Below are 142,389 nucleotides of genomic sequence, written 5' to 3'. Positions count from 1 at the left end.
TGCACCCTACTGACCGAGTCACACCAATGCAGGTGGAAAGTACTCAGTACTGCTGTGCAATCCACTGAGTGAGTCTGACCAATGCAGGTGCCTCGGTCTCGGTGCAGCTGTGCACCCCTCTAATCGAGTCCCACCAATCCAGCTGGCGCAGCCTCCTTACAGCTGTGCACCCCACAGACCGAGTCCCACCAATGCAGGTGGCTCATCCTCAGTACAGCTGTGCACCCCACTGACCGACTCCCACCAATGCACGTGGCTCGGCCTCGGTGCAGCTCTGTATCCAACTGACTGACTCCCACCAGTGCACATGGCGCAGCCTCGTTACAGCTGTGCTCCCCACTGACCGCGTCGCACCAATGCAGGTGGCGAAGCCTCCGTACAGCTATGCAACCCACTGACCGAGTCTGACCAATGCACGTGGCTACGCCTCGGTAGAGCTCTGCACCTCACTGACTGAGTCCCAACAATGCAGGTGGCGAGGCCTTGATACAGCTGTGCACCCCACTGACAGAGTCTGACCAATGAACGTGGCGAAGCCTCAGTACAGCTATGCACCCGACTGACTGAGTCCATCAATGCACGTGGCTCGGCCTCGGAGCAGCTGTGCACCCCAATGGCCGAGTCCATCAATGCAGGTCGCGAGGTCTTGGTGCAGTGGTGCACCCCACTGACTGAGTACCACCAATGCACATGGCGCAGCCTCGTTACAGCTGTGCACCCCACTGACCGTGTCCTACCAATGCAGGTAGCGAAGCCTCCGTACAGCTATGCAAACCACTGACCGAGTCTGACCAATGCACGTGGCTACGCCTCGGTAGAGCTCTGCACCTCACTGACTGAGTCCCAACAATGCAGGTGGCGAGGCCTTGATACAGCTGTGCAACCCACTGACAGAGTCTGACCAATGAACGTGGCGAAGCCTCAGTACAGCTATGCACCCGACTGACTGAGTCCATCAATGCAGGTGGCGAGGTCTTGGAGCAGCTGTGCAACCCACTTACAGAATCCCAACAATGTCCGTGGCTCGGCCTCAGTACAGCTGTGCAACCCACTGAGCGGTACTGACCAATGCACGTTGCTCAGCCTCAGTCCTGCTGTGCACCCAACTGACTGAGTCCCACCAATGAACGTGGCGAGGCCCCAGTACAGCTGTGCAACCCACTGACCGAGTCCCACGAGTGCACGTGGCTCGGCCTCGGAGCAGCTGTGCACCCCAATGACCGAGTCCATCAATGCAGGTGGCAAGGCCTTGGTGTAGCTGTACATCCCACTGACCAAGCCTCACCAATGCAGGTGGGATGGCCTCGGTGCAGCTGTGCACCCCACTGACCGAGTCCCTCCAATGCAGGTGGGTCACCCTCGCTACAGCTGTGCACACCACTGACCGATTCCCACCAATGCACGTGGCTCGGCCTCAGTACAGCAGTGCACCCCACTGACCGATTCCCACCAATGCACATGGCTCAGCCTCGGTGCAGCTGTGCACCCCACTGACCGAGTCCGACCATTGCAGGTGGCTCGGACTGGATACAGCGGTGCTCCCCACTGACCGAGTCCCACCAATGCAGGTGGCGAGGCCTCCGTACAGCTGCGCACCCCACTCACCGAGTCCTACCAATGCAGGTGGCAAGGCCTCAGTACAGCTGTGCAACCCACTGACCAAGTCCGACCAATGCAGGTGGCTCAGAGTAAGTAGAGCTGAGCACCCCACTGACTGAGTCTGACCAATGAACGTGGCGAGGCCTCAGTACAGCTGTGCAGATGACTGACTGAGTCTATCAATGTAGGTGGTGAGGTCTTGGTGCAGTTGTGCACCCCACTGACCGAGTCCGAAGAATGCCCGTGGCTCGGCCTCAGTACAGCTGTGCAACCCACTGACCGAGTCCCACCAATGCACGTGGCTTGGCCTCAGTACAGCTGTGCACCCCAATGACTGAGTACATCAATGCAGGTGGGACGGCCTTGGTGCAGCTGTGTACCCCACTGACCGAGTCCGACCATTGCAGGTGGCTCGGACTCGATACAGCGGTGGTCACCACTGACCGACTCCCACCAATGCATGTGGCTCGCGCTCGGTGCAGCTCTGTACCGAACTGAACGAGTCCCACCAATGCACGTGGCGAAGTCTCGGTGAAGCTGTGCACCCCACTCACCGACTCCCACCAGTGCACAAGGCGCAGCATCGTTACAGCTGTGCTCCCCACTGACCGCGTCCCACCAATGCAGGTGCCAAAGCCTCCGTACAGCTATGCAACCCACTGACCGAGTCTGACCAATGCACTTGGCTACCCCTCGGTACAGCTCTGCACCTCACTGACTGAGTCCCGCCAATGCAGGTTGCACGGCCTTGGTGCAGCTTTGTACCCCACTGACCGAGTCTGACTAATGCAGGTGGCTCAGACTCGATATAGCAGTGCTCCCCATTGACCGAGTCCCACCAATGCACTTGGCTCGGCCTCGGTGCACATGTGCACCCCACTGGCCGAGTCCCAACAACGCAGGTGGCGCAGTCTCTTTACAGCTGTGTACCCCACTGACAGAGTTCCACCAATACAGGTGGCTCGGACTCAGTACAGGTGTGCAACCCAATGACCGAGTCCCACCAATGCACGTGGCTCAGTCTCGGTGCAGCTGTGCACCTCACTGACCGAGTCCCAGCAATGCAGGTGGCTCAGACTAAGTACAGCTCTGTACCCAACTGATCGAGTCCCACCAATGCAGGTGGCGAGGTCTCGGAGCAGATGTTCACCACGGTGACCGAGTCCCACCAATGCAGGTGGCTCGGCCTCGGTGCAGCTGTGCACTGCACTCACTGAGTCCCACCAATGCAGGTCGCACAGCCTCATTTCAGCTGTGCACCCCACTGACCAAGTCCCACTAATGCAGGTGGCTCGCCTCAGTACAGCTGTGCACCTCACTAACGAAGTCCCGCCAATGCACGTGGCCAGGCCTCAGTAACGGAGTCCCACCAATGCAGGTGGTGAGACCTCGGTGTAGCTGTGCACCCCAGTGACCGAGTCCCACCAATGCACGTGGCGAAGTCTCATTACAGCTGTGAACCCCACTCACCGAGTCACACCAATGCAGGTGCCTCAGACTCGGTACAGCTGTGCACCCCACTAACCGAGTCCCGACAATGCAGGTGTCTCGCCTCAGTACAGCTGTGCACCCTACTGACCGAGTCCTACCAGTGCAGGTGGCTTGGCCTCGGTGCAGCTGTGCACCCTACTGACCAAGTCCCAACAATGCAGGTTGCAAGGCCTCGATACATCTGTGCACCCCACTGACAGAGTCTGACCAATGAACGTGGCGAGGCCTCAGTACAGCTATGCACCCAACTGACTGAGTCCATCAATGCAGGTGGCGAGGTCTTGGAGCAGCTGTGCAACCCACTGACCGAATCCCAACAATGCCAGTGGCTCGGCCTCAGTACAGCTGTGCAACCCACTGACCGAGACAGACCAATGCATGTTGCTCGGCCTTAGTACATCTGAGCACCCAACTGACTGAGTCCGACCAACGAACGTGGCGAGGTCCCAGTACAGCTGTGCAACCCACTGACTGAGTCCCACCAATGCACGTGGCTCAGCCTCGGTGAAGCTCTGCACCCCACTCACCGAGTCCCACCAATGCAGGTTGCAAGGCTTCGGTACAACGGTGCACCCCACTGACGGAGTCCCACCAACGTAGGTCATGCGGCCTCAATACAACTGTGTAGCGCACTGACCGAGTGCCACTAATGCAGGTGGCTCGGCCTCAGTACAGCTCTGCAACCCACTGACCGAGTCCCACCAATGCAGGTGGCTCGGCCTCGGTACTGCTGTCACCCCACTGACCAAGTCCCACGAATGCAGGTGGCTCGGACTCAGTACTGCTGTGCACCCCACTGACCGAGTCCCACCAATGCACATGGGTCGGCCTCGGTAGAGCTGTGCACCCTACCAACCGAGAAAAACCAATGCAGGTGGCTCGGCCTCGGTACTGCTGTGCACCCCACTGACCGAGTCCCACAAATGCAGGTGGTGAGGGCTCGGTACAGCGGTGCACCCCACTGACTGAGTCCCACCAATGCACACGGCTCGGCCTCGGTGCAGCTGTGCACCCCACTGACTGAGTCCCACCAATGCAGGTGGCTTGGCCTCGGTGCAGCTGTGCACCCCACTGACCGAGTCCTACCAATGCAGGTGCTGAGGCCTCGGTGTAGCTGTGCACCCCACTGACCGAGTCCCAACAATGCAGCTGGCGAATCCTCAGTACAGCTGTGCACCCCGCTGACGAAGTCCCACCAATGCAGGTGGCGAGGCCTCAGTGCAGCTGTGCACCCCACTGACCGAGTCCCACCAATGCAGGTGGTGCCGTCTACGTACAGCTTTGCACCCCACTGACCAACTCCCACCAATGCATGTGGTGCAGCCTCATTACACTTGTGCACCCGACTGACCGAGTCCCCAAAATGTAGGTGACTCAAACTCGGTGCAGCTGTGCATCCCATTGACCGAATCCCACCAATGCACATGGCTCAGCCTCGGTGCAGCTGTGAACCCCACTCATGGAGTCCCACTAATGCGGTGGCTTGGCCTCGTTGCAGCTGTGCACCGCCCTGACCGAGTCCCACCAATGCAGGTGACTCGGCCTCGGTACAGCTGTGCACCCCATGGACCGAGTCCGACCAATGCAGGTTGCAAGGCCTCGGTACAACGGTGCACCCCACTGACCGAGTCCCACCAATGCAGGTCGTGCGGCCTCAATACTGCTGTGCACCCCACTGACCGCATCCCAGCAATGCATGTGGCTCACCTCGGTACAGCTGTGCACCCCACGGACCGAGTCCCACCAATGCAGGTTTCAAGGCCTCGGTAAAACGGTGCACCCCACTGACTGAGTTCCACCAATGCATGTGGCTCACAACGGTACTGCTGTGCACCCCACTGACCGAGTCCCACCAATGCAGGTGGTAGGCCTCGGTACTGCTGTGCACCCCACTGACCGAGTCCCACCAATGCATGTGGTGCAGCATCATTACTACTTGTGCACCTGACTGACCGAGACCCAACAATGTAGGTGACTCAAACTCGGTGCAGCTGTGCACCCAACTCACCGAGTCCCACCAACACAGGGGGCAAGGCCTCAGTACAGCTGTGCAACCCACTGACCGATTCCCACCACTGCACATGGCGCAGCCTGGTACAGATGTGCGCCTCACTGACCGAGTCCTACCAATGCACGTCGTGCAGCCTTGGTATAACTGTGCATCCCACTAACCGAGTCCCACCAATGAAGGTGGCACAGCCTCATTTCAGCTGTGCACCCCACTTACCAAGTCCCACTAATGCAGGTGGCTCGCCTCGGTACAGCTGTGCACCTCACTAATGAAGTCCTGCCAATGCACGTGGCCAGGCCTCAGTAACGGAGTCCCACCAATGCAGGTGGTGAGACCTCGGTGTAGCTGTGCACCCCAGTGACCGAGTCCCACCAATGCACGTGGCGAAGCCTCATTACAGCTGTGAACCCCACTCACCGAGTCACACCAATGCAGGTGCCTCAGACCCGGTGCATCTGTGCACCCCACTAACGGAGTCCCGCCAATGCAGGTGTCTCGCCTCAGTACAGCTGTGCACCCTACTGACCGAGTCCCACCAGTGCAGGTGGCTTGGCCTCGGTGCAGCTGTGCACCCTTCTGATCGAGTCCCAACAATGCAGGTTGCAAGGTCTCGATAGAGCTGTGCACCCCACTGACCGAGTCTGACCAATGAACGTGGCGAGGCCTCAGTACAGCTATGCACCCGACTGACCGAGTCCCACCAATGAAGGAGGTGAGGTCTACGTACAGCTGTGCACCCCACTGACCGAGTCCCACCAATGCAGGTTGCGAGAGCTCAGTGCAGCTGTGCACCCCACTGACCGAGTCGCACTAATTCATGTGGTGCAGCCTCATTACACTTGTGCACCCGACTGACCGAGTCCCCAAAATGTAGGTGACTCAAACTCGGTGCAGCTGTGCACCCAACTCACCGAGTCCCACCAACACAGGGGGCAAGGCCTCAGAACAGCTGTGCACCCCACTGTCCGAGTCCCACCACTGCACATGGCTCGGCCTCGGTGCAGCTGTGCAACCGACTCACGGAGTCCCACCAATGCGGTGGCTTGGCCTCGGTGCAGCTGTGCACCGCCCTGACCGAGTCCCACCAATGCAGGTGACTCGGCCTCGGTACAGCGGTGCACACCACTGAGCGAATCCCACCAATGCAGGTCGTGTGGCCTCAATACTGCTGTGTACCGCACTGACCGAGTCCCAGTAATGCAGGTGGCTCGGCCTCAGTACAGCTGTGCAACCCAGTGACCGAGTCCCACAAATGCAGGTGGCTCGGCCTCAGTACAGCTCTGACCCCACTCACCGAGTCCCACCAATGCAGGTGGCGAGGCCTCGGTGCAGCTGTGCACCCCACTGACCAAGTCCCACCAATGCAGGTGGCTCGGCTTCGGTAGTGCTCTGCACCCCACTGACCGAGTCCCACGAATGCAGGTGGCGCAGCCTCGGTACTGCTGTGCACCCCACTGACCAAGTCCCACCAATGCAGGTGCCTCGGCCTCAGTACAGCTCTGACCCCACTCACCGAGTCCCACCAATGCAGGTGGCGAGGCCTCGGTGCAGCTGTGCACCCCACTGACCAAGTCCAACCAATGCAGGTGGCGTGGGCTCGGTACAGCTGTGCATCCTACCGACCGAGTCCCACCAATGCAGGTGGCTTGGCCTCGGTGCAGCTGTGCACCCCACTGACCGAGTCCTACCAATGCAGGTGCTGAGGCCTCGGTGTAGCTGTGCACCCCACTGACCGAGTCCCAACAATGCAGCTGGCGAATCCTCAGTACAGCTGTGCACCCCGCTGACGAAGTCCCACCAATGCAGGTGGCGAGGCCTCAGTGCAGCTGTGCACCCCACTGACCGAGTCCCACCAATGCAGGTGGTGCCGTCTACGTACAGCTTTGCACCCCACTGACCAACTCCCACCAATGCATGTGGTGCAGCCTCATTACACTTGTGCACCCGACTGACCGAGTCCCCAAAATGTAGGTGACTCAAACTCGGTGCAGCTGTGCATCCCATTGACCGAATCCCACCAATGCACATGGCTCAGCCTCGGTGCAGCTGTGAACCCCACTCATGGAGTCCCACCAATGCGGTGGCTTGGCCTCGTTGCAGCTGTGCACCGCCCTGACCGAGTCCCACCAATGCAGGTTGCAAGGCCTTGGTACAACGGTGCACCCCACTGACCGAGTCCCACCAATGCAGGTCGTGCGGCCTCAATACTGCTGTGCACCCCACTGACCGCATCCCAGCAATGCATGTGGCTCACCTCGGTACAGCTGTGCACCCCACGGACCGAGTCCCACCAATGCAGGTTTCAAGGCCTCGGTAAAACGGTGCACCCCACTGACTGAGTTCCACCAATGCATGTGGCTCACAACGGTACTGCTGTGCACCCCACTGACCGAGTCCCACCAATGCAGGTGGTAGGCCTCGGTACTGCTGTGCACCCCACTGACCGAGTCCCACCAATGCATGTGGTGCAGCATCATTACTACTTGTGCACCTGACTGACCGAGACCCAACAATGTAGGTGACTCAAACTCGGTGCAGCTGTGCACCCAACTCACCGAGTCCCACCAACACAGGGGGCAAGGCCTCAGTACAGCTGTGCAACCCACTGACCGATTCCCACCACTGCACATGGCGCAGCCTGGTACAGCTGTGCGCCTCACTGACCGAGTCCTACCAATGCACGTCGTGCAGCCTTGGTATAACTGTGCATCCCACTAACCGAGTCCCACCAATGAAGGTGGCACAGCCTCATTTCAGCTGTGCACCCCACTTACCAAGTCCCACTAATGCAGGTGGCTCGCCTCGGTACAGCTGTGCACCTCACTAATGAAGTCCTGCCAATGCACGTGGCCAGGCCTCAGTAACGGAGTCCCACCAATGCAGGTGGTGAGACCTCGGTGTAGCTGTGTACCCCAGTGACCGAGTCCCACCAATGCACGTGGCGAAGCCTCATTACAGCTGTGAACCCCACTCACCGAGTCACACCAATGCAGGTGCCTCAGACCCGGTGCATCTGTGCACCCCACTAACGGAGTCCCGCCAATGCAGGTGTCTCGCCTCAGTACAGCTGTGCACCCTACTGACCGAGTCCCACCAGTGCAGGTGGCTTGGCCTCGGTGCAGCTGTGCACCCTACTGATCGAGTCCCAACAATGCAGGTTGCAAGGTCTCGATAGAGCTGTGCACCCCACTGACCGAGTCTGACCAATGAACGTGGCGAGGCCTCAGTACAGCTATGCACCCGACTGACCGAGTCCCACCAATGAAGGAGGTGAGGTCTACGTACAGCTGTGCACCCCACTGACCGAGTCCCACCAATGCAGGTTGCGAGAGCTCAGTGCAGCTGTGCACCCCACTGACCGAGTCGCACTAATTCATGTGGTGCAGCCTCATTACACTTGTGCACCCGACTGACCGAGTCCCCAAAATGTAGGTGACTCAAACTCGGTGCAGCTGTGCACCCAACTCACCGAGTCCCACCAACACAGGGGGCAAGGCCTCAGAACAGCTGTGCACCCCACTGTCCGAGTCCCACCACTGCACATGGCTCGGCCTCGGTGCAGCTGTGCAACCGACTCACGGAGTCCCACCAATGCGGTGGCTTGGCCTCGGTGCAGCTGTGCACCGCCCTGACCGAGTCCCACCAATGCAGGTGACTCGGCCTTGGTACACCGGTGCACACCACTGAGCAAATCCCACCAATGCAGGTCGTGCGGCCTCAATACTGCTGTGTACCGCACTGACCGAGTCCCAGTAATGCAGGTGGCTCGGCCTCAGTACAGCTGTGCAACCCAGTGACCGAGTCCCACAAATGCAGGTGGCTCGGCCTCAGTACAGCTCTGACCCCACTCACCGAGTCCCACCAATGCAGGTGGCGAGGCCTCGGTGCAGCTGTGCACCCCACTGACCAAGTCCCACCAATGCAGGTGGCGTGGGCTCGGTACAGCTGTGCATCCTACCGACCGAGTCCCACCAATGCAGGTGGCTCGGCCTCGGTACTGCTGTGCACCCCACTGACCGACTAACACCAATGCAGGTGGCGAGGGCTCGGTACAGCGGTGCACACCACTGAGTGAGTTCCACCAATGCAGTTGGCTCACCTCGGTACAGCTGTGCACCCCACTGACCGAGTCCCACAAATGCACATAGCTCGGCCTCGGTGCAGCTGTGCACCCCACTGACTGAGTCCCACCAATTCAGGTGGCTCGGTGTCGGTGCAGCTGTGCACCCCACTGACCGAGTCCCAGCAATGCAGGTGGCTCACCTCGGTACAGCTGTGCACCCCACGGACCGAGTCCCACCAATGCAGGTTGCAAGGCCTCGGTAAAACGGTGCACCCCACTGACCGAGTTCCACCATTGAAGGTCCTGCGGTCTCATTACAGCTGTGTACCGCACTGACCGAGTCCCACTAATGCAGGTGGCTAGGACTCGGTGCAGCTGTGCACCCCATTGACCGAGTCCCACTAATGCGGGTGGGCAGGCCTCACTACAGCTCTGCAGCTCACTCACTGAGTCCCACCAATACAGGAGGCAAGTACTCAGTTCAGGTGTGCAACCCACTGACCGAGTCCCACCAATGCAGGTGGTGGAGACATGGCACAGCAGTGCACCCCACTCACCGAGTCCCAACAATGCAGGTAGCGCGGTCTCAGTGCAGTTGTCCATCCCACTGACCAAGTCCCCCCAGTGCAGGTGGAGCAGCCTCGGTGCAGCTGTGCACTTCCTTGACCGAGTCTCACAAATGCAGCTGGTGCGGCCTCGGTACAGCTGTGCATGCCACTGACTGAGTCCCACCAATGCAAGTGGCTCAGACTAAGTACAGCTGTGCACCCCACTGACCGAGTCACACCAATGAAGGTGGGGCATCCTCAGTACAGCTGTGCACCCCACGGACCGAGTCCCACCAATGCAGGTGGCTCGGCCTCGGTACAGCTGTGCAACCCACTGACCGAGTCCCACCAATGCAGGTGGCTCGGACTCGGTAGAGCTGTGCAACCCACTGACCGTGTACTACCAATGCAACTGGTGTAGCCTCGGTACAGGTGGACACCGCACTCACCGAGTCCCACCAATGCAGGTGGCTCAGCCTCGGTGCAGCTGTGCACCCCACTCACCGAGTCCCATCAATGCAGGTGGCACAGCGTTGGTGCAGCTGTGCACCCTACTGACCGAGTCCCAGGAATGCAGGGGGCAAGGCCTCAGTACAGCTGTGCACCCCACTAACCAAGTTCCACCAATGCAGTTGACAAGGCCTTGGTACAGCTGTGCACCCTACTGACCGACTCCCACCAATGCAGGTGGTGCAGCCTGGTACAGCGGTGTAACCCACTGACCGAGTCCCAGCTATGCAGGTGGCAAGGACTCAGTTCAGCTGTGCAACTCACTGATCGACTCCGAACAATGCAGGTGCTCCGCGTTAATACAGCTGTGCACCTCACTGCCTGAGTCCAACCAATGCAGGTGGCGAGGTCTTATTGCAGCTGTGCACCCCACTGCCTTAGTACAACCAATGCAGGTGGCAAGGCCTCGGTGCAGCTGTGCTCCCCACTGACAGAGTCCCACCAATGCACTTGGCGCAGCCTCGTTACACCTGTGCTCCCTACTGACCGTGTTCCACCAATGCAGGTGGCGAAGCCTCCGTACAGCTATGCAACCCACTCACCGAGTCTGACCAATGCACGTGGCTAGGCCTCGGTACAGCTGTACACCCCACTGAGTCCCACCAACGCAGGTGGTGAGGCCTTGGTACAGCTGCGCACCCCACGGACCGAGTCGCACCAATGCACGTGGCTAGCCCTCGGTGCAGCTGTGCACCCTAATGACCGAGTCCCACCAATGCAGGTGGCGAGGGCTCGGTACAGCTGTGCACTCTACTGACCGAGTCCCAGCAGTGCACAAGGCGCAGCCTCATTACGGCTTTGCCCCCCACAGACCGAGTCCCACCAATGGAGGTGGCTCGGGCTTGGTACAGCTGTGCACTCCACTGACCGAGTTCCACCAATGTAGGTGGCTCGGCCTCAGTACAGCTGTGCAACCCACTGACCGAGTCCTACCAAAGCAGGTCGTGCGGTCTCAGTACAGCTGTGCACCCCACTGACCGAGTCGCAACAATGCAGGTAGCGCGGTCTCAGTGCAGTTGACCATTACACTGACCAAGTCCCACCAGTGCATGTGGCAAGTACTCAGTACAGCTGTGCACCCCACTGACCGAGTTCCACCAATGCAGGTTGTGCAGCCTCAGTACAGCTGTGCACTCCACTCACCCAGTCCCACTAATGCAGGTGGTCCGGCCTCGGTACAGCTGTGCGCTTTACCAATCTGACTATGCTGCAAACCCTGGGAATCCGATTCTCATCACCAATTTATGTTCTAGTTAATTTCCCGAGAGTAAACATCTGGTTTGGAAGCTAGCACGCGCGCGCGCACACACACACACACACACACACACACACAAATACTCTTCAGGAGCAAGCAGTTTATTAGGAGATACTTACAAACAGGCCGACACAATGGTAATCTTGAGAAGGACCACTCCAATGCTTCTTCCGATTCTCTGCATGATGAGAGAGCGAGTCGGCAGGCACAATCTTTGCGGGAGTCCCCGAGGAGGCAAAGTGGTCCTCTGTTGTGTAGCAGCCTCTCCCTCCTTCGGAAAAAAACAGGTATTTATGATTATTTGTGGTAGGCAGGAGTCCTGGCACATGGGGCCATCAAATGCAGGGAGTCTAGCCCAACTCCGCCCCAGTCGCATAACTGGGCTATCATACTGCACGCGTGTGCAGACTTATTTCGGGGGCCACACTTGACTTTGGGGGTCGCTACTTCATTACTCTTCAACTTCTGACCTTCATGTTGACTGCTTCTTATGGTTATTCTGTGGCTGGAAGCCACACAATCCATATGTAACCAACTGCTCTTCTTTCTCACAGATTTCCAAGACCTTGTTAGTTACGTATTTGTATGCCGCTTAACACAGAGGTATTGTTCTAGGCACTAAAAAGTTACAACACAGACCATTCCCATCAAGTCTCACGTAGTATGGATACAAGCACCTACAAATTGACAGCAGGATGCCACTTCCATTTCTAGGGCCAACGTTGAGAGATCAGCCCAGGCAGCAGCTGCACTGGAAAGGCTGTCTGACACTGACAGAGCAACTCAGCACTGCAACAGCCCTCCACAGAACGCCAGACCTCTGCTCTGCCAGCTGTGCCACCGTCTCTGCCCCACGCAGCTGCCTTGTCTACTACATGCAAACAAGTGCCAGCAAGAATACAGGCGTGCAGGGCACTCCCCACTTGCACACTCCCCTGGCACTGCTCTCCTCACTGCCTTCCCTTGACTCCAAAACCCAGGCACGCAGGGAACCTCTTGCACTAACACCAAAGGTGGCCAAGGCACTCCAGGCTCACAAGGCACGTGCAAATGATGAGGCACAGAGCTGGCTCCTGGCATGATGTGGCTCTTTTCACAGGGCAGGATCCTGCTCTCTGGGCAGAGCAGGCTGCTGCTTTCCATCCCCAACCGCTCAAGAATCTCCACCTAAAGTATGGAGGGACCAAGATTTTCTTTAGGAATACAGACGTTGCAGATACAACGTCGAAACATTTGAGAGTCCTGAGGCCCCCGACCTCAAAGTAACCTCGGTTCCCTTCCTTTCCTTACTTAGAGCCCCTGTGATTGGACAAAGGTGCAGAGGCTTTGAAATGAGGCCCTAGCAAGGAGACAGCCCCAGGCTGGAGGGCTGCTGAAACGCCAGCTCTTCTGGCTGCGCGGCCTCTGCAGCAGGAGTCCCGGCTCCACAGCTGGGTTCACACAGCACTGAGGGTTGAGTGCCACGAGCAGCCTGGCCCTGGGCACATCTTCAGCCCTCGCAGAGCCAGGAGCCCAACAGCTCTGAGACCTCCGTTCAAGCTACCAAGGATTTCGGGCAATCACACAAAGGGACTCGACAGATGCTGGCTTTCATTATAAGGGTCTGTCACTCATCCTACAGGGCACCACAACCTTCTAGGAAAAGCAAGGGCCACAATCTCATTTTCTGAGTGTGCTGGCAGTAACAGCAGCTGTATGATGCGGGACGTGCAGCTCAGCAGAGGTACCAGGAGGTGAACCCACATGCCCCAGGTCATCCATGGAAGATGGGCGCATTCATGGAAGCCTTCACATCCATGCATAGCCTCATCTCATTCACTTGCAGATGCTTTCACAGAGGGCTCACAATGGTGGCAAAGATGCTGACAGCTACAGGGACACACCCTGGCATCCTGCCTCCATCCTCAGTGGCTCGAGGATTGCACGGGGAACCTACACAACTGGAGCAACCTAGAAAGAAAGAAAGACAGAATCGATTAGGATGCACTATGGTCTGAGATGGGAAGATGCAAGGAGGGTCCAGATTCCACAGAAAGCCTTGAAGGAATGAGCAGACCACTTTCTCCAGCAGAGTCCGTAAAACCCAGAAGACTCAGGAAGCATCAAGACCTTCAGAAACTGCAAGCCTGGACCTCAGCTGACAGAAAACAACTAACTGCAAGCATCCCTCGCTCACACCAGGATGCTCCAAGGAGGGAGCACAGTCAGCACCAGTGCTCACCCAGGGCTCCCACAAGGACACTGGGATGGCAGGCTGGCCTCTGGGAGCAGAGCACTGCTCTCTCCACACACCTCCTCCCATGCTGAGCAGCACAACACTGAGCCAACATGTGCCTGTGCATCAGTGGTGCACAGGGCACAGCACCACACATGGCAGCACACAGGACACCCCCAAGGGCCCCACAACACAGAAAGCACAACTCTCCAGCCCTTCCAGTCCCTTCTAGGCCTCCAACGCCTTGGAAACAGTGCTTCCTCGGAACATACACTCACAGCCCTGACATGGTCACTTCCCATCTCCAGGAAGCAGAGAGCAAGCACTCTCACAGCAGCTGATCAGGCCAGCTCTTGCCGCTCACTTTTGCCTCACATGCCCTCAAGGCACTCACCCAAAGGGGCCTCCCTACTGACAGGCCCCTAGAGCCTTCAAAGGGAGGCCCATCCTAACGCCTTCTCTTCCCTACAGCTCGGAGGCAGGACAAACACTTTCTTCTGAAATGGCAAAAGGCAGCTTCACTTGAACAAAAAAGGAGGACAGATCCACAGGTTCATTCTCCACCTGCAGATGAGAGCTGCCCCTGACAGCCCACAAGGTACCCAGAGATGACTGGCTGGGGGCAGGCTTCAGCACCACGGGAAATGCAGTGGCCTCAGAGACTGCTGGAGCTCATGGCAGCTTTGTGAATCTCTGAAATAAATGCAAGGCTGCTTGGGCATCGCCTGCTGCCAGAAGGATGCTTTGGGCAAGAAAGGGTCAAAGATGGTATTCCATGTCTTAGGTACACCAGGAAGCATGACCCACCATGCCTGACAGGAGCAGAAGGACTTGACTATCCAATTCACAAGCCACTCCACAACACTCAACAGCTGAGGTTGGCACTGAAACTCAGTCACAGAGCACACAGACTTGGGCCCTGGCCTTGATGACCTGCCATTTGCCATCGATCATCCTCAGAGAATCCAGGGAGTTATGCCAGAGGACAAAGCGTGGTGCTGAGCCATCTCCAGAGCAGTACCTGACATGACACAGCTCCTGAACTTAGGCCTTCCCACAGTGGAGCCACCGGTAAAAGGCTTCAAGTACAGAGGGGACATACTGCACGCCAAACAGCTGGGAGGCTAGCAGTGGGATGTATGTGCTCACCACCACTGCCCGGACTTCAGCTACTCCGAGCAATGCAGCTAGAGCTAAGTGGGGCTCCTCACCACCACTACCCAAAGCACAGGCAAAACCCAGTCCCTTGCCAGGGTCAGCAGCGTCAGCACCTAACCACACCACACTTAGCACACCAATGTCTGCACATGGCTGCTTCCTTATCTCCCCGCTGCAGCACAGAAAGCTCACACTACAGCACGATGGTGGGGTAACTTGCAGAGACTGCACCTGGAAGGAAGAGAGACCTGGGCTGCGCATCCCTTGCAGGGCACTTTTGCCTTGCTGTTCCCATTCAAATGCACTCCTCCAAAGAAATGTGGTACAGGAAGGACTCAGCCCCTTGACAGTCAGCTCCCAAGAACTCACCTGCCTTTCTCCAAAGACCACCACACCACAAGGCCTTCACTCCTTCAAAGGGATTCCAGCAGGCTAAGGCCCAGCCAGAAAAGTGCATCTCCCACAACGTCCGCTCCTCTCAGCAAACACTGCTGCAGACCAAAGCTCTTATGAGCCAGAGGAAATGAGAGGAAAGGAGGGAAAAAGCAGGCTTGGTTCACATCCCGGAGCAAGGAGATATACACTCCCTGGCCTTCAGGAAAAATCCATGCTGCAGATCCTGGAAATCACTTAGCATCCCCAAGGACTGAACCTCAGTGCATCAAAGGCAGCAGGCTGCCAGCAACTCTGGCCCATGACACCAGGGCAGCTGAGGCCCAGCCAGCATAGTCACACCCTCACCTTGCAGTGCTCCCCAGCTCCCCACTCTGGCACCACTGCCCACACACAGCAGCGCCCTCGCCAGCTATCTCCTCCCATGATGAGCACCAAAACACTGGGACCACCACCAGGCTCCCCAACAGGGAACCCCTGCAGTGCAACACCCTGCCCACACCACTGCTCGCCTCACAGAGGGCTGCAGCAAAAACGCACCTCTGCATCAGCAACGCACAGGGCACCACAAGTGCCCCACAACACAGAAAGCCCTGCTCTCCAACTCTGCAGTTCCCTTCTAGTCCCCCAAGGCTTTGCAACACGCACTGCCTCTCAGCATGCACTCACAGTCCTACACATGGTTACTTCCCTTCTCCAGGAAGCACACGAGTGCTCTCACAAGCCCTGATCAGGCCACCTCTTGCCATTCGTTTGTGCCTCAACTTCCCTGAAAAGGAAATCTCTTTCAAAATGTGGCCCATACTTGTTTCAGGGTGACATTCCTTCTGTCTCCTCCAACAGACTTTGCACCCATTCTCCACTGGCTGCTTACTTGGACAAAAAACATCAATTTCCAAGGTGTTACAGATCCAAATGTGTCATAAAAGCACGTGGACACCTGAAAGACAGGCACAGCATTTAGACCTTGCAGGAACATCTCACAAGCTCCCTCCTGTTTCCACAGGGGGAATTTCCAAATCACACACACATGCTGGCAATCAGAGATAACCAGCGCTGCCTACACCACCATTAGATTGATTTAGCAGTTTAAAAAGCCCAGCTGGACTCCCTAGCTGTCTGGCAGCAGCCTGCAAGCTTCTACTTAGCAACAAGGGGGAAAAACAAACTCCACGTCCATATTCACTAGAGAACATCACCTGCATTTTAAATGTAGTAGTACTAACTCGGGATCATGGAGTGGAATAGAATTGGTGTCAGACGATGGGGGACATCTGCTTGATTAATTAGTTGACCTTCTGTATTGCTGTAGAGCTCTGCAGTGGTCAATCCCTCCTCTGGGCACACGCAACAAACCCAGGAGTCACCTCACCACCACCATCCAGGCCATGTTGCTTCTCCTGACCTGTCAGCTGCTCACAAGTGCAAACCCCCAACACATGCCTGCTGATGGCCTATGGGCTTCAGAGACACTAGCTGCCTCAAAATAACTTCCCCAGCCATGAACCACTGCTGCCCGAGCAGGTACTCAGACAAAACAGACCTCACACTCAACACCCAGGCCTAACTGCCTGCTGCCGGTCTATCAGGGACTCAGACAGACAGGACCTCACAGTCACCTGCACAACCACATTGCTGTCCCTGTCCAGGAAGCCCCCAAGGCAGGAATTACCTCACTAGAACTTCCTCAGCCAGCAGACAAATCCTGGCTGATCCGCTGCTCAGGCAGAAACCATCTCAAAAACACATCCCAGTGCGGACCTGCTGCTGCCCTATCCACTGCTCCGCGGGAAGTGACATCACAAGCAACAGCCATGCCTTCTTCCTCCAGCCGGCCCATCAGGGACTCGCGCAGAACTGACCTCACCATCAACAGCTGAGCCATGGGCCTCCTCCAGCCCCACCAGCTACCTACAAACACTTGATGGCACACAGGGCATTTTCTCATACAGCCCTTTTAAACACTAGGGACCTCACTGCCCACCCTGCTGCTGCCTGCAGCTCCCCCTGCCCTTTCCCACGGCTGAGCCACCTCCCAAATGGCCTCCCTGATTCACTTCCTGGCTTCACAATGCTCACAGTGCAGCAAAGCACCCATTACGCAGCGGTTGCAAGCCCCCTCCCCCTCAAAAAAGATTATCTTCTGCCTAGGTAGTCTCTATATGTAGCAAGAGAGCAGGGCCTCATGTCCCAGTCAGAGGGAGAAGTCTTCCCACAGCTACAAGTCTACCTCCTTCCCAAATTCTGAACAAGCACAGCAAATCCTCCACACATCGAGCATGACAAGCACTCTCCTATTTTACACACTGACAATTTGAGATATGGCAACGGACTATGTCCAAGACATTTCAATTGCTGAAATCAGCAGAGCCAGAGTTCAGCAATTCTTCATCCTCATCTAGGATTATGCAAATAACAACGGCGAGTGTGAAAATGGCTTTTCGTCAGTTTCCAAGGGCCCTGAAAAGCAAAACACTTCACACTTAACAGAGCTCTTCTGCAAACACCCTTCAGGCTGCTCCCAGGGTCACAGGTCCTGGAGTACACCAAGAACTATGGAGCAAGCACAACGACTTGGGCACACCTCGCGAGGACAGCAGCAACCTGCTCTCACTTTGCCCAGCAGATCCCAAACACAGCTCTGAGCAGCACCTGGGGGCTGCGGGGGCAGCAGCAAATCAGGGAAACCCTTGAAAATGCATCTCAGACCCACAAAAGGTTCAAAGCTTCCTGCACCCAAGCCCCACCAAGCCACCCAGGCCCAGCTGCTCGGCGCAAGCCGGCACGCCTGGCTCGCAGGTCAGTTCCCCTCGGTGACAGGGCGCTGGGTCCCCTGCTCACAGCCCCAACAGCCCCTTCGGGAGCCCCTGCAGGGAAGCAGACCCCTGGCCAGCACTGCTGCCCCTGCTGCAGCGAGAGGGCACCCGCCGGCATTTGAACGCACCCGCAGCCCCACTCGCACCCGCTCTCACTCCTGCTCCCTTCTCGCCTGCTTCGCTCCCTCCCTTCTTGCACCTCTCTCTTCTCTTGGCCTTTTCCCACTCTGGACTCCGATTGGCTGACACAGCCGTCATTCCAATCCATCCCCACCCTCCTCCTCAGGACAGCCAATAGGAGGGCCGCACTCAGGCGATGCCATGGCAACACTGCAGGCTCCTGCCCTGGCAGCCAGCTCTGCCCCCTCCCCTCCCCCGCGTGATGGCGCCATCTTGTGGGTGGCAGCATGGGGCGCGGCGGGGCCTCGGGGCAGCCCGACGCCGGGTGCCCGGGCAGTGCGGGACCCCAGGCGTGGCCGTTCTTCTGCAGGGTCCCCACGGGGCTCCTCGCTGCCCTGCGCCCTGGGGGCTGTGCTGGGCTTGGAGGGCGGCGCTGGGGCCTGTGCTGGTGCCAGCGATGAAGCTCTGGGAATGGCCGGGGTGCCGGAGCCTGTGGGCGATGTGCTGCTGCTTACAGGGCAGGGCAGTGTCCTCTTGGCCCTTCTGCCCCGGCCCCTTCTACAGGGCAGCCCCAGGGCTTGGCAGCCCTCCCGCTGTGCCTGGCAGGACTCGGTGGGGGTCCTGGAGGGGTCACTCCAGAGGGCTGAGGAGCCCCATGGGGGCCCAGGGCAGCAAGGGGGAGACCAGCTCTGGGCCTGTTGGTGCCAGGGAGTGGAGGTGTGGGGTCAGGAGGGGTGTTGGGGAGATGGTCATGTTGGGCTCACCCCAGCAGTGCACACAACAGAGAAAAGTCCTCGGGATAGCCAGGTCTTACAGGGTGACAGTGGTGCCTCCACCTGTTCACAAAATGCTTGCCCAAACAGGCTGTCTTGGGTGCAGATGTTGGAGCCCGTTTTGCAGGAGGACAGAGGCTATGGCCATCTCAAGATGGCATCTCAGAGCCCCAAATCTGCTCTGCCAAGTTAGAATCATAAAAGGATACAAACGGTGTCAATCCTCACTGGAGAGCTACAGAAGCACTAGAAAGAAGCAAGTGCATTCCTGGCTGATGGTGTCCCTGCAGCAGTCCTCCATCTCGCTTGCCCCTTTGCCCCCAGCTCACCTCTCAAGCCCAGGACGAGGGACGCTCTTCCCATCTCATCACCCAATACTCCTTGCCAACATGCTGCTGCTCCTCTGCGTGTCGACAAGGGCTCCTAGTGCAGCCCCGTTCCCTTCCGTCCTCCGTCATTGCCACGGAGCCACTACGAAGGACAGTGGTGGGGATTGCGTGAGCAGTGCCCAGCAGTGCCTGGGCCTCGCAGGGAAGTGAGGGCCCCCACCCACGGCACCAGGGAGACCTCCCTGTGATGCAGCACATCCTACTGTGACCTCAGCTCGTGTCATGTGGGGGCTCACTATGCCATTGCCATTAGATGGCCCAGCCAGGGAGCAGAGAGATTTCCTCTCACATCCTGGAAAGCAATCCCCTCCCTCCCCCCAGTTATTTCCCAAGCATTTCTCATAAATTCCTTCATCTCCAGAGGGGCCTTGGGCATCAGGGCAGCCCCAGCCCCAGGACCCAGGTTTCCTGGCTGCCACATGATCTCCCAAGCCAGACAAGCTTCTCAGGCAGGATTTTGCCCAGGATCCACAGCAGTTTTTTTCAGTTCACGGTTTCTGTGTGCCTCCTCAAACAGCAGTGGGATGTCAAAGCAGGTGGTGTATGAAAATGCCATGTCAGACACCCCAAAGAAGTCATGTCCTTCCAAAATCTGTCAAGTGGAAATGACGTACAAAGCTAAACAATTCTGAATGCTTGTGGAATTTGGTGCCTCTGTTTGTACATGATGCCAAGGACACAGGGCTTTAAGAAGCACTTGGGAGAGGGCCAAGCCTTGCAGGAGGTAGCCTCGGCTGGAGCTGAGCCGTGGCAGGAGCAGGAGAGAGCAAGGCAGGGGTCTTGAGGGGTTTTCTGCTTCTTCTGCTAGCCAGGCTGGCTGGGCAGAGGCTTTGTCAGTGTGGGGCAAGAGATGGGAAATTACAGCTGCCTTGGGCACCCGCAGGTATGTCCTTGCAGGCTGCCAGGCAGAGCATGCAGTCAGCCTGCCGGCAGGCAGAGACTTCCTGCTCCTTGCCAGCACTTCCCACCTGTTCCTCGGCAGCTCCGGGGAGTCAGGCAGAGGCTTTCAAAGCCACCATCATGGTCATCTCTGCACCTTTGCGAGGACATGTGCAGAAGCCCGTGAGCCCTGTGCATCAGGCAGCCAAGGCAGCCTGTGCCCTTGGTGGGAGCAAGCTGGGCTCCGGCTGTGCTGCACTGCTGCGTGCAGCTGCTGCTGACCACCTGTGGGCAGAAGGACTCACAGGGTGGATGCGGTTGCCTTGGTACGGGTGGCTGCTGAAGAGTCAACAAGCTGAGGCCCGTGGGCAAGGGAAGCTCTGGCTGCACGCGGCCTGGCTGAGCTTGGCCCAGAGCTGCTCTCTGCCCCTCAGCGCAGAGCTCACAGGCTCCGAGGGGGCCTTGCAGCATGCAGGTTGCTGTGCTTTGTCCCAGGGAAAATCCGAGGGCCAGCAAGAAATTCCCCCCTGGCCACAGCAGCTCCTGCCTGCCTCTTTCAGCCCAGCTCCTTTGCCAAACCAGCTGGCTGCTCTCCGGGCAGCTCCCATGCCTGCTGCCTGCCCCTGCCTCCAGCCCCATGGCTCACCTTGCCCTTGCACTCCGGTGTGCCTGGCAGTGCGTGTGTAGCCTGGCAGCAGACGTTTGCTGACTTTCCTCACCCCTCTGCATGATCCTCTGCCGGGGTCCTGCTGCTCTGGCCCCAAGGGCAGCTGCTGCCTCCTCAGGGAGCGGCTCTCCTCAGAGGGAGGACCCCAGGGGCTCTGCTCCAGCAGGGACACAGTCCCCATGCAGACCACCCCATCACCAGGGCCTTGGAGGCACCATGCCACCACCATCATAAAGCCCTGCCGCTCACCATGGAAACACCCCTCACCAAACCCCGGGGATCGCTGGGGGCACCCCCAGCACAACGCCTTGGCAGTCCCCATGGGCACACCCATCCCCATGGCCTTGCCTCCAAGCCTCTGCTTTCAGCTTTGGAGCCTGCCTGGCAGCTGAGAGCCGGGCAGCACCACCAAGTTGCCTCTCTCCACCCCTGCACTCCATGCCCCTTGCACAGGCTGCCCTTCTTCAGGCACTCCAGAGCACACAGCCACTCCAAGGCCACCCCTTGCTCTTCCTGCTAATCCTCAGCCCCATACTCTCCACTGGTTCCTTGTGCAGCCCACAGCAGAGCTCCCTGCATTCCTGCTGCTGTTGTGACAGGTTTGCCAATTCCCACGCCACCTGGCACCTTTCCTTGCCATCCCAGGCCATTGCTTCCTCACTCTTCTTGCAGTCAGTGTCTCCTCTAGGTTGCTCCCCTCACCAGCTTGCGCAGCTGAATCACCATCAGCTCAGCACTTGGCAAGTCTCCTGCCAAAGATACGCTGCCACCCTTGTTTGAGCAATGCTGTGGGAAAAAAAAACCTGCAAATAGCAAACAGGACTCAAGGAAAAGAAGGGAAGAAGAGTAAGAAGCAGAGGTGTGCTAGCTTTTTGGATCTACCACCTGGCACCCATCTCTGTGCAGAAATGAAAGAAACAATTTTCTGGACCCTATGTGTCTATAGGGTGCTTCCACACTGGGTAATAGAACGCAGTTTGGGGACAACACAGGGATAACTACAAATAGGCTGAACACGGGCTGGGGAAGCTCTAGGGTGAAGAAGTAGCCCTCACAGGGCAGGGTCACTCCCCCTACGGAGAGGGGGCTGCGTGGGGTAGGGCTGCTCACAGCTTCTGCTGCCCCTCCCCAGGAACACTTCCCAGGGGCTTCTCAGCAGGTAGCTCCAGGCAGGGATGACACCAAAGGCAAGGAGCTTCCCCACATCTCTGCTTTCAGGTCCCAGCTGCTGGGGTGGGGGGAAGGGAGAGGAGCTGCCAAGCCTGGACAAGAGCCTGAGACTCCAAAGCTGATGGAGAGACCAGCAGGTCTGAAGGAAGCTCACAAAGTTGCTTCCCCGGCGTGCACAGCACCAGCAGCACCTTTGCCAACCCCAGCCGGATCTGTCCTCGCTACCCCGAGCACCTGCCAACATGCAGATGCCCCTCAACACTGCCTCGCTGCCAGGAGGTGACTGTGGGGCAGAGCTGAGCACACAGGGCTGTGATGGGCCTGTGGGTCATTGCTCTCCTGAGGAAATGTCACCTTCAGACCCTCGACTGTCTCTGGGGAGGTGTCCCGATGGGCTGTGAGCGCCCTCCAGAAGGGCACAGCTCTTCCACAGCCGCTTTGCCGCGATACCCGAGAGCCTGGCTCTGGCCACGGCCATCAGGAACCTCCGCACATCCTGCTCCTCACGGTGCCCACAGCCGGGCTGGGCTCAGAGAGGAGCTGGGGACCGGCCCTGGGGAAAAGCGGGGCTGTCAGCAGGGGCACCTGGGCGCTGGCTGCCTCCTGCCTGGAGCCCCCACAAGCACCGCTGTAGCCACGGCCTCTCCTCACAGCCGGGATGGTGCTGAGAAATGGCCACCACAGCCGGCACCGAGCCACAGGGCTGTTAGGAGAAGGGGTGGAAGAGCCGGGGACTCCCGGGGGCCGGAGGCGGCCCAGGCTGGGCCGGGCCTTCCCCACCGCTGCTGCCACACAGCCGGGTCGTGGCGGCTCCGACTGCCCCCGCGCATACAGCTGCTCGCTCTGCCCAGCCCGTGGCCCTTGGCCCCGGTGCGGCAGCTCCCGGTGCTGCGGCTAAAGGTTCCGGGCGGTCCCGGGCCGGGAGACGCTGCCCTGCGGCAGCAGCCGCCTCTCGCCCCCTCCCCGCCCGCAGGGCCCGGCCAGCCCCGCACCCACCCCGCCTTCACCGCCCTCCTCTGGGCCACTGCGCATGCTCCGCCCTGACCGGCTACGCCCCCCCAAGTCTTTGCCATGCCCCTACACTCCCCTCAGGGCCCCTCCCCTTGGCTCCCCCTGCCCGCCCCTCCCTACCCGGCCCCTGAACAGCACTTGCGCACTGCTGCCTCCCTCCCGCCCCTCACTGGTGTCCCACCCCACGAGGCCACGGCCCACGAGTAGTATTGCAGGAGGGGTGGGAGGGTCTGTGGTGCAGGGGGCGTCACTTCCGGCTCTGGGGGCGGGGCCTGTGTGTCCCTGGCTGCTGGTGGTGGTGCGTGGGGAAACGCTGCTGCCGGGCGCTGCTGCCACAGGGCCCCGCTCTGCCCTGGGGCCTGGGCAAGTCTCCGGGAGGGGAGGGGAGGGGAGGGGAGGGATGGGAGAGAAACCTCTGCGCTGCGCTGGGGGCAGCTGCGGCCCGTGAGAATCCCGGGGACACAGCGGGGGTTTTCAGCCTGCGCTGCGGCCTGGCAGGTGCCGAGAAGCCCTGAGCTGTGAGAGCTGCAGCACTAGTGACCCTGCAGGCAGCAGGGCAGGAGGGAGAGGAACAGAGCAGCTGCTTCCTGTGCTGCTTCTGCCCCGAGATGTTCTCCCCTCCTGGAAAGCTGAAATGCCCTGAGTGTGTGTGGGGAAACTGTTAGGAAAAGCAGATAGGCAGGAGCTGCTGTTGTAGTGTGCGGGGGCAGTGCAGTATTCAGTTTTCTCGATCAACCTGTGAAAATTTGATTTATTTTCAGCTTTAAGGTACAAACGTTAGCAGTCTGTCCTCTGCAGTAAAGAAAAAGAGGAAAGAAGATGGCTGTGAAAAGAGCAGGGCCTGAGCCCTGAGGTATGTACATTTAGAGCTCTCGTGCTGTTTTGGTAGCTTCCTCTTGTCCTCCTTTTGCTAAGGAGGAAAGGAAAAAGATGGCCATAAATGGGCTCTGTCCTTGCTAGAGCAAGGAGAAGGATGTGAACACACCCTTGCTTGGAGAGCTATTTCAAAGAGCTTACAGGTCAGGGCCCGTTGTTTCTGTTTATTTCTATTGACCCCGGTGTCCTTATTCCTTTTTCCCAGGCCCTTGGTTAAACCTACATTTTAAAGCCAGAGCATAAGGTGTGCATTGCTGCTGGAGACAGAGGTATCTAAGCAGAGATAGATTTTTTTTTCCTTGCGTCTGCGTGGTGACCATCTGTGTTCTCTGGCTGTGGCTGCTTTAGCAAATCCAAGCTCTCTCCATTCATTCCTGAATATGAAGAGAAAATGGCTCTTCCCGTATGGTCAAACTACTTCTGACCCCCAGAGTGTTTGATAAGGGCAGGAAAAGGTCTACCACATGGTGAGTGCTCTCCTAAAACTGGAGAAAGATGTGCTTCTGTTCAACAGTAGGTATTGCTACTACAGCCAGGTATTTAAACTGTCGTCATCCCTGAATGTCACCTTGAGCAGGTTGTAGTGTTCTTTCTCTCTGCTGGCAGGCAGATGCTGGGCAGTTGTGACTGAAGAGAGCTCGGCACAAACTTGTGTCTTGCTCAAAGTTGACCTGGGGGACACAGAAATCATAAAAATCATAGAACCACAGAATAGGAAGGGTTGGAAGGGACCTCTGGAGATCTAGTCCAACCCCTCTGCTCCAGCAGGGTCACCTAGAGCACGTTAGAGAGGGTTGCATCCAGGCAGGTTTTGAATATCTCCAGAGAAGGAAAAAGATTCTGCCCTTATCACATGGGACAATTCAAAAGAGTTTGTCCCTATCCCCCTGTCCCCTTGACACCCTCCCTTCAATACTGAAGACATTGATAAGATCCCCCCTCAGGCTTCTCTTCCCCAGGCTAAACAGGCCCAGCTCTCACAGCCGTTCCTCACAGGGCAGACTTTGAGCATCTCTCTCTGCTGGATTCTGACCTGCACTTGCCCGCCTTGCGGTCACACCTGGTAATAGCAGCTGGACAGTGTGCATTTAGAAGTATAGCAACTGGTGCATAGGTGAAAATCCTTTTCAAATGATATACTCAGGCAAATGGGGACTATCAAATATAAACGTACCACTGAGACTGATGTTAGCTCCTGCCTCCTGGGCACAGAAGCAAGACCATCCTAGTTGGGAACCATACTGTTTTAACACAGTGAAAAGACCTAAAAAATTAAATCAGTTAATGTGTGCACTGTTCCCAAGTGTGGGTGTCATCTCTGCCACCCTTGAAATCATTCAAAACACTACTCTTAATTGCCTCAAAAAATCTAAAAATAGAAGCGAAGTCTTTCTCTCCATTAGCCCTCCAGAATCGCTGGGCTTTAGATTACCTAGTGGCCACACAGTGGGGAGTGTGTGTGTTGGCATGCACTGTCTGTGTTTTTTATGGAAACAAATAAAAACAAATATTATGCAAACATCATTCAACGACATGTGCGTACCTTCCATCGAGTAGCCAAAGAGCAGTAACTGCTTAATTTCCTAGCAACAGAACTGGTCATGGTTGTGGTCATGGCTACCAGGTCTGGGAGTGTGGACCAGATGTATTTTAATAATTTTAACATTAATCCTGGCAGTGAGAACTGTGCTTTTCTCTTGTCTCATGCATGGGTCAAATCTGCCTCTCCATGTGTAAGGAGATATCGGTGTAGACCAGCGTAATATTGAAAGGTGGTATGCATGAAATGAAAGGAAGGAATGTTAAGGAGATTTCCACTGTCCTCTAGTTTTGCAGAAAAAGAACATGCGAGCACGTGTACCCTGCAAGCAGAACATCTCATCTGACCTCGCCTTAGGCCTGTTCTTGTTGAAGATCTGCAAAGAAGCCAGCTTAACCCTGCCAGCAGTACAAAATTTGTTCCAAGGAACCAACAGAAGAGGTGCAAAATCAGCTCATGAAGAAGATGGACCATATGAGGCTGTCACGGAACTCTCTTGTACTGTAACACAGCAAGAGGATGGGTAGAAGAAAAAATTGTGGATCGATCTGTCTGGTTGTGTAAATTAAAGTACTGAACATGTAACAATTAACTATTGCTTCAAAGTTGTAACAAAAAGCTGCTTGCGGCCCCTTCTTGTGCTGCCGGCCAAGAGGCAGCTTATTGCTAGCAATAAAAATTAAAATACTTAAAAATCTGACTCCTGCTGCGCATTACTGGTGCCTGTGAACGCACAAACGAGAACAGGTAATTTTGACACCATAACCCGCTTCCTGCTCACACAGTACCTCTGCCCTTCCACAGTTTTCATCCCCTGCCCAGCAGTTTTGCGGCCTCGTGTCCCAGCAGGACCTCTGGCTCACATGTTCCTATTCCCATCACGTTCATTTTCTCGCTTTCCCACCCAGCCCCCTCAGACTTTTCTTAGGCTCTCCCACTGGTGGGAATTGTGAGTGGAAGACCGTTTTCCCGACCTCCGGACGTCTCTCCTGCCTTGTGCTGACACATTCACTTCAGTGCAGGAGCAGGCCCTGCACAAACCTCCCAGCTCGCCAGACTCGAGCAATGCACTTGTGGGTGAAAAGGCTCCCTGCACTTGTGAATAGGGGGCTGTCTGGTTTGACAAGGAACGCTGCTCGGGAGGGTCTAACAGCTGAGAAGGAAGGCTGAAAGCGATGTAGGAAAAAAACAGGTCTGGGGTGAAATGTGGAGGAAAGGTTATTGAAATTCTTTTTTACTCAGCAATATTGCCTGCCTCCTGGAGGCTGGGTTACAAAAAGCACTTAAGGTGCGCCTTACTCTGCTTCTTTACTGGCACGTCCTTCCCAAAGTCTAACAGTAGGTGTTATGTAGTTGAGCCTTGTTCCTGGCACGCACACACTGTTAAAAGTTATGGCCTTCTCCTAGAGCAGGCAGCAGATTGCTGAGCACATCACCATTTCTATTCTGATTACAACACCCTGGGGTGAATTCGGGGCTGAATTTCTGTACTTGCACACAATTGTACAGGGATCCTTCACAATGTCTCCTGCTCCTCCCTGCCCCAGCTATGTCCTGATCCAGCTGAGCAGTCCAAAGGACTTGGAAGGATAACCATTTTCCCTTCCGAAAGGGAAACCTTAATGGCAGCCCCGATGAGGACACCTCCGGGAGGCTGGGGGATCAACAGTGTTAGGACCAGCACCCAGCACAAGGCATACACTTTACTAGGGCTAAAATATAATGAGTCAGGGTTTATTGAAGGCTCTCTCTTCTGCCCTGTGTCATCTTCCAAGAAAGAGAAGAAAGAGCATCCTGAGCAGCCACAAATGAACCCCAAGAGTTTCCCAAAGCATCTCCTGCCTGTGTCTTCACTGGTCTCTTCATATGCTGGGAACCTCCTGGCGCCTCCCCTGCTAACAGGAAATGCTCTTTTCTGCTCCCAGGAACTGACCCGGGAAACCCAGAGGGGGAAAGGGAAAATTCCCCTCCTCACACCAGACAGCAGTGCGCAGGGCTGGTCTATTCAGTACTGCCTACAAGAACACAGGACATGTAGTTCAGACTTCTCCCTGCTGCTCAGTCCCAATGTTCAAAAAAAAAAAAAAAAAAAAAAAAAAAAAAAAAAAAACACAAGTCCAGAAGTACCCACAATGGCTGGATCTGTTTTATTCAAAGTTGAAAAATACCAACTGCCAACAACAGCATGGCAATGAGGTGGCCAAGGGGTTACAGTGATGCACTGCTAACCTGTTCTGCACCGTGCACACAGACTCAGTCAACATCCTCATCAAAGATGCTCCTATTCCTGACTCAAGACCAGCCCGGAAGGAGTCTTTGGGGGCAGTGGGTGGTCTGCAGTCACTATCCCTACAGGCACACATTTTCAAGTTCATTCTCAAAGCTGCCCAAGCAATCACCTGCTTCTCTCCACTCCTCTCACTTGAGCTCAGTCACAACAAAAGCCAAACATCTCTGGAGGGTACATCCCTTGGGAGCTGGCTCTGGGACAGCAGATCTGCTGGTGCATGTTGCTATAGGACATCCTTTCTGGACCATATGGGATGGCCAGAGAAGCTGAAGAGCAGCACGGAGGATGCATGCACGTCTTGCTGGAGCTGAGCTGAGCTGAGCTGTGCCATCCCCCTCCCTGATACAAAGGACAGAAGAGGGACCAGCATGTATCCATGCTGAGTGGTCATGTCTGTACATCTCCCCCTGAATGGGGAGAAGGGAGGGTGCAGTGCTGTGGGGCAGCCAAAGAGGCCAGCTGAGTCCCTGCTCCTGTTACTGTGTGGGAACGTGGGAGTGCTTCAGAGCTCTGCCTGCTGTGCAGACAGCTCTGTCAGAGACCCCTGTGGCAGCGTTAGACCTTTATCTGCCTGGAGCACAATCTCAGCTGAGTGGGCAGTGCTCTTCCTCCAGTCAGTGCTCGATCCTTGGCCTGACTTGTTGGCCGGAGAGAAGCTGAGACTGGAGATGGAGCAGGATGTCCTGTGTCACAGATGCAGCTAAGCTCCTGCTGGGACAGCAGGGTTCAGCAGCAGCAAGGGCTGCTGAGGGGTTGCAGCAGCAGGGCTTCTTCCCCTGTGCAGAGACAGGAGCTGCAAGGTGCTGCAGCTGGGCTGGCCACAGCAGCCTGATGGATGAGGACATTTGGGTAAGGAAACTGGGGGCGGGGGAGTGCAGACATTTGTGCTGTGAGCTGGCACAGAGAACAAAAAGTTCAGGAGATGTAGAAATACCCAGTACATTTGTAAGCAAAACTGAGTAGCAGTCTCTGATCTGGGGCTCCTGTGAAGCCAAGGTTTTACAGTCAGGTTTCACCCTGCCTGCTGCATCCCAGGGGAGTCACTGCAATTCTGCTGTGCCTTGGGCCCTTTCAGCAGGAAGGAGCTGATGCAGAGGAACATTCATTAGGGGTCCCAGGCAGATCTCTCTGTGCTCTTTCTCTTCCACAACACAGCCTGCTTTTTCTTTCCCTTCTACACCTCTCATTCCAAGCACCAGCTCCAAGAAATCTTTGGGGAATTAATCACAGCCACGGATTCTGCATTTTTAAGCATTTGCCCTTCCAAAAAGGAAACCTTAATGGCAGCCCTAAAGAGGACACCTCAGGGAGGCTGGGTACAAAGAGATCCATCCCTTCATGGCCTCCAGCACTTCACCTCAAGTCTTCAGCAGCTCCCACTGGCTTGAGAACAAGTGTCTCTCCTGGTTTAAACAATGTCATGCTTTATAAGAAACACCCTAGCAGAAACCTGAGCCCTTTGAAGGGACATCCCTAACAAGGAGAGGTGCCTGTGGAAAACAACATCGTGATACAGACCTCTGGAAAACATCCTCACGGGCTCACAACTGGAACCGCCCAACCGGTGGTCTAGGTGCCTTCAGGGTGTCTCCAGGCTGCTAAGGGCATTGCAGCATCAGCTGTGGCCCCTTGAAAAAACACAGTATGCAGTTATACAAAGATACACAGGCTTGGAGTGATCAGGTTCAGCTACTGTCAACAGAGGCTCTTTTTCTGCAGAATCCAAAGACATACATGAACCCGAGAAAGAGTCATCACTAGGATCGGAGCTGCTCCAGCCTCTAGGCTGAGGCAAAACATATGAGATATCACCATTTGAACACAGGGTGTCCTAATGCACTAGCATTGGACTGAAGCTACTCTTCAAGTCCATATTTTCCACAGCAATATGTCAGCCTCCTGCCTTCCTCGGCCTGAATTTTCTCTGCCCTCTTCCCTTTTACAGGCAGTTTTGGTGACAAGCCTAACTGGTTCCCTGATAGAATAAAAGCAAGCTTCAGCACAGCGTATTTGTTGGTATGAATCACGAGGCCAATTAAGAAAATTTGAGAGCAGAAATCTGAACAGGACTGTTGACAGCTCACTTTGCATTCCACAGCACTAGAGCTCTGAATTGCTAAGAGCAGCCATCCACCAATACATGGGGAAAATAACGCAGTTTACCCTTCTCTCTTCTTCAGCAGCAAAGGGACTACTACCACCAAGACTACCCTCGCCACTACCACACCGGAGATGACTTCAGAAGCTATTACAATGCGTTTGTGTAGATCTTTATGAGCTGAAGCCTCCACTTTCTTCTTCTTACCCCACCTGGAGGAGAAATACTACCATTCTGCACACTAGAGTGGCAGACTCTGCATTACTCCTCACCTAATGGTGCCTCCAGATTTCCCAGGGAAGCTGAGGAGTTAACATCTCTGCCTGAGAGAAAACCCTGCAGCTGCAACGTTTTCTAGGTTCCACGAGTAACAGCGGGAACTCCCAGCTCACTGCCAAGGAAGGCACTCCCAGCTCAGCACCCTAAGCCCAGCTCACAGAGGCAGGCTCTCTTCTGCTCCTGCTCTCTTGCTCAGGGACACTGGGGGCCCTGGCTGCAGAGAGGCACAGCGGCAGCTGGAACAGCACCAGCTGCATTCCCAAGCCCAGCACTGTGTGCTCTGGCTTCCCTAACACACTGGCATCATCTCACCTTCCGCCTCTCACAGCTCTTCCAGGGAACACTTGAATGCATCTGGGTTCCAGCACTGCTCTCTGGGGACTTTTGCATCCCCTCACAGCACCAAAGGCATGCAGCTAAGTGTGGGAAGCCCAGAAATAATCATTCTACCTACAAGCTGGTCCTCTAGCCTTGGCCAACAGAAAAACACCCTCTAGGTCTCAGAGGCTCCCCTGAAGATGTATGTGAGCATCAAGGGAGCTTTCACTGCCACATTCCTCCTACAAGCAGCACCATTGCTGCACTCACAGAATCTTCCGAAATGTGTACACTACCTTTCCGTCAAGAGCACGCTGCTCTACTAGTCTCAGGAGAGAACTAGAATTCACATGGTGCTTTCCAAGGTGCGATTGGATGAGATCAAGGTGACACACCTCGGCTTCAGAATTAAAAGCACCAAACACAACAAGAGTCTTGCACAGGGTCTCCTTCTCCTGTCTCACTGCACACGAGGGTCCCCTTGCAGTGACATAGACTGCAACAACATCTGCCCCAGTAAATCACAAGCAGCAATAATCGCCCATACCAGAGATGAAAGGCCTCTCCAAAAAGCCACCGCTGGCTGATCTTCCTATCTCCTAAGGAAGGAGCCCAGAGGCACACAAGCAGTTAGAGGTATTACACCAGGTGACAAGGGACAGCAATTACCTGGCATCCCTCTTCCTTCCATACGCTTGGCTCCTCTATCGGAGACAAGCACTCTGTGACTGCCTCCTTCCCAAAACATCTTCCAAGATGTGCACAACATCTTCCAAGAAACTGGTGCAGACAGCAAAACCAGACAGGCTGGATGATGAGAAACTTGCCTGTGCTCTTCCTGCTCACATGCCACTTTTTGGCATTTGGGGGGAGGGCAACTGTAAGAGGACATTGAAGGATTCACATCACAGAGGACAGGAAAAAGGGGCAGGCATTTCAGCTGGGGACAAAATCCTTCTGAGAAGCAAGCAAGTCCCATCATGCCAGGGAGCTTATCAGAAATTCCCCCTGTAGTATTTTCCTCACAGCTTCTGAAAATCCTGCAGAATATTCAGATGCTTTATCTGGGAAGCTTCCCTCCAAGGATCTTCAGAGAAAGTAGTAACTTACATTTCAAAGAATACAACACAAAAACAGAAAGGCTTCTTTGTGCACAGAAATGAACAGAGACCATTTACCCACAGGATCCCTCCCAGGCTTTGAATTCAGGAGTCACCTGAGAGGCAGGGTCACAAGTGTCTACAGGCACATCTACAACCAAATACAAATGAGAAGGTACCAGTGTGATTTTTCCAATATGATACAAACTGCAGGGAAGGCGAGTGGATCATGTCACTGCACAGGATGTACATGTGGGTCTATATTCTCAAAGTTGCAGAGCGGGGCAGGCGCCCTTTCAACTGGAACCAGCACCTCCCCAAATCCTGCACTGATGCAGGATTTTACATCCCTCAAAGACCAGCTGCACCAACAGCCTGGCCCTTGGTGCAATGTCCCTGACAGGAGGTCTCTAATGGGATACCAAAGAAGCCACAGCTGGAGAGGCAGCATTTTGCCCCAGCACACAAAACAGACCCTTTACACTTGCCTTGTACAAGAGCCCGTTGTACAATTGGTATGAATCTGGGCTTCATACCAAAGATGTTTGCTGGGTAGCCTGGATTCATCTGGAGGGCAGACAGATATTACAAGAGAAAAGACGTTTCGTGCCAGTATTGAATAGCCACACCTCACCTGTGCGATTCAGACCTCTCTCCAAAACCTCAGCTAGCTGAGAATCTGCAGAAGCCTCCCTCCAGCCACATCTGCAACTGGAGAAGAGATTTCCTTCACTTATGTATTCAGATATATGGCTTTGGAGTCACAAAAGTGATCACCGGAGTGCAAAGAGAAATTACATAACATCACAAGCTGCTTAATTCAGGGGAAAAAGAAAAGTATTAACTACTTGCCTGTAGCGTTCTGCAGAGAGGCCAAAACCTCGTCCAGGTGAAAGGCTGGGAAAGCTTCACCTACAGGCGCATCTGCAATCAGAGAGGAGATTGGTTTTGCTTCTCTGTCATGGTAGACATCTTTTGAGCTACCATCCAGATTACAGGAGGGAAAAAAAAATTTGTTTAAAACAATCTTGTCCCTGGCAGCAAATAAAACCTGACTCCTTACCCCAGGGGTCCTACAGAGGCTCCCAAACCTCATCCAGCTGAGCAACCACATGTGCAGCATCCACAGGCACATCTGTAAGCCCCGAGGCACTGCCAGAGGCTGCTGGAGGGCTGCAGCAGAGCCAGCGACAGCCGTTCCCGTCTATGGCACAGCTCGGGGCAGCAGCAGGTTTGCAGGCAAAGCCAGTGCTGGGCAGACCAATTCTGAGGCCAAGCCACGTGCATTGGTGGGACTCGGTCAGTGGGTTGCACAGCTGTACTGAGGCCGAGCCACCTGCATTGGTGGGACTCGGTCAGTGGAGTTTACAGCTGCACCGAGACCTCGCCACATGCATTGATGGACTCGGTCAGTGGGGTGCACAGCTGTACTGAGGCCGAGCCACCTGCATTGGTGGGAATCGGTCAGTGGAGTTTACAGCTGCACCGAGACCTCGCCACATGCATTGATGGACTCGGTCAGTGGGGTGCACAGCTGTACTGAGGCCGAGCCACGTTCATTGGTCAGACTCGGTCAGTGGTGTGCACAGGTCTACTTACTCTGAGCCACCTGCATTGGTCGGACTTGGTCAGTGGGGTGCACAGCTGTACTGAGGCCGAGCCACCTGCATTGGTAGGACTCGGTCAGTGGGGTGCACAGCTGCACCGAAACTTCGCCACCTGCATTGGTGAGACTCGGTCAGTTGGGTACAGAGCTGTACTGAGTCTGAGCAACCGGCATTGGTGGGACTCGGTCAGTGAGGTGCACAGCTGCACCGAGACCGAGCCACGTGCATTGGTGGGACTCGGTCAGTGGGTTGCACAGCTGTACTGAGTGTGAGCAACCTGCATTGGTGGGACTCGGTCAGTGAAGTGCAAAGATGCACCGAGGCCGAGCCACGTGCATTGGTGGGACTCGGTCAGTGGGGAGCACCGCTGCAACAAGGCCTCGCGACCTGCATTGATGGACTCAGTCAGTGGGGTGCACAGCTGCTACGAGGCCGAGCCACGTGCATTGGTCAGACTCGTTCAGTGGGTTGCACAGCTGCACCAAGACCTCGCCACCTGCATTGATGGACTCAGTCAGTTGGGTGCACAGCTGTACTGAGGCTTCGCCATGTTCATTGGTCAGACTCGGTCAGTGGGGTGCACAGCTCTACTTACTCTGAGCCACCTGCATTGGTCGGACTTGGTCAGTGGGTTGCACAGCTACACCGAGGCGTTGCCACCTGCATTGGTAGGACTCGGTCAGTGGGGTGCACAGCTGTATGGAGGCCTCGCCACCTGCATTGGTGGGACTCGGTCAGTGGGGTGCACAGCTGTACTGAGGCCGAGCCACATGCATTGTTGGGACTCGGTCAGTGGGGTGCACAGCTGTACCAAGACCTCGCCAGCTGCATTGATGGACTTGGTCATTGGGGTGCACAGCTGCACCGAGGCCTAGTCACCTGCATTGGTGGGACTCGGTCAGTGGGGTGCACAGCTGTACTGAGACTGAGCCACCTGCATTGGTGGGAATCAGTCAGTGGGGTTCACAGCTGCACCAAGACCTCGCCACATACATTGATGGACTCGGTCAGTGGGGTGCAGAGTTGTACTGAGGCCGAGCCACGTGCATTGGTAAGACTCGGTGAGTGGGGTGCACAGCTGTACGGAGGCCTCGCCACCTGCATTGGTGAGTCTCGGTCAGTGGGGTGCACAGCTGTACCGAGACCTGCACCACCTGCATTGGTGGGACTCGGTCAGGGAGTAGCACTGCTGTATCGAGTCCGAGCCACCTGCATTAGTCAGACTCGGTCAGTGGGGTGCACAGCTGCACCGAGGCCTTACCACCTGCATTGTCGGGACTGGTCAGTGGGGTGCACAGCTATAACGAGGCCGAGCCACCTCCATTGTTGGGACTCGGTCACTGGGGTGCACAAGTGTACCGAGACGTAGCCAGGTGCATTGGTCAGAATTAGTCAGTGGATTGCATAGCTGTATGGAGGCTTCGCCACTTGCATTGGTAGGACACGATCAGTGGGGAGCACAGCTGTAAGGAGGCTGCGCCATGTGCATTGGTGGGACTCGGTCAGTGGGGTGCACAGCTGCACCGAGACTTCGCCACCTGCATTGGTCAGACTTGGTCAGTGCGGTGCAAAGCTGCACCAAGACCTCGCCACGTGCATTGATGGACTCGGTCAGTGGGGTGCACAGCTGTACTTAGGTCACACCACGTGCATTGGTGGGACTCGGTCAGTGGGTTGCACAGCTACACCGAGGCCTTGCCACCTGCATTGGTGTGACTCGGTGAGTGGGGTGCGCAGCTGTACAGAGGCCTTGCCACGTGCATTGGTGGGACTCGGTCAGTGGGGTGCACAGCTCTATGAACACCGAGCCACCTTCATTTGTTGGAGTCGATCAGTGGGGTGCACAGCTGCACTGAGGCCTTGCCACCTGCTTTGGTGGGACTCGGTCAGTTGGGTGCACAGCTGTACTGAGTACTTGCAACCTGCATTGGTGGGACTTGGTCAGTGGGGTGCACAGCTGCACCGAGGCCTTGCCACCTGCATTGGTGGGACTCAGTCAGTGGGCTGCACAGCTGTAAAGAGGCTGCGCCACCTGCATTGGTGGGAATCGGTCAGTAGGTTACACCGCTGTACCAGGCCTCGCCACCTGCATTGGTGGGACTCGGTGAGTGGGGTGCAGTGCTGTTCCGAGTCTGCACCAGCAGCATTGGTTGGACTTGGGCAGTGGGGTGCACAGATGTACCGAGGCTGAGGCACCTGCATTGATGGACTCAGTCAGTGGGTTGCACAGCTGTACTGAGGTCGAACCGCCTGCATTGGTGGGACTCGGTCAGTGGGGTGCACAGCTGTACCGAGTCTGAGCCACCTGCATTGGTGGGAGTTGGTCAGTGGGGTGCACAGCTGTACAGAGGCCGCGCCGCCTGCATTGGTGGGACTCGGTCAGTGGGGTGCACAGCTGTACAGAGGCCGCGCCGCCTGCATTGGTGGGACTCGGTCAGTGGGGTACACAGCTGTTCCGAGGATGCGGCACCTGCATTGGTGGGAATCGGTCAGTGGGGTGCACAGAAAATACTCTTAGAGAAATACTGTGAGAAAAGCCTTGCAAATACGTAACAAGGCTCCAGGACAAGGGAGGTAGAAAAGCAGTACTGTAAAGTATAACCAGCAATTACCTGATGTAATGAAATTGTAACCAATAGAAAGGTTTGTATAAAATACTCCCTGAAAAGTGTGTATAAATCAAGAATGAGAGGGGGAGAAGGTGTGCTAGCTTTGTGGATTTACCACCTAGAACCCATCTCTGTGCAGAAATGAAATAAACAAATATCTTGACCCTGTGTGTCTATTGGTTGCTTGCACACTGGGTAACAGAACCCAGATTTGGGACAACAGCAGGACAAACACTTTCTTCTGAAATGGCAAAAGGCAGTGAGAGCTAAGTGGGGCTCCTCACCACTACCAGCCAAAGCGCAGGCAAAATCCAGTCCCTTGCCAGGGTCAGCAGGGTCAGCACCTAACCACACCACACTTAGCACACGGATGCCCACACGTGGCTGCTTCCTTATTTCCCCGCTGCAGCACAGAAAGCTCACACTACAGCAGGATGGTGGGGTAACTTGCAGAGACTGCACCTGCAAGGAAGAGAGACCTGGGCTGCGCATCCCTTGCAGGGCACTTTTGCCTTGCTGCTCCCATTTAAAGGCACTCCTCCAGCCAGATCTCCTACAGGACTCAGCCCCTTGACAGACAGCTCCCAAGAACTCACCTGCCTTTCTCCAAAGACCACCACACCACAAGGCCTTCACTCCTTCAAAGGGATTCCAGCAGGCTAAGGTCCAGCCAGAAAAGCTCATCTCCCACAAAGTCTTTCCCTCTCAGCAAACACTGCTGCAGACCAAAGCTCTTATGAGCCAGAGGACATGAGAGGAAAGGAGGGAAAACACAGGCTTGGTTCGCATCCCGGAGCAAGGAGAAACACTCCCTGGCCTTCAGGAAAAATCCATGCTGCAGATCCTGGAAATCGCTTAGCATCCCCAAGGCCTGAACCTCAGTGCATCAAAGGCAGCAGGCTGCCAGCAACTCTGGCCCATGACACCAGCGCAGCCGAGACCCAGCCAGCATATTCACACCCTCACCTTGCAGTGCTCCCCACTCTGGCACCACTGCCCACACACAGCAGCGCCCTCGCCAGCTATCTCCTCCCATGATGAGCACCAAAACACTGGGACCACCACCTGGCTCCCCAACAGGGAACCCCTGCACTGTGACACCCTGCACACACCATTGCTCGCCTCACAGAGGGTTGCCAGCAAAGTGCACCTCTGCATCAGCAACGCACAGGGCACCCCAAGTGCTCCACAACACAGAAAGCCCTGCTCTCCAGCTCTGCAGTTCCCTTCTAGTCCTCCAAGGCTTTGCAACACGCACTGCCTCTCAGCATCCACTCACAGTCCTACACATGGTTACTTCCCTTCTCCAGGAAGCAGACGAGTGCTCTCACAAGCCCTGATCAGGCCACCTCTTGCCATTCGTTTGTGCCTCAACTTCCCTGAAAAGGAAATCTCTTACAAAATGTGGCCGGCACCTGTTTGGGGGTGACATTCCTTCTGTCTCCTCCAACAGACTTTGCACCCATTCTCCACTGGCTGCATACTCGGACAAAAATCATCAATTTCCAAGGTGTTATAGATCCAAATGTGTCATAAAAGCACGTGGACACCTGAAAGACAGGCACAGCATTTAGACCTTGCAGGAACATCTCACAAGCTCCCTCCTGTTTCCACAGGGGGAATTTCCAAAGCACACACACATGCTGGCAATCAGAGATAACCAGCGCTGCCTACACCACCATTAGATTGATTTAGCAGTTTAAAAAGCCCAGCTGGACTCCCTAGCTGTCTGGCAGCAGGCTGCAAGCTTCTACTTAGCAACAAGGGGGAAAAACAAACTCCATGTCCATATTCACTAGAGAACATCACCCGCATTTTAAATGTAGTAGTACTAACTCGGGATCATGGAGTGGAATAGAATTGGTGTCAGACGATGGGGAACATCTGCTTGATTAATTAGTTGACCTTCTGTATTGCTGTAGAGCTCTGCAGTGGTCAATCCCTCCTCTGGGCACACGCAACAAACACAGGAGTCACCTCACCACCACCATCCAGGCCATGTTGCTTCTCCTGACCTGTCAGCTGCTCACAAGTGCAAACCCCCAACACATGCCTGCTGATGGCCTATGGGCTTCAGAGACACTAGCTGCCTCAAAATAACTTCCCCAGCCATGAACCACTGCTGCCCGAGCAGGTACTCGGACAAAACAGACCTCACACTCAACGCCCATGACTAACTGCCTGCCGTCGGTCTATCAGGGACTCAGACAGACAGGACCTCACAGTCACCTGCACAACCACGTCTCTGTCACTGTCCAGGAATCCTCTAAGGCAGGAATTACCTCACTAGAACATCCCCAGCCAGCAGACAAATCCTGGCTGATCCGCTGCTCAGGCAGAAACCATCTCAAAAACACATCCCAGTGCGGACCTGCTGCTGCCCTATCCACTGCTCCATGGGAAGTGACATCACAAGCAACAGCCACGCCTTCTCCCTGCAGCCGGCCTATCAGGGACTCGCGCAGAACTGACCTCACCATCAACAGCTGAGCCATGGGCCTCCTCCAGCCCCACCAGCTACCTACAAACACTTGATGGCACACAGGGCATTTTCTCATACAGCCCTTTTAAACACTACGGACCTCACTGCCCACCCTGCTGCTGCCTGCAGCTCCCCCTGCCCTTTCCCACGGCTGAGCCACCTCCCAAATGGCCTCCCTGATTCACTTCCTGGCTTCACAATGCTCACAGTGCAGCAAAGCACCCATTACGTAGCAGTTCCAACCCCCCAAAAATACATTAGCTTTCACCTAGGTAGTCTCTATATGTAGCAAGAGAGCAGGGCCTCATGTCCCAGTCAGAGGGAGAAGTCTTCCCACAGCTCACAAGTCTACTTCCTTCCCAAATGCTGAACAAGCACAGCAAATCCTCTGCACATCGAGCACGACAAGCATTCTCCTATTTTACACACTGACAATTTGAGACATGGCAACGGACTCCGTCCAGGACATTTCAATTGCTGAAACCAGCAGAGCCAGAATTCAGCAATTCTTCATCCTCATCTAGGATTATGGGAATAACAACGGCGAGTGTGAAAATGGCCTTTCCTCAACTTCCAAGGCCTCTGAAAAGCAAAACACCTCACACTTAACAGAGCTCTTCTGCAAACACCCTTCAGGCTGCTCCCAGGGTCACAGGTCCTGGAGTACACCAAGAACTATGGAGCAAGCACAACGACTTGGGCACGACACCTCGCGAGGACAGCAGCAACCTGCTCTCACTTTGCCCAGCAGATCCCAAACACAGCTCTGAGCAGCACCTGGGGGCTGCGGGGGCAGCAGCAAAACAGGGAAACCCTTAAAAACGCATCTCAGACCCACAAAAGGTTCAAAGATTCCTGCACCCAAACCCCACCAAGCCGCCCAGGCCCAGCTGCTCGGGGCAGGCCGGCACGCCTGGCTCGCAGGTCAGTTCCCCTCGGTGTCAGGGCGCTGCGACCCCTGCTCACAGCCCCAACAGCCTCTTCGGGAGCCCCTGCAGGGAAGCAGCCCCCCTGGCCAGCACCGCTGCCCCTGCTGCAGCGAGAGGGCACCCGCCGGCATTTGAACGCACCCGCAGCCCCCACCAGCCCCACTCGCACCCGCTCTCACTCCCGCTCCCTTCTCGCCTGCTTCGCTCCCTCCCTTCTCGCACCTCTCTCTTCTCTTGGCCTTTTCCCACTCTGGACTCCGATTGGCTGAGACAGCCGTCATTCCAATCCATCCCCACCCTCCTCCTCAGGACAGCCAATAGGAGGGCCGCACTCAGGCAGTGCCATGGCAACGCTGCGCCCTCCTGCCCTGGCAGCCAGCTCTTCCCCCTCCCCTGCGGGATGGCGCCATCTTGTGGGCGGCAGCGCGGGGCGCAGCGGGGCCTGGGGGCAGCCCGGCACCGGGTGCCCGGGCAGTGCGGGGTACCGGGTGCGGCCGCTCTGCCGCAGGGGCCCCGCGGGGCTTCTTGCTGCCATGTGCCCTGGGGGCCGTGCTGGGCTTGGAGGTTGGCCCTGGGGCCTGTGCTGGTGCCAGCCCTGGTGCCGGCACTGCGGCCCTGGGAATGGCCGGGGCGCCAGAGCCTGCGGGCGACGTGCTGCAGCTTACAGGGCAGGGCAGTGTCCTCTCGGCCCTCCTGCGCCGGCCGCTTCCCCAGGGTAGCCCCAGGGCTTGGCAGCCCTCCCGCTGCACCTGGCAGGGCTGGGAGGGGTCCTGGAGGGGTCACTCCAGAGGGCTGAGGAGCCCCATGGGGGCACAGGGCAGTGAGGGGGAGACCAGCTCTGGGCCTGTTGGTGCCAGGGAGTGGAGGTGTGGGGTCAGGAGGAGGCTGGGGGAGTTGCTCATGTTGGGCTCACCCCATCAGTGCACCCCCCAGAGAAAAGTCCTTGGGGTAGCCAGGTCTTACAGGGTGACAGTGGCGCCTCCACCTGTTCACAAAGTGCTCTCCCAAACAAGCTGTCTTGGGTGCAGAGGTTGGAGCCCATTTTGCAGGAGGACAGAGGCTGCGGCCATCTCAGGATGGCATCTCAGAGCCCCAAATCTGCTCTGCCAAGTTAGAATCATAAAAGGATACAAACAGTGTCAATCCTCACTGGAGAGCTACAGAAGCACTAGAAAGAAGCAAGTGCATTCCTGGCTGATGGTGTCCTGCAGCAGTCCTCCATCTCGCTTGTCCCTTGCCCTCAGCTCACCTCTCAAGCCCAGGACAAGGGACGCTCTTCCCATCTCATCACCCAATACTCCTTGCCAACATGCTGCTGCTCCTCTGCGTGTCGACAAGGGCTCCTAGTGCAGCCCCGTTGCCTCCTGTCCCCCATCATTGCCACAGAGCCACCACGAAGGACAGTGGTGGGGACTGTGTGAGCAGTGCCCAGCAGCGCCTGGGCCTCGCAGGGCAGTGAGGGCCCCCACCCACGGCACCAGGGAGACCTCCCTGTGATGCAGCACATCCTGCTGTGACCTCAGCTCATGTCATGTGGGGGCTCACTATGCCATTGCCGTGCAGATGGCCCAGCCAGGGAGCAGAGAGATTTCCTCTCACATCCTGGAAAGCCATCCCCTCCCTCCCCCCAGTTATTTCCCAAACATTTCTGATAAATTCCTTCATCTCCAGAGGGGCCTTGGGCATCAGGGCAGCCCCAGCCCCCGGATCCAGGAGTCCTGGATGCTACATGGTCTCCTGAGCCAGATAAGCCTCTCAGGCAGGATTTTGCCTGGGATCCAAAGCAAGTTTTTCAGTTCAGAGTTTATGTGTGCCTCCTCAAACAGGAGCCCCAGAAGGCTCCCAGGGAGCTGCAGGAGCGCTGGGAACAAGCAACTGTTGCCTGGGCTGATGGTATTGGTCCAGCAGTCCTCCCTCTCACTTGCTGCTTGTCCTTTGCTCACCTCTGTAGCTGAGGAGGAGGGATGCTCTTCCTGGTTTGGCACCCAAAGCTCCTTTACAATGAGCCCCTGCCCCACTGCCTGCTGGCGAGGGGCCCCAATGTGGCCCCATTGCATCCTGTCCCCACTTCTTTCCATAGAGCTGCTATGCAAATCAAAAGTTTCTTTTCATTTCCTGCTTTTGCCCATAGCAAGACAGCAGAAAAATCTCACTCTTTCAGCAGAGTCTCCTACTTTTACACATCTGCTTTCTGCACTTTTTCAACACCCTCTGTATTCCCTGCCTGCCGCCACCACACACCCCAGTTCCTGTCCTTTGCTCCAGCAGCATGCTAAGATTGAGAAAGCCTAAGTGGGGTGTGTATGCGGGGGAAATAAAATAAATAACGAGATGCCAGCAGGAACAGCAGTGGGATGGCAAAGCAGGTGGTGTATGAAAATGCCATGTCAGACACCCCAATGAAGTCACGTCCTTCCAAAATCTTCCAAGTGGAAATGATGTACAAAGCCAAACATTTCTGAAGGTTTGTGGAATCTGGTGCCTCTGGTTGTACATGATGCCAGGGACACAGGGCTGTAAGAAGCACTTGGGAGAGGGCCAAGCCTTGCAGGAGGCAGCCTCGGCTGGAGCTGAGCCCTGGTAGGAGCAGGAGAGAGCAAGGCAGGGGTCTTGAGGGTGCTCTACTTCTTCTGCTAGCCAGGCTGTCTGGGCAGAGGCTTTGTCAGTGTGGGGCAAGAGATGGGAAATGGCAGCTGCCTTGGGCACCCCCAGGTATGTCCTTGCAGGCTGCCAGGCAGAGCATGCAGTCAGCCTGCCAGCAGGCAGAGACCTCCTGCTCCTTGCCAGCACTTCCCACCTGCTCCTTGGCAGCTCCAGGGAGTCAGGCAGAGGCTTTCAAAGCCACCATCATGGTCATCTCTGCACCTTTGCGAGGACACGTGCAGAAGCCTGTGAGCCCTGTACATCGGGCAGCCGAGGCAGCCTGTGCCTTTGGTGGGAGCAAGCTGGGCTCCGGCTGTGCTGCACTGCTGCGTGCAGCTGCTGCTGGCCACCTGTGGGCAGAAGGACTCACGGGGTGGATGCGGTTGCCTTGGTCCGAGTGGCTGGTGAAGAGCAGGAAACCTGAGGGGCGTGGGCAAGGGAAGCTCTGGCTGCACGCGGCCTGGCTGAGCTGGGCCCAGAGCTGCTCTCTGCCCCTCAGCACAGAGCTCACGGGCTCTGTGGGGGCCTTGGAGCATGCAGGTTGCTGTGCTTTGTCCCAGGGAAAGTCCCGAGGACCGGCAAGAAATTCCCACCTGGCCGCAGCAGCTCCTGCCTGCCTCTTTCAGCCCAGCTCCTTTGCCAAACCAGCTGGCTGCTCTCCGGGCAGCTCCCATGCCTGCTGCCTGCCCCTGCCTCCAGCCCCATGGCTCACCTCGCCTCTGCGCTCTGGCGTGCCTGGCAGTGCGTGTGCAGCCTGGCAGCAGACGTTTGCTGCCGCTCCTCATCCCTCTGCATGATCCTCTCCTGGGGTCCTGCTGCTCTGGCCCCAAGGGCAGCTGCTGCCTCCTCAGGGAGCGGCTCTCCTCAGAGTGAGGACCCCAGGGGCTCTGCTCCCAGCAGGGACACAGTCCCCATGGAGACAGCCCCATCAGCAGGGCCTTGGAGGCACCATGCCACCACCATCACAAAGCCCTGCTGCTCATCATGGAAACACCCCTCACCAAGCCCCGGGGATCGCTGGGGGCACCCCCAGCACAACGCCCTGGCAGTCCCCATGGGCACACCCATCCCCATGGCCTTGCCTCCAAGCCTCTGCTTTCAGCTTTGGAGCCTGCCTGGCAGCTGAGAGCTGGGCAGCACCACCAAGTTGCCTCTCTCCACCCCTGCACTCCATGCCCCTTGCACAGGCTGCCCTTCTTCAGGCACTCCAGAGCACACAGCCACTCCAAGGCCACCCCTTGCTCTTCCTGCTAATCCTCAGCCCTCTCCAGTGGCTCCTTGTGCAGCCCATGCCACAGCTCCCTGCATTCCTGCTGCTGTCGTGATGGGCTTGTTTTTCCCCACACCACCTGGCACCTTTCCTTGCCATCCCAGGCCATTGCTTCCTCACTCTTCTTGCAGTCAGTGTCTCCTCTAGGTTGCTCCCCCACCAGCTTGCCCAGCTGAATCACCATCAGCTCAGCACTTGGCAAGTCTCCTGCCAAAGAAACGCTGCCACCCTTGTTTGAGCAATGCTGTGAAAAAACCCTGCAAATAGCAAGCAAGACTCAAGGAAAAGGAGGGAAGAAGAGTAAGAAGCAGAGAAGGTGTGCTAGCTTTGTGGATCTACCACCTGGCACCCATCTCTGTGCAGAAATAAAGAAACAATTTTCTGGACCCTGTGTGTCTGTTGGGTGCTTGCACACTGGGTAATAGAACGCAGTTTGGGGACAACACAGGGATAACTACAAATACGCTGAACACGGGCTGGGGAAGCTCTAGGGTGAAGCAGTGGCCCACGCAGGGCAGGGTCATTCCCCCACGGAGAGGGGTCTGCATGGGACAGGGCTCCTCACAGCTCCTGCTCACCCCCAGGACACTTCCCAGGGGCTTCTCAGCAGGTAGCTCCAGGCAGGGATGACACCAAAGGCAAGGAGCTTCCACAAGTCCCTGCTTTCAGGTCCCTGCTGCTGGGGTAGGGGGAAGGGAGAGGAGCTGCCAAGCCTGGACAAGGGCCTGAGACTCCAAAGCTGATGGAGAGACCAGCAGGTCTGAAGGAAGCTCATAAAGTTCCTTCCCCGACATGCACAGCACCAGCAGCACCTTTGCCAACCCCAGCTGGATCTGTCCTCGCTACCCCGAGCACCTGCCAACACGCAGATGCCCCTCAACACTGCCTCGCTGCCAGGAGGTGACTGTGGGGCAGAGCTGAGCACACAGGGCTGTGATGGGCCTGTGGGTCATTGCTCTCCTGAGGAAATGTCACCTTCAGACCCTCGACTGTCTCTGGGGAGGTGTCCCGAGGGGCTGTGAGCGCCCTCCAGAAGGGCACAGCTCTTCCACAGCCGCTTTGCCGCGATACCCGAGAGCCTGGCTCTGGCCACGGCCATCAGGAGCCTCCGCACATCCTGCTCCTCATGGTGCCCACAGCCGGGCTGGGCTCAGAGAGGAGCTGGGGACCTGCTCCGGGGAAAGCGGGGCTGTCAGCAGGGGCACCGGGGCGCTGGCTGCCTCCTGCCTCCAGCCTCGAGACACAACAAGCACCACTGTACCTGCACCCTCTCCTCACAGCTGGGATGGTGCTGAGGAACCAGCACCACAGCATCCAGCACCGAGCCATGGGGCCACAAGGAGAAAGGATGCAAGAGCCGGGGGCTGCTGCGGGCTTGAGGCAGCCCAGGCCAGGCTGGGCCTTCCTCATCCGCTGCTGCCACACAGCCGGGCCGCAGTGGCTCCAGCTGCCCCACGTGCACGGCCACTCGCTCTGCCCAGCCCGCGGCCCTCGGCCCCGGTGCAGCAGCTCCCAGCACTGCAGCTAAAGGCTCCGGGCGGCCCCGGGCTGGGAGATGCTGCCCCGCAGCAGCAGCCGCCTCTCGCCCCCTCCCCGCCCGCAGGGCCCGTCCAGCTCCGCACCCACCCCGCACCTCACCGCCCTCCTCTGGGCCGCTGCGCATGCTCCGCCCTGACCGGCCACGCCCCCCAACTCTTTGCCACGCCCCTCTTGCTCCCTCCCCTTGGCTTCCCTGCCCCGCCCAACCTGGCCCCTGAACAGCGCACACACACTGCTGCCTCCCTCCCGCCCCTCCCTGGCGTCCCGCCCTGCGAGGTCACGTCCAACGGGAGCCAATTGGAGGAGTGAGGGGTGGGAGGGTCTGTGGTGCAGGGGGCGTCACTTCCGGCTCTGGGGGCGGGGCCTGTGTGTCCCTGGCTGCTGGTGCTGGTGTGTGGGGAAACGCTGCTGCTGGGCGCTGCTGCTGCAGGGCCCCGCTCTGCCCCGGGGCCTGGACGAGTCTGCGGGAGGGGAAGGGAGGGATGGGAGAGAAACCTCTGCGCTGCGCTGGGGGCAGCAGCTTGCCCGTGAGCATCCCGGTGACACAGTGGGGGGTTTCAGCCTGCACTGCGGCCTAGCAGGTGCCGAGAAGCCCTGAGCTGTGAGAGCTGCAGCACTAGTGACCCTGCAGGCAGCAGGGAGGGAGAGGACCAGAGCAGCTGCTTCCTGTGCTGCTTCTGCCCCGGGATGTTCTCCCCTCGTGGAAAACTGAAACACCCTGGGTGTGTTGGGGGGAAACTTGGTGAAAGCAGATAGGCAGGAGGTGCTGTTGTAGTGTGCGGGGGCAGTGCAGTATTCAGTTTTCTCGATCAACCTGTGAAAATGTGACTTCTTTCTTCAGCTTTCAATTAGGAACAGTCACAAGGTGTCATGTCCAGGAGTGGGGAGAAAGGAGGGCTGTGAAAAGAGCAGGGCCTGAGCCCTGAGGTAACTATGTGTAGCACTCTAGAGCTTTGTTGAAAGCTTCCTCTCTTCCTGAAGTTGCTAAGGAAGAAAGCAACAGGATGGCCGCAAACAGGCACTGTCCTTGCTAGACGAAGGAGAAGGACTTGAACACACCCTTGCGTGGAGAGCGTTTTCCTTCCAGTACCTTCGAGCTGGGAAGTTTGGTCCATACCATCCCTATTGGTCCTTTTGGTTACTGGGGAAGGATTGACTTAATTCCAAAGAGTTCCAGACTTGGCAGGTATAAACAAAGAGTTACTGAAAAACCTGCAAGGATAGCCGACCTCATTCTTTTTGTCCGTGATGGTGTGGTGTATGTGTTTGCTCTCGCTGTAGCCTAATGGTGCTGCCCGCAGCCTACCACAGGCCTCAGCAGGAGCAGTGTTAGGCGCAAAGGCTGAGCCAGAGTGAACAGTCCCATCTCTGGTGACAGTGAAAGTACTTCTTTGGGGGGCAGTAGAGGTGTATACAGGGAATGTCTGTGTATGTGCTTGGTGTTCAGAGCCTCTGTGGTTTAATGGTACTCCTTTCCAGGTGGAGATAGTCACTCTGCTGACTGGCCTCTAAAATGCAAGTGAGCATTTTGGAGACGTCCAGTTGTAACTCGGTGTGCTGGTCTTTACTTGGAGTGAGGTAACTGTGCTTGGAGGCAAGTATGCTTGGAAATGTTCCTGTTTTCCCTGGCAGGATAACATGTGTCTTGCAGTCTTCCTCCCCAGTAGATCACCAAGGGCTTTACAGAGGAGGTGCTGGTGGCTTCCCCCTTTTCCAATGAGTGAAAGTGACACAGCAAAAGAGAAAGGCTCTTGCCATGCGTTGAGAGAAGACAGTGGGAAAGCATGTGAGCTCTTCTTTCTCTTTTCTCTTTTTTTCTCTTGCTGCTCAGAAAGAATAGTGCTGGAAGCTGATGTGATGTTTTCCCTTGTCCATTTGTGCAATGGAGGTTGTAGCCAGACTGAGCACTGCAAAAAGGGCACCTCCTAACCCTGAGGTGGATTCATCAGCACTGGAGGTGATGACATTGAAACAACTCGTTGCTGTCTTTCTCTGCTTCTCTCAGGCATTACAGACCAGCAGAAAATGCTTGTGACAAGGGCAAAGCAGTGAAGCAAGCCAGTGCAGAGGTAAGCTAGTGTTCCTTATCATTTCATTTTTAGGGAATGATGATTGAGTGTATTCAGCCATTGCACTCTTTGTATGTTGTAAAGAATGCTCTGCTGCCTTATTTTTTCCCCACGGGAGAGGAGAGCATCCTTCTGCAAATGACACTTTCCCAGAGGTTGCCTGCTGTCACTTATTTTGTTTCTGTGCCATTCTGAGCACAGAAACAGTAGTACACAGTGGGATAGTTTGAAAGCAGCCATCCCAAAGAAGGACCTTGGGAGTTTGGAAAGGGAGGAATGTGCTGGTTGGTTGGTTGCTTTTGTGTGCAAAAGTATCCTTCTCGCTGTTTTATGCATGAGGAAGACTCTTTGCACTGTCTGCTAGTCAGACGGTCTGTCCTTGTTTGCTAGCACTTGGCTTTCAGAGGGCTAGGAAAACAAGGGCCTGCAGAGTCATGCTACAGCCTGAGGAAAAAGGGATATTTTTTTCTTTCCCTTTTCTGTTTTTTGTGAACCCATCCCTACTGCAGATCCAAGTGTTTTATCCTAACAGGCCCAGGGGTTGTTTGCCTTCCTTAAGCACACTTGGATGCCAACAGCCGTGTTGCAGCCAGTCTAATGCACACCGTGGTGTCTTTATTGCCTGACTGCAGTGTTGTTGTCTGTTCCCCTTTGGTTGTCAGCTCAGCTCCCTTTGGAGCTCACCCGCCTCCAGTTCTTCCAGACTCCTGTCTTTGGTGCCTTGGTCTGGAGAACGCCTGCTGTGGTTGTCTGAAACCTCAGTGTTGGGAGGGCTACAGCGTCATGTGGCACAAGAGGCCTTTGCTGTTCTCGTGTTCATTCCTGAGCTGCTTTCTTGTGTAGCCCTCCTGTTTTCAGTGCTAGTGCTAGTCCTCCTGTGCTAGTCCTCCTGTTTTCTGTCAGCTTCCTCTCTTTCCCCTGTTACTGCTGAAGTGAGAACAGCCTGAAACAACTGTGCCCTTCCAAGCGAGGAGTGTGAAACAAAGAACCCGGCTGCTGTTGCTACCTGAGCAGCAAGCTGAGGAAGCCCGTGATCCTCTGCTCTGAAACACTGTGACAGTTTCCAAGGTCTAACTTGACCGGCTTTTTGGTGGGCCTTTTTTCAGGCGACTGCTCCATCCAGGTTAGTGCGCTCAGTGAGCGTTTTGCGCTTTCACTATGTTTTTTCAGGCCACTGTGAGAGAGCTCACTGCTGCATCGGAGGAAGGCAAGCCAGAGGAGATCAGGAGTAGTGCTTTCGACCTCACTGCCACCCCTGAGGATATCCATAGACTAAGGAACCTTTGCTAGTTCAAGGATGAGGTAATGTCTGCTGCCGTGTAGTCATGTTCTCATACCTCTTGACTGTGTATGTGAATTTTCTTTTCAAATTCTTTGCTTTTCTTTCACTGCACTCAGCAGGAGGGAAAATGGAATCTAAGTGCAGCATGTAATTGCAAGTTCTCAAACGCTTGTTCTTAATGATCTCTCCAAAGAGACCATTTCCTTCTTTTTTTTCCTCTTTTTTATGGTTTTATGTACTGTCTCAATTTCTCAGTGTGACACAGTCTCTCACACGCTCTCAGAGTGTCACAGTCCGAGAGAACTTTTATTATCCCTGTCTCATTATAACTTACAAATTGATAAGTATGGCCGTACTAGAGGTATCCTCTAATCAGGGAGGACCTATCTTCTTCCTCAGAAAAACTGAAGGAACAGTGAGAAGTTGGCACATACACTTCATGCTCCTTTTTTTTCCACTCTAAAACTTACCCAAGTGATGGCTGGGGTTGAAAGAGGCAAGAAGACTGCCTGATGCCTTCCATCGCATAGGCACAAGCAGCTTTTAGGTTGTTGTGGTTTGCTCCTCAGTTACTAAGTCGTCTTATTCCTTATGCACAGAAGAACGCTGTGTGCTTGGGCAGTGGGGTTAGCCTAGAGGCTAAAGGGGCACTGCTTAGCTTCCTGTGCCTGTCGCTGTGACTCAGGTTTGGGTCCTTATTTGACTGTTTTTCCTTGACATCTCATCCCCTCCCAAAGAATCTCCTGGGTCCTGGAGTTCAGTCACCTGCTCCAGGCAAATCTATCGCAGAATCGATTTTATAGATAGACGTAAGTTCCCTTGTGAGATATTTCCTTGATTGAGAGCCACATGCAGAATTTCCTTTTCAGGAATTTGAAGTCTTTTCAAATCCAAGTGGCATTTCCTGATGGCAACTTTATGGGTATTGCTCCTTGTGGCAGCATTGCTTGTTAGAGTAACTGATTCTTTCTCCATAGAGCAACTTCTCCTGTACGGAACAATCCTGTTTCCTCTGTCTTAGTTTGGCTATGTCAAACTGAATTCTCCTAGTGTGCTTCCATGTGATTGGCACTTCACATCTGGGGCATTTGCATAGCCTGCCTTTGTTGCTTTTTGTTGCAATCTCAGTTCCTTTTTTTTCCAAGGAAACCAGAATTACTCACAGTACGTCATATGCTATCCCTCAAGTGCCATTAGGAATACTTCTGTATCTGCTGGGAAACTATTCCTTTCTTCGTGATTCTACTTGTAGATTATTAATCTGTAACTAGCTGATACACTCAGCTTTGTGCCTGCATAAGAACTCGCAGCAACCTCCACATTTCCTGAATCCTGCTTTAGAGCAGAAATTCTTGTCACAGCACGGCAGCCTGAGAGGTGCAGAGAAGCCCTGAGCTGTGAGAGCTCCATCACTAGTGAAACCTAAGGCAGCAGGTGAAGAATGAAAAGAGAGAAGCTGCTTTCTTTGCCACTTCTACTCCTTAATGTTCCCTCCTAATGGAAAGCTGAAACACTCTGGGTGGGTGGTGAAACTGACGGGGAAAGCAGAGAGGCATGAGCTGTTGCTCTACTGAATGGTGGAGGTGCAGGGGTAAGGAGTCAGTTTGTATTTGCTGCCAGGGATAAGATTTTTTTAAACAAACATTTTTTTTTCCCTGCTGTAATCTGGACGGTAGCTCAAAAGATGTCTGTCACGACAGAGAAGCAAAACAAATCTCCACAAGATTGTGCCGTCCTGCAGGTGTGTGTGTGGGGGGGGGGGAATTGGGGTTCTTGGAGCAAGCTATCTTTCTGTACAAAAGTCTGGAAAACATTGATGCAAGCCCCCAGAGAAGAGAAATTTTCTGGGCACTCAGAGCAACACAGGCAGGACCCAGCGATGTCGAGGGAAACCCATCCCAGCCATACCAAACCAACCACTCTCTCCAGAGGACTTTCTTAACCCTCGGGCTGGGAGTAGGAGAGGAAACGGGAGAACAGTCATCCCAGACTTGCCTCCGTCAGGCCCTCAGCTCCACAACGTGTCATAGCTTCAGGTGAGTTCTCTCAGGCAACACTTCCCATGCCTCTGGTGCATGGAGAAGACTGGCTAGGCACACAGGAGACAAGGGAGAGAAAGGGCAGAGATGCCAGCAGGTAGAGTTGGGCTCCCTGCGTCACAGATGACTAGAGGCTGACTAAGCAAACTAACTCCTGTAGGGACTTGGAAAGGCACATCTCGGACAGTATTTAAGAGGGGTGGAGTCTCCCTCCTGCAAGACTTGCCCCAGCGCTCTGCAGAGACTAGGAAGAGCAGGAAGGTTGGCTGTAGGGACGCTTGCAAGCTTTAGCAGCTGCAGAGCTGAGAGGTGCCCTTACAAACTTCTGAATGCAGGCCCTGAGGCATTGCACTGCCTCGTAGGCTCTGCACCAAAGCCCAGACAGCAGCACTGCAGTATGAGGGATGTCCTGAGAAGCCTTGAATCCTCAAATGTGGGAGATCCAGGGTGCCAGAGCTGTACAGACTGTGGGAGAGCAAGGGTGCCAGTGTGGATCCAGGGTGCCTGGGCTGCACAGATCCCTGGAGGAGCCAGGGGGCTGGTGTGGGGAAGGGCAGGGGGCTGAGGAACAGGAGAGAAGCAGAGCCCCAAAGTGACACTGAAAAGCCCAAGGACCATCTGAAGCCCAGAGTTGAGACCTGGCTTTTCTCAGGCTCACACAGAAGGAAAGGTGGACTAAGTTCATGGGAAATGGGAAAACTTCCTCCAATTGGCTACGTGGCCTGGCCCATGGCTTTGGAATCTGGCAGGGATGAGTCTCCTAGGCAAAGCCCTCTAGATGTTGTGTGTTTGCTCTTTTCTGGAATATCATCTCTATCTTAAGCACCACAGACCGAGAAACCTTGCTGAAGGCTTCTCAAATCAAAGAGCCTGCTTTGGTGCCTAAAGGAGGAAGGTTACGTCCTGTCCCTTATTCTCCTATACCCTACTTCAAATAAAAGAGAGATCCACAGCAGCCACCAGTTTTGAGGCTCATCTAAGCATCTCAGCCTGTGGCCACCCTTTGTGCTTTTTCATCCCACTGGACTTTGATCATGTAAAAATGCCAAACCCCAATCCAACCCCCAAACCCCAGACTCCTGCACAGAATCCTGTTGCCTAGTACAGCAGCCAGGGAGTGCAGGAGCACAGCAGTGACCTCTCCAGGTCCCCACTTCAGATGTTTCCCTGACTTTGGCACCACCTGGAGATATTCTTGAAGGAATTTATCAGTTAGTTTGGGAAAATAACTGGGGGAAGGGAGATGCTTGCTTTCCAGGAGGGGAGAGGAAATCTCTCTGCTCTCTCCCTGGCGGTGCCATCTCCATGGCACTGACCTGCTGTGCCCCCAGATGACACAAGCTGAGGTCACAGCGGGATGTGGTGCATCACAGGGAGGTCTCCATGGTGTCCTGGGTGAGGGCCCTCACTTCGCTCTGAGACCTAGGCGCTGCTGGGCACTGCTCACGCCCTCCCTGCCGCTGCCCTTGTAGTGGCTCCATGGCAAGACAGGAGACAGGAGTTAATGGGGGCTGTGCTGGGATCCGTTGCTGACATGCAGAGGAACAGGAGCACGATGAAAAGGAGTGTTGGGTGAAGGGAAGAACATCCCTCCTCCTGGGCTGCAGAGGTGAGCCGAGGGCAAAGAGGCGAGATGGAGGACTGCTGGATGGACACCATCAGCCGAGACCACAGTTCCTTGTTCCCAAGGCTCCTGCAGCTCTCCACTGAGGGTAAGGGCTTTGGGTACTTCTTCCTGAGATGTTGCACAAAGATTGGTAACTGCAAAATCTGCTGTGAATCCAGGGCTGTGGGGGTGGCTGGACAGGACTGGGGGCTGCCAGAAGAGTCATCTCTGAGGGTCCCATCTGTCTTAGTGGACAGCCAGGACTCCTGGGTCATGGGGCAGGAGATGCGCTGAGCCTCAAGGCTTCTGTGGGGCCAGCTCCATTGCCTTTTGGGGTCTGTGGGGGGCATGGGAATCCATGGCAGGTTTCCCTGGGATCGTGTCCCCCTTTGCGATCTGGCTCTGAGAAGAATCGGGGTCCTGCATCCCAGAGGCTGGGGCAGCCTGCTGCTCTCATGGGGCTCTCAAGAACCTGCTGAAATGTCCATGTACAAGAAGGAAACCACCTTGTAATGACCCCAGGTCCTCTGCCTGTTTGAGAGGACCTCTGTTCCTTTCATGCTTGGTACAAGTTGGTACAGCATGTTTTGGGCTCAGAGAAGCCATCTCGAGATGGTCATAGCCTGTGTCCTTGCGCAGATTGGACTCAAAACATCTGCATGCAAAAGAAAGCCTATTTGGGAGAGCACCTTGGAAACAGGTGGAGGCATGGTCCCCACTGCCAAGTCCTGACTGACCCAAGGATTTTTCTCTGAGCTATGGGGTGCAGTGCTGCAGTAAGCCCAAAAGAGTCATCTCCCCCAGTCTCTTCACGACCCCACACCCCCACTTCCTAGCACCAGCTGACTCAGAGCTGGTCCCCCCCCTCACTGCCCTGTGCCCCCATGGGGCTCCTCAGCCCTCTGGATCGACCCCTTGGGGCATAGCCCGGCCCCACAGAGAGCAGCCCCTGCTGGGCCATGGCCCAGCCCTGCCAGGTGGAGCGGGAGGGCTGCCAAGCCCTGGGGCTACCCTGGGGAAGGGGCCAGGGCAGGAGGGCTGAGAGGACACTGCCCTGCCCTGGCGGCAGCAGCATGTCGCCCGCAGGCTCCGGCACCCCGGCCATTCGCTGGGCCCCAGCGCCGGCACCAGGGCCGCTCTCCAAGCCCAGCATGGCCCCCAGGGCGCAGGGCAGCAAGAAGCCCCGCGGGGCCCCTGCAGAAGAATGGCCGCGCCTGGGGCCCCGCACTGCCCGGGCACCCAGTGCCGGGCTGCCCCCAGGCCCTGCCGCGCCCCGCGCTCTCGCCCACAAGATGGCGCCATCCCGCGGGGGAGGGGGAAGAGCTGGCTGCCAGGGCAGGAGGGCGCAGCGTTGCCATGGCATCGCCTGAGTGCGGCCCACCTATTGGCTGTCCTGAGGAGGAGGGTGGGGATGGATTGGAATGACGGCTGTGTCAGCCAATCGGAGTCCAGAGTGGGAAAAGGCCAAGAGAAGAGAGAGGTGCGAGAAGGGAGGGAGCGAAGCAGGCGAGAAGGGAGCGGGAGTGAGAGCGGGTGCGAGTGGGGCTGGTGGGGGCTGCGGGTACATTCAAATGCCAGCGGGTGCCCTCTTGCTGCAGCAGGGGCAGCGATGATGGTGATGGGTCTGCTTTCCTGCAGGAGCTCCTGAAGAGGCTGTTGGGTCTGTGACCACGGCCATCAGCAGGTCTGCGGCGGGGCTGTGTGTTTTTGAGATCATTTCTGCCTGCGCAGTTGATCAGCCAGGATTTGTCTCCTGGCTGAGGAAGTTCTAGTGAGGTAATTTTTGCCTCAGAGTCTTCTTGGCCAAAGAAAGACAGAGACCTGGTTGTGCAGGTGACTATGAGGTCCCATCTTTCTGAGTCCCTGATAGACCGGCAGCAGGCAGTTAGGCCTGGGTGTTGAGTGTGAGGTCTCTTTTGTCTGAGTCCCTGCTAGGGCAGCAGTGGTTCGTGGCAGGGGAAGTTACTTTGAGGAAATTTCTGTCCCTGAAGGCCATAGCAGCAGCAGGCATGTGTTGGGGGTTTGCACTTGTGAGGTCCCCTCTCTGTGAGCAGCTGACAGGTCAGGAGAAGCAACATGGCCTGGAGGGTGGTGGTGAGGTGACTCCTGGTTTTGTGCCCAGGGTAGGAGTTGACCCCTGCAGAGCTCTACAGCAATATGGAACTGCAGCTACTCAGTCAAGCAGAAGTACATGCTCCATACCATCTGTCACAAATTCTGTTCCACTCCATCATCCTGCGTTAGTCCTGCTACGTTTAAAATGCAGATGATGTTTTCTTGTGAACGTGGACATGCAGTTTGACTTTGTACTTCTTGCTGAGTAGAGTCTTGCAGCCTATTCCTGGTCAGCTAGAGTCCAAGTAGAGTTTTGAAGCTGCTAAATGAATCTAGTGCTGATGTGCACAATGATATTAGTAATCTCTGATTCCCAGGGTGTGTGTGTGCTTTAGAAATTCCCCCTGTTGAAACAGTAGGGAGGCTGTGAGATTTTCCTGCAAGGTCTGAATGCTGTGCCTGTCTTTTAGGTGTCCACCTGCTTTTATGACGCATTTGGAAGTGTAACACGTTAGAGGTCTCTGAGTTTCTGTCCGAGTATGCAGTCACTGGAGAAGGAGTGCAAAGGGTGTTGGAGGAGACAGGAGGAATGTCATCCCCCCAAAGTTATGGGCCCCGTTTTCAAAGAGATTTCATTTTCATGGAAGCTGAGACAGAAGCAAGAGGCAAGAGCTGGCCTGCGCCTCCCTTGTGAGAGCCCCTTGCTCTTTGCTTTCTGGAGGTGGGAAGTGAGCAGGCCCTGGGCTGTGAGTGGATGCTGAGAGGTAGGTAGTGCCTGTTGCAAGGCCTTGGAGGAGCAGAAGGGAGTTGAAGGATGTGGAGTTGGGCTTTGTGTGTTGTGGGGCACATAGGGGTGCCCTGCCAGCTGTCATATGTGGTGCAGTGCTGTGTGTGTCGCTGATGCAATTGTGGATGTTGGCTGGCAACCCTTTTTAGAGGCGAGGGGCGATGAATGCGGTTTGCATCCCTGTGCAGGCATGGCCTGTGGTGGAGCTGGGTGGTAGCTGCAGTGTCTCGGTGCTCAGCACTGGGGGAAGGTAGCTGGAGAGAGCAGTACAGTGCAGGGGAAGTGCTGCCAGGTTGGGGAGCTGGGGAGCCCTGTGAAGTAAGGAGGTGTTTGTTCAAAGGACCCAGGCTGCTGTGGTGTCATGGGCCAGAGATGCTGGCAGACTGCTACCTTCACTGCACTGAGGTCTAGGCCTTGAGCTTGCTAAGCTCTTGCCAGGATGTGCAGGTAGGATGCTACCTAAAGGGCACGGAGTGTTTCTCCTTGTTCTGAGATGCAAGCAAAGCCTGCTTTTTCCTTCCTTGCCTCTTGTTTGCTTTTCCTGATGAAATCTTTTATCTGCAGCAGTGTTTGCTGAGAGAGGAGGAGCAGGCGGGGGATGCTTGTTGGGAAGTGGGCAAGGGAATGCTGTAAGCTCTTTGAAGGAGTGAAGGCCTTCTGGCAAGATGGTTGTTGGAGGCAAGCAGGTGTGTTCTTGGGAGCTGACTGTCAAGGGGCTGTGTTGGAGCTGTGTGGTGGCCCCAGTGGTTTGGTGCTCAGCCATGGGAGGAGGTGTCTGGACAGAGCAGTGCTGTGCTCCTAGAGCCCAGCTTGCCATCACTGTGTCCTTCTGGGAAACCTGGGTGAGGACTCTTGGTGACCGTGCTCTGACCTTAGAGCATCCTGGTGTGAGCCAGAGATGCTTACAGTTTGGTGATTTCTGTCAGCTGAGGTTCAGGCTTGCAGTTTTTGAAGGTCTTGTGCTTTCCTGAGACTTTGAGATATTACCGTTTCCCCTGGAGAAAGCAATCTTCTCACTCCTTCAAGGCTTTCTGTCCTTGGTCAGTGGTGGAGGCAGCATCTGCAAAGCCACTGGTGCCTTTGGAAGGAGTCTGAGAACAGCAGATGCCTTGAGCCTGAGATGAGGAGACATCTGGAGATAGGGATCTAACGGCCTGCTGAAGGCAGGTCCCAGTGGAGGAAGTCTATTTGGGCCTTTCTCAGTAGAGTTTTGATTATCCGCCTGGATGGAGATGTGGGAACGTGCCTGGATCCCTGTGCCACAGTTTGGCCACCCTCCTGGAGAACAAGGGTTCTTAATATCTAAGAAGAATTTGCTGTTGTCCAGTTTGTCCCTGTGGCCTCTCATGCTCTCAATGTGCACCTCCAAAAAAATCCATCTCTGTCTTGTCTGTGCCCTCCATAAGCCAGCTATGCACAGCATGTGTGTCCCCTTTGGCCTTGTCTTGTCTAGGCTTAAGAATCCCAGCTCTCTCAGCCACTACCTGTATGCCCCATGCTCCAGGCCTTGACTGTCTTGGTGTCCCTGTGCTGGACTCCCTACTGTGTGTTTGTGCCTTTGCAGAACTGGGGTGTCCAGAGGGGACCCGATATACAGACATGGTCTCACCTGTGCCAAAAAGAGGAGTAGAAGCTCTCAGTGGCCCCACAGGCTGTGCTCTCACAAATACAGCTCAGCGTAGAGGGGAGACATTTGCTGACTGTTGCGACTGTGGAAGGACAGCAGAGCTGACAGTAACATGCTGATTTTCTCTTTCTTTCTAGGTTACTGCAGTCCCGTACGTTGCAGGTGTAGTCCTAGAACTGCTGAGGATGGAGGCAGGATGCCAGGGTGTGTGCCTGTACCTGTCAACATCTTTGCCACCCTTGTGATCTGTCTGAGAAAGCAGCTGCAAGAGGTGAGGTGCTGAATGAGGTGAGGCTGCTATGAGTGGATGTGAAGGCTTCTGTAAGTGCACCTGGCTTCCATGGGTGACTTGGGGTGTAGGTTCACGTCCGCTGTGCTGCAACTTCTGCATCGCACAAATGCTGTTAGTGCCAGCTTGCTCTGCAAATGCTACTGTGTTCCCTCCTTTTCCAAGAAGGCTGTGGTGCCACATAGTTGTCTGAGTGTCCCAAAGCCACTGTAGCTTGGAATTCAGGATGTGTCACAGTTGTTGGGTTCCTGTCTCTGTGAGGGGTGAAGATGTGCCCAGGGTCAGGTTGTGAATGCAGCTGTGGAGCTCAGAGTGCTGCTGCAAAGCCTGTGCAGCCAGACAGGTGGCATTTCAGCAGAACGCCAGGCTGGGGCTGTCTCCTTGCTTGGGCCTCATTTCAAAGCCTCTGCACGCTTTTTCCCTTCACAGGGGCTTCTTGTCCAAGTAACCAAAGGAAAGGAAGCGAGGTTACTTTGGTCTCAGGAGGCCTCAATCTCAGGAGGCCTTAAGGACTCTCAAATGTTTCTACGTTATATCTGTAGCTTTGTATTATTAAAGAAAAACCCCATCCCTGCCCTGAGTAGGTGGAGGTTCCTGAGGGTGTGGGGGTGGAAAGTAGCAGCCTGCTCTGCCTGAAGAAAGCAGAATCCTCCCCTCTGAAAACAGCAGCATTGCCCAATGAGCCAGCGCTGTGCGTGATCTTGTGCTGATCATTTCCAGATGCCCTGTGAGCCTACAGTGCCTTGGCCACCTTGTGGTGTTAGCACAAGAGCTTTCCTGTGTGCCTGTGTTTTGGAGGCAAGGGAAGGCAGTGATCAGAGCAGTGCCTGGGGAGTGTGAGTGGCCAGTGTCCTGCAGACCCATCTTCTTGCTGGCTCTTGGTTGCATGTAGCAGATAAGGCAGCTGTGTGGGGCAGAGACAGTGTGTTTGTAGACTAGCTGGCACAGCAGAGGTCTGGTATGAGGTTGATGGCTGTTGCAGTGCTGAGTTGCTCTGTCAGTGTCAGACAGCCTTTCCAGTGCAGCTGCTCCCTGGGCTTATCTCTCTACGTAGGCCCTGGAAATGGAATTGGCATCCTGCCGTCATTTTGTAGATGCTTGTGGTGGTTGCATTTCCCCATTTGCGGCAAAGAGTTACGCGGCAGGCACAAACATGGAGCTGGGCTCAGTGAGGCTCTTGGCTGGGCTCAGTTTGTAGGAAGGAAAAATCTCAGAGGCTGCCACTTGAAGGTTTCTCTTTGGCATCATTCCTGGTGGGAGAGTAGAAGAGAAAAGGGGCACAAATCTCCCTGGGAAAGCTAACATCACCCCCCAGCAAGTGCTGCATTCATCCTGTGCAGCCTTAGACCCTTGTGATGCAGATGTCTGCCTGTGGATGACTCTCTTTGTGCTCCATTTACCATCACTGGAGAGAAGCAGCAGCTGCCAAAGTGCTGTTCCCCTACTCCACAAGCCCACAGCTGAAGACACAAGGTGCACTAGGCCTTGACCGCCTTGAGATCCACAGGGCTCTCTAGAGGCTCCAAAACTTTCTGGGAGACAGACCCCATGGAGAGTTTACCCTGCTGCCTGTCAGACTGAGGTGAGGCTGCCCATCCTGCAAGCACGAGTGCTGTACAAAGGAGCTGAGAGTTTTACGCTTCTCAGGTCCCCTTTGGAAATGGAACTTCAATTAAATTCATTCACCAAATCTAGGGAGCTAAGTTGTTTTTGATTCTGCTGGCACTTCCACCAGTAAGCTGGCCACTTTCAGAGGTAAATTAGGTCGAGCCAACAGTGGTACATGCATCAAGCTGGAAACGGAGGCTGTCATCTGCCCCCCCTCTTTTCTGCATACCACTTACTCTTTTGAACTCTGATGGCCCTGAAGACCAAGAATCCAGTACCCTACTGAGACGCTAAAGGTACATACTGCCACTCCCCTATTCCCTTCTATGGTAAATGGGAACAATATTCCAGCAAGTAGTTCAGCCACAGTGTCTTGGGCCTGGTCTCCTAGTGCCATCTGTTTCCACCACCCTAAAGGCAAAGAGATGAGCTCCTCTGAGCCAGGCTGTGGGGCACTCCATGACGATGTGGGGAGAGTGCCTGGTCCCCAAAGCTGTGCAACATCACAAATGGATGTACCCCTCCCAATGTAATGTGGAATGCGCAGGAATGTCGCTGGCAGTGGGAAATATGGACTCATTCTGCAGGGTCTCTCCAGCCGCATCCTATCAGCCCATGGCCTTTGGTTCACGCACCTCAAGAGCACCTTGGACTTCACCGTGCGCGAGGTGGGTGATGCAATGCAGGCTGGGAGAAGAACCGGACAGGTCAGCGTTCGCTCACATGGGACACACTTCATCGTCCCCCAGCGTAAAGCACGAGTGAGTCATAGAAGGGAGACAGAAGTCCTGAGGAGCCACGCAGATGGCATGGAAAGATGGTGCTGGGCAGGAGACAGGAAAGCGAACAGTTGGAATTGTCCACCCGTGACCTGAAGCCAGGCACACCATCACGAAGCCCTCATCCACCAGCAGCTCACTCTGCTTTCCCCACGCCACCCCTCCTACAGCCCAGCTGCCAAGGCTCCTGTCTGCACCTGATCTGGCACCACCCTCTCTCCTGCCCAGTGCTCTCAGCAACCTGCCTGCTCTCCATCATAACAGCACAAGGGCTCATGCTGGAAGCTGCCCCCCTGTCTTGTGCTGAGGTGACACCGGGAGCATGGGGGTGGGGAAGTGCCTGTGAGAAAGATGAGCAGGGGTCAGGCAGCGTGATCTGCTCTTGCAGATCTGCAGGGTGACCCTGGGAGGAGACATCAGAGACCCCATGCATTTCCTCACCTCATTGCAGGGGCCCTGGGGAGAGAGTGCCAGAGCCTGCATTGCTCAGCCCCGCCAACTCCCACAGCCAAAGCCATACTCACCAGGGCTGCACCGGTGGGGTGAGACTGAAAGGAGCAAAATGTGGAGGAAATCTAAACGCAAACCTCAATCCAAACCATTCCTACCCGAAGCAGCTCAGTGCACATAATTCTCCCACTGCACTTACCTGCCTCTGTCCAGCTTCCAATGGATGTGCAGAGCTCCTACAAACAAGGTACCAGCAGGAACACCAGACAAAGCAGGGAAGGACAGGAGTCAGGGTGTCGTTCCTTTGCCTGCTGAGGGAGAGCAGAGGGTGACAGGAGGCAAGTGAGTCACGCTGAGGAACCTCTTAGAAGTCATCTCCGGTATGGAGGAGGGAGATGTTGGGGACATCGCACAGCTGTGGGACTTTGCTTCCAGACAGGACCTGCTCTGTCAGTGCTCAGCTGCTCTCTTGGCACAGCCTTTTACTGCTCTCTGCCATCAATCCTCACGTGTCCATCTGGGGCTCATGGCCAGCACAGCAGTGGTCTGTGTCTATTGAAAACACAAATCCTGCAGAAGGAGAGCCCATGTTGCAGGGCCCAGATGCTGTATCTGGAGTGGTGTTGGCATTCATCTCTTAGACTAGCGTAAATGGCACAGACAAAAAGAGAGCCTTCTCACGGGAGCCTCCTCAGGGTCTCCCTGAATCCCCAGCTTGGGAATGTTCTCACACCTTCCCTCTGCTCAGCATTTGTCATGGCACCCAGCTGCATTGCGCTGGTCTTTCTATAAACCTGGTGCTGCAGTGTCCTGCCAAAGGTACTTTTAGACAGCCAGCTCCTCGACTAACAGCTGTGGGGACAGACAGTCGTGGTCATGTGTGCGGGCTCTGCACCTGCCAGTGCCTAGCCCAGCTCGTGCTCCAAGGTTTCCCCAGGAGCCCTTCATGCCCTTCTTCAGCTCATTGAGAAGGACCTTAACGAGTCTTTGCCCCTAGCATTGCAGTCCCCCCTCCACCAAGGATGACACTACTCACCAACTGACTATCAGAGCTCGTCGTGCTGAAGACAGCCCTCAGAGTGTAGCACTCCAGCCCCCTTTCCACTTGCTTTGGTGTTCTTTTGTAGTCTTCATCTCCCCAGGCTTCTTGGACTGCTCTCATGTCTGCTTGCTGACCATCTGCTGGGCAGTCCCACTCTCCCTCCTACTGCTGAGGCCATGCGTGCCTCTTGCTGGGCTGGGCACAGGCCTCAGAGCTGCTTGCCTTCCTCTTGGTGGGCAGCCGGGGCCTCCCGGGTGAGCGCTGCCTGTCCCTGCCATCAGCAAAGGGGACGTGGCTGCAGCCCTGCACAGCGCAAGCAGCCGTGTCCTCCATCTGCCCCTGCTGGAGCTCTCTCTCCTCCCTGGAGGCAGCAGGGTAGCAGCTGGGGTGGCTCCAGCTAGTTTGGTTTGGCATTGCAGAGACTAGCGAGCTGCCTGCCCTGGCTTTGCTGTGGCTGCAGCTGGGTGTGTGGAGTGGCTGCTCTTTCTGCCCCGCGTCACCTTCCTCTGCTGGGGCTGAGTGCTCCGAATCTGAGGAGAGCACAATGCATTCAGGGCTTCTCTCTGCTGAGGGCTTCCAATATCCCACAAGGACACAGCTGTCTGACGAGGAGTCACTGTCCTGGGGGTTGGCAGGAGCTGGCAACTGTCTCTGGGCTTCTCCTCCTGCTTGAGCTGCTCTGTTGTCAGAGTTTGTCTGTAGATCTTGGTGAGATTGTGTGGCTGTGGCAATGTCACAGGGGCCTGCATACGAGGTGACAGGAAGCGTTGTATAGCCAGGGCTGCCAGCTGGGGATGGACTCTGGGCTGGCCCTGGAGTCGTGGCTGTACCCGCAGCAGCTGCCGGGCTTAATGACGCTGAGGGGCCTCCTTCGTTCTGGCTGGGAGAGTGGCAATCATATATGGCCTGCTGGTCGTAGGTCTCCATGGTGCATGAGCACTGGGCAAAGCTGATGAGCTCGTGGACGAAATGCCTGGTGCGACTCAGCAGCAGCAGCTCTAAGTCGTCAGCAAAGGCCTGACTGTCCAGGTCATACCTCCTGAGGTTTGTCAGGATGATGAGCTCCGTGATGGTGATCAGTGACTGGTGGACTCCAAAGAGGACTCTCAGTTCGTGCTGGAGCCAGGGCAGCAGCTTCTGAATGCTGTCCGGATTGCGGGAGAAGAACTCTGCTGAGATGTTTTGGGGGTGGCCGCCATGGGGAACCCTTTGCACGTGCATCCCTGTGCGGTACAGAGTGCGGCGGAAGTTCAGCATCTCCTCCTCTGTCGCTGGCACATGTCCCTGAGGTCTGCTCTCAGCACTGGGCTGCCTGTGCGGGAACAGCCTCCGGCTCGGCTCCCGCAGCCCTCTGGCTCTCTGCCTCTGCCTGCTGTGACTTGGAGGCCCCTCCAGGCTGCTGCCGTCCTGGGCAGAGGATGGCATCTGAGGAGCAGGGGACTGCTGCTGCGGGTGAGCTACAGGGCGACTGTGCCTGCTGGTGGCAGGGTGCTGAGGAGCTCTCTGTCACGGCCTCCTGGCACCAGAGCTATCTTTGGGAGGCCTCACAACATACTCCTGGTAGTCATCTTCTGCCAGCACAGTGTGCAGAATAGAATGGAAAACCTGCTTGCAGAGGGGGCATTCGGCCTTTGTTTTCGACCAGTGGAGCACACAACCAAAGCAGAACTTGTGGAAGCAGGGTTTCATGTAGGCAACGTCATCTAAGGTGTCCAGACAGATGGGACACGTAGCGTCTGGAGCTGCTGGTGTTGGTGTGGTGTGCTGCAGAGGGCTGGGGAGAGCTGAAGATGAAGAGCTGCCATCCATGGCAGGTGCCTCAACTGCTGCTGCTGTGCTCTGCTGAGGAAAGAGAGGCCAAGATCATTCCCTTTGTCAGGAAGACTGTGAGGGTGATGTGGGGGCTGGACTACGGTGCAGGCGGGGGTGCAGAAGGACCATTGGCACACACCGAAACTCAGAGGAGGCACCTTTGGGGCTGAGACAAAAGAATGTGGGCACTGGTGGGCTAATAACCTGGAAGGCCTGGGTGCCCTCAAAAAGGGAGGTGTCGTGGGTCAAGCTCCTGCCAACTAAGGAAGAGAGCAAGGAAAGGCATTGCAAAATGTTCACGCTCAGGAACTGCCTAGGATGTGCAGAAGCTCTCTGTCTCCTTCCTCAGAAAGAGGAGAGGCCCCGTTTGCACCAATACCACTTTAATCAGCCGAACACGGGAGGCTGTGGGCATGTGCATTCAGTCATGCCTCAGAGCAACTCTTCCTTGATGAACTGGGAGCAGCCAGGTACCTGGGGAACCAGCATACTGTGCCTGGGTATGACGGGCAGCCTTGCCATTCTTGGGTACCCAGCCTCAGCGCAGCCCTTTCTGCTTCTCCTCTTCAAAAGCATTCCTGTGCTGCTTGGGACTCAGCACTTCCCCAAAGCACACTCTCCATCACCCCTTCCTTGCCTAGCCTAGCCTGCGGGACATTGCCAGGTGCAGCTCAGAGCTGCCGGTGGGCACTGAGGAAGAGGCAGCAAGGTGCCTGAGTGTTTCCAGAGACCCCTGCAGCCTCTTGGTGCCCACAGAGCACTGGCCATAGATGCACAGCCTCGCTGTCAGCTCAGTGAGCCCAGTGGGAGTATGGGAAAGACAGAAGGCACCTTTGGAATTGAGCACCCTGGGCTGCTGCTAGCCCCAAAACATCCCAGCCCCCGTGAGAGTGGCATGTGTGAGTGGAGCTCCTGCTGTGTCTTGCACACAGGCTCATCAGCAGCCTGGGGGTGAGCTAAGCTGGGCAGGACTCTGCCCCTGGGGAGCTGCACTGAGAGCAGAGCAGCCCCAGAAGCTCAGAGGTGCCATCACAAGGGTGCCCTGAGCTGCACAGAGAGGACGCCCTGACCACAGGACCAGTGTTCCTTTGGGAAAGGACATGGTGCCAGGGCTTGGACACCTTTGGCAAGCCTTCCTGGATCTTTGCGCTTTTCCACAGCTTTCAGGGTGCTTCCTGAGCTGTCTGGTTGAAGGTTCAGGCCCAGACACGTGAGTTCTCTGTCAGGGAGCAATGTTATTTCTTTGGGCAGAGAGAGGGCCCCTCAGCGCTGCCATCCAGCCAAAGGCAGCAGAATTCAGCAACACGCCCTGTCCCTGGCAGCTCTGGACCCTGCTCTTTTCAAGGCAGGGTGGAGAGGCGATGAGCTAGAGGAGAGGACGGGGGCCTCTCCTGACCCTGCAGCTTCCCCAAGCTTACAGTGTCTTCACAGTGGGCAGGGCGGGGGCTTTGGCGGCAGGCGGCAGTGTGACGGCCTCTCTCAGCACTATAAGAGCAAGCCCCATCGCTCTGCGTGTCCTGCCAGTTGTGGGCTGCTCAGTGAGAGCAGATGGCACCCACCTCCATGGGCTTCTCTGCTGGGGGCAGTGCGCGTGGGGAACGCAGATGCGTCTCGGCTCCTCCAAGGGTTCAGGTGCGCTCTCCGCGCGGTGCTGTCAGGCTGGAGGGCCCTGTGTGTATGTGCGTGTGGCTGTGAAGGGAACAGGCTGCAGTTAGGGGAAAATCCGACCTGTGGCTTGGTACCTCAAACCGTGTAAATAAGGCCCCAACCAATCCGGAATTCAGAGAAGTCGTCAGAGGTAACATGAGGAGGGGCAGAAATACGGGATGAATCTGTGGAATTGCCCAGCATTTCTGAAGGAGGAAGGGAAGCATTCGCCAGACAGAGCTGGCTGTGGAGGGGGCAGGGGTGGGGATGGGGGTGTCAGGTAACGTATAGCTGAGGCGTGAAAGTGGGGCGGGATACGCAGAACTACCGAGAACAATCTAAGGGCAAGCAGACATGCTTCCTGCAGAGCAGAGGGAGGTCACGAGGACCTGCCCTTGATCTCAGTGAGTTCTGGGTGATTCTGCTTTTTAAAGGAAGATTTACCTGTTGTCTCTCTCTTAATACACTGCCTGTATACCTCTGAAGACCAGGAAGCTTTCTAGCTTGCTGCGTGGCGTCCTCTCTGCCTAGGAGAACTCAGGCTTGTTCCGAGATTTGAACATCAACAACCTCAGGGTCACAGAACCACGGAACGGCAGAGGGTGGGGGTCAGCTAGAGCAGGTTGCTTGGGGTCGCGTTCGGTCAGGTGTTCAATATCTCCAACAACAGAGACCCCACAGCCTCTCTGGGTGACCTGGGCAGTGTTTGACCACCCCCTCTGAGTGAAAAACCTGTCCCTTGTGTTTCAAGAGAATTTCCTAGATGCCAGTTTCTGCCGTTTGCCTCTTGTCCTGTCACTGGGCCCCAGGGAGAAGAGTCGGCCTCCATCCGCTGTTCTTCCAATGTGTTGAAACACATTGATCAGATTCCCCCCGAGACTTCTTTTCTCCACGCTGACCATTCCCAGCTCTCTCAGCTTCTGCACATATGATGCTGCAGTCCCGTAATCATCTTCATGGCCCTTTGCTGGACTTGCTGCAGTATGGCCATGTCTCTCCTGTACTGGGGAGGGCAGAACTGCACACAGTAGTCCAAGTGTGGCCTCACTGGGCCTGAGGAGAGGAGAAGAATCACGTGGAGGTGACTGCCCACCTAATGCATCCCAGGATGCTGGTGGGCAGGTGCTGGTGCCTGTAGTCGCCATGCAGTCCTGGAGGTTCAAGATGCTGAGGGCAGTGGGGAAGGACAGTATCAAATGGACAGATGTGGCCTTTGAGAGAGCAGACTTCACCTCCTTGAGGCAGCTGGTAGGGGCATGTCATGGGAGGCAGCTCTGATGGGGGAAGGAGAGCAGGGAAGCTGGCAAGCCTTTAAAAGCAGCTGCCTCCAAGTGCCAGAAGAGTGCAGCCCCATGCTCAGGAGAACGGGCACAGCAGGAGACCACTGCTGCTAAACAGCAAATTCCTGGTGCAGTTAGAAGGCAAAAAGGCAGCACGTGGGAGATAGGAGCAGGGAGAAGGGACAAGGCTACAGAGGAAGAGTTTAGAAGCGTTGCCCAGGCACGTGGGCATGACCTTAGGAAAGAGAAAGCTCATCTGGAGCTGAGCCTTGCGAGGTATATCAAGGGCAATAAGAAAATCTTCTGTCACTGCATGAGTAGTAGGAGAAAGAGAGCAGAGGCAGGTAAAGGTGAGGTCCTCGGTGCCTTCTTTGCCTTGGTCTTCAACAACAACATCCGCCCCCCCCAGCTCCTATGCTTAGTGGAGGGGGGTTGTGGGGGAGATGAACTACAGGCAGCGTGCAAGTGTCAAGGGAGGGATTCCTTGCCAGAGCTCTGCCCACAGAAGTGTGTGGGGCCCTCACAGATTGTGTCTATGGGAGCTGAACATTTTAGCCTATGTCCTTGCAAGGCTGCACTCTCTCACCTTCGAAAGGGTCTCTGTGTGGCCAGGATGTGCAGGCTGCTCCGCAGGGAGCGCTGGGCCCAGGTAGGGTGGACAGACAGCACAGAGACAGCAGCACCGCTGGCCTGGCTGGCAGCACCACTGGTGCTGGTGCTGGGGCTGGTGCTGGAGCCAATACAGGCCCCTGCAGCGCGCAGGTGGTGGGAAGGTAGTGTGGAGGTGTGGGGCAGGAGGGGACATGGGGCCCACGGGGCCTTTTTGGGAGCTGGTGCGGCAGCAGACATCCTGAAGAGGCTGGAAGAGGAAAGCAGGGCTAAGCCCAGCACTGGCTTTGCCTGCAAACCTGCTGCTGCCCTGAGCTGTGCCATAGACGGGAACGGCTGTCGCTGGCTCTGCTGCAGCCCTCCAGCAGCCTCTGGCAGTGCCTCGGGGCTTACAGATGTGCCTGTGGATGCTGCACATGTGGCTGCTCAGCTGGATGAGGTTTGGGAGCCTCTGCAGGACCCCAGGGTTAAGGAATCAGTTTTTGTTTGCTTCCAGGGACAAGATTTTTTAAAAATTTTTTTCCGTGCTGTAATGTGGATGGTAGCTCAAAAGATGTCTGTCATGACAGAGAAACAAAACCAGTCTCCTCTCTGATTGCAGATGCGCCTGTAGGTGAAGCTTTCCCAGCCTTTCGTCTGGACAAGGTTTTGGCCTCTCTGCAGAACGCTACAGGCAAGTAGTTAATACTTCTTTTTCCCTGAATGAAGCAGCTTGTGATGTTACGTAATTTCTCTTTGCACTCCAGTGATCACTTTTGTGACTCCAAAGCCATATGTCTGAATACATAAGTGAAGGAAATCTCTTCTCCAGTTGCAGATGTGGCTGGAGGGAGGCTTCTGCTGATTCTCAGCTAGCTGAGGTTTTGGAGAGAGGTCTGAATCGCACAGGTGAGGTGTGGCTATTCAATACTGGCACGAAACGTCTTTTCTCTTGTAATATCTGTCTGCCCTCCAGATGAATCCAGGCTACCCAGCAAACATCTTTGGTATGAAGCCCAGAGGAAGAGTCAGGGGTAGTTAGGACTCAGGCTTTGCCTGCCCGGTGGGCTCTTGTACAAGGCAAGTGTAAAGGGTCTGTTTTCTGTGCTGGGGCAAAATGCTGCCTCTCCAGCTGTGGCTTCTTTGGTGTCCCATTAGAGACCTCCTGTCAGGGACATTGCACCAAGGGCCAGGCTGTTGGTGCAGCTGGTCTTTGAGGGATGTAAAATCCTGCATCAGTGCAGGATTTGGGGAGGTGCTGGTTCTAGTTGAAAGGGCGCCTGCCCCGCTCTGCAACTTTGAGAATATAGACCCACATGTACATCCTGTGGAGTGACATGATCCACTCGCCTTACCTGCAGTTTGTATCATATTGGAAAAATCACACTGGTACCTTCTCATTTGTATTTGGTTGTAGATGTGCCTGTAGACACTTGTGACCCTGCCTCTCAGGTGACTCCTGAATTCAAAGCCTGGGAGGGATCCTGTGGGTAAATGGTCTCTGTGCATTTCTGTGCACAAAGAAGCCTTTCTGTTTTTGTGTTGTATTCTTTGAAATGTAAGTTACTACTTTCTCTGAAGATCCTTGGAGGGAAGCTTCCCAGATAAAGCATCTGAATATTCTGCAGGATTTTCAGAAGCTGTGAGGAAAATACTACAGGGGGAATTTCTGATAAGCTCCCTGGCATGATGGGACTTGCTTGCTTCTCAGAAGGATTTTGTCCCCAGCTGAAATGCCTGCCCCTTTTTCCTGTCCTCTGTGATGTGAATCCTTCAATGTCCTCTTACAGTTGCCCTCCCTCCAAATGCCAAAAAGTGGCATGTGAGCAGGAAGAGCACAGGCAAGTTTCTCATCATCCAGCCTGTCTGGTTTTGCTGTCTGTACCAGTTTCTTGGAAGATGTTGTGCACATCTTGGAAGATGTTTTGGGAAGGAGGCAGTCACAGAGTGCTTGTCTCCGATAGAGGAGCCAAGCGTATAGAAGGAAGAGGGATGCCAGGTAATTGCTGTCCCTTGTCACCTGGTGTAATACCTCTAACTGCTTGTGTGCCTCTGGGCTCCTTCCTTAGGAGATAGGAAGATCAGCCAGCGGTGGCTTTTTGGAGAGGCCTTTCATCTCTGGTATGGGCGATTATTGCTGTTTGTGATTTACTGGGGCAGATGTTGTTGCAGTCTATGTAACTGCAAGGGGACTCTCGTGTGCAGTGAGACAGGAGAAGGAGGAGACCCTGTGCAAGACTCTTGTTGTGTTTGGTGCTTTTAATTCTGAAGCCCAGGTGTGTCGCTTTTGTCTCATCCAATCGAACCTCGGAAAGCACCATGTGAATTCTAGTTCTCTCCTGAGACTAGTAGAGCAGCGTGCTCTTGACGGAAAGGTAGTGTACACATTTCGGAAGATTCTGTGAGTGCAGCAATGGTGCTGCTTGTAGGAGGAATGTGGCAGTGAAAGCTCCCTTGATGCTCACATACATCTTCAGGGGAGCCTCTGAGACCTAGAGGGTGTTTTTCTGTTGGCCAAGGCTAGAGGACCAGCTTGTAGGTAGAATGATTATTTCTGGGCTTCCCACACTTAGCTGCATGCCTTTGGTGCTGTGAGGGGATGCAAAAGTCCCCAGAGAGCAGTGCTGGAACCCAGATGCATTCAAGTGTTCCCTGGAAGAGCTGTGAGAGGCGGAAGGTGAGATGATGCCAGTGTGTTAGGGAAGCCAGAGCACACAGTGCTGGGCTTGGGAATGCAGCTGGTGCTGTTCCAGCTGCCGCTGTGCCTCTCTGCAGCCAGGGCCCCCAATGTCCCTGAGCAAGAGAGCAGGAGCAGAAGAGAGCCTGCCTCTGTGAGCTGGGCTTAGGGTGCTGAGCTGGGAGTGCCTTCCTTGGCAGTGAGCTGGGAGTTCCCGCTGTTACTCGTGGAACCTAGAAAACGTTGCAGCTGCAGGGTTTTCTCTCAGGCAGACATGTTAACTCCTCAGCTTCCCTGGGAAATCTGGAGGCACCATTAGGTGTGGAGTAATGCAGAGTCTACCACTCTAATGCGCAGAATGGTAGTATTTCTCCTCCAAGTGGGGTAAGAAGAAGCAAGTGGAGGCTTCAGCTCATAAAGATCTACACAAACGCATTGTAATAGCTTCTGAAGTCATCTCCGGTGTGGTAGTGGCGAGGGTAGTCTTGGTGGTAGTAGTCCCTTTGCTGCTGAAGAAGAGAGAAGGGTAAATTGGGTTATTTCCCCCATGTATTAGTGGATGGCTGCTCTTAGCAATTCAGAGCTCTAGTGCTGTGGAATGCAAAGTGAGCTGTCAACAGTCCTGTTCAGATTTCTGCTCTCAAATTTTCTTAATTGGCCTCGTGATTCATACCAATGTGATTCATACGGTGTGCTGAAGCTTGCTTTTATTCTATCAGGGAACCAGTTAGGCCTGTCACCAACACTGCCTGTAAAAGGGAAGAGGGCAGAGAAAATTCAGGCCAAGGAAGGCAGGAGGCTGACATATTGCTGTGGAAAATATGGACTTGAAGAATAGCTTCAGTCCCCTGCTAGTGCATTAGGACACCCTGTGTTCAAATGGTGATATCTCATATGTTTTGCCTCAGCCTAGAGGCTGGAGCAGCTGCGATCCTAGTGATGACTCTTTCTAAGGTACATGTATGTCTTTGGATTCTGCAGAAAAAGAGCCTCTGTTGACAGTAGCTGAACCTGATCACTCCAAGCCTTTGTATCTTTGTATAACTGCATACTGTGTTTTTTCAAGGGGCCACAGCTGATGCTGCAATGCCCTTAGCAGCCTGGAGACACCCTGAAGGCACCTAGACCACCGGTTGGGCGGTTCCAGTTGTGAGCCCGTGAGGATGTTTTCCAGAGGTCTGTATCACGATGTTGTTTTCCACAGGCACCTCTCCTTGTTAGGGATGTCCCTTCAAAGGGCTCAGGTTTCTGCTGGGGTGTTTCTTATAAAGCATGACATTGTTTAAACCAGGAGAGACACTTGTTCTCAAGCCAGTGGGAGCTGCTGAAGACTTGAGGTGAAGTGCTGGAGGCCATGAAGGTATGGATGTCTTTGGACCCAGCCTCCCTGAGGTGTCCTCTTTAGGGCTGCCATTAAGGTTTCCTTTTTGGAAGGGCAAATGCTTAAAACTGCGGAATCCGTGGCTGTGATTAATTCCCCAAAGATTTCTTGGAGCCGGTGCTTGGAATGAGAGGTGTAAAAGGGAAAGAAAAAGCAGGCTGTGTTGTGGAAGAGAAAGAGCACGGAGAGATCTGCCTGGGACCCCTAATGAATGTTCCTCTGCATCAGCTCCTTCCTGCTGAAAGGGCCCAAGGCACAGCAGAATTGCAGTGACTCCCCTGGGATGCAGCAGGCAGGGTGAAACCTGACTGTAAAACCTTGGCTTCACAGGAGCCCCAGATCAGAGACTGCTACTCAGTTTTGCTCTACAAATGTACTGGGTATTTCTACATCTCCTGAACTTTTTGTTCTCTGTGCCAGCTCACAGCACAAATGTCTGCATCCCCCCCAGGTTCCCCTGGCCCTGGCCAGCCCAGCTGCAGCACCTGGCAGCTCCTGTCTCTGCACAGGGGAAGAGCCCTGCTGCTGCAACCCCTCAGCAGCTCTTGCTGCTGCTGAACCCTGCTGTCCCAGCAGGAGCTCAGCTGCATCTGTGACACAGGACATCCTGCTCCATCTCCAGTCTCAGCTTCTCTCCGGCCAGCAAGTCAGGCCAAGGATCGAGCACAGACTGGAGGAAGAGCACTGCCCGCTCGGCTGAGATTGTGCTCCAGGCAGATACAGGTCTAACGCTGCCACAGGGGTCTCTGGCAGAGCTGTCTGCACAGCAGGCAGAGCTCTGAAGCGCTCCCACGTTCCCACACAGTCACAGGAGCAGGGACTGAACCGGGCTCCTTGGCTGCCCCACAGCACTGCACCCTCCCTTCTCCCCATTCAGGGGGAGATGTACAGACATGACCACTCAGCGTGGATACATGCTGGTCCCTCTTCTGTCCTTTGTATCAGGGAGGGGGGTGGCACAGCTCAGCTCAGCTCAGCTCCAGCAAGACGTGCATGCATCCTCCGTGCTGCTCTTCAGCTTCTCTGGCCATCCCATGTGGTCCAGAAAGGATGTCCCATAGCAACATGCATGTCCCAGGCACCAGCAGATCTGCTGTCTCAGAGCCAGCTCCCAAGGGATGTACCCTCCAGAGATGTTTGGCTTTTGTTGTGACTGAGCTCAAGTGAGAGGAGTGGGGAGAAGCAGGTGATTGCTTGGGCAGCTTTGAGAATGAACTTGAAAATGTGTGCCTGTAGGGACAGTGACTGCAGACCACCCACTGCCCCCAAAGACTCCTTCTGGGCTGGTCTTGAGTCAGGAACAGGAGCATCTTTGATGAGGATGTTGATTGAGCCCATGTGCACGGTGCAGAACAGATTAACAGTGCATCAGTGTAACTTCTTGGCCACCTAATTGCCATGCTGCTGTTGGCAGTTGGTATTTTTCAACTTTGAATAAAACAAATCCAGCCATTGTAGGTGCTTCTGGACTTGTGAGTTTTTTTTTTTTTTTGTTTGTTTGTTTGTTTTTTTAACATTGGGACTGAGCAGCAGGGAGAAGTCTGAACTACATGTAGGCATGCTCTTGTAGGCAGTGCTGAATCGAACAACTCCTGTCTGATGTGGGGAGGGGAATTTTCCCTTTTCCCTCTGGGTTTCCCGGGTCAGTTCGTGGGAGCAGAAAAGAGCATTTCCTGTGAGCAGGGGAGGCACAAGAAGATTCCCAGCACATCAAGAGGCCAGTGAAGACACAGGCAGATGCTTTGGGAAACTCTTGGGGTTCATTTGTGGCTGCTCAGGATGCTCTTTCTTCTCTTTCTTGGAAGATGACACAGGGCAGAAGAGAGAGCCTTCAATAAACCCTGACTCATTATATTTTAGCCCTACTAAAGTGTATGGCTTGTGCTGGGTGCTGGTCCTAACACTGTTGATCTCCCAGCCTCCCGGAGGTGTCCTCATCGGGGCTGCCATTAAGGTTTCCCTTTCGGAAGGGAAAATGGTTATCCTTCCAAGTCCTTTGGACTGCTCAGCTGGATCAGGACATAGCTGGGGCAGGGAGGAGCAGGAGACATTGTGAAGGATCCCTGTACAATTGTGTGCAAGTACAGAAATTCAGCCCCGAATTCACCCCAGGGTGTTGTAATCAGAATAGAAATGGTGATGTGCTCAGCAATCTGCTGCCTGCTCTAGGAGAAGGCCATAACTTTTAACAGTGTGTGCGTGCCAGGAACAAGGCTCAACTACATAACACCTACTGTTAGACTTTGGGAAGGACGTGCCAGTAAAGAAGCAGAGTAAGGCGCACCTTAAGTGCTTTTTGTAACCCAGCCTCCAGGAGGCAGGCAATATTGCTGAGTAAAAAAGAATTTCAATAACCTTTCCTCCACATTTCACCCCAGACCTGTTTTTTTCCTACATCGCTTTCAGCCTTCCTTCTCAGCTGTTAGACCCTCCCGAGCAGCGTTCCTTGTCAAACCAGACAGCCCCCTATTCACAAGTGCAGGGAGCCTTTTCACCCACAAGTGCATTGCTCGAGTCTGGCGAGCTGGGAGGTTTGTGCAGGGCCTGCTCCTGCACTGAAGTGAATGTGTCAACACAAGGCAGGAGAGACGTCCGGAGGTCGGGAAAACGGTCTTCCACTCACAGATCCCACCAGTGGGAGAGCCAAGAGAAGTCTGAGGGGGCTGGGTGGGAAAGCGAGAAAATGAACGTGATGGGAATAGGAACACGTGAGCCAGAGGTCCTGCTAGGACACAAGGCCGCAAAACTGCTGGGCAGGGGATGAAAACTGTTGAAGGGCAGAGGTACTGTGTGAGCAGGAAGCGGGTTATGGTGTCAAAATTACCTGTTCTTGTTTGTGCATTCACAGGCACCAGTAATGAGCAGCAGGAGTCAGATTTTTAAGTTTTTTTAATTTTTATTGCTAGCAATAAGCTGCCTCTTGGCCGGCAGCACAAGAAGGGGCCGCAAGCAGCTTTTTGTTACAACTTTGAAGCAATAGTTAATTGTTGCATGTTCAATGCTTTAATTTACATAACCAGACAGATCGATCCACAATTTTTTCTTCTACCCATCCTCTTGCTGTGTTACAGTACAAGAGAGTTCCGTGACAGCCTCATATGGTCCATCTTCTTCATGAGCTGATTTTGCACCTCTTCTGTTGGTTCCTTGGAACAACTTTTGTACTGCTGGCTGGGTTAAGTTGGCTTCTTTGCAGATCTTCAACTTTGTACAAGAACAGGCCTAAGGCGAGGTCAGATAAGATGTTTTGCTTGCAGGGTACACGAGCTTGCATGTTCTTTTTCTGCAAAACTAGAGGACAGTCGAAATTTCCTTAACATTCCTTCCTTTTATTTCATGCATACCACCCTGCAATATTAAGCTGGTCTACACTGGTATCTCCTTACACATGGAGAGGCAGATTTGACCCATGCATGAGACAAGAGAAAAGCACAGTTCCTACTGCCAGGATTAATGTTAAAATTATTAAAATACATCTGGTCCACACTCCCAGACCTGGTAGCCATGACCACAACCATGACCAGTTCTGTTGCTAGGAAATTAAGCAGTTACTGCTCCTTGGCTACTTGATGGAAGGTACGCACATGTCGTTGAATGACGTTTGCATAATATTTGTTTTTATTTGTTTCCATAAAAACACAGACAGTGCATGCCAACACACACACACTCCCCACTGTGTGGCCACTAGGTAATCTAAAGCCTAGCGATTCTGGAGGGCTAATGGAGAGAAAGACTTTGCTTCTACTTTTAGGTTTCTTGAGGCACTTGGAGTGGTGTTTTGAATGATTTCAAGGGTGGCAGAGATGACACCCACACTTGGGAACAGTGCATGCATTAACTGATTTAATTTGTTAGGTCTTTTCACTGTGTTAAAATAGTACGGTTCCCGACTAGGATGGTCTTGCTTCTGTGCCCAGGAGGCAGGAGGTAACATCAGTCTCAGTGGTACTTTTACATTTTGATAGTCCCCATTTGCCTGAGTATATCATTTGGAATGGATTTTCACCTATGCACCAGTTGCTATACTTCTAAATGCACACTGTCCAGCTGCTATTACCAGGAGTGACTGCAAGGTGGGCAAGCGCGGGTCAGAATCAAGCAGAGAGAGACGCTCAAAGTCTCTGTTCCTGTGAGGAACGGCTGTGAGAGCTGGGCCTGTTTAGCCTGGGGAAGAGAAGCCTGAAGGGGGATCTTATCAATGTCTTCAGTATCTGAAGGGAGAGTGTCAAGGGGACAGGGACAAACTCTGTCCTATGTGATAAGGGCAGAATCTTTTTCCTTCTCTGGAGATATTCAAAACCTGCCTGGATGCAACCCTCTCTAACGTGCTCTAGGTGACCCTGCTGGAGAAGGAGGGTTGGACTAGATGATCTCCAGAGGTCCCTTCCAACCCTTCCTATTCTGTGGATCTATGATTTTTATGATTTCTGTGTCCCCCAGGTCAACTTTGAACAAGACACAAGTTTGTGCCGAGCTCTCTTCAGTCACAACTGCCCAGCATCTGCCTGCCAGCAGAGAGAAAGAACACTACAACCTGCTCAAGGTGACATTCAGGGATGACGACAGTTTAAATACCTGGCTGTAGTAGCAATACCTACTGTTGAACAGAAGCACATCTTTCTCCAGTTTTAGGAGAGCACTCACCATGTGGTAGACCTTTTCCTGCCCTTATCAAGCACTCTGGGGGTCAGAAGTAGTTTGACCATACAGGAAGAGCCATTTTCTCTTCATATTCAGGAATGAATGGAGAGAGCTTGGATTTGCTAAAGCAGCCGCAGCCAGGGAACACAGATGGCCACAATGCAGATGCAAGAAAAAAGAATCTATCTCTGCTTAGATATCTGAGGGGAGGGGCCCTGAGGGGAGTGTAGGGGCGTGGCCGGTCAGGGCGGAGCATGCACAGTGGCCCAGAGGAGGGCGGTGAGGGGCAGGGCAAGGGCAGGTGCGGGGCTGCCCAGACCCTGTGGGCAGGCGGGGAGGGGGCGAGAGGTGGCTGCTGCTGCGGGGCAGCATCTCCCGGCCCGGACCGCCCGGAGCCTTTGGCCGCAGCACCGGTATCTGCCACGCCGGGGCCGAGAACCGTGAGCTGGGCAGAGCGAGCGGCCGTGCGCGCGGGGGCAGCCGGAGCCGCCGCGACCCAGCTGTGTGGCAGCAGTGGTGGGGAAGGCCCGGCCCGGCCTGGGCCGCCTCCGGCCCCCGGCAGCCCCCGGCTCTTGCACCCTTTCTCCTAAAAGCCCCGCGGCTCAGTGCCGGCTGTGGTGGCCATTTCTCAGCACCATCCTGGCCGTGAGGAGAGGCTGTGGCTGCAGTGGCGCTTGTGGGGGCTCCGGGCAGGAGGCAGGAGGCAGCCAGCGCCCCGGTGCCCCTGCTGACAGCCCCGCTTTTCCCCGGGGCAGGTGCCCAGCTCCTCTCTGAGCCCAACCCGGCTGTGGGCTCCACGAGGAGCAGGATGTGCGGAGGCTCCTGATGGCCGTGGCCAGAGCCAGGCTCTCGGGTATCATGGCAAAGCAGCTGTGGGAGAGCTGTGCCCTTCTGGAAGGCGCTCACAGCCCCTCAGGACACCTCCTCAGAGACAGTCGAGGGTCTGAAGGTGACATTTCCTCAGGAAAGCAATGACCCACAGGCCCATCACAGCCCTGTGTGCTCAGCTCTGCCCCACAGACACCTCCTGTCAGCGAGGCAGTGTTGAGGGGCATCTGCATGTTGGCAGGTGCTCAGGGGCAGTGGGGACAGATCCTGCTGAGGCCAGCAAAGGTGCTGCTGGTGCTGTGCATGCCGGGGAAGGAACTTTGTGAGCTTCCTTCAGACCTGCTGGTCTCTCCATCAGCTTTGGAGTCTCAGGCCCTTGTCCAGGCTTGGCAGCTCCTCTCCCTTCCCCCCACCCCAGCAGCTGGGACCTGAAAGCAGGGACTTGTGGAAGCTCCTTGCCTTTGGTGTCATCCCTGCCTGGAGCTACCTGCTGAGAAGCCCCTGGGAAGTGTCCTGGGGGTGAGCAGGAGCTGTGAGGAGCCCTGCCCCATGCAGACCCCTCTCTGTGGGGGAATGACCCTGCCCTGCGTGGGCCACTGTTTTACCCTAGAGCTTCCCCAGCCCATGTTCAGACTGTTTGTAGTTATCCCTGTGTTGTCCCCAAATTGTGTTCTGTTACCCAGTGTGCAAGCACCCAATAGACACACAGGGTCCAGAAAATTGTTTCTTTATTTCTGCACAGAGATGGGTTCCAGGTGGTAGATCCACAAAGCTAGCACACCTTCTCTGCTTCTGACTCTTCTTCCCTTCTTTTCCTTGAGTCTTGTTTACCATTGGCAGTTTTTTTTTTCACAGCATCACTCAAGCAAGGGTGGCAGCATTTCTTTGGCAGGAGACTTGCCAAGTGCTGAGCTGATGGTGATTCAGCTAGGCAAGCTGGTGCGGGAGCAACCTAGAGGAGACACTGACTGCAAGAAGAGTGAGGAAGCAATGGCCTGGGATGGCAAGGAAAGGTGCCAGGTGGTGTGGGGAAAAACAAGCCCGTCACAACAGCAGCAGGAATGCAGGGAGCTGTGGAATGGGCTGCACAAGGAGCCACTGGAGAGGGCAGAGGATTAGCAGGAAGAGCAAGGGGTGTCCTTGGAGTGGCTGTGTGCTCTGGAGTGCCTGAAGAAGGGCAACCTGTGCAAGGGGCATGGAGTGCAGGGGTGGAGAGAGGCAACTTGGTGGTGCTGCCCAGCTCTCAGCTGCCAGGCAGGCTCCAAAGCTGAAAGCAGAGGCTTGGAGGCAAGGCCATGGGGATGGGTGTGCCCATGGGGACTGCCAAGGCGTTGTGCTGGGGGTGCTCCCAGCGATCCCCGGGGCTTGGTGAGGGGTGTTTCCATGATGAGCAGCAGGGCTTTGTGATGGTGGTGGCATGGTGCCTCCAAGGCCCTGCTGATGGGACGGTCTCCATGGGGACTGTGTCCCTGCTGGGAGCAGAGCCCCTGGGGTCCTCAATCTGAGGAGAGCCGCTCCCTGAGGAGGCAGCAGCTGCCCTTGGGGCCAGAGCAGCAGGACCCCGGCAGAGGATCCAGCAGAGGGACGAGGAGTGGCAGCAAATGGCTGCTGGCAGGTTGCACACACACTGCCAGGCACGCCAGAGTGCAGGGGTGAGGTGAGCCATGGGGCTGGAGGCAGGGGCAGGCAGCAAGCATGGGAGCTGCCCGGAGAGGAGGCAGCTGGGGTGAAAGAGGCAGGCAGGAGCTACTGCGGCCAGGTGGGAATTTCTTGCCAGTCCTCGGGACTTTCCCTGGGACAAAGCACAGCAACCTGCATGCTCCAAGGCCCCCACGAAGCCTGCGAGCTCTGTGTTGAAGGGCAGGGAGCAGCTCTGGGCCCAGCTCAGCCAGGCCGCATGCAGCCAAAACTTCCCTTGCCCACGGGTCTCAGGTTTCCTGCTCTTCACCAGCCACTCAGACCAAGGCAACCACCTCCACCCTGTGAGTCCTTCTGCCCACAGGTGGTCAGCAGCAGCTGCATGCAGCAGTGCAGCACAGCCAGACCACGGTTTGGTCTCACCAAGGGCACAGGCTGCCTCGCTGCCCAACGCATAGGGCTTACGGGCTTCTGCACGTGTCCTCGCAAAGGTGCAGAGATGACCATGATGGTGGCTTTGAAAGCCTCTGCCTGACTCCCTGGAGCTGCCGAGGAGCAGGTGGGAAGTGCTGGCAAGGAGCAGGAGGTCTCTGCCTGCTGGCAGGCTGACTGTATGCTCTGCCTGGCAGCCTGCAAGGACATACCTGCGGGTGCCCAAGGCAGCTGCCATTTCCCATCTCTTGCCCCACACTGACAAAGCCTCTGCCCGGACAGCCTGGCTAGCAGAAGAAGTAGAGCACCCTCAAGACCCCTGCCTTGCTCTCTCCTGCTCCTGCCAGGGCTCAGCTCCAGCCGAGGCTGCCTCCTGCAAGGCTTGGCCCTCTCCCAAGTGCTTCTTACAGCCCTGTGTCCTTGGCATCATGTACAACCAGAGGCACCAAATTCAACAAGCATTCAGAATTGTTTGGCTTTGTACGTCATTTCCACTTGGCAGATTTTGGAAGGACGTGACTTCATTGGGATGTCTGACATGGCATTTTCATACACCACCTGCTTTGCCATCCCACTGCTGTTCGTGCTGGCATCTCGTTATTTATTTTATTTCCCTCACATACACACCCCACTTAGGCTTTCTCAATCTTAGCATGCTGCTGGAGCAAAGGAAAGGAACTGGGGTGTGTGGCGGGGGTGTAGGCAGGCAAGACAGAGGGTGTTGAAAAAGTGCAGAAAGCAGGTGTGTAAAAGTAGGGGACTCTGCTGAAAGAGTGAGATTTTTCTGCTGTCTTGCTATGGGCAAAAGCAGGAAATGGAGAGCAAGAAGAGAAAAGAAACTTCTGTCTTCCATAGCAGCTCTATGGAAAGAAGTGGGGACAGGATGCAATGGGGCCACATTGGGGCCCCTCACCAGCAGGCAGTGGGGCAGGGGCTCATTGTAAAGTTTTGGGTGCCAAACCAGGAAGAGCATCCCTCCTCCTCAGCTACAGAGGTGAGCCAAGGACAAGGAGCAAGTAGAGATGGAGGACTGCTGGACCAATACCATCAGCCCAGACAACAGTTCCTTGTTCCCAATGCTCCTGCAGCTCCCTGGGAGCCTTCTGGGGCTCCTGTTTGAGGAGGCACACAGAAACCCTTAACTGAAAAAACTGCTGTGGATCCTGGGTAAAATCCTGCCTGAGAGGCTTGTGTGGCTTGGGAGACCATGTGGCATCCAGGACTCCTGGGTCCTGGGGCTGGGGCTGCCCTGATGCCCAAGGCCCCTCTGCTTTCCAGGACGTGAGAGGAAATATCTCTGCTCCCTGGCTGGGCAATCTCCATGGCAATGGCGTAGTGAGCCCCCACATGACACAAGCTGAGGTCACAGCAGGATGTGCTGCATCACAGGGAGGTCTCCATGGTGCCGTGGGTGTGGGCCCTCACTGCCCTGCGAGGCCCAGGCACTGCTGGGCACTGCTCACCCAGTCCCCACCACTGTCTTTTGTAGTGGCTCCCTGGCAAGGAGTGGGGACAGGAGGCAACGGGGCTGCACTAGGAGGAGCAGCAGCATGTTGGCAAGGAGTATTGGGTGATGAGATGGGAAGAGCATCCCTCGTCCTGGGCTTGAGAGGTGAGCTGAGGGCAAAGGGGCAAGCGAGATGGAGGACTACTGCAGGGACACCATCAGCCAGGAATGCACTTCCTTGTTTCCAGTGCTTCTGTAGCTCTCCAGTGAGGATTGACACCGTTTGTATCCTTTTATGATTCTAACTTGGCAGAGCATATTTGGGGCTCTGAGATACCATCTTGAGATGGCCACAGCCTCTGTCCTCCTGCAAAACGGGCTCCAACCTCTGCACCCAAAAGACAGCTTGTTTGGGAGAGCACTTTGTGAACAGGTGGAGGCGCCACTGTCACCCTGTAAGACCTGGCTACCCCAAGGACTTTTCTCTGGGGGGTGCACTGCTGGGGTGAGCCCAACATGACCAACTCCTCCAGGCCCCTCCTGACCCCACACCTCTACTCCCTGGCACCAACAGGCCCAGAGCTGGTCTCCCCCTCACTGCCTTGTGCCCCCATGGGGCTCCTCAGCCCTCTGGAGCGACCCCTCCAGGACCCCCACCGAGCCCTGGCAGGCACAGCGGGAGGGCTGCCAAGCCCTGGGGCTGCCCTGGGGAAGGGGCCGGGGCAGGGGGGCCAAGAGGACACTGCCCTGCCCTGTAAGCAGCAGCACGTCGCCCGCAGGCTCCGGCGCCCCGGCCATTCCCAGGGCCCCGGCGTGGGCACCAGGGCTGGCACCAGCACAGGCCCCAGGGCTCCCCTCCAAGCCCAGCATGGCACCGAAGGTGCAGGGCAGCGAGGAGCCCCGCGGGGACTCTGCGGCAGAGCAGCCGTGTCTGGGGCCCCGCACTGCCTGGGCACCTGGCACCAGGCTGCCCCCAGGCCCCGCCGCGCCCCGCGCTGCCGCCCACAAGATGGCGCCATCCCGCAGGGGAGGGGGAAGAGCTGGCTGCCAGGGCAGGAGGGCGCAGCGTTGCCATGGCACTGCCTGAGTGCGGCCCTCCTATTGGCTGTCCTGAGGAGGAGGGTGGGGATGGATTGGAATGACGGCTGTCTCAGCCAATCGGAGTGCAGAGTGGGAAAAGGCCGAGAGAAGAGAGAGGTGCGAGAAGGGAGGGAGTGAAGCAGGCGAGGAGGGAGCGGGAGTGAGAGCGGGTGCGAGTGGGGCTGGTGGGGGCTGCGGGTGCGTTCAAATGCCGGCGGGTGCCCTCTCGCTGCAGCAGGGGCAGCGGTGCTGGCCAGGGGGCTGCTTCCCTGCAGGGGCTCCCGAAGGGGCTGTTGGGGCTTTGAGCAGGGGACGCAGCGCCCTGTCACCGAGGGGAACTGACCTGCGAGCCAGGCGTGTCGGCCTGCCCCGAGCAGCTGGGCCTGGGTGGCTTGGTGGGGTTTGGGTGCAGGAAACTTTGTCCGTGTTGTGGGTCTGAGATGCATTTTCAAGGGTTTCCCTGATTTGCTGCTGACCCCGCATCCCCCAGGTGCTGCTCAGAGCTGTATTGGGATCTGCTGGTCAAAGTGTGAGTGGGTTGCTGGTGTCCTCACGAGATGCCCTTCCCAACGATCTCTTTTGTTGTGGAAACTGCATTTCAGAGTGTCTCTGAGAGAGGATGTCCTACATATCATGTCGTGTCCTAGCTGTTGTTTTGGGGACCTGGTATAAAGACATGGTCTCATCTCTGCCAAAAAGAGGATTAGAATGTCTCAGTTGCCTTGCTGGCTGTTCTCTCACAGATACAGCTCAGCATGGTGGGGAGATATTTGCCCCTAACTGTTGTAACTATGTAAGGCCAGCAGAACTGACAGTAACACTCCGATCCTGTCTGTCTTTCTAGGTTGCTCCAGTTGCGTACGTTCCCAGTGCTTTTCTCAGGCCGCTGAGAATGGAGGAAGAATGCCAGGGTGTGTCCCTGTAGCTGTCAACATCTTTGCCAGCATCTTGAGCCCTCTGTGAAAGCAGCTGCAAGTGAATGAGATGAGGCTATGTACGCATGCAACGGCTTCCGTAAATGTGCCTGGCTGTTTCAGTATTGGAGAGGCCAGTGGTAGGCACACAGCTGCTGTTTCTGCTTGTGAGGTGCCTATTGCCTTGCCCTCTGATAAGCCAGCAGATGCCCAGTGGCTTTGATGAAGCCTGCAAAGTCACTACTTCCTCCAAACCAAAGAGCAAGTAGCAATTAAGTTGTTTGATACCTATTTGAAAGACTTCCACATGGTAAATACCAGAGGACAAGGAGACACATTATTAGTCTTGGTGGCTGTAAGGTCAGTTCAGCCTGACTGCCTGCTAGGGCGGTGGCAGGCCCATGGCTGCGGGCTGCGCGTGTGAGGTCTGCTGTACCTCGGTGCCTGATGGAGCAATGCCAGGCTTACAGGTGGTGTTTATGCTTGTGAGGTCACTTCTGCCTGAGGCCCTGGTGGGCCAGAGCCAGGCCTACGGACGCTATTTGTGGGTGTGAGGTGGCTTCTGCACCAGTGCCTGATGTGACAGTGCTGGTCACATGGCTGCGGATAGTTGCTGTGAGGTCCCCCGTGCCTCGGTGCCTGACAGGCCTGTGCTGGTTCAAAGGCTGCTGTTAGTTGCTGTGAGGTCCCTTGTGCAGCAATATTTTATAGGACTGTAGTAAGCCCATGGCTGCTGCTCGTGGCTGTGAGGTCACTTCTGCCTGCATGCCTGATAGGTCAGTGCCAGGTACACAGCTGGTGTTCATGGTTTGTAGGTTACTTCTGCCCCAGTGTTTGATAGGCCAGTGCTGGGCATGTGGCTGTTTTTTGTGGTTGTGAAGACACTCGTGCCTCAGTGCCCAGTCGGCCAGTGCCAGGCCCCCAGCTGCTGGCTGTGCTTGTGAGGTCTCTTGTGCCTCAGTGCCTGAAAGCCAGCACTGGTCACTAGGCTGCTGTTTGCGGTTCTGAGGTCACTTGTGCAGTGGTGCCTGATGGGCGAGTGCCAGGCCCATGGCTGTTGTTTGTGGTTATGAGATCTTCTCTTGTGGTTGTGTGGATCGTCTCTTTCTAATGATCCCTGAAAAACAGTCTATTCTGGATCTCAAGGTCCAGAAAGCGGTCTATTCTGGATCTCCAGCTCCAGAATGCATCCCTGCATCTCCTCGGCATTTCCCCGGGTCATGTCTGCTGTTGTTGTGGGTGTGAAAGACATTGGTGCTGTGTGTGACAAAGATGACTGAAAGGTTGGAGCATCTCCCATAGGAGGAGATGCTGAGAGGGCTGGGACTGTTTTCCTGTTGTAAAACAGACTGCTAGTGTCTTTAGACATCCTTTGAGGGTGTCTAAATATCTGGTGGGAAGGTGTAAGGAAGATGAGAGCGTGGCTCTGAGTGTTTCTCTGTGATAGCCGGGGAGAGGAGGAGAGGCAATGGGCACAAAATGGCAAATCATGAATTTCCACCTGAAGGTAGGAAAATACCTTCAGGTATTGTGAGGGTGGTTAAATGCTGGAAGAGGTTCCCTGAGAGGCTGTGGAGTTTCGACTTTGTGAGATACTCTAAACCTGCCTGACCTAGACCTGGGTAAGCTGTTGTAGGTGCCCCTTCTTGATCAGGGGGGTTGGAGCAGGGGATCTCCAGAGGTCGCTGCCAATATCGTCTTTTTTGTCATTCTGTGAAAACAGCAAAACTCACACTGAAAACAACCATTTCGAGAAAAAAAGAAAGAAGCCAAAGGGTTGCTAGAAACAACTAGATTGGCTCAGTTGTTTTCAGTGTTTATGGATGTGGAAGGGAAAGAAGAGAGTTTTTGATTTCAGGTCTGTTCTTTTCATACCATGTTCATTAAGAAAAACAAATCTCTGGCGGGGATATCAGGATGGAGGCAGCTGTGATGTTGCTGGTGGGGGGTCAAAGGACTACAGCAGAGGGGCCTGGAGGCAGCAGCTGCCTCGTCTGCCTGGTGCAGCTGAATTTGTGCATGTGCTTGTTCCTCAGGCTGCCCTTGTGAGAGAATTTCACTCTCTCTCCCGAGGCAGAGAGGCTGAGAAGAGCAGTTGCTCAGCTGAGATGCTGAGGCCCAAGTGGTGGGGGTGCTCACTTGCTCTAGAGGTATTGTGGGGTTGTTTTCTTTCTTTCAGGAAAACAATTTCCTGATGTGAAGAAGCAAGGACTCGTCCTAGCTTAGAAGTGGCTAGGATGAGTGTCCATGAGTGTGTTCTGCACCTTTCTTAGTTCTAGCATTTCTAATGCTCGGCATCCAGATGTGAGGCCCCTTGTACTTCCTTTTCATCCTTTGGAAAACTCACCTGCTAGTGGTGCACCTTCTTGTCTCTGTTGCCATGTTGGCCAACTCCTTTGCTCACAGCAATCCATGCACTGCCATCTGCCTCCAGGCTAAGCCGTCCTAGCTCTCTCAGGCTCTCCTCGGGTGAGAGATGTGGAAGACCTGTAGTCATCTTGATAGCCCTGTCCTGGACTCTTTCCAGCAGGTGCATGTCTTTCTTGTACAGGAGAGCCTAGATTTGGAAAAAGCATTCCACAGGTGGGGCCTCACCAGTGCTGAGCAGAAGGGAAGGATCACCTCTCTCGAGCTGCTGGCAATGCTCTTCCTAATTCAGCTGAGGATACTGTTGGCCCCTTTTGCTGTGTGAACGCATTGCTGGCTCATGACCAACTTGTGACCAGGATCCCCAGGTCCTTCCCTGGAAACCTGCTCCTCAGCATCTCGGCAGTGGGGTGACGCTGCCACTTGCCACCAGTGCCCCCAGGACTAGGGCTGGCTTCATCCCCCTTCCTGCAAATGCCTCCTTCCCCTTTTCAGGCTCACACAGGGGCCTTGAGAAACACATTGAATCACAAGGCGGAGCAGGACGTGGTGAGCAGCGTCATCGGTGGCCAGCCAGCTATCAGGAAAGCAGTCAGCTGAGGCCAGAGACCTTGTCACGAAGGGCTTTGGAAGGGCTGTGTGAGCGGGTGCAGGTCATGGGCTTGTGTGGGAGCACAGTGTCACGTTGAGCTCCTGCACCAGAACATCTGTATCAGAGGAGGCATGGCTCTGGAGCAGAGATGGAGATCATCTTGCCTTGTCTTATTGCCCCAACAACCAGACCCATCCTTTCGTCCTTTTTGGATTGCCTCGCTGGGAATCCACCTTTGTGTCAGGCTTGGGGCAGGCTTGTGCATTTGCACCTTTCCCTGAAGGACAAGTTGCCTTCAGAGCTGCAGCTCAACCGTGCAGCTGCCCCATTATGCTCCTGAGAAAGGTGTCAGCGAGGCTGTGGTGGTATTCAGCGTGGCATGCCATCCAAGAAAAAGGTAAGCGCCTATCATAGTCCCTGACATCCTCACTCTTGAGCTGCTCTGCCTGCACACGTAGCTTGGCCAGGCTCTGCAGATGAGTCTGTTGGTGGAGGTTTTGTAGCAGAGCTGAAAAAAAGGGGCCTATTCAAAGCAGTGAGAGAAATGGAGGCTCTGCACGTAGTCTCCCTGTGAGACAGCATGCAAGAGCCAGCACTAGTGCGTGCACTGTCTGAGTGAGGCGTGCCCATGGGGACGGGCTGTCTTTGTGGGTGGTGTGGGCAGCCCATGCCTGATGAGGGGCCTCAGTCATTTGCAGCGTGCCCGTGTTTGGGTGCAGCTGGCAGTAGGCCCCTGTTGTGCTGGGTGCCCCCGAGGCAGGCAGGAGCAATTGCGGTGCTGGGAGGGGATGCACATCCTGCCTGAGCAGGACCTGCCTGTGCAGAACATGCGTACCCTCTGTGCGGCTTGTTGTGTAGCCCCAGTGCTGCTGGGGACCCAGCAGCACGTTGTCCCTGGTGATGCCCCGGGACAATGTGCCCTTGCTGTGTTTGCAGGCAGTGCGCAGGAAGTCTAGCACCATGGACATAGAGACCGCTTGGAGTCTTCCGGCAAAGAAGCAACATATAAGGCCTGCTGCAGAGGAGATGCCAGAGCCGGTGAGGCCTTTTTATAGGGAGCACAGGCCTGACATGGTACTGGGTATTCCCATAGGCACAGAGTGACCTAGGCAGATAGAATTCCTGGAATTGATTAGAGTCCAACTTTTCTCCATACCAGAGCATCTCCAACCTGGTGTGGCACTCCGCCCTGTTACTGGTCCAAGAAGTGGGACCAGGCTCTCTTTCCTTGTGTGCTTCAATGCAAAGTTCGAAAGCTGACACAGCAGGTCTCACCACACCACCAGCATCATCAGACTCAAACCTCCTGTCTGGACCAAAATGTAGAAGCCCGTGACTTTGAGGCAGAAAATGCTCTCCGGTGTCCACAGCACCTGGACAGTTGGCCCAGGCAGTGGGACAGGTCGGACAGAGATAGGCCAGCGTCTGTTTGAGTCTCCCTTGAAGGATCCTGTGTACTGCTAGGGATCCTAGATGGGAACAGGGAGATCTTTCAGGATGTGCTGTTGGGCTGCTCTCCACCCCTGGAAAGCTCCAGGGAGAAAACCTTCCAAGCTGGTCTTGAGCCAAAGGAAGAGATGGGTGCTATTGCTGAGCTGCCAGCAGAGTCGTGGGATTCATCTCCTCTGTGCTCCTCTTACCCCCATAGGAAAGGGACTGAGGAGAGATGGGAGGGAGGCATCTCAGCAGTGGGGTGATGCTGCCACTTGCCAGCCGTGCCCCCAGGACTAGGGCTAGCTTCATTCCCCTTCCTGCAAATGCCTCCTTCCCTTTTTCAGGCTCAGAAGAGGGCTAGGAGCAGCACGTCAGAGCAGCAGACAGAGCAGGACATGGTGACCAGCGTCATCGGTGCGCAGGTATCAGGAAAGCAGTCAGCTGAGGCCAGAGACCTTGTCGGGAAGGGCTTTGGAGGGGCACTGTGAGCGGGCGCAGGTCATGGGTCATGTGGGAGCACAGTGTCACGTTGAGCTCCTGCACCAGAACATCTGTATCAGAGGAGGCATGGCTCTGGGGCAGAGATGGAGATCATCTTACCTTGTCTCATTGCGCTGACAACCAGACCCTTCCTTTCCCCCTTTCCTCTTTGCCTCATTCTGACTGCATCTTCAGACCAGGCTTGGGGCAGGCGTGTGGTGCACTCGCACCTTTCCGTCACAGCCATGCAGCTCCCCCATAACGCTCCTGAGAAAGGTGCCCTAGAGGCTGTGCTGCCAGTATCGTATTCAGCCTGGCGTGCCAGCCAGCTCACCTCTGAGGCAGGGACCCCCACAGCCAAGGCATCTCTTGTCCTCCTAGGTTTTCACCATCTCCCTCCTTGGGGCTCCTGTTGAGTCAATGGACTGGTGCTCTGAAGGAGGGACAACAAGGAGAAAAGTAAGACGCCACTGCCAGACCAAGCCAGGAAGGTGAGAGCCTGTGTACAGCAGGCATCACGCATGCACAGGGCTGTTAAAGCCTCCCAGGTGCTCCTGCCATATCCCCGAGCCCAGCCAACCGCCAACATTACTCACAGGTCGGGAATTGACTGGGGCTGGCAGTGGGGCAGACATGGGGCTCCTGCTCAGTGCCCACAGCCGGGGCAGGGACTCACCTCCATGCAAGCTGTGGTTAGGGGTTGCAAGACAGGCCTTACGCTGGCTTAGGTTGCTCCCTCTCCCAAGAGCCAAGTCACATGGCAGCCTGGGCCATGCTCCACCAGCCCCTGGTGCCAAGGCCATGCTGCCACCCACGTGGTGGCAGTGGGCCTCAGAGGGATGTGGGGGGATCACTCTGGGCTCCTTCCCCAATGCTGAGCCCAGCACATGTGACTGTAGGACACAGCAATACCTGGCCAAGCTGACATCAGGAGCCCAGATCCCTGCGCTGGTGACCTTCATCACACCACAGCAAGGAGGTACGCTAAGGGCCGTGCCGTTTGGGGGACGGCACCCTGTGCCCCCGCTCCCCACCACTGCTGGGGAAAGGGTCTCTGCGGGAGGGAGCAGTGGGGGAGAGGAGTGCTCGAGGGACAGCTCCTGCCAGCAGAGAGCTCAGCCGTGGGTGCCCCCAGTCCATCGGGCTGGCATGCACTAGTAACATGAGAGGAGAGCACACCAGCCACCAGCAGCTTTACCAGTCCCCTCCCCTAGCACAGAGCACTGACCACAGCCATGTTCACAGCCGGGAGAAAACAAAATATTTGATTAAGGCAGCTACAAATGGACTTCTGCAATGCTGCTCAGAGTTTTAGCAGTCTGGGAAAAGGGGCCTCAATCTACTATCTAAAATACTGGAAAATGCTGGGATGGTGCCCAAAGACAGGAATTGCTGCAAAGGACAGCACTGTCTTGTAGGCTGTAACACCTGGCAAAGCAGACGGGGCAGACGCTGAGCCCCAGCCCTTCCTGTGCAGCACCAACTTCTGCTTCTGCTGCAGTTCAGCACAAACGCGCTCCCCTGAGGCTTGTTTTGAGGAGCGCCCTGGTATGAAATGCTGTCGTGGGAGAATAACCTCCCGGTAAAGACACTTACAGGGACCCAAGCTTTTCACTGCCACCAAAATCACAGGCCTGCAGGCCTCCTTGATCATTCTCTTGGCAAAACCAGGAATTAAAGTCAGAAACAACTGTGGTAATCTCTAATGCATCATTGTCTTTAGCCTCCAGAGATGGGCGGCGTTGGATTGCGAGCCTTCAGGAGCCACCAGGAAGACAGAGCATAGCCAGCAGTCACCCCCCGTGGCAGCCCACAATCGCCACTTCAGTCACTAGCGAGAAAAAGAAAATCAAGAGTATAGTGGAGGGGAGAGCCAAGATACAGCGTAGAAGGGTCTTAAGGGAAAAGGCTCATAAGGCAATAGGCTCATAATCTTGTACTATACTACATGCAGACTTCTAATAGATACAGTTCTGTGTAAATTGTACCGTAGTCTGATAGAGTAAACTATACTGTAAATTTTACTATATACTATTAAGTTGTATTACAAGTATGTAATACTGAATACATAAATAAAAGCGTATGGCATTCTCCATGGGGAGCTGAGTGATGCTGCTGGGGAGGCCCTGGGCAGGGATCTCTGTGTAACCCGGGAACTCACCAAACGCTGCAGGGTCCCTCTTCCTCCTTGCCTGGGAGCAGGGCGGGGAGGAGGCAGCAGGATCCCATGGCAGGGCCTGATCCCTGCTGCCCCCTCCCTGCCCAGCCCCCACAGCCTCCTGAGCTGCAGTGAGGCACCACGAGGCCTTTGGGGGGATGTGAGGAGACTCCCCAGCCCCAAGCGCAGCTGGCTCTGTGCCCCGAGCAGGCAGGCAAACATGTGGCCGCTGAGACCGGCAGCGGAAGGGCAGCTGTCCACACGGGGCCGGGTGCCAGGGACCTTCCTTGCACTGCTGTGACCCACAGCTGGGTGCTGGCAGGTCACTGTCACCGCGGGAGCTGGAACCGGCTGGGCTGTGGGGGCCTTCTATGCCCCCGGCCTCCAGTCAGGGTCTGCTCCTCTCGGGACCCCTCATCTGCCCTCCCAGGCAGCCCATGCCCCCCCCCCACCATGTGCTGCTGGAGTTTCATCAGGATTTAGCAGAATTTGGGGCACAGTGACATTGTTAAGATTGATCTCAATCTTCCTTTATGAATGTTAAGAAAATGCTATAACCATCAGTTAATAATTACATGATGTCAGTACTCATCAATTTAAATAAATACTTGGAAATACAAATGTTGTAATAGTTATTTTCAAAAAACATTTCAAGTTATTTTTTTGGAAGGGCTCCTTCTACCTTACCACCAAGCTTATACTTTCCAGAGGGTGGTTCCGGGGGCTTCGATGAGTATTTTGCCCCTTTTTGTTCCAGCAGAGGTTGCGTTCAGTGCTGATGGAGAGGGAAGGTCTTGGTAGGGGGCGAGAGCTTCCTCGGTGGCTCCTCGGGTAGGGGTGTCCCCCACAGCCCTCTCTGTGTGTCTTTCGGTGCCCCCCAACACCCTCCTGCTGCCTTTTGGAGAAACCCAGCTCCCTATGAGGGCTACTAAAGGATACGGTATCTGGCGAAATAGCTCCCCTCAGACCACTTTTTCCCCTGCCTTGGGACTGGTGGTATCGGAAAAGGTTCAGCCGACGGTTAAAGTCCAGGGTAGGGGTTGGGACAAAGCCTCAAGCTCTCAAAAAGGCACCTGCAGGCCCCTGGGTGGTCGACGACTTCTACCCTGACCAGCACACTCAAACTCTGCGCCATCGCAAGCGTGTCTCTTCCAGTGTTGGCATGCACAGAGGTGTCAGAGCTGTGCTCTGGCAGGAGGTCAGAGGAGGGAATGACTTTGGAGGTTAGGGAGTGGGGAGAGGCTTCGGGAGGGCTGGGGCTTGGCTTACAGTTCCCGGTAATCAGCTAAGGTATGTTTTAGAGTTTGGGGTTAGAGGACTGGGTTCAGGCTGGAGTTTGGGGCTTACATATTAAAGCTAGGCATAAGAGCTAGCAGCTAGAGTGACTCTTGGGGGAAGAGCTGGGCATTACCTGTAAGGAATTACGGGTTTGGGTTTGGGCTTTGCGATCAGAGTATCAGATGGGGACTGAAATGGGGCCTTGGGGGAAGGGTTAGGGTAAGGTTTAGGATTAGAGGTAGTGCTTAAGGTCAGTTGTTAGGCTTAGCGGCAAGGGCCTCACACAAGTGGTATCACAGTCACCGACCTCATCACCAGTACCTGAATCTCCTGTACCTCCCCCAAATCTGTTACCTGTTATTACCACTCGCTGTGATCTCTCTAATTTACAGGATGCCCTAATGCACCCCAGGGTGCCTTTGGCCTTCTTGGTCACAAGGGCACATTGCTGGCTCATGGTCAACTTATTGACCACCAGGACTCCCAGGTCCTTCTCTGCAGAGCTGCTTTCCAGCAGGTCAGCCCAAACCATTCCGGTGCTCTCTGACACGCTCCCATCTGTGCCATCTCCCACTCCCTCCAGCCCCACGGCTCGCCTTGCCCCTGCACTCTGGTGTGCCTGGGAGTCCATTGCGGACGGGGAGCAGGTGTTTGCCTGCTGCTTCCTCTCCCTCTTCAGGATCCTCTCCTGAGGACCTGCCTCTCTGGCACCAAAGGGAGCAGCTCCCTCCTGACCCAGCTGCTCTCCTCAGAGTGAGGACCCCGGTGGCCCTGCTCACAGCAGGGACACAGTCCCCATGCAGACCGCCCCATCACAGTGGCCTTGCAGGCACCATGCCACCACCATCACAAAGCCCTGCTGCTCACCGTGGCAACAGCCCTCAGCAAGGCATTCCTGCATGGGAATACCCCTCTGCCAGGATTTCAAAAGGTAAAACTCAAGGTGATAAAAAATGACCGTGTCCTCCAGTTCAGCTTTTACCCAGAGACATGTTTCCTGTGGATCCTTCATTCACACCTCGCCAGCTTCGGTCTCCCAGCAGACACAAAGCACAACCCAGCCCCCTCCAGGCGACGTCCAGGGATAACTACAGACAGGCTGAACATGGGCTGGGGAAGCTCCTGGCAGGGCAGGCTCATTCCCCCATGGAGAGGGGGGCTGCATGGGGCATAGCACAGTCCCTGTGCCCTCAGCTGTGCTTTACTTCCCCTCCAAAGCAGCCACACTGCAAAGTGACCATTTCACATCTCCTCCAACAAAGTTCCCCATGACCTGGCCACTTGGTTTAATGCAACAGAGGAAAATCCAGAGCGCAGGAGCCCAGCTGGGGATCAGCGGTACCTCTCCCTCTCTTCAAGGAGGCGAGACATCTGCCGAGGGCTGCGGAGTTAAACAGGAAGGGGCTGAGCGTGAGGAGAGAAGCCGAGAAATGCTGTTGGCCACGCTCGGGCCATTGCTGATGGTGAGAAGCTCGCAGCTTCTTCTCTCCTCCTCAGGGCCTAACAGCGGGGATGGCTGGGGTGTCCCACTCGGGCGCCAGGCTCCCAAGCCTGCTGCGCTCCCAGGCCGGGGCTGCCCGAGGAGCAGACCCTCTTTCCGAAGGGGAAGCAGGGGAGCAGCAAACACCCCCGTGTTGGCAGGCACTTATGCAGGGAAGTGCTGCTGCCGTAGGTTTTGCTCCAGGAGTTTTCTCTTGGCCTCCAGCCACTTCTCCCGCAGAAATGCCTGGGCACTGAGCAGAGATGGAGCCTGCGTTCCCCACGGCGAAGTGCTCCTGCAACAGCGGTGACAAATCCTCTCTCACCCGCTGGCTGGCAGCCCTGCTGCCACTGTCGTCCCACAGCCCCAGCACACGCCATCCCTTTGGTACCCAGAGCCCCTTTTGGCCCTGTAGGGATTTGGGGCTTGAAGTTAGGGCATCAGAGAGGCTCCTGGAGGGAAGGTCTCCCCCAGGTCCTTTGGGACCCCCAGAAGCCGGGGAATGCTACCCCCAGCCCCGCGGATGAGGGAGAGGGAAAGGGGACGTCGTGTGCGCAGGGCTATGGCACTGGGCTGTGCCAGGCCTTTGCCGCCGCTGTGCGCGCTTACTCTTGCCAGGCTTCGGCAGCTGGAAAGTCACTCTCTTCGCTCGAGCAGCTGGCTTCCCGCCCTGCATTTTGGGTTTGCTCTGTCTCCTGGGCTCTTCTGGAGGATGATGAGTCCTTCTCACAGGAGGGCCCAAATGCTGCCAAGGAAGTGAGGCTGGGAGAAGTAAGAGTACAAGCAGTGGGGCTCTTTCCTGGGTGCCTTGGGGCAGAGATGCCCTCCGGCACCCATGCTGCGCCTCCAACATGAGATCTTCACACACCATCTTGTGTGGAGCGCACCAAGCCTGGCTGCTCTGCCTTTGCCTGTCACCTGGGATTCTGGAGAAGAGCTCTCGAGCTTTGATGCAGAAGTGCCCACGGTGGCCTGAAGGGCCTCCTTCCCCAAGAAAAGCCTTTTGTAATGGTCCTGCATCTTGGCTGTGCTCTCCAGCCTTTCCCTTTTGGCCAGCAGTGGATCGTGCACATCCAGGGAAGTGTCTTCCACACTGATCCCTCCCATCCAGTGGTGATACTGTCAGGCAAGGGAGGGAAAAGAGAAAGCAGTGGAGATGGAGGTGCATCGAGAAGAAACTTCACGCCACATGAGGCAGGCGTGCAGGGCTGAATGGCTTCAAAGGCTGCCAGTACCTTATTCCTCCAGCCTGGCCATGTAGTTTGGTTGGCATATGCATCCCAGAAGTATCCCATATTCCATATCCCACTTCTTCAGAAGCTTGTGGATTTTCTGCAGGGCCACAGCATGGCAATACCATCAAGCATGAGTTGGGTAGCTCTCCCTCTCTCTCCTGCTCTCTGGCACAAACCTTTCTGCCCATGGGGTTTTGCTCACCACTGCTGGGGCATGGACATATGGTATGCTCCCAAACCCCATCCAGCCACAAGGGTCTCTTCTGCCATGAGCAGTGACCACAGCAGTCAATGCGCTCAGGAGAGCCGGGATGCTTGCCCTCACAGGAAAACCCACCATTGCTGTTGCTGGCATCAACAGTGCCCACAGAAGGGACCCTGCTGTGGTCCACAGGAACACAGGAGGCAACAGTGTCCTGCAAAACTACCAAGCGGCTTCCCTCTCCTGCAGCAAGGCCCGAAGGAAGCACTTTTCCAAAAGGGACTGCCAGGCAACTAGGCTTTTCTCTAGGGACAGCTGCCATAAGAAATGTATCCACCCTGAGCACCTGCTGCCGCTATTTCCCGGCAGGCTCTGCACTCCTGCAGCGTCTTCGGGACTTCAGCTGGATAAAGGAGTCTCCTTTTGCCATCCTCCTCTACCCGGGGCAGCTGGCCAGATAGGGCACTTGCACTCTAGGGAGAAGCACCATGGGCAGTGGGTAGGTGCACAGGAGGAATTTGCTCTCCACTCCATGCTCACAAGCTATGCGCTGCCTTTGGACACATGCTTCCCATTGCAACAGGTAATCCCAACAGGCTCAGTCCTCTCTCACTCCTCTCTGGCAAGAGCCCAGTGCTGAGCACAGCGTGCAGAAACACTTGCCCCCTTGGCAAGCCAGGAGAAAAAGCCTCTGCCCCCCTTGCCCCTGCTGCAGTCTCCAGGCACTCTGAGCACAGGTCCCTCAGGCAAACACATCCTGCTCAGCCCCAGACAAAGGAGCCAACGAGGCACCACTTCTCCCTTCCCAATTCCCAGGGTGTTCCCCAAATGCTCTGCGTACTGGGAGCAGAGTCAGCACAGAAATGACTCTGTCCTCGATGGGAAGAAAACTACTCATTCCCCTTCAGGCTTCACAGGGATACTGTGTGCAAGGCAAGAGCTCACTCCCCTGGTGACAGCAGCACCCTCCCCAGCAAGTCTCACCTGGCTGCAGGTGTTTTGATCTGGACTCTCTCCTCTCTGGGTTTACTTTCAGTGGCCTTGGGTATTTGGGGCAGATGGTGCTTCCCTCGGAAGCGGGAGTCCTTGGCCGCACATTCCTCTGTGCAAGCTGAAAGAGGAGACCCTTCAGAACAGCACTTGCCCTGTGCTGACCACCTTGGGCCACGTGGGGCTTGCCGGGAGCTCCTGTGGACCTCACGGAGTCCGCTTTGGGAGAAAGTGTGTCTCCCAGGGAAGCACTGTGTCCTGCTCCAGGGACACTCGGGTGGGCTCTTGCGGCCTGCTGCCCCCTGCGGCCTGACACAGGTCCTGGAGGCAGGGACCCGAGCAGAGCTGTGCACAGCACAAGGGCGAGCTGCAGCTGGCCCAGCACGGTGGGGAGGGTCTGCAAGTACAGGGCCTGCTCTGCCCCTCCGGACACCTAAGAAGACGCAGCGGGGAGAAAGCCCGGGCAGCGGCCTGGCCCCCGCACAAGCAGCCCAGCAGGGATGAGGGGAAGCCAAAGGGCTCCTGTCCGCCATGGACACCTCGGGCCGTCTCTTGGCATCTCTGCAGCAGTCGGACTCCCCGGGGCCACGCTGTCCCCTCCCCCCCCAGGCGTGCTCCGCCAGGGCTCTGGGCACTGCCGCCAGCCCTCCCCAGGCATGCCCCCCGGCTCCCGACTCCGTGCAGCACCTGTGCTGGGAAGAGTGTCTGGGACAGCCCTCCTGGCAGGGCTCCGCAACGCCGTACCCTCAATGCCATGCCGCTGAGTACAGCAAGCTGCCGGCCCTCCCGAGGGTGCAGTGATCACGGCTTTAGCCACATGCTGGGAGCTGCCGCATTGGGGCTGAAGGCTGCAGGCTGGGCAGAGTGAGTGGCCGTGCGCGTGGGGGCAGTCGGAGCCGCTGCGGCCCAGCTGTGTGGCTTCAGCGGCCGGGGAAGGCCCAGCCCGGCCTGGGCCGCCTCTGGCCCCACGGGAGCTCTCCACTTTTGTGCCCTTTCCCCTGGCAGCCCTGCAGCTCGGTGCCACATGCGGAGGCCATTTCTCTGCGCAGTCTCAGCTGTGAGGAGAGGGTGCAGGTACAGCGGTGCTGGTGGTGGCTCCAGGTGCCCCACAGACACCTCCTGGCAGTGGGGCAGTGTTGAGGGGCATCTGCCTGTTGGCAGGTGCTCGGGGCCATGGGGACAGATGCTGCTGGGGCCAGCAAAGGTGCTGGTGCTGTGCATGGGCAGAGAGTGGGGGAGGGCACTTTCTGAGCTTTCTCACAGACCTGCTGGTCTCTCCGTCAGCCTCAGGGTCTCAGGCCCAAGGGTCCAGGAAGATCTGCAGGGAGAGCAATGGATTTGCTACAGGTGGGATGGATTTCCCTTGGCATCTCCAAGTCTGTATCATGTGCTTTATTTTATTTTATTTTTCCTTGCAATCAAGAAAAATCCTTCTCTGTCTATTTTCAGCTAGTTCTCTAAGGAAAGAAGGTGGGAATCAGGGCATATGTGTTGTAGCATTCAGTTGCCGACTTCAGTGGAATAAGGGCAGCTTGTCGTAGGAGTCATATAAGTGCCAGGCAACTGATGAGAGAAATGGCAGGGTTGGGGAGATGAGGAGGAAGATGGTCTATACAGTGTCTGACCTCTAGGACGCTGTTTTTCATGCATGTCCAGACTTCATTAGGAGACTGTCTGGATCGATGTCAGTTGGGGATTGTTGACTTCCCTTCTTCTGACAGCTGAAAAATAATGATCATAGAATAAAAACCCTTTCAGAAATACTTGTGTATTGTTGCCATCTCCATCTTTCAGCTACATTACAAAGACCTCTTCAATTAGCCATACAGGACTTGAAGAAATTAAAAGGAAAGATGGCTCTGCCATCTCCACAGCAGTGACCTACTGAGCCCTGTATCCGTACTACCTGATACTTGGTGGGAATAGTCTAGTGCTGTAACTTTTTAGTGCCTAGAACAATACCGCTGTGTTAAGTGTAATACAATAAATAACTAACAAGGTCTTGGAAATCTGCCAGAAAGAACAGCAGTTGGTTACATATAGATTCTTCCAGCCACAGAATAACCATGAGAAGCAGTCAACATGAAGGTCAGAAGTTGAAGAGTAATGAAGTAGCGACCCCCAAAGTCAAGTGTGGCCCCCGAAATAAGTCTGCACGCGTGCGCTGTATCATAACCCGGTTATGCGACTGGGGCGGAGTTGGGCTAGACTCCCTGCACTTGTTGGCACCATGTGTCGGCACTCCCGCCTACCGCAAATAAATACCAGAATTTTTCTGAAGGAGAGGGAGACTGCTACACAACAGAGGACCACGTTGCCTCCTCGGGGACGTCTGAAGGGATTGTGCCTGCCGACTCTCTCTCTCACCATGCAGATGATCGGGACAAGTGTTGAGGTGGTCCTTCTTGAGATTACCGTCAGGTCGGTCTGTTTGTAAGTATCTGCTAATAAACTGCTTGCTTCTGAAGAGCATTTGTGTGTGTGTATGTGTTTATGCTGGCTTGCCAAACTGGATGTTTGGCCCCCGGGAATCTAACTAGAACAAGCCCCCAGATGACATGAGCTGAGGTCACAGTAGAATGTGCTGCCCCACAGGGAGGTCTCCCTGCTGCTGCGGTGATGCCCTCCCTGCCCACAGCTGCCCTGTGGAGATGCTCCACAGCAAGGACAGGAGGCAGCAGGGCCATGCTGGGGCCCCTTGCCAACATGCAGAGGAGCAGGAGCATGTCAGAGAAGAGCTTTGGATGATGAGACAGGAAGAGCATGCTTTTTCCACAGCTGTAGAGGCAAGTCAAGAGTAAAAGGGCAAGCGAGATGGAGGACTGCTGGAGCAGTACATCAGCCTGGACTGAAGTTCCTTGTTTCCAGCACTCTTGCTGCTTTCCACTAAGGGTAAGGCTTTGGGGAGCTCCTTCCAGAAGTGTTGCAGAGAGATGCAAAACCTGTTGTGGATCCCAGTCTGTGGGGGTGACTGGACAGGGCTGAGGGCTCCTGCAAGAGCCCTGCTTGAGAGCCTTCTCTGGCTTGGGAGACAATGTAGCAACCAGGACTCGTGGGTCCTGGGGCTGCCCGAAGCCCCAGGGCTCCTCAGGGGATGGGGGAAATCCAGGGCCAGGTTTCCCTGGGATTGGGACATGCTTTGGGGTCTGGCTCTGGCAGGAGAGGGGTCTCCTGTATCACAGAGGCTGGGGTCTTGCAGCTCCTGGGGGTTTCTCAAGACTTGCTGGAAATGCCTTTGCTGGAAATGGATCCTTCACTTTGTATTAACTTTGAGTCGTCTGCTTGTTTGGGAGAACCTTTGATCCTTTCCCCTGGATCCTCTTGTGCTTCTAGTTCAGCAGAGCACGTTTTGGGCCCTGAGGTGCCATCTTAAGATGGCCACCACCCCTGTCCTCCTGGAAATTGGGCTCAAACATCTACACCCAAAAGACAGCAAGTTTGGGAGAGCAGCCTGTAAAGAGAAAGAGTCCCATTCCCACTGCACCAGTCCTGGCTGTCCTCAAGGATTTGTCTCTGAGCTGTGGTGGGTGGTGCTGGGGTGAGTCCAGCAGAGCCATCTATCCCAGCCCCCCTCACAACCCTACATCACCTCTCCCCAGACACCGGCAGGCTGAGAGGGGTCTCCCCATCACTGCTGCATACCCTGTGGGGCTTCTCAACCCTCTGGGGCAACCGCCTAGGGCACAGCCAGTGGTCACACTTTCTGCTTTTCAATCCAATGTGACTTTGATCCTGTAAAAATGCCAAACCCCAAACCAACTCCAACATCTAGATCCTTGCACAGGTCTGCCCAGTGCAATGAGCTGTCAGTGCATGATCCCAGAGGTGACTTTTCCAGTGCCCTCTTTGAGGTATTTCACTGGTTTTGGTACTATCTGGAGATGTTTCTGAAGGATTCATCAGAAAATTATGGAAAATAATTGTGGTAAAGGGAGGCGACTGCTTCCAGGATGCGAGAGGAAATCTCTGCCTCCTCTCTGGTGGTGCCATCTCCATGGCAATGATGTAGTGAGCCCCCAGATGACACAAGCTGAGGTCACAGGGGGATGTGCCTCATCACACAGAGGTCTCCCTGGTGCTGTGGCAGGTGGCCTCACTGTCCCGTGAGGACCAGGCCTTAATGAACCTAAGGTCAATTCTGGGTTATAATGCTATTTTTGTCTTACCTAACCCTCGCATTCTTCGAAGCGCTGATGTTTATCAAGGCTATTTAGCCGGCGCTCGTTACACTTTGCAGTACTGCTTTTCTCTCTACCTTGTCCTAGAGTCTTGTTACCTATTTGCAAGGTTTTTTTCACAGTATTTCTCTAACAGTATTTCTCTGTGCACCCCACTGACTGAGTCCCACCAATGCAGCTTCCACAGCCTCGGTAGAGCTGTGCACCCCACTGACCGAGTCCCACCAATGCAGGTGGCGCAGCCTCAGTACAGCTGTGCACCCCACTGACGGACTCCCACCAATGCAGGTAGTACGGCCTCAGTGCAGCTTTGAATCCGACTGACTGAGACCCACCAAGGCAGGTGCGTCGGCCTCAGTACAGCTCTGCACCCCACTGACTGAGTCCCAACAATGCAGATTGCTAGGCCTCGGTACAGCTGTGCACCCCACTGACCGAGTCCCACCAATACAGGTGGCTCAGCCTCAGTACAGTTGTGCACTCCACAGACCGAGTCACACCAATGATGGTGGCTCAGCCTCATTACAGCTGTGCACCCCACTGACCAACTCCCACCAATGCAGGTAGCACGGCCTCAGTACAGCTTTGCATCCCACTGATCGAGTCCCAGCAATGCAGGTGGCTCAGCATCTGTACAGCTGTGCACCCCACTGACCGAGTCCCACCAATGCAGGTGGCGCAGACTCAGTAAAGCTGTGCACCCCACTGACCGAGTCCGACCAATGCAGGTGGCGCAGCCTCGGTACAGTGGTGCACCCCACTGACCAAGTCTCACCATTGCAGGTGGTACAGCATCTGTGCATCTGTGTACCCCACTGACCGAGTCCCACCAATGCATGTGGCAAAGCCTCGGTATAACTGTGCACCCCACTGACCAAGTCCCACCAATGCAGGTGGCTCGGCCTCGGTACAGCTGTGCTCCCCACTCACCGAGTCCAACCAGTGCAGGTGGTGTCGCCTCTGTGCAGCTGTGCACCCCACTGACCGAGTCCTACCAATGCAGGTGGCGTAGCCTCCGTACATCTGTGCGCTTCACCAATCTCACTATGCTGCAAACCCCGGGAATCCCTTTCTCGTCACCAATTTATGTTCTAGTTAGATTCCCAGGGCAAACATCTGGTTTGGCAAGCCAGCACAAATACACACACACACACAGACGCACACACACAAACACACAAACACTCTTCAGTAGCAAGCAGTTTATTAGGAGATACTTACAAACAGACCGACCCAATGGTAATCTCGACAAGGACCACCTCAACGCTTGTCCCGATCGTCTGCATGGCGAGAGAGAGAGTCGGCAGGCACAATCTTTGCGGGCGTCCCCGAGGAGGCAAAGTGGTCCTCTGTTGTGTAGCAGCCTCTCTCTCCTTCGGAAAAAAATCAGGTATTTATGATTATTTGTGCTAGGCAGGAGTCCTGGCACATGGGGCCAACAAGTGCAGGGAGTCTAGCCCAACTCCGCCCCAGTCGCATAACTGAGCTATGATACTGCGCACGCGTGCAGACTTATTTCGGGGGCCACACTTGACTTTGGGGGTCGCTACTTCATTACTCTTCAACTTCTGACCTTCATGTTGACTGCTTCTCATGGTTATTCTGTGGCTGGAAGCCACACAATCCATATGTAACCAACTGCTGTTCTTTCTGGCAGATTTCCAAGATCTTGTTAGTTACTTATTGTATTACACTTAACACAGCGGTATTGTTCTAGGCACTAAAAAGTTACAACACAGACCATTCCCATCAAGTCTCACGTAGTAGGGATACAAGCACCTACAAATTGACAGCAGGATGCCACTTCCATTCTAGGGCCAACGTTGAGAGATCAGCCCAGGCAGCAGCTGCACTGGAAAGGTTGTCTGACACCAACAGAGCAACTCAGCACTGCGACAGCCCTCCACAGAACGCCACACCTCTGCTGTGCCAGCTGTGCCACCGTCTCTGCCCCATGCAGCTGCCTCGTCTACTACATGCAAACAAGTGCCAGCAAGAAGACAGGCATGCAGGGCACTCCCCACTTGCACACTCCCCTGGCACTGCTCTCCTCACTGCCTTCCCTTGACTCCAAAACCCAGGCATGCAGGGAACCTCTTGCACTAACACCAAAGGTGGCCAAGGCACTCCAGGCTCACAAGGCATGTGCCAATGATCAGCACAAGATCAGGCACAGAGCTGGCTCCTTGCATGATGCGGTTCTTTACACTGGGAATGATCCTGCTATCTTTGGGCAGAGCAGGCTGCTGCTTCCTACCTCCATGCCCTCAGGAACCTCCAGCTAGGAAGGTGGTGAGGGGAGGGCAAGCGGATTTTATTTAGGAATACAGAAGTTGCAGATACAATGTAGAGTCCTGAAGGCCCCCTGAGCCCAAACTAGCTTCACTTCCTTTCCTTTCCTTACTTGGACATGGAGCCCTTGTGAAGGGAAAAAGGATGCAGAGGCTTTGAAATGAGGCCCAAGCAAAGAGGCAGCCCCAGGCTGGAGGGCTGCTGAAATGCCAGCTCTCCTGGCTGCGCGGCCTCTGCAGCAGGAGTCCAGGCTCCACAGCTGGGTTCACACAGCACTGAGGGCTGGTGCCATGGAAAATGTGACCTTGGCACATCTTCAGCCCTCACAAAGCCAGGAGCCTAAGAACTGTGACACTTCCTCAGTTCAAGCTACCAAGGCTTTGGGGCACTCACACAAAGGCACTCGAAACATGCTGGCATTTATCTTAAGGGTCTTTCACACATCCTACACGGCACCACCACCTTCTCGGAAAAGGAAGGGGAACACTAGCATCTGCTGAGTGGGTTGGCAGTAAAAACATTTCTGGGATGCAGAATGTGCAGCACAGCAGAGCTACCAGGAGGTGAACCCTCACCCTAGGTCACCCATGGAAGCCAAGCGCATTTACCGAACCCCTCGCATCCATACGTAGCCTCATCTCATTCACTTGCAGGTACTTTCACAGAGGCTCACGATAATGGCAAAGATGCTGACAGGTACAGGGACACATCCTGGCATCCTGCCTCCATCCTCAGTGGCTTGAGGACTGCATTGGGAGCCTCTACTATTGGAGCAACCTAGAAAGAGAAAAAGAATCGGAGTGTTACTGTCAGTCCTGCTGTCCTTCCATAGTCGCAACAGTCAGGGGCAAATGTCTCTCCTCTGTGCCGAGCTGCCTCTGTGAGAGCACAGCCAGCATGGCCACTGACATGTTCTATCCACCTTCTTGTCACTGGTGAGACTGTGTCTGTATACGGGGTCCCGTCTGGGCTCTCCAATTCTGCAAAGGCACAAGCACACAGCAGGGAGTCCAGCACAGGCATACCAAGACGGTCAGGTGTTGGAGCGTGGGGTATATAAGGACAGTTGTCCATTACCCTGAGAGCCCTGACTTCTTGTGAGGTGGCATCTTCCCCATCTGCCGGTGTCTGGGTAGGCACAAAGTGGAGAAATGGCTCTGACTGCTCTCCTTAACAACCCATCTCTCAGATGGATCAAAATGGATTAGGGTCTGAGAGGGGAAGATGCAAGGAGGGTCCAGATTCCACAGAAAGCCTTGAAGGAGTGAGCAGACCACTTTCTCCAGCAGAGTCCGTAAAACCCAAAAGACCCAGGAAGCATCAAGACCTTCAGAAACTGCAAGCCTGGACCTCAGCTGACAGAAAACAACTAACTGCAAGCATCCCTTGCTCACACCAGGATGCGCCAAGCAGGGAGCACAGTCAGCACCAGTGCTCACCCAGGGCTCCCACAAGGACACTGGGATGGCAGGCTGGCCTCTGGGAGCAGAGCACTGCTCTCTCCACACACCTCCTCCCATGCTGAGCAGCACAACACTGAGCCAACATGTGCCTGTGCATCAGTGGCGCACAGGGCACAGCACCACACATGGCAGCACACAGGACACCCCCAAGGGCCCCACAACACAGAAAGCACAACTCTCCAGCCCTTCCAGTCCCTTCTAGGCCTCCAACGCCTTGGAAACAGTGCTTCCTCTGAACATCCACTCACAGCCCTGACATGGTCACTTCCCATCTCCAGGAAGCAGAGAGCAAGCGCTCTCACAGCAGCTGATCAGGCCAGCTCTTGCCACTCACTTTTGCCTCACGTGCCCTCAAGGCACTCACCCAAAGGGGCCTCCCTACTGACAGGCCCTAGAGCCTTCAAAGGGAAGCCCATCCTCACGCCTTCTCTTCCCTACAGCTGGGAAGCAGGACAAACACTTTCTTCTGAAATGGCAAAAGGCAGTGAGAGCTAAGTGGGGCTCCTCACCACCACCCAAAGTGCAGGCAAAATCCAGTCCCTTGCCAGGGTCAGCAGGGTCAGCACCTAACCACACCACACTTAGCACACTGATGGCCACACGTAGCTGCTTTCTTATTTCCCCGCTGCAGCACAGAAAGCTCACACTGCAGCAGGATGGTGGGGTAACTTGCAGAGACTGCACCTGGAAGGAAGAGAGACCTGGGCTGCACATCCCTTGCAGGGCACTTTTGCCTTGCTGCTCCCATTCAAATGCACTCCTCCAAACAGGTCTCCTACAGGAAGGACTCCGCCCCTTGACAGTCAGCTCCCAAGAACTCACCTGCCTTTCTCCAAAGACCACCACACCACAAGGCTTTTACTCCTTCAAAGGGAATCCAGCAGGCTAAGGCCCAGCCAGAAAAGCGCATCTCCCACAACGTCCGCTCCTCTCAGCAAACACTGCTGCAGACCAAAGCTCTTATGAGCAAAAGGAAATAAGAGGAAAAGAGGGAAAACACAGGCTTGGTTCACATCCCGGAGCAAGGAGATATACACTCCCTGGCCTTCAGGAAAAATCCATGCTGCAAATCCTGGAAATCGCTTAGCATCCCCAAGGCCTGAACCTCAGTGCATCAAAGGCAGCAGGCTGCCAGCAACTCTGGCCCATGACACCAGGGCAGCCGAGGCCCAGCCAGCATAGTCACACCCTCACCTTGCAGTGCTCCCCAGCTCCCCACTCTGGCACCACTGCCCACACACAGCACCGCCCTCGCCAGCTATCTCTTCCCATGATGAGCACCAAAACACTGGGACCACCACCCGGACCCACCACACAGCAGCCCTGCACTGTGACACCCTGCACACACCACTGCTCGCCTCACAGACGGGGGCCAGCAAACGTGCACCTCTGCATCAGCAACATAGAGGGCACCCCAAGTGCCCCACAACACAGAAAGCCCAGCTCTCCAGCTCTTAAGTTCCCTTCTAGTTCTCCAAGGCTTTGCAACACGTACTGCCTCTCAGCATCCACTCACAGTCCTATACACGGTTACTTCCCTTCTCCAGGAAGCACACGAGTGCTCTCACAAGCCCTGATCAGGCCACCTCTTGCCACTCGTTTGTGCCTCAACTTCTCTGAAAAGAACATCTCTTTCAAAATGTGGCCCATACTTGTTTCAGGGTGACATTCCTTCTGTCTCCTCCAACAGACTTTGCACCCATTCTCCACTGGCTGCACACTTGGACAGAAAATCACCAACCTCTAATGTATCACAGTTCCAAATGTGTCATAAAAGGAGGTGGACACCTGAAAGACAGGCACAGCATTTAGACCTTGCAGGAACATCTCATAAGCTCCTTGTTGTTTCCACAGGGGGAATTTCTAAAGCACACACAGACAATGGGGAGAAGAGATTACTAACACCACTGCTTACACCAGCATCAGATTGATTTAGCAGCCTCAAAACTCTGTCTGGATTCCCTAGCTGACCGGGAGCAGCCTGCAAGCTTCTACTTAGCAACAACTGGAAAGTCAAACTCCATGTCCATATTCACCAGAGAACAACACCCACATTTTTCATGTAGTAGTACTGACACAGGATGACAGACTGGAACAGAATTCCTGTCAGATGATGTGGAACATCTACTTCTGCTTGACTGAATAGTTACATTTACATATTGCTGTAGAGCTCTGCAGCGGTCAGTCCCTCCTCTGGGCACACGCAACAAACCCAGAAGTGACCTCACCACCACCATCCAGGCTGCGTGTCTTCTCCTGATCTACCACCTGCTCAGAGAGGTGACCTCACAAGGGCAAACCCCCAACATACGCCTACAGCTGCTATGGGCTTCAGAGACACAAGTTTCCTCAAAATAATTTCCCCCGCCATGAACCACTGCTGCCCGAGCAGGTACTCGGACAAAAGAGACCTCACACTCAACGTCCATGCCTAACACACATTCTGGGAAGAAGAGATTACTAGCACCACTGCGTACACCAGCACTAGATTTATTCAGTAGTTTAAAAGATCTAGTTGGACTCCCATGATGACCAGGAGTAGGCTGCAAGCCTCTACTTAGGAACTCAGCAAATGCAAAGTCAAGCTCCATGTCCATGTTCACTAGAGAACATCACCCACATTTTAAACGTAGCAGTACTAACACAGGATGACAGAGTAGACTAGAATTTGTGTTAGATGATGGGGGACATCTACTTCTGCTTGATTAATTTGTTGCCTTTTCTCTACTGCTATAGAGCTCTGCAGGGCTCAATCCCTCCTCTGGGCACACGCAACAAATCCAGGAGTCACCTCACCACCACTATGTGGCTTCTCTTGACCTGTGAGCTGCTCACAAGGGCAAACCCCCAACACATGCCTGCTGATGGTCTGTGGGCTTCAGAGACACCAGTTCCTCAACATAACTTCCCCAGCCATAAGCCACTGCTGTCCTAGCAGGGACTTGGACAAAAGAGACCTCACACTCAACACCCATGACTAACTGCCTGCTGACGGTCTATCAGGGACTCAGAAAGACGGGACCTCACAGCCACCTGCACAACCACGTCTCAGTCAGTGGCCAAGAAGCCCCCAAGGCAGGAATTACCTCACTAGAACTTCCCCAGCCAGCAGACAAATCCTGGCTGATCCGCTGCTCAGGCAGAAACCATCTCAAAAACACATCCTAGTGCGGACTTGCTGCTGCCCTATTCACTGCTCCACAGGAAGTGACATCACAAGCAACAGCCACGCCTTCTCCCTCCAGCCGGCCTATCAGGGACTCGCGCAGAACTGACCTCACCATCAACAGCTGAGCCATGGGCCTCCTCCAGCCCCAGCAGCTACCTACAAACACTTGATGGCACACGGCATTTTGTCATACAGCCCTTTTAAACACTAGGGACCTCACTGCCCACCCTGCTGCTGCCTGCAGCTCCCCCTGCCCTTTCCCACGGCTGAGCCACCTCCCAAATGGCCTCCCTGATTCACTTCCTGGCTTCACAATGCTCACAGTGCAGCAAAGCACCCATTACGTAGCAGTTCCAACCCCCAAAAATACATTAGCTTTCACCTAGGTAGTCTCTATATGTAGCAAGAGAGCAGGGCCTCATGTCCCAGTCAGAGGGAGAAGCCTTCCCACAGCTCACAAGTCTACTTCCTTCCCAAATGCTGAACAAGCACAGCCAATCCTCTACACATCAAGCACAAGAAGCATTCTCCTATTTTACGCGCTGACAATTTGAGACATGGCAACGGACTCCGTCCAGGACATTTCAATTGCTGAAACCAGCAGAGCCAGAATTCAGCAGCTCTTCCTCCTCATCTAGGATTATGGGAATAACAACCGCGAGTGTGAAAATGGACATTCGTCAACTTCCAAGGCCTCTGAAAAGCAAAACACCTCACACTTAACAGAGCTCTTCTGCAAACACCCTTCAGGCTGCTCCCAGGGTCACAGGTCCTGGAGCACACCAAGAACTATGGAGCAAGCACAACGACTTGGGCACGACACCTCGCGAGGACAGCAGCAACCTGCTCTCACTTTGACCAGCAGATCCCAATACAGCTCTGAGCAGCAACCAGGGGCTGCAGGGGCAGCAGCAAATCAGGGAAACCCTTGAAAATGCATCTCAGACCCACAACACGGACAAAGTTTCCTGCACCCAAACCCCACCAAGCCACCCAGGCCCAGCTGCTCGGGGCAGGCCGGCACGCCTGGCTCGCAGGTCAGTTCCCCTCGGTGACAGGGCGCTGCGTCCCCTGCTCACAGCCCCAACAGCCCCTTCGGGAGCCCCTGCAGGGAAGCAGCCCCCTCGCCAGCACCGCTGACCCTGCTGCAGCGAGAGGGCACCCGCCGGCATTTGAACGCACCCGCAGCCCCCACCAGCCCCACTTGCACCCGCTCTCACTCCCGCTCCCTTCTCGCCTGCTTCGCTCCCTCCCTTCTCGCACCTCTCTCTTCTCTTGGCCTTTTCCCACTCTGGACTCCGATTGGCTGACACAGCCGTCATTCCAATCCATCCCTGCCCTCCTCCTCAGGACAGCCAATAGGAGGGCCGCACTCATGTGATGTCATGGCAACGCTGCGCCCTCCTGCCCTGGCAGCCAGCTCTGCCCCCTCCCCCGCGGGACAGCGCCATCTTGTGGGCAGTAGCGCGGGGCGCGGCGGGGCCTGGGGTCAGCCCGGCGCTGGGTGCCCGGGCAGTGCGGGGCGCCGGGCCCAGCCGCTCTGCTGCATGGTGCCTGCGGGGCTCCTCGCTGCCCTGCGCCCTGGGCGCCCTGCTGGGCTTGGAGGGCGGCCCTGGGGCCTGTGCTGGTGCCAGCCCTGGTGCCGCACTGGGGCCGTGGGAATGGCCGGGGTGCCGGAGCCTGTGGGTGAGGTGCTGCTGCTTACAGGGCAGGGCAGTGTCCTCTCAGCCCTCCTGCCCCAGCCCCTTCCCCAGGGTAGCCCCAAGGCTTGGCAGCCGTCCCGCTGCGCCTGGCAGGGCTGGGCCACAGCCAAGCAGGGGCTGCTCTGTGTGGAGCCGGGCTGTGCCCCGAGGGGTCGCTCCAGAAGGCTGAGGAGCCCCATGAGGGCACAGGGCAGTGAGGGGGAGACCAGCTCTGGGCCTGTTGGTGCCAGGGAGTGGAGGTGTGGGGTCAGGATGGGGCTGGAGGAGATGGCCATGTTGGGCTCACCCCATCAGTGCACCCCACAGAGAAAAGTCCTTGGGTTAGCCAAGACTTATGGGGTGACAGTGGCGCCTCCACCTGTTCACAAAGTGCTCTCCCAAACAGACTGTCTTTTGGGTGCAGAGTTTGGAGCCCATTTTGCAGGAGGACAGAGGCTGTGGCCATCTCAGGATGGTATCTCAGAGCCCCAAATCTGCTCTGCCAAGTTAGAATCATAAAAGGATACAAACGGAGTCAATCCTCACTGGAGAGCTACAGAAGCACTGGAAACAAGGAAGTGCATTCCTGGCTGATGGTGTCCCTGCAGCAGTCCTCCATCTCGCTTGTCCCTTTGCCCTCAGCTCACCTCTCAAGCCCAGGACGAGGGATGCTCTTCCCATCTCATCACCCAATACTCCTTTCCAACATGCTGCTGCTCCTCCGCATGTCGACAAGGACTCCTAGTGCAGCCCCGTTGCCTCCTGTCCCCCGTCATTGCCACGGAGCCACCACGAAGGACAGTGGTGGGGACTGCGTGAGCAGTGCCCAGCAGTGCCTGGGCCTCGCAGGGAAGTGAGGGCCCCCACCCATGGCACCAGGGAGACCTCCCTGTGATGCAGCACATCCTGCTGTGACCTCAGCTCCTGTCATGTGGGGGCTCACTATGCCATTGCCATGGAGATGGCCCAGCCAGGGAGCAGAGATATTTCCTCTCACGTCCTGGAAAGCAATCCCTTCCCTTCCCCCAGTTATTTCCCAAACATTTTTAATAAATTCTTTCAGGAATGTCTCCAGATGATGCAAAGTCAGGGAAATAGCTAGAAAGAGGCCTGAGAGATGTCATTTTTGCACACCACAGGCATCCCACTCCCAGGGATACCTGGCCCTGGATTTCCCCCATCCCCAGAGGGGCCTTGGGCATCAGGGCAGCCCCAACCCCCAGGAGCCAGGAGTCCTGGATGCCACATGGTCTCCCGAGCCACACAAGCTTCTCAGGCAGGATTTTGCCCGGGATCCACAGCAGTTTTTTCAGTTAAGGGTTTCTGTGTGCCTCCTCAAACAGGAGCCCCAGAAGGCTCCCAGGGAGCTGCAGGAGCATTGGGAACAAGGAACTGTTGTCTGGGCTGATGGTATTGGTCCAGCAGTCCTCCATCTCTACTTGCTCCTTGTCCTTGGCTCACCTCTGTAGCTGAGGAGGAGGGATGCTCTTCCTGGTTTGGCAACCAAAGCTCCTTTACAATGAGCCCCTGCCCCACTGCCTGCTGGCGGGGGGCCCCAATGTGGACCCATTGCATCCTATCCACACCTCTTTACATAGAGTTGCTATGGAAGACAGAAGTTTCTTTTCTCTTCTTGCTCTTCATTTCCTGATTTTGCCCATAGCAAGACAGCAGAAAAATCTCACTCTTTCAGCAGAGTCTCCTACTTTTACACACCTGCTTTCTGCACTTTTTCAACACCCTCTGTATTCCCTGCCTACCGCTACCACACACCCCAGTTCCTTTCCTTTGCTCCAGCAGCATGCTAAGATTGAGAAAGCCTAAGTGGGGTGTGTATGTGAGGGAAATAAAATAAATAACGAGATGCCAGCACGAACAGCAGTGGGATGGCAAAGCAGGTGGTGTATGAAAATGCCATGTCAGACACCCCAAAAAAGTCATGTCCTTCCAAAATCTGCCAAGTGGAAATGACGTACAAAGCCAAACAATTCTGAAGGCTTGTGGAATTTGGTGCCTCTGGTTGTACATGATGCCAGGGACACAGGGCTGTAAGAAGCACTTGGGAGAGGGCCAAGCCTTGCAGGAGGCAGCCTCGGCTGGAGCTGAGCCCTGGCAGGAGCAGGAGAGAGCAAGGCAGGGGTCTTGAGGGTGCTCTGCTTCTTCTGCTAGCCAGGCTGGCTGGGCAGAGGCTTTGTCAGTGTGGGGCAAGAGATGGGAAATGGCAGCTGCCTTGGGCACCCGCAGGTATGTCCTTGCAGGCTGCCAGGCAGAGCATGCAGTCAGCCTGCCAGCAGGCAGAGACCTCCTGCTCCTTGCCAGCACTTCCCACTTGCTCCTTGGCAGCTCCGGGGAGTCAGGCAGAGGCTTACAAAGCCACCATCATGGTCATCTCTGCACCTTTGCGAGGACACGTGCAGAAGCCTGTGAGCCCTGTGCGTTGGGCAGCCGAGGCAGCCTGTGCCTTTGGTGGGAGCAAGCTGGGCTCCGGCTGTGCTGCACTGCTGCGTGCAGCTGCTGCTGACCACCTGTGGGCAGAAGGACTCACAGGGTGGATGCGGTTGACTTGGTCCGAGTGGCTTGTGAAGAGCAGGAAACCTGAGGGCCGTGGGCAAGGGAAGCTCTGGCTGCACGCGGCCTGGCTGAGCTGGACCCAGAGCTGCTCTCTGCCCCTCAGCACAGAGCTCACGGGCTCTGTGGGGGCCTTGGAGCATGCAGGTTGCTGTGGTTTGTCCCAGGGAAAATCCCCAGGGCCAGGAAGAAATTACCACCTGCCCGCAGCAGCTCCTGCCTGCCTCTTTCACCCCAGCTCCTTTGCTAAACCAGCCTCTCTGGGCAGCTCCCATGCCTGCTGCCTGCCTCTGCCTCCAGCCCCATGGCTCACCTCACCCCTGCGCTCTGGCATGCCTGGCAGTGCGTGTGCAGCCTGGCAGCAGACGTTTGCTGCCACTCCTCGTCCCTCTGCATGATCCTCTGCCAGGGTCCTGCTGCTCTGGCCCCAAGGGCAGCTGCTGCCTCCTCAGGGAGCGGCTCTCCTCAGATTGAGGACCCCAGGGGCTCTGCTCCCAGCAGGGACACAGTCCCCATGGAGACAGCCCCATCACCAGGACCTTGGAGGCACCATGCCACCACCATCACAAAGCCCTACTGCTCACCATGGCACAGCCGTCACCAAGCCCCGGGGATCGCTGGGGGCACCCCCAGCACAACGCCTTGGCAGTCCCCATGGGCATACCCATCCCCATGGCCTTGCCTCCAAGCCTCTGCTTTCAGCTTTGGAGCCTGCCTGGCAGCTGAGAGCCGGGCAGCACCACCAAGGTTCCTCTCTCCACCCCTGCACTCCATGTCCCTTGCACAGGCTGCCCTGTGAAGGGAAAAAGTGTGCAGAGGCTTTGAAATGAGGCCCAAGCAAGCAGACAGCCCCAGCCTGGCGTTCTGCTGAAATGCCACCTGTCTGGCTGCACGGGCTTTGCAGCAGCTCTCTGAGCTCCACAGCTGCATTCACAAGCTGATCCTGGGCACATCTTCACCCCTCACAGAGACAGGAACCCAACAACTGTGAGACATCCTCAATTTCAAGCTACAGTGGCTTTGGGACACTCAGACAACTATGTGGCACCACAGCCTTCTTGGAAAAGGAGGGAACACAGTAGCATTTGCAGAGCAAGCTGGCACTAACAGCATTTGTGCGATGCAGAAGTTGCAGCACAGCGGACGTGAACCTACACCCCAAGTCACCCATGGAAGTCAGGCGCACTTACAGAAGCCTTCACATCCACTCGTAGTAGCCTCACCTCATTCAGCACCTCACCTCTTGCAGCTGCTTTCTCAGACAGATCACAATGGTGGCAAAGATGTTGACAGGTACAGGCACACACCCTGGCATCCTGCCTCCATCCTCAGCAGTTCTAGGACTACACCAGCAACATATGGGACTGCAGTAACCTAGAAAGAAGGAGAAAATCAGCATGTTACTGTCAGCTCTGCTGGCCTTCCACAGTCGCAACAGTCGGCGGCAAATGTCTCCCCTCTACGCTGAGCTGTATTTGTGAGAGCACAGCCTGTGAGGCCACTGAGAGCTTCTACTCCTCTTTTTGGCACAGGTGAGACCATGTCTGTATATTGGGTCCCCTCTGGACACCCCAGTTCTGCAAAGGCACAAACACACAGCAGGGAGTCCAGCACAGGGACACCAAGACAGTCAAGGCCTGGAGCATGGGGTATACAAGTAGAGGCTGAGAGAGCTGGGATTCTTAAGCCTAGACAAGACAAGGCCAAAGGGGACACACATGCTGTGCATAGCTGGCTTATGGAGGGCACAGACAAGACAGAGATGGATTTTTTTGGAGGTGCACATTGAGAGCATGAGAGGCCACAGGGACAAACTGGACAACAGCAAATTCTTCTTAGATATTAAGAACCCTTGTTCTCCAGGAGGGTGGCCAAACTGTGGCACAGGGATCCAGGCACGTTCCCACATCTCCATCCAGGCGGATAATCAAAACTCTACTGAGAAAGGCCCAAATAGACTTCCTCCACTGGGACCTGCCTTCAGCAGGCCGTTAGATCCCTATCTCCAGATGTCTCCTCATCTCAGGCTCAAGGCATCTGCTGTTCTCAGACTCCTTCCAAAGGCACCAGTGGCTTTGCAGATGCTGCCTCCACCACTGACCAAGAACAGAAAGCCTTGAAGGAGTGAGAAGATTGCTTTCTCCAGGGGAAACGGTAATATCTCAAAGTCTCAGGAAAGCACAAGACCTTCAAAAACTGCAAGCCTGAACCTCAGCTGACAGAAATCACCAAACTGTAAGCATCTCTGGCTCACACCAGGATGCTCTAAGGTCAGAGCACGGTCACCAAGAGTCCTCACCCAGGTTTCCCAGAAGGACACAGTGATGGCAAGCTGGGCTCTAGGAGCACAGCACTGCTCTGTCCAGACACCTCCTCCCATGGCTGAGCACCAAACCACTGGGGCCACCACACAGCTCCAACACAGCCCCTTGACAGTCAGCTCCCAAGAACACACCTGCCTGCCTCCAACAACCATCTTGCCAGAAGGCCTTCACTCCTTCAAAGAGCTTACAGCATTCCCTTGCCCACTTCCCAACAAGCATCCCCCGCCTGCTCCTCCTCTCTCAGCAAACACTGCTGCAGATAAAAGATTTCATCAGGAAAAGCAAACAAGAGGCAAGGAAGGAAAAAGCAGGCTTTGCTTGCATCTCAGAACAAGGAGAAACACTCCGTGCCCTTTAGGTAGCATCCTACCTGCACATCCTGGCAAGAGCTTAGCAAGCTCAAGGCCTAGACCTCAGTGCAGTGAAGGTAGCAGTCTGCCAGCATCTCTGGCCCATGACACCACAGCAGCCTGGGTCCTTTGAACAAACACCTCCTTACTTCACAGGGCTCCCCAGCTCCCCAACCTGGCAGCACTTCCCCTGCACTGTACTGCTCTCTCCAGCTACCTTCCCCCAGTGCTGAGCACCGAGACACTGCAGCTACCACCCAGCTCCACCACAGGCCATGCCTGCACAGGGATGCAAACCGCATTCATCGCCCCTCGCCTCTAAAAAGGGTTGCCAGCCAACATCCACAATTGCATCAGCGACACACACAGCACTGCACCACATATGACAGCTGGCAGGGCACCCCTATGTGCCCCACAACACACAAAGCCCAACTCCACATCCTTCAACTCCCTTCTGCTCCTCCAAGGCCTTGCAACAGGCACTACCTACCTCTCAGCATCCACTCACAGCCCAGGGCCTGCTCACTTCCCACCTCCAGAAAGCAAAGAGCAAGGGGCTCTCACAAGGGAGGCGCAGGCCAGCTCTTGCCTCTTGCTTCTGTCTCAGCTTCCATGAAAATGAAATCTCTTTGAAAACGGGGCCCATAACTTTGGGGGGATGACATTCCTCCTGTCTCCTCCAACACCCTTTGCACTCCTTCTCCAGTGACTGCATACTCGGACAGAAACTCAGAGACCTCTAACGTGTTACACTTCCAAATGCGTCATAAAAGCAGGTGGACACCTAAAAGACAGGCACAGCATTCAGACCTTGCAGGAAAATCTCACAGCCTCCCTACTGTTTCAACAGGGGGAATTTCTAAAGCACACACACACCCTGGGAATCAGAGATTACTAATATCATTGTGCACATCAGCACTAGATTCATTTAGCAGCTTCAAAACTCTACTTGGACTCTAGCTGACCAGGAATAGGCTGCAAGACTCTACTCAGCAAGAAGTACAAAGTCAAACTGCATGTCCACGTTCACAAGAAAACATCATCTGCATTTTAAACGTAGCAGGACTAACGCAGGATGATGGAGTGGAACAGAATTTGTGACAGATGGTATGGAGCATGTACTTCTGCTTGACTGAGTAGCTGCAGTTCCATATTGCTGTAGAGCTCTGCAGGGGTCAACTCCTACCCTGGGCACAAAACCAGGAGTCACCTCACCACCACCCTCCAGGCCATGTTGCTTCTCCTGACCTGTCAGCTGCTCACAGAGAGGGGACCTCACAAGTGCAAACCCCCAACACATGCCTGCTGCTGCTATGGCCTTCAGGGACAGAAATTTCCTCAAAGTAACTTCCCCTGCCACGAACCACTGCTGCCCTAGCAGGGACTCAGACAAAAGAGACCTCACACTCAACACCCAGGCCTAACTGCCTGCTGCCGGTCTATCAGGGACTCAGAAAGATGGGACCTCACAGTCACCTGCACAACCAGGTCTCTGTCTTTCTTCGGCCAAGAAGACTCTGAGGCAAAAATTACCTCACTAGAACTTCCTCAGCCAGGAGACAAATCCTGGCTGATCAGCTGCGCAGGCAGAAATGATCTCAAAAACACACAGCCCCGCCGCAGACCTGCTGATGGCCGTGGTCACAGACCCAACAGCCTCTTCAGGAGCTCCTGCAGGAAAGCAGACCCATCACCATCATCGCTGCCCCTGCTGCAGCGAGAGGGCACCCGCTGGCATTTGAACGCACCCGCAGCCCCCACCAGCCCCACTCGCACCCGCTCTCACTCCCGCTCCCTTCTCGCCTGCTTCGCTCCCTCCCTTCTCGCACCTCTCTCTTCTCTTGGCCTTTTCCCACTCTGGACTCCGATTGGCTGACACAGCCGTCATTCCAATCCATCCCCACCCTCCTCCTCAGGACAGCCAATAGGTGGGCCGCACTCAGGCGATGCCATGGCAACGCTGCGCCCTCCTGCCCTGGCAGCCAGCTCTTCCCCCTCCCCCGCGGGATGGCGCCATCTTGTGGGCGAGAGCGCGGGGCGCGGCAGGGCCTGGGGGCAGCCTGGCACTGGGTGCCCGGGCAGTGCGGGGCCCCAGGCGCGGCCGTTCTTCTGCAGGGGCCCCGCGGGGCTTCTTGCTGCCCTGCGCCCTGGGGGCCATGCTGGGCTTGGAGAGCGGCCCTGGTGCCGGCGCTGGGGCCCAGCAAATGGCCGGGGTGCCGGAGCCTGCGGGCGACATGCTGCTGCCGCCAGGGCAGGGCAGTGTCCTCTCAGCCCTCCTGCCCCAGCCCCTTCCCCAGGGTAGCCCCAGGGCTTGGCAGCCCTCCCGCTCCACCTGGCAGGGCTGGGCCATGGCCCAGCAGGGGCTGCTCTTTGTGGGGCCGGGCTCTGCCCCAAGGGGTCGCTCCAGAGGGCTGAGGAGCCCCATGGGGGCACAGGGCAGTGAGGGGGGGGACCAGCTCTGAGTCAGCTGGTGCTAGGAAGTGGGGGTGTGGGGTCGTGAAGAGACTGGGGGAGATGACTCTTTTGGGCTTACTGCAGCACTGCACCCCATAGCTCAGAGAAAAATCCTTGGGTCAGTCAGGACTTGGCAGTGGGGACCATGCCTCCACCTGTTTCCAAGGTGCTCTCCCAAATAGGCTTTCTTTTGCATGCAGATGTTTTGAGTCCAATCTGCGCAAGGACACAGGCTATGACCATCTCGAGATGGCTTCTCTGAGCCCAAAACATGCTGTACCAACTTGTACCAAGCATGAAAGGAACAGAGGTCCTCTCAAACAGGCAGAGGACCTGGGGTCATTACAAGGTGGTTTCCTTCTTGTACATGGACATTTCAGCAGATTCTTGAGAGCCCCATGAGAGCAGCAGGCTGCCCCAACCTCTGGGATGCAGGACCCCGATTCTTCTCAGAGCCAGATCGCAAAGGGGGACACGATCCCAGGGAAACCTGCCATGGATTCCCATGCCCCCCACAGACCCCAAAAGGCAATGGAGCTGGCCCCACAGAAGCCTTGAGGCTCAGCGCATCTCCTGCCCCATGACCCAGGAGTCCTGGCTGTCCACTAAGACAGATGGGACCCTCAGAGATGACTCTTGTGGCAGCCCCCAGTCCTGTCCAGCCACCCCCACAGCCCTGGATTCACAGCAGTTTTTGCAGTTACCAATCTTTGTGCAACATCTCGGGAAGAAGTACCCGAAGCCCTTACCCTCAGTGGAGAGCTGCAGGAGCCTTGGGAACAAGCAACTGTGGTCTCGGCTGATGGTGTCCATCCAGCAGTCCTCCATCTCGCCTCTTTGCCCTCGGCTCACCTCTGCAGCCCAGGAGGAGGGATGTTCTTCCCTTCACCCAACACTCCTTTTCATCGTGCTCCTGTTCCTCTGCATGTCAGTGACGGATCCCAACACAACCCCCATTAACTCCTGTCTCCAGTCTTGCCATGGAGCCACTACAAGGGCAGCGGCAGGGAGGGCGTGAGCAGTGCCCAGCAGCGCCTAGGTCTCAGAGCGAAGTGAGGGCCCTCACCCAGGACACCATGGAGACCTCCCTGTGATGCACCACATCCCACTGTGACCTCAGCTTGTGTCATCTGGGGGCACAGCAGGTCAGTGCCATGGAGATGGCACCGCCAGGGAGAGAGCAGAGAGAGTTCCTCTCCCCTCCTGGAAAGCAGGCATCTCCCTTCCCCCAGTTATTTTCCCAAACTAACTGATAAATTCCTTCAAGAATATCTCCAGGTGGTGCCAAAGTCAGGGAAACATCTGAAGTGGGGACCTGGAGAGGTCACTGCTGTGCTCCTGCACTCCCTGGCTGCTGCACTAGGCAACAGGATTCTGTGCAGGAATCTGCGGTTTGGGGGTTGGATTGGGGTTTGGCATTTTTACAGGATCAAAGTCCAGTGGGATGAAAAAGCACAAAGGGTGGCCACAGGCTGAGATGCTTAGATGAGCCTCAAAACTGGTGGCTGCTGTGGATCTCTCTTTTATTTGAAGTAGGGTATAGGAGAATAAGGGACAGGACGTAACCTTCCTCCTTTAGGCACCAAAGCAGGCTCTTTGATTTGAGAAGCCTTCAGCAAGGTTTCTCGGTCTGTGGTGCTTAAGATAGAGATGATACGCCAGAAAAGAGCAAACACACATCATCCAGAGAGCTCTACCCAGTACCCTCGTCCCTGCCAGACTCCAAAGCCATTGGTCAGGCCATGTAGCCAATTGGAGGAAGTTTTCCCATTTCCCATGAACTTAGTCCACCTTTCCTTCTGTGTGAGCCTGAGAAAAGCCAGGTCTCAACTCTGGGCTTCAGATGGTCCTTGGGCTTTTCAGTGTCACTTTGGGGCTCTGCTTCTCCCCTGGGTACGCTCCTCAGCCCCCTGCCCTTCCCCACACCAGCCCCCTGGCTCCTCCAGGGATCTGTGCAGCCCAGGCACCCTGGATCCACACTGGCACCCTTGCCCTCCCACGATCTGTACAGCTCTGGCACCCTGGATCTCCCACATTTGAGGATTCAAGGCTTCTCAGGACATCCCTCATACTGCAGTGCTGCTGTCTGGGCTCTGGTGCAGAGCCTACGAGGCAGTGCAATGCCTCAGGGCCTGCATTCAGAAGTTTGTAAGGGCACCTCCCAGCTCTGCAGCTGCTAAAGCTTGCGAGCCTCCCTACAGTCAACCTTCCTGCTCTTCCTAGTATCTGCAGAGCACTGGGGCAGGTCTTGCAGGAGGGAGACTGCACCCCCCTTAAATACTGTCCGAGATGTGCCTTTCCAAGTCCCTACAGGAGTTAGTTTGCTTAGTCAGCCTCTAGTCATCTGTGATGCAGGGAGCCCAACTCTACTTGCTGGCATCTCTGCCCTTTCTCTCCCTTGTCTCCTGTGTGCCTAGCCAGTCTTCTCCATGCACCAGAGGCATGGGAAGTGTTGCCTGAGAGAACTCACCTGAAGCTATGACACGTTGTGGAGCTGAGGGCCTGACGGAGGCAAGTCTGGGATGACTGTTCTCCCGTTTCCTCTCCTACTCCCAGCCCGAGGGTTAAGAAAGTCCTCTGGAGAGAGTGGTTGGTTTGGTATGGCTGGGATGGGTTTCCCTCGACATCGCTGGGTCCTGCCTGTGTTGCTCTGAGTGCCCAGAAAATTTCTCTTCTCTGGGGGCTTGCATCAATGTTTTCCAGACTTTTGTACAGAAAGATAGCTTGCTCCAAGAACCCCAATTCCCCCCCCCCCACACACACACCTGCAGGACGGCACAATCTTGTGGAGATTTGTTTTGCTTCTCTGTCGTGACAGACATCTTTTGAGCTACCGTCCAGATTACAGCAGGGAAAAAAAAATGTTTGTTTAAAAAAATCTTATCCCTGGCAGCAAATACAAACTGACTCCTTACCCCTGCACCTCCACCATTCAGTAGAGCAACAGCTCATGCCTCTCTGCTTTCCCCGTCAGTTTCACCACCCACCCAGAGTGTTTCAGCTTTCCATTAGGAGGGAACATTAAGGAGTAGAAGTGGCAAAGAAAGCAGCTTCTCTCTTTTCATTCTTCACCTGCTGCCTTAGGTTTCACTAGTGATGGAGCTCTCACAGCTCAGGGCTTCTCTGCACCTCTCAGGCTGCCGTGCTGTGACAAGAATTTCTGCTCTAAAGCAGGATTCAGGAAATGTGGAGGTTGCTGCGAGTTCTTATGCAGGCACAAAGCTGAGTGTATCAGCTAGTTACAGATTAATAATCTACAAGTAGAATCACGAAGAAAGGAATAGTTTCCCAGCAGATACAGAAGTATTCCTAATGGCACTTGAGGGATAGCATATGACGTACTGTGAGTAATTCTGGTTTCCTTGGAAAAAAAAGGAACTGAGATTGCAACAAAAAGCAACAAAGGCAGGCTATGCAAATGCCCCAGAAGTGAAGTGCCAATCACACGGAAGCACACTCGGAGAATTCAGTTTGACATAGCCAAACTAAGACAGAGGAAACAGGATTGTTCCGTACAGGAGAAGTTGCTCTATGGAGAGAGAATCAGTTACCCTCACAAGCAATGCTGCCACAAGGAGCAATACCCATAAAGTTGCCATCAGGAAATGCCACTTGGATTTGAAAAGACTTCAAATTCCTGAAAAGGAAATTCTGCATGTGGCTCTCAATCAAGGAAATATCTCACAAGGGAACTTAAGTCTATCTATAAAATCGATTCTGCGATAGATTTGCCTGGAGCAGGTGACTGAACTCCAGGACCCAGGAGATTCTTTGGGAGGGGATGAGATGTCAAGGAAAAACAGGCCAATAGGGACCCAAACCTGAGTCACAGTGACAGGCACAGGAAGCTAAGCAGTGCCCCTTTAGCCTCTAGGCTAACCCCACTGCCCAAGCACACAGCGTTCTTCTGTTCATAAGGAATAAGACGACTTAGTAACTGAGGAGCAAACCACAACAACCTAAAAGCTGCTTGTGCCTATGCGATGGAAGGCATCAGGCAGTCTTCTTGCCTCTTTCAACCCCAGCCATCACTTGGGTAAGTTTTAGAGTGGAAAAAAAGGAGCATGAAGTGTATATGCCAACTTCTCACTGTTCCTTCAGTTTTTCTGAGGAAGAAGATAGGTCCTCCCTGATTAGAGGATACCTCTAGTATGGCCATACTTATCAATTTGTAAGTTATAATGAGACAGGGATAATAAAAGTTCTCTCGGACTGTGACACTCTGAGAGCGTGTGAGAGACTGGGTCACTCTGAGAAATTGAGACAGGTACATAAAACCATAAAAAAGAGGAAAAAAAAGAAGGAAATGGTCCCTTTGGAGAGATCATTAAGAACAAGCATTTGAGAACTTGCAATTACATGCTGCACTTAGATTCCATTTTCCCTCCTGCTGAGTGCAGTGAAAGAAAAGCAAAGAATTTGAAAAGAAAATTCACATACACAGTCAAGAGGTATGAGAACATGACTACACGGCAGCAGACATTACCTCATCCTTGAACTAGCAAAGGTTCCTTAGTCTATGGATATCCTCAGGGGTGGCAGTGAGGTCGAAAGCACTACTCCTGATCTCCTCTGGCTTGCCTTCCTCCGATGCAGCAGTGAGCTCTCTCACAGTGGCCTGAAAAAACATAGTGAAAGCGCAAAACGCTCACTGAGCGCACTAACCTGGATGGAGCAGTCGCCTGAAAAAAGGCCCACCAAAAAGCCGGTCAAGTTAGACCTTGGAAACTGTCACAGTGTTTCAGAGCAGAGGATCACGGGCTTCCTCAGCTTGCTGCTCAGGTAGCAACAGCAGCCGGGTTCTTTGTTTCACACTCCTCGCTTGGAAGGGCACAGTTGTTTCAGGCTGTTCTCACTTCAGCAGTAACAGGGGAAAGAGAGGAAGCTGACAGAAAACAGGAGGACTAGCACAGGAGGACTAGCACAGGAGGACTAGCACTAGCACTGAAAACAGGAGGGCTACACAAGAAAGCAGCTCAGGAATGAGCACGAGAACAGCAAAGGCCTCTTGTGCCACATGACGCTGTAGCCCTCCCAACACTGAGGTTTCAGACAACCACAGCAGGTGTTCTCCAGACCAAGGCACCAAAGACAGGAGTCTGGAAGAACTGGAGGCGGGTGAGCTCCAAAGGGAGCTGAGCTGACAACCAAAGGGGAACAGACAACAACACTGTAGTCAGGCCATAAAGACACCACGGTGTGCATTAGAGTGGCTGCAACATGGCTGTTGGCATCCAAGTGTGCTTAAGGAAGGGAAACAACCCCTGGGCCTGTTAGGATAAAACACTTGGATCTGCAGTAGGGATGGGTTCACAAAAAACAGAAAAGGGAAAGAAAAAAATATCCCTTTTTCCTCAGGCTGTAGCATGACTCTGCAGGCCCTTGTTTTCCTAGCCCTCTGAAAGCCAAGTGCTAGCAAACAAGGACAGACCGTCTGACTAGCAGACAGTGCAAAGAGTCTTCCTCATGCATAAAACAGCGAGAAGGATACTTTTGCACACAAAAGCACCCAACCAACCAGCACATTCCTCCCTTTCCAAACTCCCAAGGTCCTTCTTTGGGATGGCTGCTTTCAAACTATCCCACTGTGTACTACTGTTTCTGTGCTCAGAATGGCACAGAAACAAAATAAGTGACAGCAGGCAACCTCTGGGAAAGTGTCATTTCCTGAAGAACGCTCTCCTCTCCCCTGGGGAAAAAATAAGGCAGCAGAGCATTCTTTACAACATACAAAGAGTGCAATGGCTGAATACACTCAATCATCATTCCCTAAAAATGAAATGATAAGGAACACTAGCTTACCTCTGCACTGGCTTGCTTCACTGCTTTGCCCTTGTCACAAGCATTTTCTGCTGGTCTGTAATGCCTGAGAGAAGCAGAGAAAGACAGCAACGAGTTGTTTCAATGTCATCACCTCCAGTGCTGATGAATCCACCTCAGGGTTAGGAGGTGCCCTTTTTGCAGTGCTCAGTCTGGCTACAACCTCCATTGCACAAATGGACAAGGGAAAACATCACATCAGCTTCCAGCACTATTCTTTCTGAGCAGCAAGAGAAAAAAAGAGAAAAGAGAAAGAAGAGCTCACATGCTTTCCCACTGTCTTCTCTCAACGCATGGCAGGAGCCTTTCTCTTTTGCTGTGTCACTTTCACTCATTGGAAAAGGGGGAAGCCACCAGCACCTCCTCTGTAAAGCCCTTGGTGATCTACTGGGGAGGAAGACTGCAAGCTGCATGTTATCCTGCCAGGGAAAACAGGAACATTTCCAAGCATACTTGTCTCCAAGCACAGTTAGCTCACTCCAAGTAAAGACCAGCACACCGAGTTACAACTGGACGTCTCCAAAATGCTCACTTGCATTTTAGAGGCCAGTCAGCAGAGTGACTATCTCCACCTGGAAAGGAGTACCATTAAACCACATAGGCTCTGAACACCAAGCACATACACAGACATTCCCTGTATACACCTCTACTGCCCCCCAAAGGACTACTTTCACTGTCACCAGATATGGGACTGTTCACTCTAGCTCAGCCTTTGCGCCTAACAACTGACCCGTGCTGAGGCCTGTGGGAGGCTGCGGGCAGCACCATTAGGCTACAGCGAGAGCAAACACATACACCACACCCTCACGGACAAAAAGAATGAGGTCTGCTATCCTTGCAGGTTTTTCAGTAACTCTTTGTTTATACCTGCCAAGTCTGGAACTCTTTGGAATTAAGTCAATCCTTCCCCAGTAACCAAAAGGACCAATAGGGATGGTATGGACCAAACTTCCCAGCTCGAAGGTACTGGAAGGAAAATGCTCTCCACGCAAGGGTGTGTTCAAGTCCTTCTCCTTGGTCTAGCAAGGACAGTGCCCGTTTGCGGCCATCCTGATGCTTTCTTCCTTAGCAACTGCAGGAAGAGAGGAAGCTTTCAACAAAGCTCTAGAGTGCTACATATAGTTACCTCAGGGCTCAGGCCCTGCTCTTTTCACAGCCCTCTTTTCTCCCCACTCCTGGACATGACACCTTGTGACTGTTCCTAATTGAAAGCTGAAGAAAGAAGTCACATTTTCACAGGTTGATCGAGAAAACTGAATACTGCACTGCCCCCGCACACTACAACAGCAGCTCGTGCCTATCTGCTTTCACCAAGTTTCCCCCCAACACACCCAGGGTGTTTCAGTTTTCCAAGAGGGGAGAACATCCCGGGGCAGAAGCAGCACAGGAAGCAGCTGCTCTGTTCCTCTCCCTCCCTGCTGCCTGCAGGGTCACTAGTGCTGCAGCTCTCACAGCTCAGGGCTTCTCGGCACCCGCCAGGCCGCAGTGCAGGCTGAAACCCCCCACTGTGTCCCTGGGATGCTCACGGGCAAGCTGCTGCCCCCAGCGCAGTGCAGAGGTTTCTCTCCCATCCCTCCCCTCCTCTCCCCTCCCGCAGACTCGCCCAGGCCCCAGGGCAGAGCAGGGCCCTGCGGCAGCAGCACCTGGCAGCAGCGTTTCCCCACGCACCAGCACCAGCAGCCAGGGACACACAGGCCCCGCCCCCAGAGCCGGAAGTGACGCCCCCTGCACCACAGACCCTCCCACCCCTCACTCCTCCAATTGGCTCCCGTTGGACGTGACCTCGCAGGGCGGGACCCCAGGGAGGGGCGGGAGGGAGGCAGCAGTGCAGGTACGCTGTTCAAGGGCCGGGTTTGGGAGGGGGCAGGGGATCCAAGGGGAGGGACCAAGAGGAGCGTGGCAAAGAGAGAGGGGTGTGGCCGGTCAGGGCGGAGCATGCGCAGTGGCCCAGAGGAGGGCGGTGAGGGGCAGGGCGGGGGCGGGGCTGCCCAGGCCCTGCGGGCAGGGAGGGGGCGAGAGGCGGCTGCTGCCGCAGGGGCAGCATCTCCCAGCCCGGGGCCACCCGGAGCCTTTAGCCGCAGTGTCGGGAGCTGCCACGCCGGGGCCGAGGGCTGCGGGCTGGGCAGAGCGAGCAGCCGTGCATGTGGGGCACCCGGAGCCGCCGCGGCCCGGCTGTGTGGCAGCAGCGGTGGGGAAGGTCCGGCCCAGCCTGGGCCACCTCCGGCCCCCGGCAGCCCCCGGCTCTTGCATCCTTTCTCCCTGTGGCCCCATGGCTCGGTGCTGGATGCTGTGGTGCCGGTTCCTCAGCACCATCCCAGCTGTGAGGAGAGGGTGCAGGTACAGCGGTGCTTGTGGTGTCTCCAGGCTGGAGGAAGGAGGCAGCCAGCGCCCCGGTGCCCCTGCTGACAGCCTCGCTTTTCCCCGGGGCAGGTCCCCAGCTCCTCTCTGAGCCCAGCCCGGCTGTGGGCTCCACGAGGAGCAGGATGTGCGGAGGCTCCTGATGGCCGTGGCCAGAACCAGGCTCTCGGGTATCGCGGCAAAGCAGCTGTGGAAGAGCTGTGCCCTTCTGGAGGGCGCTCACAGCCCCTCGGGACACCTCCCCAGAGACAGTCGAGGGTCTGAAGGTGACATTTCCTCAGGAGAGCAATGACCCACAGGCCCATCACAGCCCTGTGTGCTCAGCTCTGCCCCACAGACACCTCCTGTCAGCGAGGCAGTGTTGAGGGGCATCTGCGTGTTGGCAGGTGCTCAGGGGCAGTGGGGACAGATCCTGCTGAGGCCAGCAAAGGTGCTGCTGGTGCTGTGCATGTCGGGGAAGGAACTTTGTGAGCTTCCTTCAGACCTGCTGGTCTCTCCATCAGCTTTGGAGTCTCGGGCTCTTGTCCAGGCTTGGCAGCTCCTCTCCCTTCCCCCCACCCCAGCAGCTGGGACCTGAAAGCAGGGACTTGTGGAAGCTCCTTGCCTTTGGTGTCATCCCTGCCTGGAGCTACCTGCTGAGAAGCCCCTGGGAAGTGTCCTGGGGGTGAGCAGGAGCTGTGAGGAGCCCTGTCCCATGCAGAACCCTCTCCGTGGGGGAATGACCCTGCCCTGCGTGGGCCACTGCTTCACCCTAGAGCTTCCCCAGGCCGTGTTCAGCCTATTTGTAGTTATCCCTGTGTTGTCCCCAAACTGCGTTCTATTACCCAGTGTGCAAGCACCCAACAGACACACAGGGTCCAGAAAATTGTTTCTTTCATTTCTGCACAGAGATGGGTGCCAGGTGGTAGATCCACAAAGCTAGCACACCTTCTCTGCTTCTTACTCTTCTTCCCTTCTTTTCCTTGAGTCTTGTTTGCTATTTGCAGGGTTTTTTCACAGCATCGCTCAAACAAGGGTGGCAGCGTTTCTTTGGCAGGAGACTTGCCAAGTGCTGAGCTGATGGTGATTCAGCTGGGCAAGCTGGTGGGGGAGCAACCTAGAGGAGACACTGACTGCAAGAAGAGTGAGGAAGCAATGGCCTGGGATGGCAAGCAAAGGTGCCATGTGGTGTGGGGAAAAACAAGCCCATCACGACAGCAGAAGAATGCAGGGAGCTGTGGCGTGGGCTGCACAACGAGCCACTGGAGAGGGCTGAGGATCAGCAGGCAGAGCAAGAGGGGTGTCCTTGGAGTGGTTGTGTGCTCTGGAGTGCCTGAAGAAGGGCAGCCTGTGCAAGGGGCATGGAGTGCAGGGGTGGAGAGAGGAACCTTGGTGGTGCTGCCCGGCTCTCAGCTGCCAGGCAGGCTCCAAAGCTGAAAGCAGAGGCTTGGAGGCAAGGCCATGGGGATGGATGTGCCCATGGGGACTGCCAAGGCGTTGTGCTGGGGGTGCCCCCAGCGATCCCCGGGGCTTGGTGAGGGGAGTTGCCACGGTGAGCAGCAGGGCTTTGTGATGGTGGTGGCATGGTGCCTCCAAGGTCCTGGTGATGGGGCTGTCTCCATGGGGACTGTGTCCCTGCTGGGAGCAGAGCCCCTGGGGTCCTCCCACTGAGGAGAGCCGCTCCCTGAGGAGGCAGCAGCTGCCCTTGGGGCCAGAGCAGCAGGACCTCAGGAGAGGATCATGCAGAGGGATGAGGAGCGGCAGCAAACGTCTGCTGCCAGGCTGCACACACACTGCCAGGCGCTCCGGAGCGCAGGGGCGAGGTGAGCCATGGGGCTGGAGGCAGGGGCAGGCAGCAGGCATGGGAGCTGCCCGGAGAGCAGCCAGCTGGTTTGGCAAAGGAGCTGGGGTGAAAGAGGCAGGCAGGAGCTGCTGCGGCCAGGGGGGAATTTCTTGCCGGTCCTCGGGACTTTCCCTGGGACAAAGCAGAGCAACCTGCATGCTCCAAGGCCTCCACAGAGCCCGCGAACTCTGTGCTGAGGGGCATAGAGCAGCTCTGGGCCCAGCTCAGCCAGGCCGCGTGCAGCCAGAGCTTCCCTTGCACACGGCCCTCAGGTTTCCTGCTCTTCACCAGCCACTCGGACCAAGTCAACCACCTCCACCCTGTGAGTCCTTCTGCCCACAGGTGGCCAGCAGCAGCTGCATGCAGCAGTGCAGCAAAGCCGGAGCCCAGCTTGCTCCCACCAAAGGCACAGGCTGCCTTGGCTGCCCAACGTACAGGGCTCACAGGCTTCTGCACGTGTCCTCGCAAAGGTGCAGAGATGACCATGATGGTGGCTTTGTAAGCCTCTGCCTGACTCCCCGGAGCTGCCGAGGAGCAAGTGGGAAGTGCTGGCAAGGAGCAGGAGGTCTCTGCCTGCCAGCAGGCTGACTGCATGCTCTGCCTGGCAGCCTGCAAGGACATACCTGCGGGTTCCCAAGGCAGCTGCCATTTCCCATCTCTTGCTCCACACTGACAAAGCCTCTGCCCAGCCAGCCTGGCTAACAGAAGAAGCAGAGCACCCGGAAGACCCCTGCCTTGCTCTCTCCTGCTCCTGCCAGGGCTCAGCTCCAGCCGAGGCTGCCTCCTGCAAGGCTTGGCCCTCTCCCAAGTGCTTCTTACAGCCCTGTGTCCCTGGCATCATGTACAGCCAGAGGCACCAAATTCAACAAGCCTTCAGAATTGTTTAGCTTTGTAGGTCATTTCCACTTGGCAGATTTTGGAAGGACGTGACTTCATTGGGGTGTCTGACATGGCATTTTCATACAGCACCTGCTTTGCCATGTGGCATCCAGGATGCCTGGCTCCTGGGGCTGGGGCTGCCCTGATGCCCAAGGCCCCTCTGGAGATGAAGGAATTTATCAGAAATGTTTTGGAAATAACAGAGGGGAGGGAGGGGATGGCTTTCCTGGACGTGAGAGGAAATCTCTCTGCTTTCTGGCTGGGCCATCTCCACGGCAATGGCATAGTGAGCCCCCACATGACATGAGCTGAGGTCACAGCAGGATGTGCTGCATCACAGGGAGGTCTCCATGGTGCCGTGGGTGGGGGTCCTCACTGCCCTGCAAGGCCCAGGCGCTGCTGGGCACTGCTCACACAGTCCCCACCACTGTCCTTCGTGGTGGCTCTGTGGCAATTATGGGGGACAGGAGGCAACGGGGCTACACTAGGAGCCCTTGTCGACACGCAGAGGAGCAGCAGCATGTTGGAAAGGAGTATTGGGTGATGAGATGGGAAGAGCATCCCTCGTCCTGGGCTTGAGAGGTGAGCTGAGGGCAAGGGACAAGCGAGATGGAGGACTGCTGCAGGGACACCATCAGCCAGGAATGCACTCGCTTCTTTCTAGTGCTTCTGTAGCTCTCCAGTGAGGATTGACACCGTTTGTATCCTTTTATGATTCTAACTTGGCAGAGCAGATTTGGGGCTCTGAGATGCCATCCTGAGATGGCCACAGCCTCTGTCCTCCTGCAAAATGGGCTCCAACCTCTGCACCCAAGACAGCCTGTTTGGGAGAGCACTTTGTGAACAGGTGGAGGCACCACTGTCACCCTGTAAGACCTGGCTACCGCAAGGACTTTTCTCTGGGGGGTGCACTGATGCAACTCCCCCAGCCTCCTGCTGACCCCACACCTCCACTCCCTGGCACGAACAGGCTCAGAGCTGGTCTCCCCCTCGCTGCCCTGTGCCCCCATGGGGCTCCTCAGCCCTCTGGAGTGACCCCTCCAGAACCCCCTCCCAGCCCTGCCAGGTGCAGCGGGAGGGCTGCCAAGCCCTGGGGCTGCCCTGGGGAAGGGGCCGGCGCAGGAGGGCCGAGAGGACACTGCCCTGCCCTGGCGGCAGCAGCACCTCACCCACAGGCTCCGGCGCCCCGGCCATTCCCAGGGCCCCAGTGCAGCACCAGGGCTGGCACCAGCACAGGCCCCAGGGCTGCCCTCCAAGCCCAGCAGGGTGCCCAGGGCGCAGGGCAGCGAGGAGCCCCGTGGGGCCCCTGCGGCAGAGGGGTCGCACCCGGTGCCCCGCACTGCCCGGGCACCCGGTGCCGGGCTGCCCCCAGGCCCCGCTGCGCCTCCTGCTGCTGCCCACAAGATGGCACCATCCCGCGGGGGAGGGGGAAGAGCTGGCTGCCACGGCAGGAGGGTGCAGCGTTGCCATGGCATCGCCTGAGTGCAGCCCTCCTATTGGCTGTCTGGAGGAGGAGGGTGGGGATGGATTGGAATGACGGCTGTGTCAGCCAATCGGAGTGCAGAGTGGGAAAAGGCCAAGAGAAGAGAGAGGTGCGAGAAGGGAGGGAGCGAAGCAGGCAAGAAGGGAGCGGGAGTGAGAGCGGGTGCAAGTGGGGCTGGTGGGGGCTGCGGGTGCGTTCAAATGCCGGCGGGTGCCCTCTCGCTGCAGCAGGGTCAGCGGTGCTGGCGAGGGGGCTGCTTCCCTGCAGGGGCTCCCGAAGGGGCTGTTGGGGCTGTGAGCAGGGGACGCAGCGCCCTGTCACCGAGGGGAACTGACCTGCGAGCCAGGCGTGCCGGCCTGCCCCGAGCAGCTGGGCCTGGGTGGCTTGGTGGGGTTTGGATGCAGGAAGCTTTGAACCTTTTGTGGGTCTGAGATGCATTTTCAAGGGTTTCCCTGATTTGCTGCTGCCCCCGCAGCCCCCAGGTGCTGCTCAGCGCTGTGTTTGGGATCTGCTGGTCAAAGTGAGAGCAGGTTGCTGCTGTCCTCGCGAGGTGTCATGCCCAAGTCGTTGTGCTTGCTCCAGAGTTCTTGGTGTGCTCCAGGACCTGTGACCCTGGGAGCAGCCTGAAGGGTGTTTGCAGGAGAGCTCTGTTAAGTGTGAGGTGTTTTGCTTTTCAGGGGCCTTGGAAGTTGAGGAAAGGCCATTTTCACACTCGCGGTTGTTATTCCCATAATCCTAGATGAGGATGAAGAATTGCTGCTGGTTTCAGCAATTGAAATGTCCTGGACGGAGTCCGTTGCCATGTCTCAAATTGTCAGTGCGTAAAATAGGAAAGTGCTTGTCATGCTCGATGTGTAGAGGATTTGCTGTGCTTGTTCAGCATTTGGGAAGGAAGTAGACTTGTAAGCTGTGGGAAGGCTTCTCCCTCTGACTGGGACATGAGGCCCCGCTCTCTTGCTACATATAGAGACTACCTAGGTGAAAGCTAATGTATTTTTGGGGGGTTGGAACTGCTACGTAATGGGTGCTTTGCTGCACTGTGAGCATTGTGAAGCCAGGAAGTGAATCAGGAGGTGGCTCAGCCGTGGGAAAGGGCAGGGGGAGCTGCAGGCAGCAGCAGGGTGGGCAGTGAAGTCCCTAGTGTTTAAAAGGGCTGTATGAGAAAATGCCCTGTGTGCCATCAAGTGTTTGTAGGTAGCTGGTGGGGCTGGAGGAGGCCCATGGCTCAGCTGTTGATGGTGAGGTCAGTTCTACGCGAGTCCCTGATAGGCCAGCTGGAGGAAGAAGGCGTGGCTGTTGCTTGTGATGTCACTTCCCGCGGAGCAGTGGATAGGGCAGCAGCAGGTCTGCACTGGGATGTGTTTTTGAGATGGTTTCTGCCTGAGCAGCGGATCAGCCAGGATTTGTCTGCTGGCTGGGGAAGTTCTAGTGAGGTAATTCCTGCCTTGGGGGCTTCCTGGACAGGGACAGCGATGTGGTGGTTCAGGTGACTGTGAGGTCCCGTCTCAGTCCCTGATAGACCGGCAGCAGTCAGTTAGGCCTGGGCATTGAGTGTGAGGTCTGTTTTGTCCAAGTACCTGCTCGGGCAGCAGTGGTTCATGGCTGGGGAAGTTATTTTGAGGCAGCTAGTGTCTCTGAAGCCCATAGGCCATCAGCAGGCATGTGTTGGGGGTTTGCCCTTGTGAGCAGCTGACAGGTCAGGAGAAGCCTCATGGCCTGGATGGTGGTGGTGAGGTGACTGCTGGGTTTGTTGCGTGTGCCCAGAGGAGGGATTGACCGCTGCAGAGCTCTACAGCAATACAGAAGGTCAACTAATTAATCAAGCAGATGTCCCCCATCGTCTGACACCAATTCTATTCCACTCCATGATCCTGAGTTAGTACTACTACATTTAAAATGCGGGTGATGTTCTCTAGTGAATATGGACGTGGAGTTTGTTTTTTCCCCTTGTTGCTAAGTAGAAGCTTGCAGCCTGCTGCCAGACAGCTAGGGAGTCCAGCTGGGCTTTTTAAACTGCTAAATCAATCTAATGCTGGTGTAAGCAGCCTTAGTAATCTCTGATTGCCAGCATGTGTGTGTGCTTTGGAAATTCCCCCTGTGGAAACAGGAGGGAGCTTGTGAGATATTCCTGCAAGGTCTAAATGCTGTGCCTGTCTTTCAGGTGTCCACGTGCTTTTATGACACATTTGGATCTGTAACACCTTGGAAATTGATGTTTTTTGTCCGAGTAAGCAGCCAGTGTAGAATGGGTGCAAAGTCTGTTGGAGGAGACAGAAGGAATGTCACCCCCAAACAGGTACCGGCCACATTTTGAAAGAGATTTCTTGTTCAGGGAAGTTGAGGCACAAACGAATGGCAAGAGGTGGCCTGATCAGGGCTTGTGAGAGCACTTGTCTGCTTCCTGTAGAAGGGAAGTAAACATGTATAGGACTGTGAGTGGATGCTGAGAGGCAGTGCGTGTTGCAAAGCCTTGGAGGACTAGAAGGGAACTGCAGAGTTGGAGAGCTGGGCTTTCTGTGTTGTGGGGCACTTGTGGTGCACTATGCGTTGCTGATGCAGAGGTGCACTTTGCTGGCAGCCCTCTGTGAGGCGAGCAGTGGTGTGTGCAGGGTGTCACAGTGCAGGGGTTCCCTGTTGGGGAGCCAGGTGGTGGTCCCAGTGTTTTGGTGCTCATCATGGGAGGAGATAGCTGGAGAGGGCGGTGCTGTGTGTGGGCAGTGGTGCCAGAGTGGGGAGCTGGGGAGCACTGCAAGGTGAGGGTGTGACTATGCTGGCTGGGCCTTGGCTGCCCTGGTGTCATGGGCCAGAGTTGCTGGCAGCCTGCTGCCTTTGATGCACTGAGGTTCAGGCCTTGGGGATGCTAAGCGATTTCCAGGATCTGCAGCATGAATTTTTCCTGAAGGCCAGGGAGTGTATATCTCCTTGCTCCGGGATGTGAACCAAGACTGTGTTTTCCCTCCTTTCCTTTTGCTCATAAGAGCTTTGGTCTGCAGCAGTGTTTGCTGAGAGGAGCGGACGTTGTGGGAGATGCGCTTTTCTGGCTGGGCCTTAGCCTGCTGGATTCCCTTTGAAGGAGTAAAAGCCTTGTGGTGTGGTGGTCTTTGGAGAAAGGCAGGTGAGTTCTTGGGAGCTGACTGTCAAGGGGCGGAGTCCTTCCTGTAGGAGACCTGTTTGGAGGAGTGCATTTGAATGGGAGCAGCAAGGCAAAAGTGCCCTGCAAGGGATGTGCAGCCCAGGTCTCTCTTCCTTCCAGGTGCAGTCTCTGCAAGTTACCCCACCATCCTGCTGTAGTGTGAGCTTTCTGTGCTGCAGCGGGGAAATAAGAAAGCAGCCACGTGTAGCCATCAGTGTGCTAAGTGTGGTGTGGTTAGGTGCCGACCCTGCTGACCCTGGCAAGGGAATGGATTTTGCCTGTGCTTTTGGTAGTAGTGGTAAGGAGCCCCATGTAGCTCTCACTGCCTTTTGCCATTTCAGAAGAAAGTGTTTGTCCTGCTGTTGTCCCAAATCTGGCTTCTGTTACCCAGTGTGCAAGCAACCAATAGACACACAGGGTCAAGATATTTGTTTATTTCATTTCTGCACAGAGATGTGTTCTAGGTGGTAAATCCACAAAGCTAGCACACCTTCTCCCCCTCTCATTCTTGATTTATACACACTTTTCAGGGAGTATTTTATGCAAATCTTTCTATTGGTTACAGGTTCATTACATCAGGTAATTGCTCTGCACTTGCGTTTTAACGCTCTTGTTAATTAGCATAGGAAGTGAAGAAGAGGCAGTAACATCACTATCATGTCGTTTCCATCTCATTATTAATTTAGGGGTGTGATGCTTAAAATATTAATATGCCTTAATGAACGTAAGGTCTCTTCTGGGTTATTCTGCTGTTTTTGTCTTACCTACCCCTCGCATTCTTGAAAGCGCTGCAGTTTCATCAAGGTTATTTAGCCGGAGCTCGTTATACTTTGCAGTACTGCTGTTCTCTCTACCTTGTACTTGAGTCTTGTTACCTATTTGCAAGGTTTTTCTCACAGTATTTCTCTAAAAGTATTTCTCTGTGCACGCCACTGACAGAGTCCCAAAAAGGCAGGTGGTGCAGCCTCAGTACAGCTGTTCACTGCACCGAATGAGTCCTGCCAACGCATGTAAAGGAGCCTGGTTACAGCTGTGCACCCCACTGACCGAGTCCCACAAATGCAGGCGGAGCGGCCTCAGTACAGCTGTGCACCGCACTGACCAAGTCCCACCAATGCAGGCGGCACGGCGTCAGTACAGCTGTGCACCCCACTGACCGAGTCCCAACAATGCAGGTGGCACGGCCACAGTACAGCTCTGCACCCCACTGAACGAGTACCACCAATGCAGGTGGCACAGCCTTGGTAGAACTGTGCACCCCACTGACCGACTCCCACCAAAGCAGGTGGAAAGGTCCCGGTGCAGCTGTGCACCCCACTCACCGATTCCCACCAATGCAGGTGGTGCAGCATCGGTACAGCTGTGCACCCCACTGACTGAGTCCCGCCAATGCAGGTTGCACGGCCTCGGTGCAGCTGTGTACCCCACGGACCGAGTCTGACTAATGCAGGCGGCTCGAACTCGATACAGCGGTGCTCCCCACTGACCGAGTCCCACCAATGCACGTGGTGCAGGTCTCGGTACAGCTGTGCAACTCACTGACCGAGACTGACCAATGCACTTTGCTCAGCCTCAGTACAGCTCTACACACCACTGACCGAGTCCCACCAATGCAGGTGGTACGGCCTCAGTACAGCTGTGCACCCCACTGACCGAGTCCATCAATGCAGGTGGCGAGGTCTTGGTGCAGCTGTGCACCCCACTGACCGATTCCCACTAATGCAGGTGGCGAAGCCTCCGTACAGCTATGCAACCCACTGAACGAGTCTGTCCAATGCACGCGGCACGGCCTCGGTGCAGCTGTGCACCCCACTGACATAGTCCGACTAACACAGGTGCCTCGGACTCAATACAGTGGTGCTCCCCACTGACAGTGTCCCACCAATGCAGGTGGCAAAGCTTCAGTACAGCTGTGCGCCCTACTTATCGAGTCCCACCAATGCAGGTGGTGCGGGTCTCAGTACAGCTCTGCACCCCACTGACCGAGTCCCACCAATGCAGGTGGCAAGGCCTCGGTGTAGCTGTGCACCCCACTGACCGAGTCACACCAATGTAGCTGGCGAGGCCTCAGTACAGCTGTGCAACCCACTGACCGAGTCCCACCAATGCAGATGGTACGGAATAAGTACAGCTGTGCAACCCACTGACTGAGTTTGACTAATGCACGTGGCTCGGCCTCGGTGCACCTGTGCACCCCACTGACTGAGTCCCACCAATGCAGCTGGTTTGGCCTCAGTACAGCTGTGCAACCCACTGACCGAGTCCCATCAATGCAGGTGGCTCGGCCTCGGTACAGCTGTGCATCCCACTGACCGAGTCCCACCAATGCAGGTGGCAAGGCCTCGGTGCAGCTGTGCACCCCAATGACCGAGTCTGACCAATGCACGTGGCTTGGCCTCAGTACAGCTGTGCACCCGACTCACTGAGTCCATCAATGCAGGTGGCGAGGTCTTGGCGTAGCTGTGGAACCCACTGAACGAGTCCCACTAATGCAGGTGACTCGGCCTTGGTACAGCTGTGCATCCCACTGAACGAGTCCCTCCAATGCAGGTGGTGCGACCTCAGTACAGCTGTGCTCCCCACTGACGGAGTCCCACCAAAGCAGGTGGTAAGGCCTCGTGGCAGCAGTGAACCCCACTGACTGAGTCCCACCAATGCACAATGTGCAGCCTCGTTACAGCTGTGCTCCCCACTGACCGTGTCCCACCAATGCACGTGGCGAAGCCTCCATACAGCTATGCAACCCACTGACCGAGTCTGACCAATGCACGTGGCTACGCCTCGGTACAGCTGTGCACCCCAGTGACCGAGTCCCACCAATGCAGGTGGCTCGGCCTCGTTATATGTGTGCACCCCACTGACTGAGTCCTGCCAATGAGGATGGCACGGCCTCGGTGCAGATGTGCACCCCACTGACCGAGTCCGTCTAATGCAGGTGGCTCGGACTCGATACAGCGGTGCTCCGCACTGACCGAGTCCCACCAATGCAGGTGGCGAAGCCTCGTTATAGCTGTGCTCCCCACTGACCGAGTCCCACCAATGCAGGTGGTGCAGGTCTCAGTACAGCTGTGCACCCAACTGACCGTGTCCCACCAATGCAGGTGGCAAGGCCTCGATACAGCTGTGCACCCACTCACCGAGTCCCACCAATGCAGGTGGCAAGTACTCAGTACAGCTGTGGAACCCACTGACCGAGTCTGACCAATGCACGTGGCTCGGGCTCGGTACAGCTGTGCACCCCAATGACCGTGTCTATCAATGCAGGTGACGAGGTCTTGGTACAGCTGTGAACCCCACTGACCGAGTCCGACCAATGCAGGTGGCTCGGATTCGATAGACCGGTACTCCCCACTGACCGAGTCCCACCAATGCAAGTGGCGAAGCCTCCGTCAAGCTGTGCACCTAACTGATAGAGTCCCACCAATGCAGGTGGCTCAGCCTCAATACATCTGTGCACTCCACTGACCGAGTCCCACCAATGCAGATGGAAAGTACTCAGTACTACTGTGCAACCCACTCACTGAGTCTGACCAGTGCACGTGGCTTGGCCTCAGTACAGCTCTGCACCCCACTGACCAAGTCCCAACATTGCAGGTGGCTCAGACTCAGTACAGCTCTGCACCCCACTGATCAAGTCCGACCAATGCAGGTGGCTCAGCCTCAGTACAGCTGTGCACCCGACTCACTGAGTCCATCAATGCAGGTGGCGAGGTCTTGGTGCAGCTGTGCACCCCACTGACCGATTCCCACCAATGCACGTGGCTCGGCCTCGGTGCAGCTGTGCACCCCACTGACCGAGTCTGACCAATGCACGTGGCACGGCCTCTGAACAGCTGTGCACTCGACTCACTGAGTCCATCAATACAGGTGGCGAGGTCTTGGTGTAGCTGTGCAACCCACTGAACGAGTACCACCAATGCAGGTGGCTCGGCCTTGGTACAGCTGTGCAACCCACTGACCGAGTCCCACAAATGCAGGTGGTGCGACCTCAGTACAGCTGTGCTCCCCACTGACCGAGTCTGACCAATGCACGTGGCTTGGTCTCAGTACAGCTGTGTACCCAACTGAATGAGTCCCACCAATGCAGGTGGTACGGTGTCAGTACAGTTGTGCAACCCACTGACCGAGTTTGACTAATGCAGGTGCCTCGGCCTCGGTCCACCTGTGCACCTCACTGACCGAGTCTCACCAATGCAGGTGGCTCAGACTCAGTACAGCTCTGTACGCCACTGACCGAGTCCCAACAATGCAGGTGCCTAGGCCTCAGTACAGGTGAGTAACCCACTGACCGAGTCCCACCAATGCACGTGGCTCTGTCTCGGTGTAGCTGTGCACCCCACTGACCGAATCTGACTAATGCAGGTGGCTCGGACTCGATACAGCAGTGCTACTCACTTACCAAGTCCCACCAATGCAGGTGCTGCAGGTCTTGGTACAGCTGTGCACCCCACTTACCGAGAGTCACCAATGCAGGTGGCGAGGCCTCCGTACAACTGTGCAACCCACTGACCGAGTTTGACTAATGCACGTGGCTCGGCCTCAGTACAGCTGTGCACCCCACTGACCGAGTCCCACCAATGCAGGTAGTAAGGCCTCAGTACAGCTATGCAACGCACTGACCGAGTCTGACCAATGCACGTGGCTCGGCCTCAGTACAGCTGTGCACCCCACTGACCGAGTCCATCAATGCATGGGGCGAGGTCTTGGTGCAGCTGTGAATATAACTGACCGATTCCCACCAATGCAGGTGGCTCGGCCTCAGTACAGCTGTGCACCCCACTGACCGAGTCCCACCAATGCAGGTGGCTAGGCCTCGGTGCAGCTGTGCACCCCAATGACCAAGTCCATCAATGCAGCTGGCGAGGTCTTGGTACAGCTGTGCACCCCACTGACCGAGTCCGACCAATGCAGGTGGCTCAGAGTAAGTAGAGCTGTGCACCCCACTGACCGAGTCTGACCAATGAACGTGGAGAGGCCTCAGTACAGCTGTGCACCCGACTGACTGAGTCCATCAATGCAGGTGGCGAGGTCTTGGTGCAGCTGTGCACCCCACTGACCGAGTCTGACCAATGCATGTGGCTCGGCCTCAGTACAGCTGTGCACCCCACTGACCGAGTCTGACCAATGCACATGACTCGGCACGGTTCAGCTGTGCACCTCACTGACCGAGTCCCACCAATGCCGGTGGCTCAGACTCAGTACAGCTCTGTACCCAACTGACCGAGCCCCACCAATGCACATGGCGCAGCCTCGTTACAGCTGTGCTCCCCACTGACCGAGTCCCACCAATGCAGGTGGCAAGGCCTCGGTGTAGCTGTGCAACCCACTGATTGAGTCCCACCAATGCACGTGGCTCGGCCTTCGTGCAGCTGTCACCCCACTGACCGAGTCCCACCAATGCAGGTGGCACAGCCTCGGTGCAGCTGTGCACCCCACTGACCAAGTCCGACCATTGCAGGTGGCTCGGACTGGATACAGCGGTGCTCCGCACTGACCGAGTCCCACCAATGCAGGTGGCGAGGCCTCCGTACAGCTGCGCACCCAACTAACTGAGTCCCACCGATGCAGGTGGCAAGGCCTCGGTGTAGCTGTACACCCCACTGACTGAGTCTGACCAATGCATGTGGCTCGGCCTCAGTACAGCTATGTACCCCACTGACCGAGTCCTACCCATGCAGGTGGCTCAGCCTCAGTACAGCTGTGCAACCCACTGACCAAATCCGACCAATGCAGGTGGCAAGGCCTCGCTGTAGCTGTACACCCCACTGACCGAGTCTGACCAATGCATGTGGCTCGGCCTCAGTACAGCTATGTACCCCACTGACCGAGTCCTACCCATGCAGGTGGCTCAGCCACAGTACAGCTGTGCAACCCACTGACCGAATCCCAACAATGCAGGTTGTAAGGCCTCAGTACAGCTGTGTAACCCACTGACCGAGTCTGACCAATGCATGTGGCTCGGCCTCCGAGAAGCTGTGCACCCAACTGACTGAGTCTCACCAATGAACGTGGCAAGGCCTCAGTACAGCTGTGCACCCCACTGACCGACTCTGACCAATGCATGTGGCTCGGCCTCCGAGAAGCTGTGCACCCCAATGACCGAGTCCATCAATTCAGGTGGCGAGGTGTTGGTGTAGCTGTACACCCCACTGACCGAGTCCCACCAATGCAGGTGGGACGGCCTCAGTACAGCTGTGCACCCCACTGACCGAGTCCCACCAATGCAGGTGGTAAGGCCTCAGTACAGCTATGCAACGCACTGACCGAGTCTGACCAATGCACGTGGCTCGGCCTCAGTACAGCTGTGCACCCCACTCACCGAGTCCCACCAATGCACGTGGCTCGGCCTCAGTACAGCTGTGCATCCCACTGACCGAGTCCCACCAATGCAGGTGGCGAGGTCTTGGCGTAGCTGTGGAACCCACTGAACGAGTCCCACTAATGCAGGTGACTCGGCCTTGGTACAGCTGTGCATCCCACTGAACGAGTCCCTCCAATGCAGGTGGTGCGACCTCAGTACAGCTGTGCTCCCCACTGACGGAGTCCCACCAAAGCAGGTGGTAAGGCCTCGTGGCAGCAGTGAACCCCACTGACTGAGTCCCACCAATGCACAATGTGCAGCCTCGTTACAGCTGTGCACCCCACTGACCGAGTCCCACCAATGCAGGTGGCGAAGCCTCCGTACAGCTATGCAACCCACTGACTAAGTCTGACGAATGCACGTGCCTACTCCTCAGTACACCTGTGCACCCCAGTGACCGAGTCCAACCAATGCAGGTGACTCGGCCTCGTTATAGCTGTGCACCCCACTGACCGAGTCCCGACAATGCAGGTGGTAAGGCCTCGGTGTAGCTGTGCACCCCACTGACCGAGTCTGACTAATGCAGGTGGCTCGGACTCGATACAGCAGTGCTACTCACTGACCGAGTCCCACCAAAGCAGGTGGTGCAGGTCTTGGTACAGCTGTGCACCGCACTTACCGAGAGTCACCAATGCAGGTGGCGAGGCCTCCGTACAGCTGTGCACCCCACTCACCGAGTCCCACCAATGCACGTGGCTCGGCCTCAGTACAGCTGTGCACCCCACTGACCGAGTCCCACCAATGCAGGTGGTAAGGCCTCAGTACAGCTATGCAACGCACTGACCGAGTCTGACCAATGCACGTGGCTCGGCCTCAGTACAGCTGTGCACCCCACTGACCGAGTCCATCAATGCATGTGGCGAGGTCTTGGTGCAGCTGTGAATATAACTGACCGATTCCCACCAATGCAGGTGGCTCGGCCTCAGTACAGCTGTGCACCCCACTGACCGAGTCCCACCAATGCAGGTGGCTCGGCCTCAGTACAGCTGTGCACCCGACTGACTGAGTCCATCAATGCAAGTGGTGAGGTCTTGGTGCAGCTGTGCAACCCACTGACCGAGTCTGACCAGTGCACGTTGCTCGGCCTCAGTACAGCTGTGCACCCCACTGACCGAGTCTGACCAATGCATGTAGCTCGGCCTCAGTAGAGCTGTGCACCCCACTGACCACGTCTGACCAATGCACATGACTCGGCACGGTGCAGCTGTGCACCCCACTGACCGAGTCCCACCAATGCAGGTGGCGAAGCCTCCGTACAGCTATGCAACCCACTGACTAAGTCTGACGAATGCACGTGCCTACTCCTCAGTACACCTGTGCACCCCAGTGACCGAGTCCAACCAATGCAGGTGACTCGGCCTCGTTATAGCTGTGCACCCCACTGACCGAGTCCCGACAATGCAGGTGGTAAGGCCTCGGTGCAGCTGTGCACCCCACTGACCGAGTCTGACTAACGCAGGTGGCTCGGACTCGATACAGCAGTGCTACTCACTGACCGAGTCCCACCAAAGCAGGTGGTGCAGGTCTTGGTACAGCTGTGCACCGCACTTACCGAGAGTCACCAATGCAGGTGGCGAGGCCTCCGTACAGCTGTGCACCCCACTCACCGAGTCCCACCAATGCACGTGGCTCGGCCTCAGTACAGCTGTGCACCCCACTGACCGAGTCCCACCAATGCAGGTGGTAAGGCCTCAGTACAGCTATGCAACGCACTGACCGAGTATGACCAATGCACGTGGCTCGGCCTCAGTACAGCTGTGCACCCCACTGACCGAGTCCATCAATGCATGTGGCGAGGTCTTGGTGCAGCTGTGAATATAACTGACCGATTCCCACCAATGCAGGTGGCTCGGCCTCAGTACAGCTGTGTACCCCACTGACCGAGTCCCTCCAATGCAGGTGGCTAGGCCTCGGTGCAGCTGTGCACCCCAATGACCAAGTCCATCAATGCAGCTGGCGAGGTCTTGGTACAGCTGTGCACCCCACTGACCGAGTCCGACCAATGCAGGTGGCTCAGAGTAAGTAGAGCTGTGCACCCCACTGACCGAGTCTGACCAATGAACATGGCGAGGCCTCAGTACAGCTGTGCACCCGACTGACTGAGTCCATCAATGCAGGTGGCGAGGTCTTGGTGCAGCTGTGCACCCCACTGACCGAGTCTGACCAATGCATGTGGCTCGGCCTCAGTACAGCTGTGCACCCCACTGACCGAGTCTGACCAATGCACATGACTCGGCACGGTTCAGCTGTGCACCTCACTGACCGAGTCCCACCAATGCCGGTGGCTCAGACTCAGTACAGCTCTGTACCCAACTGACCGAGCCCCACCAATGCACGTGGCTCGGCCTTGGTGCAGCTGTCACCCCACTGACCGAGTCGCACCAATTCAGGTGGCACAGCCTCGGTGCAGCTGTGCACCCCACTGACCAAGTCCGACCATTGCAGGTGGCTCGGACTGGATACAGCGGTGCTCCGCACTGACCGAGTCCCACCAATGCAGGTGGCGAGGCCTCCGTACAGCTGCGCACCCAACTAACTGAGTCCCACTGATGCAGGTGGCAAGGCCTCGGTGTAGCTGTACACCCCACTGACCGAGTCTGACCAATGCATGTGGCTCGGCCTCAGTACAGCTATGTACCCCACTGACCGAGTCCTACCCATGCAGGTGGCTCAGCCTCAGTACAGCTGTGCAACCCACTGACCAAATCCGACCAATGCAGGTGGCTCAGACTAAGTAGAGCTCTGCACCCGACTGACCGAGTCTGACCAATGAGCGTGGCGAGGCCTCAGTACAGCTGTGCACCCGACTGACTGAGTCCATCAATGCAGGTGGCGAGGTCTTGGTGCAGCTGTGCAACCCACTGACCGAATCCCAACAATGCAGGTTGTAAGGCCTCAGTACAGCTGTGTAACCCACTGACCAAGTCTGACCAATGCACGTTGCTGGGCCTCAGTTCAGCTGTGCACCCAACTGACTGAGTCCCACCAATGAACGTGGCGAGGCCTCAGTACAGCTGTGCAACCCACTGACCGAGTCTGACCAATGCATGTGGCTCGGCCTCCGAGAAGCTGTGCACCCAACTGACTGAGTCTCACAAATGAACGTGGCAAGGCCTCAGTACAGCTGTGCAACCCACTGACCGAGTCTGACCAATGCATGTGGCTCGGCCTCCGAGAAACTGTGCACCCCAATGACCGAGTCCATCAATGCAGGTGGCGAGGTGTTGGTGTAGCTGTACACCCCACTGACCAAGTCCCACCAATGCAGGTGGGACGGCCTCGGTGCAGCTGTGCACCCCACTGACCGAGTCCGACCATTGCAGGTGGCTCGGACTGGATACAGCTGTACACCCCACTGACCGAGTCCCACCAATGCAAGTGGTGCGACCTCAGTACAGCTGTGCACCCCACTCACCGAGTCCGTCAATGCACGTGGTGAGGTCTTGGTGCAGCTGTGCAACACACTGACCGAGTCTGACCAGTGCACGTTGCTCGGCCACAGTACAGCTTTGCACCCAACTGACTGAGTCCCACCAATGAACGTGGCGAGGCCTCAGTACAACTGTGCAACCCACTGACCGAGTCTCACCAATGTACGTGGCTCGGCCTCGGAGCAGCTGTGCACCCCAATGGCCGAGTCCATCAATGCAGGTCACGAGGTCTTGTTGCTGCAGTGCACCCCAGTGACCGAGTCCCACCAATGCAGGTGGCAAGGTCTCGGTGCAGCTGTGCACCTCACTGACCGAGTCCCAGCAATGCAGATGGCTCAGACTCAGTACAGCTGTGTACCCAACTGACCGAGTCCCACCAATGCAGGTGGCGAAGCCTCCGTACAGCTGTGCACCCCACTCACCGAGTCCCACCAATGCACGTGGCTCGGCCCCAGTATAGCTATGCACCCCACTGACCGAGTCCCACCAATGTAGGTGGTAAGGCCTCAGTAGAGCTGTGCACCCCACTGACCGATTACATCAATGCATGGGGCGAGGTCTCGGTGCAGCTGTAAACTCCACTGACCGAGTCCCACCAATGCACGTGGCTTGGCCTCAGAATTGGTGTGCCCAGCACTGGCTTTGCCTGCAAACCTGCTGCTGCCCCGAGCTGTGCTATAGACGGGAACGGCTGTCGCTGGCTCTGCTGCAGCCCTCCAGCAGCCTCTGGCAGTGCCTCGGGGCTTACAGATGTGCCTGTGGATGCTGCACATGTGGCTGCTCAGCTGGATGAGGTTTGGGAGCCTCTGCAGGACCCCAGGGGTAAGGAGTCAGGTTTTATTTGCTGCCAGGGACAAGATTGTTTTAAACAAATGTTTTTTTCCCTCCTGTAATCTGGATGGTAGCTCAAAAGATGTCTACCATGACATAGAAGCAAAACCAATCTCCTCTCTGATTGCAGATGCGCCTGTAGGTGAAGCTTTCCCAGCCTTTCACCTGGACGAGGTTTTGGCCTCTCTGCAGAACGCTACAGGCAAGTAGTTAATACTTTTTTTTTTCCCCTGAATTAAGCAGCTTGTGATGTTATGTAATTTCTCTTTGCACTCCGGTGATCACTTTTGTGACTCCAAAGCCATATATCTGAATACATAAGTGAAAGAAATCTCTTCTCCAGTTGCAGATGTGGCTGGAGGGAGGCTTCTGCAGATTCTCAGCTAGCTGAGGTGTTGGAGAGAGGTCTGAATCGCACAGGTGAGGTGTGGCTATTCAATACTGGCACGAATCGTCTTTTCTCTTGTAATATCTGTCTGCCCTCCAGATGAATCCAGGCTACCCAGCAAACATCTTTGGTATGAAGCCCAGATTCATACCAATTGTACAACGGGCTCTTGTACAAGGCAAGTGTAAAGGGTCTGTTTTGTGTGCTGGGGCAAAATGCTGCCTCTCCAGCTGTGGCTTCTTTGGTATCCCATTAGAGACCTCCTGTCAGGGACGTTGCACCAAGGGCCAGGCTGTTGGTGCAGCTGGTCTTTGAGGGATGTAAAATCCTGCATCAGTGCAGGATTTGGGGAGGTGCTGGTTCTAGTTGAAAGGGCGCCTGCCCCGCTCTGCAACTTTGAGAATATAGACCCACATGTACATCCTGTGCAGTGACATGATCCACTCGCCTTCCCTGCAGTTTGTATTACATTGGAAAAATCACACTGGTACCTTCTCATTTGTATTTGGTTGTAGATGTGCCTGTAGACACTTGTGACCCTGCCTCTCAGGTGACTCCTGAATTCAAAGCCTGGGAGGGATCCTGTGGGTAAATGGTCTCTGTGCATTTCTGTGCACAAAGAAGCCTTTCTGTTTTTGTGTTGTATTCTTTGAAATGTAAGTTACTACTTTCTCTGAAGATCCTTGGAGGGAAGCTTCCCAGATAAAGCATCTGAATATTCTGCAGGATTTTCAGAAGCTGTGAGGAAAATACTACAGGGGGAATTTCTGATAAGCTCCCTGGCATGATGGGACTTGCTTCTCAGAAGGATTTTGTCCCCAGCTGAAATGCCTGCCCCTTTTTCCTGTCCTCTGTGATGTGAATCCTTCAATGTCCTCTTACAGTTGCCTTCCCCCCAAATGCCAAAAAGTGGCATGTGAGCAGGAAGAGCACAGGCAAGTTTCTCATCATCCAGCCTGTCTGGTTTTGCTGTCTGCACCAGTTTCTTGGAAGATGTTGTGCACATCTTGGAAGATGTTTTGGGAAGGAGGCAGTCACAGAGTGCTTGTCTCCGATAGAGGAGCCAAGCGTATGGAAGGAAGAGGGATGCCAGGTAATTGCTGTCCCTTGTCACCTGGTGTAATACCTCTAACTGCTTGTGTGCCTCTGGGCTCCTTCCTTAGGAGATAGGAAGATCAGCCAGCGGTGGCTTTTTGGAGAGGCCTTTCATCTCTGGTATGGGCGATTATTGCTGCTTGTGATTTACTGGGGCAGATGTTGTTGCAGTCTATGTCACTGCAAGGGGACCCTCGTGTGCAGTGAGACAGGAGAAGGAGACCCTGTGCAAGACTCTTGTTGTGTTTGGTGCTTTTAATTCTGAAGCCGAGGTGTGTCACCTTGATCTCATCCAATCGCACCTTAGAAATCACCATGTGAATTCTAGTTCTCTCCTGAGACTAGTAGAGCAGCGTGCTCTTGACGGAAAGGTAGTGTACACATTTTGGAAGATTCTGTGAGTGCAGCAATGGTGCTGCTTGTAGGAGGAAGATGGCAGTGAAAGCTCCCTTGATGCTCACATACATCTACAGGGGAGCCTCTGAGACCTAGAGGGTGTTTTTCTGTTGGACAAGGCTAGAGGACCAGCTTGTAGGTGTAACGATTATTTCTGGGCTTCCCACACTTAGCTGCATGCCTTTGGTGCTGTGAGGGGATGCAAAAGTCCCCAGAGAGCAGTGCTGGAACCCAGATGCATTCAAGTGTTCCCTGGAAGAGCTGTGAGAGGCGGAAGGTGAGATGATGCCAGTGTGTTAGGGAAGCCAGAGCACACAGTGATGGGCTTGGGAGTGCAGCTGGTGCTGTTCCAGCTGCAGCTGTGCCTCTCTGCAGCCAGGGAACCCAATGTCCCTGAGCAAGAGAGCAGAGGCATGTGTCAGTGTGGGAAGGTGCTGTTTGTCCTTGGGAGGTGCCTTTTGGTGTGGCCATTGGTGCTGTGGCTGGTGGCTTGTGTCCAAGGGTATGAGAGGCCAGAGCTGGAGGCAGCATTGTGAGGTCACTTGTGCCTCTGTGCCTTTGCGGGCAGTGCTAGGGTGTTGGCTGCTGCTGGTGGTGGTGGTTGTGAGGTGACTTGTGAAGCAGTGCGTGCTAGGCCAGTGCTGGTTGCCTGACTGCTCTTGGCAGCTGTGAGGTGAGTGCTGCGTGAGGCCATCGCAGGCATGTGTCAGTGTGGGAAGGTGCTGTTTGTGCTTGGGAGGTGCCTTTTGGTGTGGCCATTGGTGCTGTGGCTGGTGTCTTGTGGCCCAGGGTGTGCGAGGCCAGAGCTGGAGGCAGCATTGTGAGGTCAGTTGTGCCTCTGTGCCTTGTCGGGCAGTGCTAGGGTGTTGGCTGCTGGTGGTGGTGGTTGTGAGGTGACTTGTGAAGCAGTGCGTGCTAGGCCAGTGCTGGTTGCCTGGCTGCTCTTGGCAGCTGTGAGGTGAGTGCTGCGTGAGGCCATCGCAGGCATGTGTCAGTGTGGGAAGGTGCTGTTTGTGCTTGGGAGGTGCCTTTTGGTGTGGCCATTGGTTCTGT

This window comes from Rhea pennata, unplaced genomic scaffold (assembly GCF_028389875.1).
Source record: "Rhea pennata isolate bPtePen1 unplaced genomic scaffold, bPtePen1.pri scaffold_23_1, whole genome shotgun sequence".
Classification (NCBI taxonomy): domain Eukaryota; kingdom Metazoa; phylum Chordata; class Aves; order Rheiformes; family Rheidae; genus Rhea; species Rhea pennata.
The sequence above is the reverse complement of the archived record's forward strand: the minus strand, read 5'-3'. Positions refer to the sequence as shown.